This window comes from Chlorocebus sabaeus, chromosome 16 (assembly GCF_047675955.1).
Source record: "Chlorocebus sabaeus isolate Y175 chromosome 16, mChlSab1.0.hap1, whole genome shotgun sequence".
NCBI classification, from domain to species: domain Eukaryota; kingdom Metazoa; phylum Chordata; class Mammalia; order Primates; family Cercopithecidae; genus Chlorocebus; species Chlorocebus sabaeus.
The window spans coordinates 29,991,911-30,113,806 of NC_132919.1; the positions used below are offsets into that span (position 1 = coordinate 29,991,911).

The 121,896-nt window shown below is 45.6% G+C and overlaps 2 protein-coding genes across 3 annotated transcripts; both read right to left on the reverse strand.

Moving 5' to 3' along the window:
* Positions 1 to 62,846: 62,846 nt before the first annotated feature.
* COPRS (coordinator of PRMT5 and differentiation stimulator) lies at positions 62,847 to 70,180 on the reverse strand. The gene is made up of 4 exons (XM_008010964.3): positions 69,974 to 70,180; positions 67,691 to 67,757; positions 63,781 to 63,999; positions 62,847 to 63,283 (listed from the first exon to the last, which is right to left on the reverse strand). Exons 1-4 carry the CDS (start codon positions 70,070 to 70,072, stop codon positions 63,114 to 63,116), a joined length of 555 nt encoding a protein of 184 aa, XP_008009155.2. The 5' UTR covers positions 70,073 to 70,180; the 3' UTR covers positions 62,847 to 63,113.
* Positions 70,181 to 74,332: 4,152 nt separating this feature from the next.
* Positions 74,333 to 113,690, reverse strand: UTP6 (UTP6 small subunit processome component). 2 transcript variants are annotated; one of them, XM_008010966.3, is made up of 19 exons: positions 113,486 to 113,690; positions 111,606 to 111,690; positions 106,966 to 107,007; positions 106,636 to 106,728; positions 104,763 to 104,810; positions 104,269 to 104,332; positions 101,307 to 101,425; positions 98,903 to 98,980; positions 97,651 to 97,732; positions 96,075 to 96,156; positions 91,896 to 92,080; positions 90,045 to 90,124; positions 89,585 to 89,662; positions 86,596 to 86,775; positions 85,028 to 85,108; positions 84,737 to 84,846; positions 79,271 to 79,337; positions 76,723 to 76,795; positions 74,333 to 74,893 (listed from the first exon to the last, which is right to left on the reverse strand). In XM_008010966.3, the coding sequence occupies exons 1-19, from the start codon at positions 113,575 to 113,577 to the stop codon at positions 74,736 to 74,738; spliced, it is 1,797 nt and encodes a 598-aa protein (XP_008009157.1). In that variant the 5' UTR covers positions 113,578 to 113,690; the 3' UTR covers positions 74,333 to 74,735. The 2 variants fall into 2 exon arrangements, with proteins under 2 accessions (XP_008009157.1, XP_037848689.1); XM_037992761.2 differs by lacking the exon at positions 76,723 to 76,795 and having other exon boundaries at positions 74,763 to 74,893.
* Positions 113,691 to 121,896: the final 8,206 nt, after the last annotated feature.

Here is a 121,896-nt window from a genome sequence, read left to right on the forward strand (position 1 = left end):
ACCCAGCATCACCCCTTGCTCCGCTTGCTAGGCCAAACTGTCAAGGCTGGTTCCTGACACTTCCTTCGATGGGTTCCCTGCGCAGAGATGCCCCCAGCAGTTCATCAGATGTGCTGGAACCCAGCTCAGTGCAAGATGGGACCAGTGCTGTAATTCGTTACTTCCGCCATCGACGGTGAAAATTCCAGAGTCAGTGAGCTGCAACACAGTAGGAAGACCTACCTAAACGTTCCCTGAGCCGAACTTGAGCTGGTCTCCAGAGGAGTGTGACATCTTCTTAGACAGAAGAAGGAAACTTAAAGTGCTTTAAAACAAATTTTATGTGTAAAAGTCATCAAAATTATAACGCATCTAGAATATGAACATCTTAATAGAGATTTCATGATATTAAAGAATATGTTCATTTTTTGTAGGTGTGAAAATGATATTGTGGTTATGTTTGGTTTTGTTTGTTTCTTTGAGACAAGGTCTCACTCTGTCATCCAGGCTGGAGTGCAGGGGCGCAATCATAGCTCACTGAAGCCTCAACTTCCCGAGCCCATGCAATCCTCCCTCCTCAGCCTCCTGAATAGTTAGGACTACAAGTGTGCACCACCACGCCTGGTTAGTTTTGTTTTTGTTTTTTGTAGAGATAGGGTCTTGCTATGTTGCCCATACTGGTCTCAAACTCCTGCCTCAAGTGGTCTTCCCACCTCTGCCTTCCCAAGTGTTGGAATTATAGGCATGAGTCACTGCACCTGGCCTATGATAAAAAGTTTTTTATACCAGTTCTTTTAAGGTATCCACTAGCTCTCAACCTCTGAAACCAGCCCTAAAACTGGACCTTTGAAGTATACTGAGGCTAGCTCTTCTGTCAAAACTACTTGCCTGGCAGGCAAAAGAAAACATGCTGTTCCCCCTGCACAAGAACCTTCCATGGCTCCCCATTGCCTGTACAACACAATATCTTTTGCCTCTCCTTCAAGACCTGCCACGTTCCATCCCAGTGTAGCTTTCTGCTGTTCTCTGCCTAGCCCCACTAAGAATGCCAAGCCTCCGCAATATCAGACAGCATATGCCTCTCTGAAAAAGGCCTGCATTTTCCCGTCTCTGATTCTGAGCCTCTGATCATTCTGTTCCTACCATCTAGAATTCTTTCCCTATTTCTCTTCTTTATTGTTATTTTTACTTGTATTTGTATTTTTAGACAGAGTCTTGCTCTGTCGCCCAGGCTGGAGTGCAGTGGGAGTGATCTCGGCTCACTGCAACATCCGCCTCCTGGGTTCAAGTGATTCTCCTGCCCAGCCTCCAAGTAGCTGGGACTACAAGTGCATGCTACCATGTCTGGCTAATTTTTGTATTTGTAGTAGAGACCGGGTTTCGTCATCTTGGCCAGGCTGGTCTCAAACTGCTAGCCTCAAGTGATCCATCTGCCTCAGCTTCCCAAAGTGTTGGGATTACAGGCGTGAGCCACTGTGCCCAGCCAAAACTTTCTTAAATAATTCTTGTAGAGAAAAATGAAACAGAAGGACTTTCACTTCCAATCAAGGTGAAATAACAGAGACCAGATTTATACTCCTGACTGAAGCAACCAAAAAACAGACAAAATACATGAAACAAGAGTTTTCAAGGCATTGGACATGGTTAACAAAGCACAGTGATTCCTGAGTGGTGGGAAACAGACCAGGCAAGCCCCCCAGTTGTCCAGTTACAGCTTGGGTTTTCAGGTCACAACGCAGCAAAGGAAACTCAGGCAGAGCCCTTAGTTGAGGTGACAGAGCTGAGAGTCCAGGGAGACTAAGGCAGCTGGATCTCACAGGACAGAGTACCAGAGAGGAGAGAACTGTGCAGAGAGAACTCCAGAGACGCTCAATCTCTTGACCCCATCTGCTTCTCTCCATCCCCACTGTCACTACCTAATCCCAGACCACCATCATCTCTCATGAGGATGCCTGCAGCATCCCTTCCATCTAATCACACTGCACAGATAAACGCATCCCTGAAGGCACTGCTCTACTTCCAGGAGCTCCCCATTGTCATCGGGATAAAGTACAGACTCCACACCTCAGTTTTTAAGGCCTCTTATGATCTGGCCCTACCTGTTTTTTTCAGCTTCTCTTTTATCCCTCCCCCACATCACATTTCACATAGAGTCAATGCTTGCTATTCCTGAGTTCGCCATGCTCACTCTTGCCTCTGGGCTTTTACACGTGTAGTTTCCTCTACTTATGTTTCCATGTCTTCCCTCCACTCCTTTGTGATATCTCCTTGCGGCCACTTCCTCTGGGAGGAACTCTCCCTAACCCCACAAGACTGCACCAGGTACCCCTCCTGGGGGCTCCCATAGCTCCATGTCCCTCCTTCTAACACCGCCTGAGAAATATGTGTCTATCCGTCTTCTGCCGTAAGCAGTGAGCTCCCTGAGAGCAAGGACTCGATGATATTCCCTGCTGGATTCCCAGCACCTAGCACATAGTAGGCCCTCAATAAACACTTGTCAAATTATCAACTGCCTGAGTGGTCACACACTATCTTACAGTAGTCAGCACATGATCCGTCTGCCTCCAAAACCTATGTCCTTTTATTCCTCTGGAACACATGGGAGGGGCTGGGGAGAAGGCTATGGACAGTCTTTGGAAGTTAACCTTCAAGTCTATCCTAATTGTGTGTGCCCATTTAGGCAACCTCTACTTCCACTCCCCTAATGCATGGTTTCCAGCCATGGCTGCTCTTTGGAATCACCTGGGAAGCTTTAAAAAACACTGATGCCTGGGTCTCACCCCCAGAGGTCCTTATTGGATGGTCTGGACTGTGGGCTGGGCCCCCCCAGGTGTTTCTACTCATCCAGCAAGGCTGAGAAATGCTGCCTTGAGAGTTATGATCCCTTTTCAGCGTGGCTCCTATTTGCCTTTCAAAACCCAGGACAAATGTCACTCCTTGGAGAAGACTTCCCAAGACACGCATGCACATCCCAGAATTAATTCCTCACTTCTCAGTTCTCCTTTAGTGTTTTGGGCATATCTCTAGAGTGGCAGCTGTTACACTTTAACACCTGGTGCAGCATCCAGCACGTAGAAGGCGCTGACAGAGATTTGTTGAATGAACAAACACATGAATGAGCGGATTCCTAAATCTGACGTTTCGACTGTGGTCCCAAAGCCCACGCAGAGGCTGGACATTAGCATGCAGGAAGTGAAGGTCCCACGAAAGGAGAGAGGGAGACTGATGTTCCCTCTAAACCAGCTGGAAGGATGCTGTACTCAGAGGAAGAACAGCCAGACGCAAGGTAATTGTCGCTTCCCCAGAAATTATGGTAACAAAGCCAAAGAGATGCATGATCATTAAACAAAGTTTTCTCCTTGGCCTTTTTACCGATCGACTGATGGATCCGTTACAAAAACACTGAATACATAATGAAATGATGGCCTGGAGAGGGCCTCTGGTGAGGAGGGCTCTTGTAGCCATTTTTAAGAGCAGAAGTGCAGGTCTATTGAATCTGGCAGGTGTGCTAAATCCTGACTCTTAAAACCAAGTCTGTAAAAAAGGCTGTCCCCGCCTGTCACTGGAGGTTTACAAACGCTTCAACTGTGGCTGCTTCTGCACCATCCAACTTACCTACCACACGCAGCCATGCTCCGAGGACCTCACCCTGACCACCTGTCAGAGACACCCAGGAAGCTTTCTAAAGAGAATGAGGCCGGTCCTCTCCACTCTGCCTTCCCACCGCCCCCCAGGTAGGTTCTAATTTAATTGGTCTAGGTGGGGCCTTGGGTGTTGGGAGTTTAAAAGCGCTCCCAGGTGGCTCTAATGTACAGCTAGCTGTGAGGAACGCTGATCTACAGCACGTGACTTGAGGGGGTGCTAGGGATCCATCTGGGCTAAAATGCCCACCAGTCTGCCAGAAGGGCCAAAGTCCTAGGCGCTCGCAGTAGTCCTCAGCCCTGAGCACATACTAGAATTATCTGGGGAGCTTGCAAGGAAACTGGATACTGGGACCCCGCCTCAGGCCATTTTACAGCTCCTCAGGCGACCCTAATAAGCAGCCACGGTTGAAACCCACTGGACTGAAGCAATGCGTCCTCCAACCAGTGTGACGGAGAGCCTGTTAAACACAACCCCTCCTGCTCTGAAGAGTCGGCAATAGGTTTGAGTGGATTTCAGCACCTTTTATTTTTTTTAGAGATGGGGTCTTGCTGTGTTACCCAGGCTGGAGTGCAGTGGCGTAATCACAATTCACTGCAGCCTTGAACTCCTTCAAACGATCTTCTCCAGCCTCCTGAGTAGCTGGGATTACAGGTGCATGCCACCATGTTCTGCTCATTTTAAGGACCGGGGTTTTGTGGCTGGGGAAGGGGTTTTTTGGGGTTTTTTTTTTTTTTTTTTGGCTTTTTTGAGACAGGGTCTCACTCTGTCGCTCAGGTTGGAGTGCAATAGCACAGTTGTGGCTCACTGTAGCCTTGACTGCCCGAGCTCAGGTGATCCTCCCACCTCAGCCTCCCGAGTAGCTCAGACCACAGGGACACACCACCATGCCTGGCTATTTTTAGTATTATTATTTGTAGAGATGGGGTCTCCCTATGTTGCCCAAGCTCTTCTTCAACTCCTAGGCTCAAACGATCCTCCCACTTCAGCTTCCCAATGTGCTGGGATGACAGGCATGAGCCACCGTGCCTGGCAAGAGTATGTTTTTGTTTTGTTTTTTAAGATGGAGTTTCACTGTTGTTGCCCAGGCTGGAGTGCAGTGGCATGACCTCAGCTCACCGCAATCTCTGCCTCCCAGGTTCAAGCAATTCTCCTGCCTTGGCCTCCCAAGTAGCTGGGACTACAGACGCATGACACCACGCCTGGCTGATTTTTGTATTTTTAGTAGAGACAGGCTTTCTCCATGTTGGTCATGCTGGTCTTGAACTCCCAACCTCAGGTGATCCAACCACCTCAGTCTCCCAAAGTGCTGGGATTGCAGGCATGAGCCACCGCACCAGGCCCAAGAGTATGAATTTTTAATAAGCACCCAGGTCATGCTTACCTTCCTGCTGGCAGCAGTCACCCAAACTTGCCCGATCGTAAGGACTTTCTAGGACATTTGTTAAACAGAGATATTCTGGATCCCACCCCAGACCTACTGAATCTGAATCTGTATGAAAGAGACCCAAGAACCCCATAGGTAACAAGCTCCACAGTTGGTTCTAGGACAAGGCATGTATGGGGAAACGGAGCAAAATTTGGGAGGCCATCTAAAATTAACCAGGAGAGGCTGGGCGTGGTGGCTTACGCCTGTAATCCCAGCACTTTGGGAGGCTGAGGTGGTCGATTACTGGACATCAGGAGTTCGAGACCAGCCTGGTTAACATGGTGAAACTCCATCTCTACTAAAAATACAAAAATTAGCCGGGCATGGTGGCGCATGTCTGTAGTCCCAGCTGCTTGGGAGGCTGAGGCTGGAGAATGGCTTGAACCGGGGAGGCAGAGTTCGCAGTGAGCCGAGATGGCCCCATTGCACTCCAGCCTGGGCGACAGAGTGAGACTCCATCATAAGTAAGCAAATAAATAAACAAACAAAATTAACCAGAAGAAAAATGAGTAATGATGATTCTCCACCCTTAAAGAATTGAAGAGTTCATTTCGTCAGTCACTTAGGAGTTGGTCAACAAACATTTTCTGCATATATGTTCCACAGCAAAGATTGCTAATACCTGGGATAGAGGTTGGTGAGACGTAAGTCTGCATTTTCCAACTACATGGGCCGGTCCACCTCACCATGCAAACAATCTCCAGATCCTCCCCAAGAATCTCTGGGCCCACAACTCTGCTCATCTTTCAAGACCCTGCTCTGAGCTGACTCTTGAAAAGCACCACCAAACTCTGCCCTTTGTTCCTCACTGTCCCTGGACATGCAGCTGCTGGCCCATTTATAATAATGCTGGCAAGTACTTGTTCTTCTAGTGGGAGCTGTCCTGGAGGTCTGGGACTGCGGTGAATTTATCTTTGCAACCCTAGTCACTTGCACCTGGTAAGGCCCTCAATGGAGGCTTACGGTTTATCAGGGCCGAAAGACATGTAAACAGATACACAGAGTGAGAAGTGCCATAATAGAGGTCAGTGCTGACAATAAACATGCAGGCATTGGGGTCAGACACTGCACTTGACCCTACAGGGCCCTATAGGGCAGAGACAAGGATCAAGCATGATCCTGTCCCAGGTTACGTCCTCCAGTCTAGGAGGAGAGGTGGAAAGCAACAAACACAATACAAGGCCAAAGAGGGGAAGGGAGCAGATGCGAGGGAAGCAGAAACAGGGCGTTCCCTAAAGGGCACATAACTCTGGTTATTAATCAGGGGCTGCTTCAAGGATAAGTAATGTCTGAACTTGGACTTAAAGGGGGGATGTGTATATTTGCATGAGCAGACATGGGATAGAAAGGCATCCCAGGAGAAGGAAATGGTGTGAGCAAAGGTAGGAGACAGAAGGGCAAAAAGCATGTCTGGGAGGGTCCAAAGCTGAGAGACAGTGTGGCCCAGAGCCCAGGAGCAGAGTGGGTTTGGAGAGTCCCAGGCAGGAGTGTAAAAGGACCCTGTTCTTCCTTTGTCTTCATGGCTCTCCCAAGTGACCACCAAAAGAATCTGGCCCCCTTTAACTGTTATTTCCACATTTTCTCTCTCTCTTTCTCTCTCTCTCTCTATATATATATATTTTTTTTTTTTTTTTTTTTTTGAGGCGAAGTCTCGCTCTGTCATCCAGGCTGGAGTGCAGTGACACAATCTCGGCTCACTGCAACCTCCACCTCCCAGGTTCAAGTGATTCTCATGCCTCAGACTCCCGAGTAGCTGGGATTACAGGTGTGCACCACCATGCCCGGCTGAATTTTTGATTTGTTTTTTGTTTTTGAGATGGAGTTTCACTCTTGTTGCCCAGGCTGGAATGAAATGGCACGATTTTGGCTCAGCACAACCTCTGCCTCCTGGGTTCAAGCAATTCTCCTGCCTCAGCCTCCTGAGTAGCTGGGATTACAGGTATGCGCCACCACGCCTGGCTAATTTTTGTATTTTTAGTAGAGATGGGGTTTCTCCATGTTGGTCAGGCTGGTCTCAAACTCCCAACCTCAGGTGATCCTCCTGCCTTGGTCACCCAAAGTGCTGGGATTATAGGCGTGACCCACCGTGCCCAGCCCCGGCTCATTTTTGTAATTTTAGTAGAGACAACATTTCAGCATTTTGGCCAGGCTGGTCTCGAACTCCTGACCTCAAGTGATCCACCCCCGTTGGCCTACCAAAGTGCTGGGATTACAGGCATGAGCCACCACAACCGGCCCGATTTATATTTCTTAATTCAATTTCCTCAATTCACACATTCCCAGTATTTACAATATTTCCCCTGGGCCTCAGGAATGCATCACATGAAAGTTGAGTTATCTGTGCTGAACAGCAGCTTGACATTGCTACGTACACAAGGTCAACAGGTGGCTAACTAGAGTCTCATTGGGGATGCTGGATCCTGCATTTGTTTCTTTATGGGATTAATTCAAAATAGATCACAGGTTCCTGCAAGGAAGGGGGCTCCCACTTTTTCCTGGCCTTCTCTCCCAGTCCCACAGGCTGAGGTCAACGTCTCGTATCCTGAACAAAAGCTCTATGAGCCCCAGGTGACCTGAGTCCAGCTCCCTGGGGTCCTAGATGGAGTCTAGTGGAGACAGACTGGGGGGGTGGGGCATGAGCCTATAGGGCAGTCCTGGGCCCAAGAGAGCCTGGGAGAAGGAGCCAGAAGTCTGTTCTTGGAATCCCCAGCCAAGGGAGAGGGAGGCAGGAACAATAACAGGCCACAGGGCAGAGGTCAGAGCTCTGAGAGTAGCTAATGATCACAGCCACCAAAAGAACAAAAATGTAAACAGGCAAGAGCAGGGTTCACGGGTCGTCATCAAATAGAAATAAGATACAGGCCAGGCGCAGTGGTTCATGCTTTTAATCCCAGCACTCTGGAAGGCCGAGGCAGGTGGATCACTTGAGGTCAGGGAGTTCGAGACCAGCCTGACCAATATGGTGAAACCTTGTCTCTACTAAAAATACAAAAAATCAACCGGGTGTGGTGGCAGGAGCCTATAATCAATCCCAGCTACTTGGGAGGCTGAGGCAGGAGAGTTACTTGAACCCAGGAGGCGGAGGTCGCAGTGAGCCAAGATTGCACCACTGCATTCCAGCCTGGGTGACAGTGCAAGACTCCATCTCAAAAAAAAAAAAAGGAAAAAAAAAAAAAAAAGAGAGAGAGAGATATACTGGGTACACAGCAAAAGGGATTTAGAAAAAAAAAGAATACAAGCTGGGCATCCACCTGGGTATTCCTTCAACAGGGACTAGAGACTTGGATTCCCCTCAAAGGCAAGGACCAGGTCTCAAACCTTTACTCTAAGTCTTATGCATGTGTTGACTGCCTGTGACCCTCTGGGGAGCTGGCTGGCAACTGGCTGGCTAGGCTCATGCCCTCTTTATAGCAGCAGTGTCCAGAAGGAATATAGTACAAGCCACTTCCATAAGTGTAAATGTTCTAGTAGCCACAGTAAAAAAGTAAAAAGAATCAGGTGAAATGGATTTTAAAGATATATTTATTTAACTCAGTATATCCAAAATATTATTTCAGTGTATAATCACTATAAAAATTAATAAGATTTTTGCTTTTTTTCACCTAAGTCTTTATGTATTTTGCAATCACAGCGTATTGCAATTCAGACAAGTCACAAGTCAAGTGCCCAGTAGCTGCATATGGCTGATGTTCCTGTACTGGACGGCACAGCTTCAGAATATCTGATTTGGGACCTGTCTTGCAGATGTGAGAGATGAATATCCTTGTCATCCATGACCAGGGTGGATGCAGTTTCTATGACTGGCAAGAACAGTGTCCCCTTCTGTCCTCATCACCACTTCATGTCCCTCCTGAGGCCACACACCTGACAGAGATGTCCTCCCAGATAAAGAATGGGTGCAAATGTAGTGTGCTCCCTTCTAGATTCTCTAAACCAGTCCAGTCCACAAGGCCCATTTGCAGGCGCATGCATGTTAGGTCTTAGGACCTGCACAGGCCAGGCGTGGTGGCTTATCCCTGTAATCCCAGCGCTTTGAGGTCAGGAGTTCAAGAGCAGCCTGGCCAACATGGTGAAATCGTGTCTCTATTAAAAATACAAAAAAAAATTAGCCAGGCATGGTGGGAGGTGCCTGTAATCCCAGCTACATCGGAGGCTGAAGCAGGAGAATCATTTGAACCCAGGAGGTGGAGGTTGCAGTGAGCTGAGATCACGTCAGTGCACTCCAGCCTGGGCAACAGAACAAGACTCCATAAAAAAAAATTTTTTTTTAAAGACTTGCATGGTATTTATTAATACTAGGGGAAAGGCTTTTGCAAAGACAGCTGAAGGGGAAGACATACTGGTGTGCTAGGGCTGCCACAACAAAGTACCACAGATTAGGTGACTTCAACAACAGAAATTTATTTTCTCACAATTCCAGAGGCTGGAAGTCTGAGATCAAGGTGCCAGCAGGGTTGGTTTCTTCTGGGACCTCCCCTCTTGGCTTGCAGATGGCCATCGTCTTCCTCTGCTTCACATGGTCTTTCCTCTGTTCTTCTGTGTCCTCAGCTCCCTTTTTTTTTTTTTTTTTTTTCTTTTTTGAGACGGAGTCTCATTCTGTTGCCCGGCTGGAGTGCAGTGGCGCCATGTCGGCTCACTGCAGCTCCGCCACCCAGGTTCACGCCATTCCCCTGCCTCAGCCTCCTGAGTAGCTGGGACTACAGGCACCCGCCACCACACCCAGCTAATTTTTTTGTATTTTTAGTAGAGATGGGGTTTCACTGTGTTAGCCAGGATGGTCTCAATCTCCTGACCTCATGATCCGCCCGTCTCAGCCTCCCAAAGTGCTGGGATTACAGGCGCAAGCCACCACACCCGGCCAATCTCCTTTTCTTATAAGGACACTAATCACGCTTGTTTAGGGCCCACCCTCATGGCAGCATTTGAACTTAATTACCTCTTTAAAGACCCTAACTCGAAATACAGTGACATTTTGAAGTACTGGGGGTTGGGACTTCAACATATGGATTTGAAAAAGACACAATTTGGTCCATAATGAAGAGAAGCATGGGACACTCTGAGATTAAACCCTAAGGCTATGCACAGTGGCTCATGCCTGTAATCCCAACACTTTGGGGGGCCAAAGCAGGAGGATTGCTTGATCCCAAGAGTTCAAGACTAGCCTGGGGAATGTAGTGAGACCCCCATCTCTACAAAAAATAAAAAAATTATCCAGGTGTGGTGGTGCACTCCTATAGTCCCGGCTACTTGAAAGTCTGAGGTAGGAGGATCGTTTGAGCCTGGGAGGCCGAGGCTGCAGTGAGCTATGATTGGGCTATTGCACTCTAGCCTGGGCAACAGAACAAGATCCTGTCTCAGACAAACAAACAAACAAAAACCACACTAACTAAAAGCTCTTCCCAAGATCCTTGAGACCTCAATAGGCTAGGAGTGAGAAAGAGCCTATATTTTCAAAGCTTCAAGCAGGCCTCTCTTTTACAAGAGTTGAATTAACCCCTGGGAGAAGATAGCCTTTTATTTTAGGAAAAATTCGCTCTGTGTGACTCTTTCTTGTGAAGATGTAAAGCAAATGTTCCTGTAGCTATGGAGATAGTGGAAACAGCTGGGGTCCTGGGAACCAAATGAGTCCACAGGTGCCAGGGAAGGTTATCTGTATAAGTAGAAAATGCTTCTTGGAGTAGGCATGGCTTTGGAGTGTCCTGTGCTAGAAAACCATTTCTTCCACTTAGAAAGATGTATAGTCTTATGTAGGCAACACCCACAGGAGATGAGACTCTGAGGCAGGCCTAGTCTTTACCTAGAGCTGGAGAAGAGCCTATAGAAAGAACGTGAGCCAGACTTCAGTGCAGCACTGCCCAGACCGCACCATTCACATCCCCAAGATGCTGTTCAAGATAAGGCTGCTGAGACTGAGGCTGGATCACCGAGTCTTGAGGTATAATCATGTTGTGCTCTGAGTGCAAAAACACACCAAGCAGGGAGTGGGTTGTTCCCATATGGGGAGTAGACATCCCCACTCTCGATCATCCTGGGAAGAAGTCATCCCAGAATATACAAGACTGGGGCTGCAAGTTTTCACCTAAAAGGGAAAGAAACTCATCTCAATTTATCTGCAGAAGTGGGAGAGAGACCAACTGGGCAGAGGTCAGCTGGGCTCTATGCCATGCCCACTGACCCATAGTCTGTCCAGGATGGCAGGGGTGGCAAGTGACAACCAGGGCGGAACAGCTGAACACATAAGCATCCTCTAGAGAATCCCAAAAATACTCAGAGAGGAGAGGACAAGCAAGATGAGGCTTAAATGATGATAATATGAATATTAAATAAGTTTTTTCAGTAGCTACTAGCTGAGGCTTGGATCTATTTGTGCACTTCCACTAGGCTATGAGTTCTGAAGGCCAAATCTGTTACTCGTATTTGTGTCTCCAGAATGATCCTAGCAGAGAAAAACAGCTCAATAATCATATGATGCATGAACCTAGAAACCAAGCCCAATCCTGCAGAGGGAAAGCTGAGGCACAAGGGTATTTGGGACCTCACGGATCAGAAAGGAACTCTGGGGAATCTTGAATGATGTTTTTTCTCTGTACCTCTCACCAGAAAGAGAAAAACCTGCCTCCCATCCTCAAATGTGCCTCTCAACAAAGAAACCATATTGAAATTTGCTCTCCAGAGAAACAGTATTGAAAAGCCAGCAGAAAGCTTTAACAGAAAAGAAAAGCGAGTGGCTACGGTAAGCCTTGTGTCCATGCAAACATTCTGTAGATGAAGAAGAAAATAACCAGGAGCCAACCTCCACACAGGCCAGGCACCAGGGCTCCCTTCTTCCGGCACCAGTTTCTGAAAATGACTTCTCTCCCAAGGACCCCAACAATAAGGGGGAGCTCATTGCATCCCAGAGCCCTCCCCATCTGTACTGAAGTCAAGGAGAGACAAGGAAAGAGCTGGGGCTTGACAAGCTCATTGGAAGAGGGATCAAGGGCAATGTGGCTCTGCCAACAGCATCCAACAGCAGGAGGATCTAAACAAACCTGGTTTCTCTGTTCTCTGTAGTCCTTCTGATGAAAAGGACTGGCATGGTTTTACTGCCTAGCTGGTTAAGCAAAAAAAGAAATTTATTTAAGAGCAGACTGGAGATGAAACATCCAGAAAGTAACACCCATGGTCTGATAAGGAAACTATCACTAAGCCAAGCACTAAGTGGCAGGAACCTGGTCCTACTGCAATCACTACTGTAGCCAGCGCTGATTTCATGTCTGCACCAGGAACGTGAACTTGCTACCACTAACAGTCACCACCAACAGCTGGACACCCTTGTTGCCATCCACACCAATAAACATGGCGGCTCCAGTCACAGCCTGTTTCTCCCTGTGGTTCCCACCTGCACCAAGGTCTGTATGGAAGCATCTGATTGGTGGAGTCTGGCCCAGGTCTAAGTCCCAGCCCCAGGGCAGGCTGGGAACTTGAGTTCTGACTTCCTCATAAGACATAAGAGGAACTTCCCTGGAAAGAGAAAGACAATTCAAAAGGGCATTTCAAGGTAAAAAGAGTTCATGGTGGTGATGGTAGCAAAACTGTGTGACTGTATGCAATACCACTTCAAAATGGTTAAGAAAGATCAGGTGTGGTGGCTCACTCCTGCAATCCCAGCACTTTGGGAGGCTTAGGCAGGAGGATCCCGCTTGAGTTCAGGAATTGGAGATCAGCCTGGGCAACATGGTGACCCCTGTCTCTACAAAAAATTAGGCCAGCCGCAGTGGCTCCTGCCTGTAATCCTAGCACTTTGGGAGACCGATGTGGGTGGATCGCCTGAGGTCAGGAGTTCAAGACCACTCTGGCCAACATGGTGAAACCCTGTCTCTACTAAAAATACAGAAAATTAGCCAGGGGAGGCCGGGCGCGGTGGCTCACACCTGTAATCCCAGCACTCTGGGGAGCTGAGGAGGGCAGATCACGAGGTAAGGAGATCGAGACCATCCTGGCTAACAGGGTGAAACCCGTCTCTACTAAAAATACAAAGAAAAAATTAGCCGGGCATGGTGGCGGGGACCTGTGGTCCCAGCTACTTGGGAGGCTGAAGCCAGAGAATGGCGTGAACCTGGGAGGCAGAGCTTGCAGTGAGCCGAGATAGCGCCACTGCACTCCAGCCTGGGCCACAGAGCAAGACTCCATCTAAAAAAAAAAAAAAAAATTAGGCATGGTGGCACAGGCGTGATTGCACCTGTAATCCTAGCTACTTGGGAGACTGAGGTAGGAGAATAGCTTGAACCCAGAAGGTGGAGGTTGCAGCGAGCCAAGATCGCGCCACTGCACTCCAGCCTGGGCAGCAGAGCGAAACTCTATCTCAAAAAAAAGAAAATAAAAAAAATTAGCAAAGTGTGGTGGCAGTCGCCTGTAGTTCCAGCTACTCACGAGGCTGAGGTAGGAAGATCACCTGGGACCAGGGAGGTCAAGGCTGCAGTGAGCTGTCGTCGCACCACTGCACTCCAGCCTGGGTGGACAGAGTGAGATCCTATCTCAAAAAAAAAAAAAAAGAAAGTGGTTAAAATGCTATATTTTGTTATATGTGTTTTACCACAATGAAAATTTTAAAGTTAACTACAAATTTAAAAAAAAAAAAAATACACTGGACAGCTGTATGACAAACAGCCATGGCTGATCTCAATAACTGTTTGGTGAATAAGTAAATAAAGGCATTAGGCAGAGACGCAGGATTCTCAGACCCACGGTAGTAATGACCAGTCACTGTTCAACCTGTCTCAGTTTACTGAGCATTTTCAGTGTACTTTGTACTTCCTGCTATCATAGCTCACACCACACAGGAGGACTGTCGTTTACGTAATCACAGCTCATTTGTGTGAGTATTTACAGTGTGCCTGGTGCTTCCGCTTGTTATCTGTTACTCCTCAATGCAACCTGGAGGTAGGTGTTGGGTGCCGGTATTGCTCAGAAGCAGCAATTCATTTGTTATACTTGGGGAGGGGAGGCTCTCGGAATAAGTCAACAGAAATAGAATGTGAAGTTAGCAAATTCAAGGTAAAGATCCAGGGCCGGGTGCGGTGGCTCAAGCCTGTAATCCCAGCACTTTGGGAGGCCGAGACAAGCGGATCACGAGGTCAGGAGATCGAGACCATCCTGGCTAACACGGTGAAACCCCGTCTCTACTTAAAAAATGCAAAAAACTAGCCGGGCAAGGTGGCGAGCGCCTGTAGTCTCAGCTACTCAGGAGGCTGAGGCAGGAAAATGGCGTGAACCTGGGAGGCAGAGCTTGCAGTGAGCCGAGATCCGGCCACTGCACTCCAGCCTGGGCAATAGAGTGAGACTCTGTCTCAAAAAAAAAAAAAAAAAAAAAGATCCAGAAGAAACTATAGAAAACTAAAGAAACAGAGAAAATAAGAGAGAAAGTTCAACATATTTATTTTTTGTGACCACAAAGTGAGAAGCCTAGAACAGCCTGGAACACAGAGAAATTTAACCAAATAGGGATAGGACTAAAACGTTAAAACTAAAAACTAAAATGGCATAATGCCCTACATCTGGTAGCCCTGGCAACAGGCCTCCCATCTTAGAGTATGATGGTATAATGAGAAAAAACACATGCAAATAAAGTAAATAGTCATTCCACGGCTGTGGAGAGAACTGGATTTGATGAATGTCAAGTCTTAGCACTGTTCCAGGCCCCCACTAAAGGAGGATCAATCAGCAACAGTTCTAGTCCCATTTTCAGATGGAAAATCTCAGCCTCATAAGAGTGAAGGAACATTGCCATTTGCTATCAAAGACAAATCTTGATCCTGTTTTTTTCAACCCCAAATTCCAAGCGTTTGGCTCATCTGAAGGTTTGGGTGGGAGTGTGGGGAGGACTAAATACAATGGACCTGTATTTTACAAATCAATATTGGCTGGATGTGGTGGCTCATGCCTGTAATCCCAACACTTTGGGAGGCTGAGGTGGGTGGATCACCTGAGGTCGGGAGTTCGAGACCAGCCTGACCAACATGGTGAAAGCCCGTCTCTACTAAAAGTACAAAATTAGCCAGGTGTGGTGGCGCATGCCTGTAATCCCAGCTACTTGGGAGGCTGAGGCAGGAGAATTGCCTGAACCCAAAAGGCAGAGGTTGCGGTGAGCCCAGATCACACCATTGCACTCCATCCCGGGCAACAAGAGCAAAACTCCATCTCAAAAATAATTAATTTAATTTAATTTAAAAATCAATATTATTTTACTGAGAACAAGACTGTGTGCCTCTACTCCATGGAAGTAACTATGGCAGGCACTGCAGAGTGGAACAAGATTAGCGGGAACCCCCTGTCCTCAGGGCAGTGGTGCTGCCAGTGAAATGGGCCTGATGCAATGTTTACAGCATGAGCTGCTTTCATTTCTCCTCCATCAGGGGAACAGGTTTGGCCAAGCCAGCAATTCTCAGGCTGGGCTGCACCTTGTTTTATTTGTTTGTTTCTTTGTTTGTTTGTTTGTGACGGAGTCTCACTCTGTCGCCCAGGCTGGAGTGCAGTGGTGTGATCTCGGTTCACTGCAACTCCACCTCCCAAGTTCATGCCATTCTCCTGCCTCAGCCTCCCGAGTAGCTGGGGCTACAGGTGCCTGCCACCATGCCCAGCTAATTTTTTGTATTTTTAGTAGAAACAGGGTTTCACCGTGTTAGCTAGGATGGTCTCGATCTCCTGACCTCGTGATCCGCCGCCTCAGCCCCCCAAAGTGCTGGGATTACAGGTGTGAGACACCGCACCTTGTTACCACCTGGTCTGACTTAAGTGGTCAGGCATGCAGCCAGGGCATTAGTGAATGGGCAGCCAGGTGAAGAAGCCCAGACCTAGGCTGAGATAAGCTCTTGAGCCAACTGGGGCATGGAAGGAGGAAGGAGTGTGAGGACTTCTGTATCAGGGAAGTAAATGGGCCTTCCAGGAGAATGGCCAGGGCTGTGGTCTCTGTGGTTGTAGACCCAAGCCCCAGGGAACTGATAGGAGAAGGAGCGGGGAGCCCTGCCTCCCAGCAGGCACCTGCAGAAGTCACAGACACAACCTCAAACATCAGGCTGTTGTCAGGGTGAAAACGCTTCCCTCGGCCTGAGACAGGTCCTTTATTGTCAGAACCAGGAAGCCAGGTGTGGTGGCTCACATCTGTAATCCCAACACTTTGGGAGGCCAAGGTGGAAAAGGGTGGTGGTGGGGGAGGTGGGTAGCACTTGAGGCCAGGAGTTCAAGACCAACCTGGGTAATATAGTGAGACCTCATGTCTACAAAAAAATAAATAAAATTAGCCGGGTGTGGTGATGTGTGCCTGTAGTCTCAGCTATTCAGGAGGCTGAGGTGGGAGGATCACTTGAACCCAGGAAGTGGAAGCTGTAGTGAGCTATGATCGCGCCATCACACTCCAGCCTGGGCGGCAGAGTGAGACCTTGTCTCAAAAAAAATAAATAAATAAAATTTAAAAAAACACAACTAGAGCTACATGGAAAGGAAGAGACTCCAGTGAATACACACTTGACTACAACCAGAGTGGCCTTCCTGACCATGGGAGGTGAGATGCACAGCTGCCACTGCTACCTAGAAACAGTCTGTTGCAGGGGTCCCCACCCCACCCACGCCATGATACCAGGTGCACGGCAGGCAGTAAGCGTCAGGCAAGCAAGCCCGTGAAGCTTCATCTGTATTCCCAGCTGCTCTCCATGGGTCGCATTACTGTTTGAGCTCTGCCTCCTGTCAGATCAGTGGTGGCATTAGATTCTCCTAGGAGTGCAAACCCTGTTGTAAACTGCACATGTCAGGGATCTAGCTTGCTCATTCCTTATGAGAATCTAATGCCTTATGATCTGTCACCGTCTCCCATCACCTCCAGATGGGACCATCCAGTTGCAAGAAAACAAGTGCACAACAGGCCAGGTGCAGTGGCTCACGCCTGTAATCCCAGCACTTTGGGAGGCCAAAGCAGGGGGATCACAAGGTCAGGAGTTCGGGACCAGCCTAGCCAACATAGTGAAACCCCGTCTCTACTGAAAAATACAAAAATTAACCAGGTGTGGTGGCGGATGCCTGTAATCCCAGCTACTCTGGAGGCTAAGGCAGGAGAAACGCTTGAACCCGGGAGGCAGAGGTTGCAGTGAGCCAAGACTGCGCCACTGCACTCTTGCCTGGGTGACAGAGCAAGACTCTGTCTAAAAAAAAAAAAAAAAAAAAAAAAAAAAAAAGGCTGGGCACAGTGACTCACGCCTGTAATTCCAGCACTTTGGGAGGCCAAGACAGGCGGATCATGAGGTCAGGAGATTGAGACCATCTTGGCTAACACGGTGAAACCCCGTCTCTACTAAAAATACAAAAAATTAGCCAGGCGTGATGGCGGGCGCCTGTAGTCCCAGCTACTCGGGAGGCTGAGGCAGGAGAATGGCGTGAACCCAGGAGGCGGAGCTTGCAGTGAGCCCAGATCACGCCACTGCACTATAGCCTGGGTGACAGAGCGAGACTCTGTCTTTTAAAAAAAAGTGTACAATAAATGTAGTGTGCTTGAATCATACCAAAACCATCTCTCCCACCCCCGATCCATGGAAAAATTGTCTTCCACAAAACCAGTCCCTGATGCCAAAAAGATTGGGGACCACTGGTCTATTGCATTTTCAAGTATAGTCAGATAAATAAAATGCATTATTTTATTAGCAACTCTTTTTTTGTTTTGTGTTTTTTTGTTGTCGTTGTTGAGACATGGTCTCGCTCTGTCACCCAGGTTGGAGTTGCAGTGGCGAGATCACATATCATTGCAGCCTCAATCTCCTGGCCTCAAGTGATCTTCCTGCCTCAGCCTCCTGAGTATCTGGGGCTACAGGCGGGCACAACAATGTCCAGCTAATTTTTTTTAATTTTTAATAGAGATGAGGTCTCACTATGTTGCCTAGGCTGGTCTCAAACTGAGCTTAAGTGATCTCCCCAACTCAGCCTCCCAAAGTGCTGGGATTACAGGTGTGAGCCACTGTACCCAGTGTTGTTGTTGTTGTTGTTGTTGTTTGAGACGGAGTCTCACTCTGTCGCCCAGGCTGGAGTGCAGTGGCACGATCTCAGCTCACTGCAAGCTCCACTTCCTGGGTTCACTCCATTCTCCTGCCTCAGCCTCCCGAGTAACTGGGACTACAGGCGCCCGCCACAACGCCTGGCTAATTTTTTGTATTTTTAGTAGCGATGGAGTTTCACCACGTTAGCCAGGACGGTCTTGATCTCCTGACCTCGTGATCCACCCACCTCAGCCTCCCAAAGTGCTGGGATTACAGGTGTGAGCCACCGTGCCTAGCCCATTTTTGTACTTCTTAAAATATTTTACACAAGTAAATAAATACAAACACAAGATTATTTGATTAGGTAAAATACTCAGAAAACACAATTCTTGTCAATATTTTAATGCTCTGTAATAAGTTCAAAATGGATGGCATGTTGAACATTATTTGATGTGGAAACTCTAAGCTTAACCTTTCGAAGATTAAATCAAAGCTCAGAAACATGCATGGATTTTCTCAATAGTCACTGCCTGTGTCAATCTGGGTCCTCCAGGAAGCAGCTGCTGAGATGGAGTGAGGAGGAAAAGATTTATTGGGGGGCAATAACTACAAAAGATAAGGGGGTGGATGATGTAGGTCTGTGCAGGGAAAGCATTCCAAGTGCAATGCAGATCTGATCCTGTGAAAAGAAAGAGGGGAGGAAGAAAAATAGGGTAGAATACAGAATTTCCAAAGCTTCCGGCAGCCCGATGGGGGAGTGAAGCAAAATGCCCAGTGGAAGACTCCCACATTGGGCAGAAATGATGAGGCTCTAGTGCCCCTGGCCATGTTCAGCCATTGGCTTGGGAGCTGCCTGGGAAGAGAGAGACCTCAGCTCAAATGCTGCTACTGGTTGAATGTGGTGGCTCACCCTATAATCCCAGCACTTTATTTATTTGGTTGGTTGGTTGTTTGGTTGGTTTTCTTTTCTTTCTTTTTTTTTTTTTTTTGAGACAGTCTCGCTGTGTCATCCAGGCCAGAGTGCAGTGGCACAATCTCAGCTCATTGCAACCTCTACCTCCCAGCATCAAGCAATTCTCCTGCCTCAGCCTTCTGAGTAGCTGGGATTACAGGTGCCCGCTGCCACACCTAGCTAATTTTTTTTTTTTTTTTTTTTTTTTTTTGTGGGACAGAGTCTCGCTCTGTTGCCCAGGCTGGAGTGCAATGGCATGACCTCGGCTCACTGCAAGCTCCGCCTCCCGGGTTCCAGTGATTCTCCTGCCTCAGCCTCCTGGGTAGCTGAGATTACAGGCACATGCCACCATGCCTGTAATTTTTTTTAGTAGAGAGAGGGTTTCACCATGTTGGCCAGGCTGGTCTCGAACTCCTGACCTCAGGTGATCCACCCACCTCAACCTCTCAAAATGCTAGGATTAAAGGCGTGAGCCACTGTGCCTGGCCTAATTTTTGTATTTTTAGTAGAGAGGGTGTTTACACCATGTTGGCCAGGCTGGTCTTGAACTCCTAGGCCTCAAGTGATCCATCTGCCTCAGCCTCCCAAACTGCTAGGATTATAGGTGTGAGCCACCGCACCCGGCCTAATCCCAGCTTTAGAAGGCTGAGGTAGGAGGATCGCTTGACGCTAGGAGTTTGAGACCAGCCTGGGCAAAACAGTGAGACCTCATCTCTACAAAAAACAAATTGCTGCTGTGGAGGATCCCAAAGGTGCTGCAGCTGCTGGCTATCCGCTAACCTCATTCCTTGCAGCTGAATGGCAAGTTCGTTCTTGAAAGGAGATCCCAGCAATGCTCTTCCATGGCTCCCACGTTGCCTCTTCCCGTCTGCCAATGTAAGCCTTTGTAAGTGAAAAGGCACAGCTTCCTAAGGTTACTAAATGCTTGTCTATTCTTGGCCTGGAGTGATCAAGTGAATACCATGCCCAGCTGAACTGGGGGAATGCAATCAAACTTTTTTTTTTTTTTTGAGACAGAGTCTCACTTTTGTTGCCCAGGCTGGAGTGCAGTGGCGCGTTCTCGGCTCACTGCAACCTCCACCTCCCGGGTTCAAGCGATTCTCCTGCCTCAGCCTCCCAAGTAGCTGGGATTACAGGTGCCTGCCACCACACCTGGCTAAATTTGTATTTTGGTTTTTTAGTAGAGATGGAGTTTCACCATGTTGGCCAGGCTGGTCTCAAACTCATGACCTCGTGATCCACCTGCCTCAGACTCCCAAAGTACTGGGATTACAGGCATGAGACACCATGCCCAGCCAAGAATCAAACATTTTATAGGGAGATATAATTGATGAACAGTGGTGGAAACATGGGTAACTTGTTTCTTTCTGCTTTTCTTTATATCTCAAATTTTTAAAAATGATAATTTTCTTTTTGAAGAGAAAAATACATAATGAATATTTTTAAATCAGTCACCATAATAACACTTTTTAATCTAAAATTATATTCCCCAACTTAGTAGCTCAACAAATTGCTTCCAAGAGAAAGAACATGGTCAACGACCAAGCATAGGCTTTGCATTCAGACAGACCGGAGCTTGAACCCCAGCCCTATTACTCCAACCCTGCACACTGGGCAGACCCTTACCCTCTCTCAGCCTCAATTTCCTTCCTCTGGAAAGGAAGTTATGTGTCCTTCCTTCTTCGCACTGCTTTATTAGAAGATGCAGTGTGGGTAAGCCCTCTCATTCCATTTTGTGCTGGGAGTTTCTAAAAATCGAATCTACATTCAAAAGACAGATAGTGGCCATAGCTGAAGAAATTCAAAATAATGACCTGGGAAAGTCCCCAGAATGAATTCTAAAAAGCTCTTTGGCAATAATTCCTCTTGTAGGTATATACCCAAAATAATGGAAAGCAAGGAGTCAAATATCTTTGTATGCCCATGTTCTTAGCAGCATTATCCCCAGTAGCCAAAAAGTAGAAACAATCCAAATGTTTATTAGATAAACAAAATATGCTATGTACACACAGTGATATTGTGTTTGGCCTGAGGAAGGATGCATGTTGACACACACTACAACATAGATGGAGCTTGAGGACATTGCATCAAGTGAAATGAGCCAGACAAAAAAGGACAAATGGTATGTTTCCATTTACATGAGGAACCTCACATAGTCAGATTCATAGAGATAGAAAGTAGAATAGAGGTTGCCAAGGACTAGGGGAGGAGGAAAAGGGAAGTTAGTGTCAGATGGGATAAAGTTGCAGTTTGGGATGATAAGAAAAGTTATGGAGATGAACAGTGGTGATGGTTGTACAACTATGTGAATGTACTTAATGCCACTCAACTGTACACTTAAAAATGATTAAGGCCGTGGTTCATGCCTGTAATCCCACCACTTTGGGAGGCAGAGGTGGGAGGATCACGAGGTCAAGAGATTGAAACCATCCTGGCCAACGTGGTGAAACCCCGACTCTACTAAAAATACAAAAATTAGCTGGGTGTGCTGGCGAGCGCCTGTAGTCCCAGCTACTCGGGAGGCTGAGGCAGGAGAATCGCTTGAACCCAGGAGGCGGAGCTTGCAGTGAACTGAGATCGGGCCACTGCACTCCAGCCTGGTGACAGATTGAGACTCCATCTCAAAAAAAAAATAAAAAAAATTATTAAAATGGGCCAAGCGTGGTGGTTCACGCCTGTAATCCCAGCAGTTTGGGAGGCCAACGTGGGCAGATCACCTGAGGTCAGGAGTTCAAGATCAGCCTGGCTAACATGGTGAAACCCCGTTTCTACTAAAAATAGAAAAAAAATTAGCCAGACATGGTAGCGGGCGCCTGAAATCTCAGCCACTCGAGAGGCTGAGGTAAGAGAATCACTTGAACTTGGGAGGCGGAAGTTGCAGTGAGCTGGGATCATGCCACTGCACTCCAGTCTGAGCGACAGAGCAAGAGTCTGTCTCAAAAAAAGGGAGGGGGCGGTTAAAATGGTACATTTTACGTTATGCATATTTTACCAAAAATTTTAAAATAATTTTTAAAAGCCTCCTTACAATGCAGCATTATTATTAATATTATTATTATTGAGACAGTGTCTTGCTCTGTTACCCAGGCTGCAGTGCAGTGGCACAATCTCAACCCACTGCAACCTCTACCTCCCCAGGCTCAAGCGAGCCTCCCACCTCAGCCTCCTGAGTAGCTGGGCCACCACACCTGGCTAATTTTTGTTGTTTTTTGATTTGGAGGGGGGCAGTTGGTAGAATAAGGGTTTCTCCATGTTGCCCAGGTTGGCCTCAAATTCCTGAGCTCAAGTGATCCTTCTGCCTTGGCCTCCTAAAGTGCTGTGATTACAGGCATAAGCCACTGCACCTGGTCTCAAAACAATATTATTATTTGAAACACATGCAGGAAATAAAGCTGAGCTACAAAAGGTATTTCTCATATGGAGAAGCAACTTGTGAAATTCATTGCAATTTTTATAAATTCAATTATAAAAATAAGAAAGTCATGATATGGTTTGGTTCTGCGTCCCCACCCAAATCTCACCTTGAATTGTACTCCCATAATTCCCATTGTGGGAGGGACCTGGTGGGAGATAATTGAACCATGGGGGTGGTTTCTCCCATACTGTTCTCAGTAGTGAGTAAGTCTCATGAGATCTGATGGTTTTAAAAAGGAGGCCAGGCACAGTGGCTCACACCTGTAATCCCACCACTTTGGGAGGCCAAGGCGAGTGGATCACCTGAGTTCAGGAGATCGAGACCAGCCTGGCCAACATGGTGAAACCCCATCTCTACTAAAAATACAAAAATTACCCAGGCATGGTGGCACATGCCTGTCATCCCAGCTACTTGGGAGGCTGAGGCAGGAGAATCACTCAAACCCAGGAGGTGGAGCTTGCAGTGAGCCAAGATTGTGCCACTGCACTCCAGCCTGGGCAACAGAGCAAGACTCCATCTCAAAAAAGACAAAAAAAAAAAAAACTCAAAAAAGACAAAAGAAAAGCTTCCCTGCACAAGCTCTCTTCTCTTCTCTGCTGCCATGTGAGACGTGACTTTCACCTTCCGCCATCATTGTGAGGCTTCCCCAGCCAAGTGGAACTGTAAGTCCAATAAACCTCTTTCTTTTGTAAATTGCCCAGTCTCAGGTATGTCTTTATCAGCAGCATGAAAACGGACTCATAAAAGTCACATGACAGAAAATTTTGAAAATTAATAAAGAACCTCATAACCTCATTTCTTCCTTATGTTTTTAACCTACTTGTAATCATCACGTATAAACCCTATGCCTTCTGAAGACAAGTCCCCCAAATCCAGATGCCCCCTTGGCAATGCACAGGAGCAAAATGGACTCTGTGATTCTTCTCCAGACATTCAGCTGTGCTTCCCCCAGGGTGGGAAGCCTCCAACTCTCTGGTAGATGTGAAGGCAGGGCAGCCATGGCATGGTGGTGGTGGGAGAGGAGGCTTGGAAAAGAGAAAGCTAATGGCTGTCTGTTTCCTTTATCCTGGCGTGGGGACATTGTGCACCCATGCACAGGTGCACGGTCCCTCCATGCTGAGGCTCTACCACCCCCCCATGGCTCCTTCAGAATGGAGTCCACAAGGAAGAAGGAACTGGTTGTTGAGGCAGCCCCAGGCCCTTGGCCTGAGAAGCATCTGGCTGATGGCTGAGGCCCCCCTGTGAGGAGCCTAGGACCAGGTACCTGGGGGAAAATGAGGCAGAACTATAGCCTCTAGTTCAGTCTCACTCCCATCAGGATAGCAGAGGGCAAGTCTGGAACTGGACACACCCAGGTTTGAGTCTTGGTACAGCCTTATACAAGAAACTTCAGTTCTCTCGAGCCTTGGTTTCCCTAGCTTTACAATGGGAATTCTATTTTCGACCTCTTGATGGTATGACAAGGGCTGAGAGAAAAATCTATATGAAGTGCTAACCAGATGGAGTGTGTGCTCACTAGATGGAGGCTCCATCTGCCACAGCCCTCCTAAGGCTCCAGAAGCAACTTCATTGAACCAACCCATGAACAAATACTGAGAACATTTCCACCATGAACCTGGTTGTGAACTCATTAGAAGAACTCACTGAAATGGGCAAGGCGTGGTGGCTTGCACCTGTAATCCCAGCACTTTGGGAGGCCAAGGCAGGAAGATCACTTGAGGTCAGGAGCTCAAGACCAGCCAGGCCAACATGGTGAAACCCCATCCCTACTAAAAATACAAAAATTAGCTGCGTGTTGTGGCGGGCGCCTGTAATCCCTGCTACTTGGGAGGCTGAGCCAGGAGAATTCCTTGAACCTAGGAGGTGGAGGTTGCAGTGAGCAGTGATGGCACCACTGCACTCCAGCCTGGGTGACAGAGCAAGACTCAGTCTCAAAAAAAAAGAAAAAGAACTCACTGAAATTATTTTAACATTATAAAGGAGGGTGGGTGCAGTGGCTCACACCTGTACTCCTAGCACTTTGGGAGGCCGAGGCAGGAGGATCAGTTGAGCCCAAGAGTTCAAGACCAGCCTGGGCAACATAGTGGGACACTGTACCTATGAAAAAAATCAAAAAATTAGCCAGCTATGGTAGCACGTACCTGTGGCCCCAGCTACACAGCAGGCTGAGACAGGAGAATCACTTGAGCCCAGAAGGTGGAGGCTGCAGTGAGCCATGTTCGTGCCACTGCACTCCAGCCTGGATGACAGAGCAAGATCCTGTCTCAAAAAAAAAAAAAAAAAATTTACAAAGAAACACTTGAAAGACTTAATAAAATGTTTAAATATGTATTTCCCCAAACTAGATTATCATCATTCCTTAACTAATAAATTGATCTGGTTAGAAGAACAAATTCTGGAAATTGCTTCAGATGATCTCTTGAAACAAAAATGCATTGAACAGAAGTCACATATATCAGTGTGATTAGAAATTTATTTATTTATTTAGAGACAGAGTCTCACTCTGTCACTCAAGCTGGAGTGCAGTGGCACAATCTCAGCTCACTGCAGCCTCCGCCTCCTGGGTTCAAGTGATTCTCGTGCCTCAGCCTCCCAAGTAGCTGCGATTACAGGCACATACCGCCATGCCCAGACAATTGTTGAGACGGGGGTTTCGCCAGGCTGGTTTCAAACTCCTGACCTCAAGTGATCCACCCACCTCGGCCTCCCAAAGTGCTGGGATTACAAGCGTGAGCCCTCGTGCCCTGCCTAGAAATTTATTTTTAGTCTCCACATAGACTAACACATAGACTCCAGAATGTCAGTGTCTTAACACAATAGAAATGTTATTTCTCACTACTGTTAGTTTCAGCAGCCCTGGTGGACAGGCAGCTTTTCTCCATGTGGGGTTTAAGGGACACAGGCTCCTTCCTGTGGCTCTACTGTCCCCTGGGGCCTGTTTATAGCTAATGTAAAGATAACAAAAAAGTGGAAAATCTTCATTATTTCTTAAAAGTTGACCGAAGAGTCACACGTATCACTTCCACTCACATGTCATTGATGGTTCCTGAACTAGTCCTATTGCCACAGTAGGAGGTAAGACCAGGAAAAAATATTACAAAGCATATATTTGACAAAATTTTTATATCTAGAATAAAGAACTCTTGTAACTCAGTAATAAGACAAACAATTAGTTAGAAAATGGGCAAGAGAGGCTGGGCACGGTGGCTCATGCCTGTAATCCCAGCACTTTGGAAGGCCGAGGCAGGTGGATCACGAGGTCAGGAGATCAAGACCATCCTGGTTAACATAGTGAAACCCCGTCTCTACTAAAAATACAAAAAATTAGCCGGGCGTGATGGCACATGCCTATAGTCCCAGCTATTTGGGAGGCCAAGGCAGGGGAATGGCGTGAACCCAGGAGGCGGAGCTTGCCACGCCACTGCACTCCAGCCTGGGCGACAAAGCGAGACTCCATCTCAAAAAAAAAAAGAGAGAGAGAAAGAAAATGGGCAAGAGATTTGAACAGACACGTCACCAAAGAAGATATACAGATGGCAAACAAGCCCATGAGAAGAGGTTCAACATCATTTGTCATTAGGCAAATTCAAATAAACCACCATGAGATACCACACACACCACTAGAATGACTAACATTAAAAATACTATTTCAAGCCGGGCATGGTGGCTCACGCCTATAATCCCAGCACTTTGGGAGGCCGAGGCAGGTGGATCACAAAGTCAGGAGTTCAAGACCAACCTGGCAAGATGGTAAAACCCCGTCTCTACTAAAAATACAAAAAGATGAGCTGGGCATGGTGGCGGGCACCTGTAATCTTAGCTACTCAGGAGACTGAAACAGAGAATTGCTCGAACCTGAGAGGCAGAGGTTGCAGTGAGCCAAGATCACGCCACTGCACTCCAGCCTGGGCGGCAGAGTGATACTACATCTCAAAAAATAATAATAATAATAACAATAATAGCTATTCCAAGTGTTGGCAATGATATGGAAAAACTGAAACTTTCATATGATGCTGGTGGGTGTGTAAAATGGTGCAACCTCTTTAGAAAACAGTTTGGAAGTTTTCTTATATATAGGATGTTTAACTTTTTAAAATGATATAAATCACTGCACCCATCTATTTTAGAATATACATTTCTCAGAAATACATGGAACATTTAAGAAATTTAATTACATTCAGGTCTCAAAAAATTTCAAAGGATTGATATACTGGTATCCTACAGACTACTTTCTCCAATGACAATTTAAAAATGCAGAAATCTCATTTAATGGTGAAGCATTGAATACTCTCCCTTTAAGACCACAGAAAAGAGTGCCTGCTTATAACATTTTTATTCAACATTATATTGGATGAAGAGAAGAAAAATAAAGGCATAAGAATTAGAAAAGAATACTCATTATTCATTTATATGATTGGGCTACATAGAAAACACAAAAATCTATAGAGAAATTATTAGCTTTAATAAAAGAGTTTAGTAAGTTGCTGAATAAGAAAATTAATATACAACAGTCAATGAATTTCTATAACCAGCAACAAATTACAAAGTAATTTTTAAAAAGATAATCATCGGTTGGGCACAGTGACACCTGCCCTTGTCTTTACTGAGGCGGCTGAGGTGGGAAGATTGCTTAAGCCCAGGAATTTGAGTACAGCCTGGGCAACATACCAAGACCCCATTCCTTGAAAATAAAAAAAAGATAATCATGCTAAAAAGATAAACTGAAATGAGTAAATCTAACAAAAGTGATTTATGGAGAAAATTATAAAATCCTTTTGAAAATCATTGAAGAAACCTAAATAAATGTGGAGCTTCCTGGATATCTTTTAATTTTAATATACTTTCTTCTAAAATATTCAAAATTAAAGCTGGGCATGGTGGCTCACGCCTGTAATCCCAGCACTTTGGGAGGCTGAGGCAGGTGGATCATGTGAGGTCAGGAGTTCAAGACCAGCCTAGACAACATGGTAAAACCCCATCTCTACTAAAAATACAAAAATTAACCAGGCATGGTGATGCACACCTGTAATCCCAGTTACTGGGGAGGCTGAGGCAGGAGAATCACTTGAACCCAGGAGGCAGAGGTGCAGTGAGCTGAGATTGTGCCGTTGCACTCAAGGCTGGGAGACAAGAGCGGAACTCTGTCTCAAAAAAATAAAATAAAATAAAATATTCAAAATTAACTTTTGAAAACACATATTAAAACAATTTTAATTTTTTATGTTTTTATTATATATATATATATATATATTTTTTTTTTTTTTTTTTTTTTTGAGACGGAGTCTTGCTCTGCCGCCCAGGCTGGAGTGCAGTGGCCGGATCTCAGCTCACTGCAAGCTCCGCCTCCCGGGTTCCCGCCATTCTCCTGTCTCAGCCTCCCGAGTAGCTGGGACTACAGGCGCCGCCACCTCGCCCGGCTGGTGTTTTGTATTTTTTAGTAGAGACGGGGTTTCACTGTGTTAGCCAGGATGGTCTCGATCTCCTGACCTCGTGATCCGCCCGTCTCGGCCTCCCAAAGTGCTGGGATTACAGGCTTGAGCCACCGTGCCCGGCCCGTTTTTATTATATTTATTCAAACATCACTGATCCATTTATAGAACATCCAGACACAATTATGATTAAGTTTGGTCATATTGACTATTTTTCCAATTTCAGTAATGTGAATTACAGAACTTTACATATTGTTTCTTTTATATATATATATATTTTTTTTTTCTTTGAAACAGGGTCTTGCTCTGCTGCCCAGGCTTGAGTGCCATGGCGTGACCATAGCCCACTGCAGCCTTGACCTCCTAGGCTCAAGCAATCCTCCCACCTCAGCCTCCTGAGTAGCTGGGACCACAAGTGCACACCACCATGCCCAACTAATTTTTCAATTTTTTGCAGAGACAAGGTCTCACTATGTTCCCCAGCCCTCAGACTCCTGGGCTGAAGCAATCTACCTACCTTGGCCTCCCAAAGTGCTGGGATTACAGGCATGCACCACTGTGCCCCACCGAACCAACGAGTTTGGGGTTCATCATCCCATTCATTTTAAGGGCAGAGGAGTGACATGAAAAGCACAGCCTTAAGCTTCGTCTCCTCTGTGCCAGGTGAATGGAAGGAGCACAACTAGGGGCAGGGTGACAGTGGGCCAGTGAGGAAGTGCCCAGCATGCAATGATCTGGCCTTAAGGCAGGCTGTTGGCAGTCAAGATAGGGAAGAAAGGATGATTACAAGAGCTGGGAAAAGACGGATGGAATGGGCTCACAGCTGGTTGCCTAGTCGAGGGAAACTAGTTAAGATAAAGACCAGAGGCCAGGCCTGGTGGCTCACACCTGTAATCCTAGCACTTTGGGAGGCTGAAGCGGGTGGATCACTTGAAGTCAAGGTTTGAGGCCAGCCTGGCCAACATGGTGAAACCCTGTCTCTACTAAAAATACAAAACTTAGCCAGACGCGGTGGCAGGCACCTGTAATTCCAGCTACTAGGGAGGCCGAGACACAAGAATCACTTGAACCCAAGACGCAGAGTACAGTGAGCCAAAGTCTCACCACTGCACTCCAGCCTGGGCGACAGTGCAACACTCTGTCTCAGAAATGAAAGAAAGGAAGGAAGGAAGGAGGGAGGGAGGGAGGGAGGGAGAGAGGGACAGAAGGAAGGGAGGAAGGGAGGAAGGGAGGAAGGGAGGGAGAGAGGGAGGGAGGGAGGAAGGAAGGAAGGAAGGAAGGAAGGAAGGAAGGAAGGAAGGAAGGAAGGAAGGAAGGAAGGAAGGAAGGAAGGAAGGAAGACAGACTCGGAATAATACTAGGGTACCACCACAAAGGCATTGCAGCCTTTACAAATGATAGTTATAGGATTCCCTGGTCACACTGCCTGCGGGGCAGCCCTGCTCCAGAAGCAGCAGTTAGGGAAAAAAAATGATAGTTATAAGAACTACATAGCAATATGACTGGGCGTGGTGGCTCATGCCTATAATCCCTCACTTCAGGGGCCGAGGCGGGAGGATCACTTGAGGTCAGGAGTTCGAGACCAGCCTGGCCAACATGGTCAAAACCTGTCTCTACTAAAAATGCAAAAATAAGCCAGCATGGTGGCATGCATCTGTAATCCCAGCTGCTTGGCAGGCTGAGGCAGGAGAATCGACTGAACCTGGGAGGTGGAGGTTGCAGTGAGCCAAGGTTGCACCACTGCACTCCAGCCTGGGCAACAGAGTGAGACTCCATCTCAAAAGAAAAAAAAGCTACCTAGCCATATGGGAAAATGCTTACAATATACTGATAAATGAAAAGAAGAGAGTTTTTTAAATCACATGTACCTATGGTTACAAATATCTTTTTAAGACACGAGAGAAAAATAAACTCAAACAAATTAATCATTCTACCCCAAAAATTTATTCCTACTTTGTTAGTGTCAGGGGTTGACTTGTGTCTTCCCACAAATTCATAGGTTGAAGCACTAACCACTAATGTAACTGCATTTGGAGAGACCGCCTTTAAGGAGGTACATGAGGGTTAATGAGATCATAGGGGTGGGACCTAATACCACACAACTGGTGTCCTTATAAGAAGAGGAAGAGACACCAGTGATCTCTCTCCACACAAGCACTGAGAAAAAGCCGTGTGAGGACACAGTGAGAAGGCACCATGTGCAAGCTGAGACATCAGCAGAAACCAACTCTGCTGGCACCTTAATGTTGGACTTTCCAAACCTTCAGAACCATGAGAAAATGAATTTCTATAATTTAAGCCACCTAGTCTGTGGTATTTTGTGATGGCCAGCTAAGCCGACTAATACAGCTAGCCAACCAGTCACCAAGTCCTATCAATTCTTCCACTGCAATTCTCCTTGCAAGCATTCCTCACCATTCCTCACCATTCCACTGCCAACCTGGCTCGAGATCATCCTGTGCCCAGATGAATATAATCGACTCCTTTCTCTTCCCTGTCTTTATACTTCCTGACTTGCTTCTCATATTCCCAGCACCAGTTCTTACCTTGCCTCATCCTGTCACTTCAAATATCTGAGATGTTTGAATCTGACAGGGATATTTTCTCCTAGTACCAACCCTTGGTTCCCTCTCTACAATTCGCTGTGCTCATCTCAGACGTGAAGTTCTCTGGCCTCCCCTGGCGCACCAGAGTTCTTCCATTATAAGTGCAGAAGGAAATCCAGGTCGATGAGTACTCAAATGACGGGCATAAAGACCATCCCCTTCCCCCTCTCCTGCCTCACCTGTGTGCCTTTTCTTAGTTTCATATTCCCAGGCTTCTACTGCAGGCAGCTTTTTCCACATGGAGGAAAAGAGACCAGCCAGGCACAGTGGCTCACGCCTGTAATCCCAACACTTTGAGAGACCAAGGTGGGTGGATGGCTTGAGCTCAGGAGTTCGAGACCAGCCTAGGCAACATGGTGAAACCCTGTCTCTACCAAAACAAAATACAAAAGTTAGTTGGGCGTGGTGGCACACACCTGTAGTCCTAGCTGCTTGGGAGGCTGAGATGGGAGGATCACTTGAGCCTGGAAGGTGGAGGTTGCAGTGAGCTGTGATCATGCCACAGCACTCCAGCCTGGGTGACAAAGCCAAACCCTGTCTCAAAAAAACAGAGCGAGACCACCAACAGCTTAGACCTAAATCATCCCCCATTACCAAACTTCACGGGAAAACTAAGTTTCTTTCTCTCAGCATACATATGTCAAATCTCAGGAAGGACCGGGACTGGTCATTCCTTGGTCACACCCACCCATGAGTCAGTCACTGCAGCCAAGAGGAAAGGGGATTCTGGTAGGTCAGGGCTAGCTCATGATACAGCAGTTTGAAGGGAAGAAAGAAGACCCTCTCGTGAGAAGAAGAAAGAGATATCGAGCAGATATGAACAAGTATCTATGATTTCAGGTAACACCCGTTCTGATACAGCCCAGCACACAAGACCCTTCCCCAGTGTCACCCTTGCTGACTTTGCCACATCCCAGTGAGAGTGAATCAGACAGCACCTTCCTAGTCAGAGCCTGACACCTGTGCCGCCCCACACCTCCATGGCCATAGGTAATCTATTCCAGTTGGTAATCCAGTTGAGAAGCATTTGAGCACTTGTTGGAACAATGGCAATCTTTTTTTTTTTTTTTTCTATAATGATTCATACAAACTTGGCCATGGGACTTTACAAAGGAAGGAAAATAGACATCAGCATCTCTGATGCAGAACTTCTAAGTTCTTCCAGAATAAAGTCAGGCCTCAATTTGACAGGAAGGATTTGTTTTGCAATACAAAGGGGGAAAAGTCTCCTGGCTTTAAAAATTAGGTTAATACTGGATTAGAAGACAGAATAAATCTACAGAAGCTGCATCCTGGGAGATTTTTTTTTAAATATGGTAAAAAAAAAATGGCAATGGAAAGGGAATTAAGTACACATATATGTCGTTGGTGGAGTTGTAAAGAAGTGTAAGTCTTTCCAAGAGCAATTTAAGCAATTGTGTCTTTAAAATTCCAATACCATTTGACGGACAAATTTCATTTCTAAGAATCTGTTCTGAGAAAATGGGCTGGGCGCGGTGGCTTACGCCTGTAATCCCAGCACTTTGGGAGGCCGAGGCGGGTGGATTACCTGAGATCAGGAGTTTTTAGACCAGCCTGGCTAGCATGGAAACTCCGTCTCTACCAAAAATACAAAAATGAGCCAGAAGTGGTGGCACACACCTGTAGTCCCAGCAACTCGGGAGGCTGAGGCAGGAGAATCGCTTGAACCCGGGAGACAGAGGTTGCAGTGAACTGAGATTGTGCCACTGCACTCTAGCCTGGGTGTCAGAGCAAAACTCCGTCTCCAAAAACAAATTAAAAAAAAAAAAAAATCCAGACCAAGGTGGGTGGATCACCTGAGGTCAGGAGTTCGAGACCAGCCTGGCCAACATGGTGAAACCCCGCCTCCACTAAAAATACAAAATTAGCCAGGTGTAGTGGCACACTCCTGTAGTCCCAGCTACTCGGGAGGCTGAGACAGGAGAATCGCTTGAACCTGGGAGGCAGTGATTGCAGTGAGCTGAGATTGTGCCACTGCATTCCAGCCTGGACAAGTCAGAGTGAGACTCTCAAAAAAAAAAAAAAAGAAAAAAGAAAGAAAGAAAGACGGAAAGAAGGAAAAAGAAAGAAAGAAAGAAAAGGATCCAAAAAAACTGTAGCAGATAGAAAATATATGCAAAAAGATGACACTAGGTACTATTGATAACAGTGAAAGTTTTGAAACAACATAAAAGAATTATTAGATACATTTTGATAAATCTCAAAATAGCCATGGGCTATTTCTCAGCAGTTAAGAACGATGTCTAGTCAGTTCACAGAAATCAAAATGTAAGTGGCTTTGAAAGATTATTCAGCCTTTTTTTTTTTTTCTCCTGAGATGGAGTCTTGCTCTGTTGCCCAGGCTGGAGTGCAGTGGCATGATCTTGGCTCACTGCAACCTCCACATCCTGATTTCAAGCAATCATCCAGCCTCAGCCTCCTGAGTAGCTGGGATTACAGGGTGTGCACTACCACGCTTGGGTTTTTGTTTTTTCTTTCTTTCTTTTTTTGAGACGGAGTCTCACTCAGGCTGGAGTGCGGCGGTGCAATTTCAGCTCACTGGAAGCTTCGCCTCCCAGGATCACGCCATTCTCCTGCCTCAGCCTCCTGAGTAGCTGGGACTACAGGCGCCTGCCACCACACCTGGCTAATTTTTTTGTATTTTTAATAGAGATGGGGTTTCACTGTGCTAGCCAGGATGGTCTCGATCTCCTGACCTCCTGATCCGCCCACCTTGGCCTCCCAAAGTACTGGGATTACAGGCGTGAGCCACCGCGCCCAGTCTATTCAGTCTTTCCTATAAGAAAAACTTACATTAAAACCAAACAGGAATTCCAGTTTTACCTTTCAGTTTGTCAAAGATCAAAGACGTTGTTTACCCTCTATTGGTACGGAGAAACAGGCACTTTTATACATTATTGGGTCGAGTTTAAATCAGTACCACTTCTACAGAAGGCAATCTGACAGTGTCTTCCAAAATATAAAATGTATATTTTAAAATGCATTTGCTGACCTAGCAAAATTTCAGTGCTAGGAACTTATCCTACAGAGACTACTCACACATGTGCCTAAAGGGCAAGACTGTTACTTGCAACATGGTCTATAGAAACAAAAGCAAGGACTGGATAATACGTTATGGTACATCCACACAATATATACTATTAACTATTAAAAAGAAAATCCATGTTAAAACCGTGTGGGATGGTGTCTAAAATATATTAAGTGAGAAAGACAAGAAAGCAAGGTGCAAAGCAAGATGAATGGTGTTCCAATATTTATTTGTGTAGAAAAGCTCGCTTCTGTTTGTATTTGCATAGAACATCTCCGGAGCCCCAAGGAAATGGTGACCACAGTCTCTTACGGGAGAATTACTGAAGCCAAGGGTGGGAAGGAGACTTTTCATTGTTCACTCCGCACTATTTGAATTTTTTAAAATCATGGGTAAAATTTTCTTTCCAAAAAGAAAATGAAAATAACAAAATACATGGGCTGTCAAAAGGATATCTATATGTGCTTATAATTAAATACCTGTATTTTTATGTTAAATGAAAAAAGATAAAATGAAAATTGTTTATATAGTATAGTCACAGCTATATGAAAGGAGAAAAATGTTTGGAGATGAAACATTGGAAGAGGGCTGGGCAAGGTGGCTCACACCTGTAATCCCAGCACTTTGGGAGGCCAAGGCAGGTGGATCACTTGAGGCCAGGAGTTCGAAAGCAGCCTGGCCACCATGGTGAAATCCCAACTCTACTAAAAATACAAAAATTAGTCAGGTGTGGTGGCATGCACCTGTAATCCCAACTACTCAGGAGGCTGAGGCGGGAGAATCACTTGAACCCAGGAGGCAGAGATTGCAGTGAGCTGAGATTGCGCCACTGCACTCCAGCCTGGGCAACAAAGACTCTGTTTCAAAAAACAAAGAAAACACATTGGAAGAAAATGAGGATATGTACCAAAATGTTAGCCTTGGGATGATCAGTGATTGCATATATTTCCAACTTTTTCTATAGTTTCCAACATGTCTTTACTAATCACATTTTACTTTTTTTGTTTGTTTGTTTGAGTCAGGGTCTTACTCTGTCACCCAGACTGGAGTACAGTGGCACAAACACAGCTCACAGCAACCTCTGCCTCCCAGGCTCAAGTTGTCCTCCCATCTCAGCCTCCCAAGTATCTAGGACTACAGGCACATGCCACCACACCCAGCTAATTTTCTATTTTTTTGTAGAGAAGGGGTTTTGCCATATTGTCCAGGCTTGCACATTTTACTCTTGTAAAGGAAAAAAATTAACTTTTTTAAAATTATGCTAAATTAAAATATAATATACATCCACCTGTATAGTTCAGTGGCAGATGGTAAAAATCAGGGGGAAGAAAAAGTTAGTATTCTGCTCAAGGTCTTTTTCAACACCATGATTCTGCACTAATGAAGTTTGTTGCAGTTTCTCAACTCCTTTTAACTTTTTTCTGGTTTGGCAACTGCTGCTGATAAAGACAAGACATAGCACATAAGTCAGCCCCCACCCCCAAAAAAACTGTATTTATAATACCCAATACCAATAAATATGCAGTTGGATGAGCATTTACAGGCGTTACTACATTGCAAATTGATACCACCCTTTTGGAAAGCAATTTGGCTATACAAATCTGAAGCTATAAAAAGTGTTTACACCGTCTGACCCAGTAACTTGACTTCTGGAATCCATCCTCAGGAAAAAACGTGAAATGCTGGAGAACTTTATTCATAAAGGTCTTAATTAAGGATGGTATGCAGCCATAAAAAAAAAAATCACAATTGCCAATAACATGTAGCCACATGGGGTAATGTTTACGATACGCCGCTAAGTAGAAGAAAAAGAATACAAAACTGCATATATCCTGTAATTATGACCACTTAATAAAATGCATGTGGGAACTCTGGAAGGAAGTGCAGCAACACGCTTGCTCACAGTGCCTGCACTCAGGTGGTGGGATCGCAAGTGAGTTTTCCCGCTCCTTTTCTCGTCTCCAAAATGTTTATCATGTATTCTTTTTTCAAATAATAATGTTTATAAATACTTGAAAATGTGAAGTCTGGAGTATTCTACAGAAAATGAGTCTTCTCTATGTCACCTATTTCCTTTCAGAAAAAAAAGTAAGTCCTTGCATCTCATGTAATAACAGTCGCTAATATTTATTGAGCAACATTGTGCCCTTTACATATTTTAGATCAATGAGCCAAATGAAGTAAAAATCCTTACTACCATCTGCAAATGGGAAAACTGAGGCCCAGACAGGCTAAATGACACAACTCAGAGGTGACAGCATCAGGACTGAAACCCAGGTCCACCACATCACAATAACCACCCAAAACAGTTCTTGGGGTCCTGGGTGGGCCAGGAAGGGTGCTGACACTCCGTGCACATCTTCTCATTCAATAATCCTGTAGATGTAGACGGTATCCTCATTTTACAATGGGGAAACAGCAGCTAAGGGAAGTCACGTTACCAGTACTAGATGCCAAAGTTAGTCAGAAGTAGAACTGGGATTCAAACCTAGGTTGGTCTCTGTTGGTAGCCACTATGCTGTCATGGTTACCAAGACAAGGAAAACCCAGAAACTGAGTCTGGGACACAGGGCACCATCCCTGGTGCAGCCACCATCAGAAAAAGGAGCATCTGGGCCAGCCACAGCAGCTCATGCCTATCATCCCAGCACTTTGGAAGGCTGAAGTGGGAAGACTGCTTGAGGCCAGGAGTTTGAGACCAGCCTGGGACACCTAATGAGACCCTCATCTTTACAAATAAATAAATTTTTTTTAAAAAAATAGGAGCATCTGATAGGAAGGTGAAGGCAAAAGGAGTGGGCTCTGGGGCTATCCTGAACTGGGTGGGGCCTGGCTCTGTGCATACCCATGCACCTGAGGCCTGGGGCCGGATGAGCTGGCTCTGTACAGAGACATCCATGTGACCTGGCCTAGGGCCAGCACAGATGTCACGTCCTCCTGCCAGTACTGACAGTTCTGGTGTTCACCTGCCAAAAGGCCTCAAAAAAAAAAAACTTTAAAGCTCTCTTAAGGATTACTGGTTCTCAGGGCGGGAAGAAGGTCAGGGGATGGGAAGACACCATCTCCTGCATGATGGAAAATTCCAGTGCCACCTTGCTTGGGTCTAACTTCCTTGACCACTCTGGAGACACAGAGCCCTACCGGAACCCAGAATCTGGAGCCAGGGCTGGAGCCAACAATAGAAGCACGGGCTTAAACACTCAGGGAAGCAGGAAGTCCAAGTGACTAAACCAGAGATACTCAGGCCAGAAGCCAACTAAGGCCTGAGTGCTGAGTACGGCCAAGGGCCTCTAAGATGTGGACATAGCTGAGGTGAAAGACAGACCAGCACCAAAGATGGCTCTGAGGATATGGAGAGGCGAGGACCCTCATACACGTCTGGTGGGAGCGGAGATGGACCCAAGCCTTTGGAAAACAGTTTGGTATCATCTGGAACACACATACTCTATGATCCAGTAAATCCACTCTTTGTAACACAGCTGTAGAAACTCTCCCACCACATGGGCCGCAGAATGTTCTTAGCAGCACTGCTTATAAAGACAAAAACTGCAAACAGCCCAAACCTCCATGGCCATGAGAATGGATTTAAAAATACAGACCATATTCATACAATGAAATACTACATAGTGGTGAAAATGAATAAGCTACAACTGAATGAATGAATCCCATAAACACAATGTTGACTGAAAAAGCCAAATCATAACATAACATACGCATTGTGATCTCATTCAATAGAAGCCCAACAATCTCTCCAGACTAAACAACATATTGACTTATGCAGCGTATGCCTATGTGGTAAAACCATAGAGAAAAACAAGAGACTGACAGACAAAAAATTCAGGATGGTGATGACCTGCCAGGGACAAGGGGAAAAGGTGGAACTTTTAAGGGGAGGGAAGCATCCAGGGGGGTTTAGAAAGTATTGGAAACATGGAATTGTTCGGTTAGGTGCTGGGAACACGGGCATTTATTTTTATTATTATCCTTTAAACTGACCCCATGTGCTATATACACTCATGTATGTATAAAATGTTTCAAATTGTTTAAAATTAAGGAAAAAAAATGTTTTAAGTTTGTTTTTTTTTTTAAGGAAGACCAGGCACAGTGGCTCACACCTATAATCCCAGCACTTTGGGAGACCTAGGTGGGAGGATTGCTTGGGCCCAAGAGTTCAAGACCAGCCTGGGAAACATGGCAAAACACCATCTCTATGAAAAATACAAAAATTAGCTGGGTGTGGTGGCATGCGCCTGTAGTCCCAGCAACTCGGGAGGATCACGTGAGCCAGGGAAGCTGAGGCTGCATTGAGCCATGAGAGTGCCCCTGCACTCCAGCCTGGGTGACAGAGGGAGACCCTGTCTCAGAAATAAATTTTTAAAAAATTTAAGAAAAATCTCAGTGGAGAGCTACTGCCTGCTCCATGGAGGTGGCCCAGCACCCAGTACCTGCCTGGCTCCAACCAGCCCCACTGATTGTGAATGGTCCAAGAGGAGGGTAGGGGCACCGGCTCTGATTGGCCTGCATAAAAGGAGTGTGGAGGAGAAGGTGCAGGTCTAAATCAGAAGGATAAGTTCAAATCCCATCTTTGCCATTTATTGACTATGTGACCCTGGGCAAGTAACTAAAACTCTCTGAGAGTCAAGTTCCCATCTGCAAAATGAGCATAAGCTGAGAACCTAGGCTTTGTCTCTGAAACCCCAGCACTTAGCATCTTACTTGGCAGACAGTAATAAATAGACATCAAGCATAGGTCTTGTTGTGAGAAAAACAGACAAATCCCAATAGTGGGAAATCTTAACAAAATATCTGGCCAGGACTCCTCAAAATTGTCAAGGTCAACAAATACAAGAAGAAGAAGAAGAGAACAAATCTGTAATGATTCCACTTACATAGGGTACCTAGAATAGTCAAAGACAGAAGAGGCATGCTTACCACAGGAGGGGCAGGAGGAAACAGGAGTGTTTGATGGGTACCAAGTTTCAATTGGAGATGATGAAAAAGTTCTGGAGATGGATGTGGTGATGGCTTTACACAATGTGGATGTGCCACTGAACTCTACGCTTAAAAATTGTTAAAATGGTAAATTTTATGTTACACACGTTTTACCATTTTTTTTTTTTTTTTTTTGAGACAGGGTCTCGCTCTGTCACCCAGGCTGGAGTGCAGTGGCGCCATCTCAGTTCACTGCAACCTCCACCTCCCATGTTCAAGTGATTCTAATGCCTCAGCCTCCCAAGTAGCTGGGATTACAGGCACACGCCACCACACATGGCTAATTTTTGTATTTTTATTAGAGACGGGGTTTCACCCTGTTGGCCAGGCTGGTCTCAAACTCCTGACCTAAAGTGATCCGCCTGCCTCAACCTCCCAAAGTGCTGGGATTACAGGTGTGAGCCACCGCACCCGGCCTAAATTTTAAAAATCAAACAAAACAAAATAACCAATCAAAAAAAGTCTGAGAAACCACCAAGAAGGCTAAAGGGATACAACTAATTGTAACGAGGTATCCTGGACAGGATCCTGAAAGTGAAAAGAGACCAGGTAAAATGTAAGGAAATCTAAATAAACCATGGACTCTAGTTAATCATAATGTATCATTCTTGGTGCATTAATTCTAACCAATGTATTATACTAATGTAAGATGTTAATAATAGAGGAAATTGGTGTAGGGCATATGGGAACTCTGTGTAGTAGTTTCTGAGACTTTTCTTCATTGTTTTGTCTGATGATTTTTTTTTTTTTTTTTTTTTTTGAGACAGGGTCTTGGTCTGTTGCCCAGGCTGGAGTCCAGTGGCGCAATCATGGTTCACTGCAGTCTCAGGCTCAAGCAATCCTCCCACATCACCCTCCCAAAGTAGCTGCAACTGCAGGTACGTGCCACCACGCCCAGCTAATGTTTTTACTTTTTGTAGAGATGGGGTCTCACTATGTTGCCCTGACCAGTCTCAAACTCCTGGGCTCAAGCAATCCTCCTGCCTCAGCCTCCCAAAGTGCTAGAATTATAGACATGAGCCACTGTGCCTGGCTTTTTTGTCTGATTTTTGAAAACAATGGCAAAACATATATAACATAAAATTTTCCATTTTAATCACTTTCAAGTGCACAGTTCCAGGCATTACACACATTCACACTGTTGTGGAGCTATCTTCTCAATTTTTCTGAAAATCTAAAATAAAATCTATTCATTAAAATTATATATGGATATATATAATTTTGGGGGGGGGCACAATGTCTCGCTCTGTTGCTCAGGCTGGAGTGCAGTGGCATGATCTCAGCTCACTGCAACCTCTGCCACCTAGGCTCAAGTGATCCTCCCACCTCAGCCTCCTGAGTAGCTGAGACTACAGGTGCGCACCACCATGCCCAGCTAATTTTGTATTTTTAGTAGAGACAGGGTTTCACCATGTTGGCCAGGCTGGTCACAAATGCCTGACCTCAAGTGATCTGCCTGCCTCAGCCTCCCAAAGTGTTGGGACTACAGGCATGAGCCACCACGCCCAGCCTAATATATATAATTTTAATAAATATATTTTACTTTAGATTTTCAGAAAAAAATCATGAAAATTATGTTAAAGATAATTTTATAATTCATTCATTAAAATATTCCTATTTATTAAAATTCATATTCATTAAAATTACATATGGATATACGGATATAATTTTAATGAATAGATTGTATTTATATATTATTTTATATATACATATATTTCAAATGAAAGCTAAAAGAGACTAAGAACTAAAGAACTAAGGGGAGGGCCAGGCACGGTGGCTCACGGCTGTAATCCCAGCACTTTGGGGGGCGGAGGTGGGTGAGTGGATCACCTGAGGTCAGGAGTTTGAGACCAGCCTGGCCAACATGGTGAAACTCCGTCTCTACTAAAAATACAAAAATTAGCAGAGCGTGGTGGCTCATGCTTGTAATTCCAGCTACTAGGGAGGCTGAGGCGGGTGAATCGCTTGAATCCGGGTGGCAGAGGTTGCAGCGAACCGAAATCGTGCCACTGGGCTCCAGCCTGGGCAACAAGAGTGAAACTCCGCTCAAAAAAAAAAAAAAAAGAGAGAGAGAGAGAAGAAACAAAACTAAGGGGAGGGGCAGGTGGGGGAGTGTTGGGTGAAACTCTTTGGCCAGGCCCTGAGCCTGTCTTCAGGGCCTCCTTTCCAGGAGCCTGGGTTATAGCTCCCTGCCCAGTGACAGACCCTCACCCACAGACTTACCATGCCCATACTCTTGTCCCCACCCACCTACCCACCCATGAACAGTGGCCTTTGTCTCATGCATGATGTCAGCTCTTCTGTGCTCCTCCCTCCTCGAGATCTGGGAGGAATTAATTAGCTGTTCTTTATTTTCTATTTCTTACCTTTGATATTCTGTATCTGCCATCTCTTCCCCTGAACCAGGGCCTGGTAAGTCACTGAGAAAACACAAAATAGCCACCTGAACTGGGAGATTTTGTCTCACACAGTCAGGAGCTACATTAAAACAGAGAAACACTAACCCTAACATAAAATCACTGAACCCATGAGGTTACCCTATCCCCCAGCCCTTGCTTCACCAGGTAAGAAACTGAGCCCGGGGGTCCACGTGACTTGTCTAAGATCACAGCTGGTTGAGGCTGAGCTGGGATGGGGACCCGGGGCTCCTGTGCCCTGCCTGGCATTTTCTCCTGTAACATGCTGCCTTCCTAAAGCAGTATTTAATGGACTTCTGTTTCTGGCAATGAAACAGACTGGGCGCTGTTTCCTGCTGAAAACATTAACAATGCTGGTAAAATGTTTTCAGTCCGATAAAGGCACCAAATGAGCTCCCAAAAGGGTTAAAAAACAGGTATAGGCCAAGAAAGAAGGGAAAGCAGGAACCCAGAGAGGATGTGAAAGCTGGCTTTCTCCCTGAGGAAATGTATCAAAGCCAAGTGGTCGTGCGCTTCAACTCTTAATCCCCCATAGAGTGCATGAAAAGAGGAAACAAACCCCAGCCCACCAGGCTGGAGATGAAACAGGAGAGCCCGCCTATAAAGCTGGGCCGCATCTCCAATATAAATAAGGGCAGACTACAAACAGACACATGTCCCACAAAAGAGCAAGGAAAATGGCCCATGTCAAATTTTGAAAGCATACGGGGGAGAAAAAAAAGTGTTTACCCTTATGTAAACCACAAGCCAGATCTTATGTTTAAATTCACAGATACCAGGCAAAAACCCTCAAGCCAGTTAAGCAAGGCTTTACGGAGAAAAGGGAGTTAGACACAAGACTGTGAGGGAGCATTCCAGGCAGGCAGCAGCAATAGCCACCACAAAGGCCCGAAGGCAGGGTCATGCCTGGCTCACCCCACAAACACGAAAAAGCTGTGGAGTTGTGGAGAGCCAAGCAGAGGTAAGAGATGGAAGTCACGTAAGTAAAAGACGACCCAGTTGTACAAAGCCTGGTGTGCCATCGTAAAAACGTGGACTCCTAAGAAATATGCAGCCACTGGACGAGTTTGAGCAAGGGAAGAAGATCTAACGAAGAACTTTCACACACTTCCTGTGGGAGTGCAAATTGGTGCAATCCTACATCATAAAAGCATCACCCTGGCTTCTCTGCTAAGAATACATGAATGGAAGCAGAAGACCAAATAGGAAGCTATTCCAGTGATCCAGGTGAAAATTAATAGTGGCTCTGGCAAGGATGATAGCAACAAAAGGATGAGATTGTATTTGGATGTGTTGAAAGGCAGAAACAAATCGGTTCCCGACCCTGGATGTAAGGTATGAAAAATGGGGGTCCAGTCATGGTGGCCCACGCCTGTAATCCCAGTGTGTCCAGAATTGATTCCCGCAGGTGGGTTCTTGGTCTCGCTGACTTCAAGTATGAAGCCACAGACCCTCGCAGTGAGGGTCACAGTTTTTTTGTTGTGTTTTTTGAGACAGTCTCGCTCTGTCGCCCAGGCTAGAGTGCAGCGGCCAGATCTCAGCTCACTGCAAGCTCCGCCTCCCGGGTTCACGCCATTCTCCTGCCTCAGCCTCCCGAGTAACTGGGACCACAGGCGCCCACCACCTTGCCGGGCTAGTTTTTTGTATTTTTTCATAGAGACAGGGTTCCACCGTGTTAGCCAGGATGGTCTCGATCTCCTGACCTCGTGATCCACCTGTCTCGGCCTCCCAAAGTGCTGGGATTACAGGTTTGAGCCACCGAGCCCGGCTGAGGGTCACAGTTCTTAAAGACGGTGTGTCCAGAGTTTATTCCTTCAGACGTTCAGATGTATCCGGAGTTTCTTCCTTCTGGTGGGTTCATGATCTTGCTGACTTCAGGAGCAAAGCAGCTGACCTTCGCAGTGAGTGTTAACAGCTCTTAAAGGTGGCGGGTCCAGAGTTATTTGTTCCTTCCGGTGGATTCGTGGTCTAGCTGACTTCAGGAGTGAAGGGCAGACCTTCGCAGTGAACGTCACAGCTCTCAAGGTGGCACCTCCGGAGTTGTTTCTCCCTGTGGGTTCGTGGTCTTGCCCACTTCACGAGTGAAGCTGCAGACCTCCACAGTGTTACAGCTCATAAAAGTAGCATGGAGCCAAACAGTGAGCAACAGCAACATTTAGCCTAAGAGGAAAACAACAAAGCCACCACACTGCAGAAGGAGACCAAGTGGCTTGCCATTGCTGGCTTGGGTGGCCAGCTTTTATTCCTTTATTTGGCCCCGCCCACATCCTGCTGATAGGTCCATTTTACAGAGCACTGATTGGTCCGTTTTACAGAGTGCTGATTGGTCCATTTTTACAGAGTGCTGACTGGTTCGTTCACAAAACTTTAGCTAGACACAGAGTACTGATTGGTGTGTTTACAATCCTGTAGCTAGACAGAAAAGATCTCCAAGTCCACACAAGACCCAGAAGCCCAGTTGGCTTCACCAGCATTTTGGGAGGTCGAGGCAGGAGGATCGCCTGAAGTCAGCAGTTCGAGACCAGCCTGACCAACATGGAAAAACCCCATCTCTACTAAAAATACAAAATTAGGCCGGGAACGGTGGCTCTGCCTGTAATCCCGGCACTTTGGGAGGCCGAGGTGGGTGGATCAGGAGGTCAGGAGATGGAGACCATCCTGGCTAACATGGCGAAACCCTGTCTTTACTAAAAATACAAAAAAAACCTAGCCAGGCGTGGGGGCACACTCCTGTAGTCCCAGCCATTCGGGAGGCTGGGGCAGGAGAATGGCATGAACCCGGGAGGCAGAGCTTGCAGTGAGCCGAGATTATACCACTGCATGCCAGCCTGGGCGACAGAGCAGGACTCCATTTCAAAAAAAAAATACAAAGTTAGCCGGGCATGGTGGCACATGCCAGTAATCCCAGCTACTTGAGAGGCTGAGACAGGAGAATCACTTGAACCCGGGAGGCAGAGGTTGCAGTGAGCTGAGAAATCATGCCATTGCACTCCAGCCTGGGAACAGAGCAAGACTCCATCTCAAAAAAAAAAAAAAAAAAAAAGAAGGTACATTTTAGACTTGCCGAATTTGAGGGGTTTTGTTTTTGTTTTTGTTTCTGTTTTTGTTTGAGACAGAGTATTACTCTGTTGCCCAGGCTGGAGTGCAGTGGCGCAATCTCAGCTCACTGCAACCTCTGTCCCCCAGGGTCAAGCAATTCTCCTGCCTCAGCTTCCCGAGTAGTAGGATTGCAGGCGCCTGCCACCACTGCACCTAGCTAATTTTTGTATTTTTAGTAGAGACAGGGTTTCACCATCTTGGCCAGTGTGGTCTTGAACTCCTGATCTCATGATTCACCCACCTCGGCCTCCCAAAGTGCTGGGATTACAGGTGTGAGCCACCACGCCTGGCCAAATTTGAGCTATTAAACATTCAAGGGGAAATGCCAAGTCAGCAGTTAGATATATGGAATTGACTGGGCCCAGTGGCATATGCCTGTAATCCCAGCATTTTGGGAGGCCAAACCAGGAGGATCATTCGAGCTCAGGAGTTCAAAACCAGTCTGGGCCACACGGCAAAACCCTGTCTCTACCAAAAAAAAAACAAACAAAAATTAGCTGGGCATACTGGCATGAGTCTGTAGTCCCAGCTACTCAGAGGCTGAGGAGGGAGGATTGCTTGAGCCTGAGAGGTCAAGGCTTCAGTGAGCTGTGATCATGCCACTGCTCTCCAGCCTGGGTGACACACTGAAACCCAGTCTCAAAAAAGAAAAATAAAATATATATATATATGGAATTAAGGAGAGAATTCCAGACTACGGGTGTAAATTTGGGAGATGTTGGCATATGGATGGTATTTAAAGCCATGAGGCTGCAGGAGCTCACCAGCAGAGTGAATATAGAGAAAAGAGTTAAAGGCCGAGCCCTGAAGCACAACCAACAGAGAGAAGTCAGAGAGAAGAGAAACCAGAATAGGGGGTGAAAAGGGGCAGCTGCTGTAGTTAAAGGAAAACCGAGAGAGTGTGGGGCCCTGGAAGCCACACTGAGGGAACCGAGACAAGGAGGGCGTATGCAAGGCTGTTCAGTGAGCGCAAGCTAAGAACCTAGGCTTTGCTGGGCACGGTGGCTCACAACTGTAATCCCCGCACTTTGGGAGGCCAAGGCGGGTGGATCACCTGAGGTCAGGGGTTCAAGACCAACCTGGTTAACATGGTGAAACCCTGTTTCTGCTAAGAAAAAAAAAAATGAGCCAGCCATGGTGGTGCGTGCCTGTGATCTCAGCTACTCGGGAGGCTGAGGCAGGAGAATCACTTGGAACTGGAAGTTCAGTGAGCCCAGGAGCCCAGATGGCACCACTGCACTCCAGCCTGAGCAACAGAGCGAGACTCCATCTCAAAAATAAAAAGAAAAGAACCTAGGCTTTATCTCTGAATCAGAACTGAGCATCTTATTTAGCATACAGTAATAGACATCAAGTATCCAGTCTTGCGGTGGGAAAAGCAGACAAAATCCCAATAGCAGGCTGTCCTACAAAATACTTGACCAGCACTCCTCGAAACTGTCAAGGTGGTAGGTCAAACGAGACGATGACTGAGCACTGACCGTTGGCAAGAGCAGTCTTGGTGGAATGGAAGAGGTGAGAGTTGGCCTCAAGTAAACTTAGAAAATCGCCAGCCATCAGATATTTTTAAATTTAAAAAAAAAAAAAAATGAAATACTGTGTGTTGGCAAAGATGCAGAGCAACTGAAACTTTCACACACTTTTGTTTTTGTTTTTGTTTTTTGAGACAAAATCTTTTTCTATGGCCCAGGCTGGAGTGCAGTGGCACAATTTCAGCTCACTGCAACCTCTGCCGCCCAGGTTCAAGCAACTGTCATGCCTCAGCCTCCCAAGTAGCTGGGATTACAGGTGCCCACCACCATGCCTGGATAATTTTTGTATCTTTAGTAGAGACAGGGTTTCATCATGTTGACCAGGCTGGTCCTGAACTCCTAGCCTCAAGTGATCTGCCTGCCTCAGCCTCCCAAAGTGTTGGAATTACAGGCGTAAGCCACTGCACCCGGCCCACACACTTTTTTTTTTCTTTTTTTTTTCTTTTTTTTTTTCTTTGACAGAGTCTTGCTCTGTCACCCAGGCTGGAGTGCAATGATGCGATCTCGGCTTACTGCAATCTCTGCTTCTCAGGTTCAAGTGATTCTCCTGCCACAGCCTCTAGAGTAGCTGGGATTACAGGCACCCACCACCATGCCCAGCTAATTTTTGTATTTTTATTAGAGACTGGGTTTCACCATGTTGATCAAGTTGATCTCGAACTCCTGACCTCGTGATCGGCCTGCCTCAGCCTCCCAAAGGGCTGGGATTACAGGCATGAACCACTGCACCCGACTGCCCACAGTTTTCTTATGGGAGTGAAAATTGGTTCAAGAGAACCCTTTGGCAGTATGTACTAAAACTGAACATGTTTATAATCTATGACCCAGCAATTCCCTTCCTAGGTATATTTCTAATAGCAGTCCATACATATGTTCACCAGAAGTCATGAACAAAAACATTCATAGCATTCTTCATAATAACCGCAAACTGGAAATAACCCATCAAAAATAGATTAGTAAATGGTAATATACTCACATAATGATGTATTACCCTGCAATGAAAGTGGGAAAACTACTGCTCTCTGCAATAATGTGGATAAATCTCACATTAGACAGTATCATATTGATGGGGGAGAAAAGAGGCAGGTTAATGGCTACAAACAAATAGTTAGGAAAAGGTGTTAAGTTCTGTTGTTTGACAGCAAAGCAGAGTGACTATAGTTAACAACTATCTATTGTCTATTTCTTTTTTTTTTTTTTTTGAGACAGGTTCTCACTCTGTCACCTAGCTGGAGTGCAGTGGCACAATCACAGCTCACTGCAGCCTCAACTTCCCACCCTCAACCAATCCTCCCACCTCACCCTCTTGAGTAGTTGGGACTGCAGGCACACACAACCATGTGCAGCTATTTTTTTTTTTTTTTTTGTATATTTTTGTAGAGATGGGTTTTTGCCATGTTGTCTAGGCTGGCCTCGAACTCCTGACCTCCTGATCTCATATTAGGGAGTATAATATTGTCCTCTCTTCTAGCTACTTTGGAATACACAATAGAGATCAGTTGTGGTGGCTCACACCTGTAATCCCAGCATTTCAGGAGGCCGAGGCAGGTGGATCACTTGAGCTCAGGAGTTTGAGACCAGCCTGGGAATCACGGTGAAAACCCGTCTCTACAAAAAATAAAAATAAATAAATAAACAAAATATGGTATAGCCATATGATGGAATATTATTCAGCCATAAAAAAGAATGAAATATTGAGGCCAGGCGTGGTGGTTCACACCTGTAATCCCAGCACTTTGGGAGGCCAAGGCAGGTGGATCACTTGAGGTCAGGAGTTCAAGACCAGCCTGGACAACACAGTGAAACCCCATCTCTTCTTAAAATACAAAAAAAAAAAAAATTAGCTGGGCTTGGTGGCAGGCACCAGTAATTCCAGCTACTCAGGGAGGCTGAGGCAAGAGAATTACTTGAACCCAGGAGGCAGAGGCTGCAGTGAGCTGAGATTGCACCACCGCACTCCGTCCAGCCTGGGTGACAGAGTAAGACTCCATCTCAAAACAAAAATAAAAGAAGAATGAAGTATTGATACATGCTACAAATGAATGAACTTTGAAAACACTATGCAGAGTGAAAGAAGTCAGACACAAAAGGTCACATATTACATGATTCCATTTATATCAAATATCCAGAATGGCAGCTCCATAGAGATAAAAAAAAGAACATGAGTGGTTGCCAGGGGCTGAGGCCAATGGGGAACGGAGAGTGACTGCTAATGGATATGGGCTTCCCTTTTGAAGTGATGAAAATGTTCTGTGACTAGGGAGTGGTCATAGGTGCTCAATACTGTGAATGTACTAAATGCCGCTGAGTTGTGCATTTTAAAATGGTTAAAATGGTAATGTTTACGTGTATTTTACAATAAAGTAAGATAAAACGAATCCATGGTGTCATAAATCAGGATAGTAGTTACCTTAGAGTATAAAGAGGTGTAAGTGATGGAGAGGGGGACTGGATTTCTGGGGAACTGGTAGTATTTTTTTTAAATCTGGGTGGTCCTTCCATAGGTACCTTCATTTTGTAAAGATTCATTGAGCCATAAGAGACAATGAGTAGAGACGATTCTTCCAGGGAGTTTTGCTGCAGAGTGGAGCTGTGAACGTGGGCAGCAGCTAGAGGCACAGTGGACTCAAGGGAGGGTGGTTTTAAGATGGAAGAAATCATAGTGTTTTTGTGTATGTGAGAGTAATCTAGTAGAGAGGGGCAAATGGGTGATGTGGGAAAGACGGGAGAATCGCTTGAGCAGTCCTTGAGCAACGAGAGGGGATGAGGCCTCACGCCTAAGTGGGGAGATCCTCGACTGGCCATCGAGAGGACCAGCAGGAGGCAGAGGCACAGGGCTGCCTGTGGTGGCGGGCAGGTAGAGCAGTGGGCATCTGTGGCAGCTCACTTCTGGTTTGTTACCAAGATTATTACCCCCAATTTACCAACGCACAATCTCAGACTCAGGGAGAAGAGGGGTTTGCTCACCATCACACAACTGAAGCCAGAGGTGGAGCCAAGTTCTCCTGGATTCCAGGTGTACTACACCAGGCTGCCCGAGTGCCTTGAGCTCAGCTCCACCATGGAACACGGCGCTTTCTATTGTTTGCCCTAAAACGACTTCTCAAACTTTCACAAATGCCTCTCTTTGTATAGACTATACACACACACATACACACACACACACACACACACACACACACACCCATATATATATATAAAATGGAAGCCACTGTGGTTTCTGTTGTATGGCTTCTGCATTCCAAGAAAAGAGGTAATGTATACGGGGGGGGGGTGTGTGTGTGTGTATAGATAATGGCTGTGCTGCTATATCTGACATATATATATATATATGGATTCTGGAATTGGTGAGTCTGGTCCGCCTTGTGGATATGCTGTACCATAGAAAAGGATTTAATTACACTGCCTGCTCAGCCTCCATCTTTTCCAGCTGGAGAATTCTAATTGCGGAGCTTGCCCTCATGGTAAAAGCCCTTCATCATTCCATTGTCTGGCCCTTTTCCAGTCCTGTTACGTCTCTCTTGGAACACAGAAGCCATACAACAGAAATCACAGTGGCTTCCATTTTGAAGAGCCTTTTGCAAGGACAAGGATCTATTTATACATTCAAACTGATGCTCAGCAAAGCTGTGGTTTGCCCAAGGACACATGGAGTGTCCGCAATAGAGCCCAACCAAGAAGAATTCCCATCTCCACCACACCTCACTGCCTGCATGCAGGACCCCGGGTGGGCACAGTGTATCAGTAGGACACATTCAGCAGCTAGTGATGGGGGCGCGGCAGATTGTGTTGAAGTGACTTAAAGCAATAAGGAAGATTTATTGAGTTATAGAACTTGAAGCCCTGAAGCAGGCAGTCTTCTGGATTGGTTGATAGGGGCTCAACAGTGTCATCACAGTCCCAATTTTGTCCTATTTTGCCATCCACAAAGGCCGTAGACATTTGGATGGCATCCTGATATGGTTTGGCTGTGTCCCCACCCCAATCTCATCTTGAATTTTAGTTCCCATAATCCCCACGTACCATGAAAGGGACCCAGTAGGAGGTGATTTAATCATGGGGCAGTTACCCTCATGCTGTTCTCATGATAGTGAGTTCTCACGAGATCTGATAGTTTTATAAGGGGCTTTTCTCCCTTTTTGCTCGGCACTTCTCCTTCCTGCAGCCATGTGAAGGAGTGTTTGCTTCCCCTTCCACTGTGACCGTAAGTTTCCTGAGGCCTCCCCAGCCCTGCAGTTCAACTAAACCTCTTTCCTTATAAACTACCCAGTCTCCAGCAGTTCTTTTTAGCAGTGCGAGAAGGGACTAATACAACCCCTTCCCAAAATTATGTCTACTTCCTAACCCCTGGAACCTGTGAATGTGACCTGGTTTGGGAAAAGCGTTTTTCCGAGTGTAATTAAGAGTCTTGAGACGAAATCGTCCTGGATTACCCAAGTGGGCCCTAAATCCAGTGACAAGTATCCTTATAAGAGATAGAGGAGGCCAGGTGCGGTGGCTCATGCTCGTAATCCCAGCACTTTGGGAGGCCGAGGCAGGTAGATCACAAGGTCAGGAGTTCGAGACCAGCCTGGCCAACGTGGTGAAACCGCGTCTCTACTAAAAATACAAAAATTACCCAGGAATGGTGGTGGGCACCATTAGCCAACCACGGTGGCGGGTGCCTGTAATCCCAGCTACTCGGGAGGCTGGGGCAGGAGAATTGCTTGAACCTGGGAGGTGGAGGTTGTACTGAACCAAGATCACACCACTGCACTCCAGCCTGGGTGACAGAGCAAGACTCAGTCTCAAAAAAAAAGAGAGAGAGGGAGGAGAAGACAGAGGGGAAAGCCACATAAATATGAAGCAGTGATTGGAAGCAGCCATAAGCCAAGGAGGGCCAGCAGCCATCAGGAGCTGGAAGAGGCAATAAACAGACTCCCCTGGAACCTCTGGAGGGAGCACAGCCCTGCCAATACCCTGATTTCAGATTTTTGCCCTCCAGAACTATGGGAGAATACATTTCTGTTGTCTTAAGCTGCCAAATTTGTGGTAATTTGTTATGGCAGGCCTAGGAAATGAATACGGAGGACAAGGACTGCAATTATGAGAATTAGCTGAGTCCTGAGCCCTATGCCCTGCCCTTATGTGCAGGGGTGGGATTAGCTTTCCCAAAGCTCATGGGCTGCGTGGGAAAGGTATGGTCACCCAGAGAAGGGGAATGAATATGGGGGAGGCGAGCAGAGTGTCCACTCCAGGCACCCTGTGCAAGAAGAGGGCCATTCCCTGAGCATCTGCCCTGGGAGAGAGGACAGCATAGGAAAAACAGGAACCTAGGGGCCAGACCTGGACAAGGTCAAGGCTCAGGACTACACTATCCTGGAGGTGAAGGCAAGTCTTCCAAACGCTGAGAATGCAGTGGTACATCTGGAACATGGAGCACCATCCTCTTGAAAGAGTGGATGTGAAAGTGCATATGAGTCTGGGCACGGTGGCTCACGCCTATAATCCCAGCATTTTGGGAGGCCGAGGCAGGCGGATCACAAGGTCAGGAGTACGAGACCAGCCTCCAGCCTGGCCAATATGGTGAAACCCCATCTCTGCTAAAAATACAAAAATTAGCCTGGTGTGGTGGTGCGTGCTTATAATCCCAGCTACTGGGGAGGCTGAGGTAGAAGAATTCCTTGACCTGGGAGGCGGAGCTTGCAGTGAGCCAAGATCGCGCCACTGCACTCCAACCTGGGCGACAGAGCAAGACTTCACCTCAGAAAAGAAAAGAAAAGAAAAGAAAAGAAAAGAAAAAGAAAGCAAGTGCATATGAATTATAAAGATCATTCACACTTAAGAGGTTATTCCATCCACCTGGTTGCTCAACCCAGGACCTCAAGGTCATCCCAGACTCTTCTCTCTCCCTCGCCCTCCCCTCACAGGCAATCTATCCCCACTCCTGTCAGCTCTACCTTCTATAAATAGTTCCGATCTGTACACTTCCTTCCATCTCCATAGCCATTACCCTAGTTTAGGTCACCATCCTCTCTTGCTAGACTATAGCCCCCAGCCTGGCCTCCCTGCCTTCAGTCTCAGCCTTTCCCTGCCACTCCCTACCAGAAACTAGAAGAATCTTCCAAAAACGAAAATCTGCCCATGTCACATGCCTGTTAAAAACCTTTCAAGCCCCTCAGCATGACTTTCAAGGCCCTGTGATTACCAGACTCCATCCCTCACCACCTCCCTTGCCAGTTCCCCCGAACACTTCAACTCCTCTCACACCTGGGATCTTTGCACACACAGCTCTCTCTGCCTAGATGACACCCCCACCACTACTTGCCCAGCAAGTCCTCAAGAATTCAGCTGAGTCTGGTGCAGTAGCTCAAGCCTGTAATTCCAGCACTTTGGGAGGCCACGGCAGGCGGATCTCTTGAGGTCAGGAGTTCGAGACCAGCCTGGCCAACATGGTGAAACCCCATCTCTACTAAAAATACAAAAATTAGCTGGGCGTGGTGGCAGGAGCCTCTAATCCCAGCTACACGGGAGGCTGAGGCAGGAGACTCACTTGAACCAGGAGGCAGAGGTTGCAGTGAGTCGAGATCATGCCACTGCACTCCAGCCTGGGCAACAGAGAAAGACTGTCTCAAAAAAAAAAAAAAAAAATTCAGTTGAGAGACTGTCTCCTTTGAAGGGTCTCCTTTATCCCCCTACCCCTTCTGGGTTCCCCCACACCCTGGGCTTACCCTTTCCATAGTTCATGGATGGTGTTGTAATGACCTGTGTGCCATTGCCTCCCCACTCCACTCTGAGTTCCATGAAAGCAGGAACTACAGCCTCTACCTCTTCCTCCTCAGTACACAGCATATGGCAGGTGCCCAGAAATACGTTAATGAATAAAGATCACACCTACACTAAATTCCCTTGCTTTTCTGAAACTAAATTCATCCTAGACTCTTGCTGAATCTAAATGTTTCCCACCTCAGTACAGCAAGCATACAAGGCTGAAAACTTGGAGTCAGCTGACTTGGGTCACATCCTATATTTGTGACCTTTGGTCAGTTATTTCACCTCCCTGAGCCTCAATTTCTGTTTCTGAAGTGGGAATTATAAACCCTACTTCAGAAGGAAAACACCTAGCATGTGACCCGGCAGAGGGACGCAGTACAATGCCTTCCACCTTCCTTCCCATATGCACACATTCTGGCTGATGATGGCAGGCATCTGTGAAACGCCTACCACGTGCCAGATCCAGGCAGGTGCTGGGGGTAATGATGATGACCCTGACCCCAGGTTTCACAGTAACCGCTTCTGAGAACACTCAGCTGTAAATCCGGAGTAAATACTGAGGATTCACAGGTGGGTTTCCCAGCCAGCAGGAAGCCAACTAACAGGAAGGTAACGCTGAACCAGCCTCAGCCTCTCCTCCAAAGCCCCTGATGTGGGTTGCACCGGAGACAGAGGAGAAGGTGGGTCGTACGGAGACAGCGAAGTCAGTGGGTCTTTACTGTCACCTGCTGGACAAACAGGATAAGGCCACAGACAGCAGCCCAGAGAAATTCAGGCGCCTGCCTGGAGCAGCCAAATGCACGGCTCTAACTTATATCTGCCACATTTCTTCAACAGCTAATGAGAGGGTGTCAGAGGAGATTGTTTTTGAAATAAAAACCACCTATCCAGAAAAAAAGGAAAGAATAGGAAAACCCACTGCACCTTGCAAAGGTTACAACGTGGAGCGTACCTCCAGGGAAAATTTCTCTTTCTGACTCAAAGGCGAGAAGGACCAGAAAACCCTGTGAGGTGAGAGGAAGTATCTTCTTGTAAAACCATGGTCATGCTTTACTCCATGGGCCATCACAAAGGGCAGATCCTGGTGACATTCTCCAAACCTTGGTGCGCAGGAATCCAACTGAACTGTCCTGCCCATAAACAAGGCAGGATCTAGCTCAGTCCTGGAAAACTGCCCAAAGCAGGGAGGCCGTTCTTTCCAAAGGCCTTGGCTTTGCGGCCAGACTTGTTAAGTCAACAAAGTGGGAGCCAGCCCTGCCTCCTGCCTTCCTATTCCACCCTCCAACTTCTCTTCCCTCTACCCGGTGGTTCTTCTCCTTGGCCTGCCACACTCAGGAGTGCACACACACACACACACACACACACACACGCAGAGTCCTCCATTCCATCCTTCTCATTTATTTGGGTGGAAAATCTGTTCTGGGAAAACTGGGAGGCAGAATCCAGATGGGCCACAGCCAGGGTTATTTTTTCTTTCTCCATATTCCAACCATCCTGTGAAAAGCTGGGCCCAAGAATGCAAACTCCGGAAAACCAAGGGCAGTGCAGCACCAAGATATTTACTCAGCCCATGAGTTTACTTCCATCTCCCAAGGAGGCAGTCTCAGATTTCCTCAAGGCAGCAGCAGGGCTTTGCTGAATCCAGCCGGTTGCTTCTGGACACAGAGAGTGTGGTCTCTGCAGCCTCTACACAATCTGCTTCGGAGAAGACAAAGAAAGCCTCTCTGGAAAGGCTCGTCTTAGCCCAGGCACACAAGTGTGGAGAGTAAAACCTGGGGAAGCACCACCCACCACACCCTCCAGAGGTCTTATGACCACCAACCCCACTGGAAACAAAGCACCAAACTAAGTTGAGGCCGGGATGAAAGGCTACATTGCCCCAGAATTTCCCAAAAGGAAAAAAGCCATAAAACAGACAGAAACAAGTGGGAGCCATCAAAAATACACAAAACTGGCTGGATGCAATGCCTTACGCCTGTAATCCCTGCACTTTGGGAGGCCAAGGCGGGCGGATCACCTGAGGCCAGGAGTTCAAGACCAGCTTGGCCAACATGGCAAAACCCAGTCTTTACTAAAAATACAAAAATTGGCTGGGTGCGGTGGCTCACGCCTGTAATCCCAGCACTTTCGGAGGCCGAGGCAGGCGGATTGCCTGAGATCAGGAGTTCAAGACCAGCCTGGCTGATATGGTGAAATTCTGTCTCTACTAAAAATACAAAAATTAGCCAGGCATGGGGTGGAGGCACCTGTAGTCCCAGCTACTTGGGAGGCTGAGGCAGGAGAATCACTTGAACCCGGTAGGCAGAGGTTGCATTGAGCTGAGAACCCGCCACTGCACTCCAGCCTGGGCAACAGAGCGAGACTCTCTCAAAAAAAAAAAAAAAAAACCCACCCATAAAACTACCTATACAAATTGTGAACAGCACAATTCTGTTGGTTCCAGTACAGTACGGAAATTGCAAGTTTTTCATCAAAATAGCAAATAAAACCAAAAAGTATTAGCCCTCTGGTATTAATCAACCAATGATGATACCGTAAATACATCATCTTGACCTAGTCGATGATGCCCCCAGGACCAAACTGTAACACTCACATCCAGGCTTCTGCAGCTTGGCATCTCTTGCATCTTGGGGGTTCACAAGAAGCAATTCTGTCCTTCTAATGATCCTAATTTCTGACCCCGAGCTTCCATCCAAGCCTTCTGGGTTCTCTTCATTTACTTGGAGTTATGCCAAGGAGGTAAGTGGGGGTAGGCATCAGGTTATCTGCCGTCCATCTTCAGAAGTCTTCCCTGGGCCCTCCAGGTCCATCAGCTTCTCAGAATGCTTAAGGCCTGGGCATCTTTTTTTTTTTTTTTAAAAACAGAGCCTTGCTCTGTCATCCAGGCTGGAGTGCAGTGGTGTGATCTCGGCTCACTGCTCATTGCAACCTTTGCCTCCCAGGTTCAAACATTTCTCCTGCCTCAGCCTCCCAAGTAGCTGGGATTACAGGCGCCCACCACCACACCCAGCTAATTTCTGTATTTGTGGTAGAAACGGGGTTTCACCATGCTGGCCAGGCTGGTCTTGAACTCCTGACCTCAAGTGATCCACCCGCCTCAGCCTCCCAAAGTGCTGGGATTACAGGCGTGAACCACCGTGCCCGGCCAAGGCCTGGACATTGCAAGACAGTCCCAACTGCCTACAAGCACTAACATCTATCACTCTCTGAGGACCTAGCTCCCCAGGGACACTCCAAGAAGCAGGGCTCCTGTTCCACCTGCCCTTAGCATTCCCCCATCTCTCTCTTCTCTCTTCTTTTTTTTTTTTTTTTTTTTTTTTTTTTGAGACGGAGTCTCGCTCTGTTGCCCGGGCTGGAGTGCAGTGGCCGGATCTCAGCTCACTGCAAGCTCCGCCTCCCGGGTTCACGCCATTCTCCTGCCTCAGCCTCCCAAATAGCTGGGACTACAGGCACCCGCCACCTCGCCCAGCTAGTTTTTTTTTGTATTTTTTTTAGTAGAGACGGGGTTTCACCGTGTTAGCCAGGATGGTCTCGATCTCCTGACCTCGTGATCCGCCCGTCTCGGCCTCCCAAAGTGCTGGGATTACAGGCTTGAGCCACCGCGCCCGGCCCTCTTCTCTACCATATCTCACAACCCAAGAGATTTTTTTGTTGCTGGGGTCGGGGGGTCCTGGGGAAAATTATTTTCTTCCAAATTTCTTCAAGATGCACAGTCTGTTGGCCCAAAACCCCTTTGCCTCCTTACCAAAAAACAAATCAGTAAATCCATTTTGTAAAATAAAAGCCAGAAAGATTTCTTGGCTGCTTTAGACTCTGCCGCATGACTCCACTCAGGCAATGACAGACAGCCAACTGCCTGCTTGCATGGAGAGGGGAATGAAGGAGGGAAAGCCAAATACACATCTCAAATGATCATCCAGACGTTTGATCCACACACATTTCCTCTCCCATCACTCAAGATTTTGGCTGTGGTCAGCTGTGGTTTCTTCCTTGATGAACAATATTGTTTGAAAGAAAAGTCAGAAAAAAAGTTCTCTTTTGTTCCTCCTAACAGGCCCTTAGTACCTTATTTCTCAATAGCCTCTGTCGACCTTTGTCCTCCTCCTATTCCTTCCTTTTCTCTCCCATCACTGTCTCTTCTCAGTCTGACATTCTGAGAGGAGCTGGCCAGAAGTCACCATTTCCCCAGTCAAGAGAAGCAATGATAACAAAGGCAGCAGCTCAGGTGGCCACACACATCCCATTTCAGCCCACAGTGTACCTGTTCCCCCTCCCCAGTCATGACATCATGTGAGTACTTCCTAATTTCCACATCCCAAAATACCCCTTTTAGCCTTCATCTTACTTGGCCTCTTTCTATCAAAGTTGGCCGCTCCCTCTTCCTTAAAAATCTTATTATTATTAGATTTAGCTTGAAAGGCACCTCCACCCACCTGGTCTTCCTTCTCCTCTGCGGCCACAGCCTGCCTTTGTGGCCAGATCCTTCCACCTACCCTTTCACTGCCATTGCTCCCCAGAGTTCTGTCCTCGACCCCCTTCTCTCTCCGCGTGCCCTCGCTGAACACCCTCAACCTCTCTCAGTGTTGTAACACCTACTGAGACCTCAACAATTATCAAATTCGCACCTCCAGCATCCCTCTCCCTCTGATTCTACACATGTATATGCAACCGCCTGTTGACTGTTTAGCCTGGAAAACAAAAAGCTAGAGAGAGGACAAGATGGCTAATTTCCAATATTTGAAAGAGTGTCAGACCACAGAGTAGGCCAGAACCAAATGGGTAGACTTCAGCTCAGCACACTGAGGACTTTCCTTTTTTTCTTTTCTTTTTTTTTTTTTTTTTTTTTTTTTTTTTGAGACGGAGTCTGGCTCTGTCACGTAGGCCAGAGTGCAGTGGTGAGATCTCGGCTCACTATAATCTCTACCTCCCAGGTTCAAGCGATTCTCACGTCTCAGTCTTCCTAGTAGCTTGGATTACAGGTGTGCACCACTGTGCCAGGCTAATTTTTGTAGTTTTAGTAGAGGTGGATTTTTGTCATGTTGGCCAGGCTGGTCTCGAATTCCTGACCTCAGGTGGTCCACCCACCTCGGCCTCCCAAAATGCTAGAATTACAGGCGTGAGCCACCATGCCCGGCCTACACTGAAGACTTTTCTAACAAACACTAGCCAGAGGCTAACACAGGGGCTAACACAGGGGATCCTTCTGAGGTAGTGAGATCCCTGCGACTAGAAGTAGGCACAGAGGATTTCTGCAGATGGCACAAGGCCAAACTAAGCAACATCTATGTTTTCCCCCATTCTCAGATTGAGACTTCTCAGCTCAGTAGAGGTTCAGATAAATAAAAGATTTTTCATTTTACTGAGTACCTAAAATTACAATTCTTCAATATAGGACACTGGTTAGAAATCATTGTGATATTTTCTTTTTATTGATTTTTTTAATAATCATGATTTGTTGTTTATCAAATAAATACTTTGGTTTTGGGGTTTGTTTGTTTTGAGATGGGATCTCATTCTGTCACCCAGGCTGGAGTGCAGTGGCACAACCTCAGCTCACTACAACCTCTGCCTCTTGGGCTCAAGCGATCCTCCCACCTCAGCCTCCCAAGTAGCTGGGACTACAGGTGTGCACCACCATGCCCAGCTGATTTTTTTTTGTTGTTGTTGTTCTGTATTTTTGGTAGAGATGGGGTTTCACCATGTTGCCCAGGCTGGTCTCAAACTCCTGGGCTCAGGATATCCACCCGCCTCGGCCTCCCAAAGTGCTGGGATTACAAGGGTGAGCCACCATGCCTGGCCATACTTTGCATTACAAACTCATTTGTCTTATCATACGTACACTAGTTTTTAGAGAACAAAATTTACTTGGTCACTGATTGAAGGCTTTCAGATTAAAGCACAGTTGCAAACACACCGCTTCTGGACATTTCTCTCCATTCTATCCCCATACACTGTTTCTAAAAATAGTAAATTAGGCCAGGCGTAGTGGCTCTCGCCTGTAATCCCAGCACTTTGGGAGGCCAAGGCGGGTGGTTCATGAGGTCAGGAGTTCAAGACCAGCCTGGCCAAGATGGTGAAACCCTGTATCTACTAAAAATACAAAAAAAAAAAAAAAAAAATTAGCTGGGCATGGTGGTGGGCGCCTATAATCCCAGCTACTCAGAAGGCTAGGGCAGAGAATTGCTTGAACCTGAGAGGCGGAAGTTGCAGTGAGCCAAGATCGTGCCGCTGCACTCCAGCATGGGCAACAGAATGAGACTCAGTCTCAAGAAAAAAAGAAAAAAGTTCATAGATAAGGAATTATAATTAAATCCAAATCCAATTTAACACAAAGACTTTTTAAAGGTTCTTCAAATGCCTTGCTCTTTTTTCATCATCAGCCTGGGATGTTATCAGGCAACCCTAAATACAGTCAAGGCAAATACTGCATCATGACTGAAGGTAAAGGAATTTGTAGTGATATTCACTGAGCGTTTTCATGCTGGGCCCCATGCCCAGTATGTGTGAAACAGGGATGTTGAGTAAGTCATAGTCCTGCCCTCAAAAAGCTCTTGGGCTAAAGTCCTGCCCTCAAAGAGCTCTTGGCCTAAAGAGGGAGGCAGACCCGTGAGCCAATGAGCACAGTAGAGTAAGGTAAGTATTGTGATGTTTGTCAGCAAGAACAGGGAAGCCTAGACAGAGGACACTTATGACTGAGGTCTTGGCCGGGTGCAGTGGCTCACTCCTGTAATATCAGCACTTTGGGAGGTCAAGGTAGGCGGATCGTATGAGGTCAGGAGTTCAAGAGCAGCCTGGCCAACATGGTGAAACCCTGTCTCTACTAAAAATACAAAAATGAGTAGTGTGTGGTGGCACATGCCTGTAATCCCAGCTACTTGGGAGGCTGAGGCAGAAGAATCTCTTGAACTCAGGAGGCAGAGGTTGCGGTGAACTGCCAAGATCATGCCGCTGCACTCCAGCCTGAGCGACAGAGCAACAACCTGTCTCAAAAACTAAAAATAAAAAAAATAAAGTCTTGTTTAAATACCTAACTGCAGGGGGGTGAGGGGTAAGAGACTACACACTGGGTACAGTGTACACTGCTTGGTAATGAGCGCACCAAAACCTCAGAAATCACCACTAAATAACTTATCTATGTAACCAAAAACCACCTGTTCCCTAAAAACTATTGAAAGGTTTAAAAATAACACCTAGGGCCGGGCGCGGTGGCTCAAGCCTGTAATCCCAGCACTTTGGGAGGCCGAGACGGGCGGATCACGAGGTCAGGAGATCGAGACCATCCTGGCTAACTCGGTGAAACCCCGTCTCTACCAAAAAATACAAAAAACTAGCTGGGCGAGGTGGCGGGCGCCTGTAGTCCCAGCTACTCGGGAGGCTGAGGCAGGAGAATGGCATAAACCCGGGAGGCGGAGCTTGCAGTGAGCTGAGATTCGGCCACTGCACTCCACCCTAGGCGACAAAGCAAGACTCTGTCTCAAAAAAAAAAAAAACACCTAATTGCAAAATCTTAAAATAACAAAAATGTAAAAGCAAAATTATCTACACTTCCATCATTTAATCAAATTGTTTCCAATTCTCCATCTTACCTTCTAATCTTTATACGTATACATGCAATTATTTCATACATGCAATATTATGAAAGTAGTTTGAAAGTCCATCTTTTCACGTCTTATATCATTAGTATTTTTCCATTTCACTTTTTTTTCTTATTCCCACTTCATCTCCTTGAGATAACCAATATTCTACATCTTCTTTACCTTGATGAATCACCCAATGGTAGGGTACCAGAATAATATTCAAAGCAGAACAATTGGGCCAGGCACAGTGGCTCATGCCTGTAATCCCAGCACTTTGGGAAGCTGAGGCAGGCAGATCACCTGAGGTCAGGAGTTCAAGACCAGCCTGGCCAACATAGCGAAACCCCATCTCTACTAAAAATACAAAAATTAGCCAGGTGTGGTGATGGACACCTGTAATCCCAGATATTTGGGAGGCTTAGGAAGGAGAATCGCTTGAACCCAGGAGGCAGAGGTTGCAGTGAGCCGAAATAGTGCCACTGCACTCCAGCCTGGGCAACAAAAGTGAAACTCCATCTATAAATAAATAAATAAATGGCTGGGCGCAGTGGCTCACACCTGCGATCCCAGCACTTTGGGAGGCAGAGGTGGGTGGATCACGAGGTCAGGAGATCGAGACCATCCTGGCTAACAGGGTGAAACCTCGTCTCTACTAAAAATACAAAAAATTATTCAGGCATGGTGGCGGGCGCCTATAGTCCCAGATACTCAGGAGGCTGAGGCAGGAGAACAGCGTGAGCCCAGGAGGCAGAGCTTGCACTGAGCCGAGGCCATGCCACTGCACTCCAGCTTGGGCAACAGAGTGAGACTCCGTCTCATAAATAAATAAATAAATAATAAATAAATAGCAAAACAGGCCTAGATTCACAACTCCTCCACGGATCACAGCAGCAACGCTGTGTGAATTTTCTTTACTTAGCTACTCATGCACATATGTTCTTCATACTATTTTTTCCTTCTCTCCCTCCCGCCCCCCTATATATATAATACCCCAACTCACAACTTCTGCCTTTACTCATAGTTTCAGCTGCCTCATAACTCCTGCTCACACATGGGCCAACACAACCTTTCAATAACATGACATTTCAGCAATTCTGCCATCCTCCTCAAGCCCCTAATATCTCTTGGCTCTGTTTCTCAAGTTTACCTTTTCATGTCAGACATACTCATGGTCTCATCATCTATGACCTTGCAAGGAGGAAGAAAAGGGGGTGTGGTGATATGATCTACAACTGCCCTTTTAACAAAGACAGTGGAAGGGGCATTTTTTTCCTCCCTACGACAGCCTTGGCCATGACTCCCCTCACTGCCAAAGCCACTGCATTCCCTCACAAGGTTCTGCCTTGTTCACACACCTTGTGGGGCCTTTGAAAATGTTTATATGGTTAAATGCTCAATTAACTGCTAAGGAGTATACTAAAATTTCACATATAAAAGCTTTTCTTGAGTCAGCTTCAGTAAGGAGGCAGGAAGAAACAATCCCTGAGTCCGTCAGACACAAAGGTGACTTACTCTAATGGATCCCAGACCTGCCAAGGCATGACCCCAGATGGTGCTATCTTCTCACACACACAGGGCCAAAAATGGACCTCAGAGTCACATGTGCATCTAGGTCCCAGTTCTGCTGCTCACTGTGTGATCTTGAAGAGGTCAAAACATTTTTTTTTTTTTTTTTTTTTGAGACGGAGTCTTGCCCTGTTGCCCAGGCTGGAGTGCAGTGGCATGATCATGGCTCACGGCAACCTTTGCCTCCCAGGTTCGAGCTATTCTCCTGCTTCAGTTTCCAAAATAGCTGGGATTACAGGCACCCACTACCACACCTGGCTAATTTTTGTATTTTTAGTAGAGACGGGGTTTCACCGTGTTGGCCAGGCTGGTCTCCAACTCCTGACCTCAGGTGATACGCCCGCCTCAGCCTCCCAAAGTGCTGGGATTACAGGCGTGAGCCACGTGTCCGGCCTGGTCAAAACATTTTGAATCTTGCATTCCTTATCCCTCAAATGAGGTAAAGTTGGGGGTATTTTTGTTTTGTTTTGGAGATGGAGTTTCACTCTTGTTGTCCAGGCTGGAGCGCAACGGCGTCATCTCGGCTCACCGAGACCTCTGCCTCCCAGATTCAAGCAATTCTCCTGCCTCAGCCTCCCAAGTAGCTGGGATTACAGGTGTGCACCATGACACCTGGCTAATTTTTGTTTAGTAGAGACAGGGTTTCTCCGTGTTGGCCAGCTAGTCTTGAACTCCTGATCTCAGGTGATCCGCCCACCTCAGCCTCCCAAAGTGCTAGGATTACAGGTGTGAGCCACCGTGCCCAGCCAAAATGAGGGAAATTTTTAAGAGACTTCACGTAAGTAAGGATTAAAATGTTAAATGGAAAACTGAGTTTAGTGTCAATTAAGGATTATGCAATTGCTGGTTTAACTAATTTCCCATTTAGTTTTCAGCCTAGGGAAAAGCCTGTTAACTAAGTAAATGTTCCATTTTCTACCAACAGGAAAACAATCAGCTACAAAATCACCAACGTCTCTTGGATTTCAATCCTTGGTCAACAGTGCCAGATCTACAGAAGCAAAACTAATTTTTCTTTCACAAAGTAGTTTTAAGCCTCCAAGCGTTTGAATCTTTAAAACGTCATTCAGGGACTTTAAATGAAGGAGTGAAGGCTGGGCATGGTGTCTCACACCTGTAATCCCAGCACTTTGGGAGGCCAAGGTGGGTGGATCACTTGAGGCCAGGAATTCGAGACGAGATTGGCCAACGTGGTGAAACCCTGTCTCTACTAAAAACACAAAAAATTAGCCGGGTGTGGTGGCATGCACCTACAGTCCCAGCTACTAGGGAGGCTGAGGCACAAAAATCGCTTAAACCCAGGAGGTGGAGGTTCCAATGAGCCAAGTTTGCACTACTGCACTCCAGCCTGGCTGACACAGTGAGACTGTCTCCATAAATAAATGGGAAAAAAGCAAACGAAGCATACCAGTTTCTTTTTTTAACCTTTATTTACAAAGAACACAACTCCTCTTGACACAAACACACACACATTCCAAGGAGGAGCCCATTAGTAACAACAACAGACTGGGGAGAACGACGGGGCCTTATTGAACACTGTTCAATAAAGAACTAGTCTGTGTACTGCAGACTAGGGATCACTGAGAACGTTTTCTCAGATACGACTTTGCACCTCCAAGACAGGAAAAGAGATCTTGACGTGGAGGCCTGCCCACCTACAAGGCAGAAAGCTCCACACTCAATCTTCAGCATCGTCAAACTGTCCTGTTTCAAAGACCATCTTGGAATAATGGGGTATCAGTGGAGGCGGATGGTGCCAGCTGGGGTCATAGATCATGTCTCCTTGTGGGGCACAGCACACCCAAGGTTTGAGCTCTTGAGAAATGCTCTCCTGGATGTCGTCAGCATCTGCAGGCAGTTTTAAAAGACAGATTAAGGGAAGGAAGGAGGGAAGGAAGGAAGGTAAAAATGGACAGCCACAAAGTATGTCTAGGGGACAGATCCTTGCACTTATTTTGTTTAAAAACACACACAGTTCTCCTTTCCTGAAGAATTGTAAATGCATTCATTCTGAACAGCTGAGAAGCTGTGCTTCTCAGACAAGGGTTCTTAGCAGTGGAGAGGAAGCAAACTGGATAACACAGCACTTCTATCTGCAGCTGCTCAATTCATAGCAGACATTTTTGCAGAGAGTGACAGTTTTGATGTTAAAACAGTGATACACTACGAAGTCAAATGTATTTTTTCAATAGAAAAGAGGTGTCACAGAAATTGCAGACCTGTAACAGATACCAGCCTAAGCTAATACATGTGGACCCCTGTTCCAAACTGTCTGCCTTCAGGGCTAGTCTGACAGGTGTGTCTGAGAAGGCCTGGTTCAGGACCCCCAGAGACTCCACACCTACCATATGGATTCCCTTGATCTGCTTTCAACTCCAAGTCCCAGTCCTCATTAAAAATATCACCAGGCTGTTCCTTGGGTGGACAGTTTGTCCCTTCTGACAGCTCCCAGGTATTCAGTTCTCCATCAGAGTCCTCCTCATCCATGGCAAAACCTTCCTCTTCAGAATGGGTGCCCTCACCCCGGGCAGGACTGTCATTAGGGACGCTCTGTGCTCCACGGGCTAAATCGACAAAGAGAAGATGGCCTTAGTGACAAACCAAAGAAGACCTGCTGTGTGCTCAGTCAATTTTGGGCAGACTTACTATGAAGGTAGTAAAGCAAATGCACGGAGTCTTCTTTAGCCACCTGAGCACTTTTTAAACAATGCTCTTCTGTGTATGTTTTTAAAAGACCTGATAACTTATTTTCAATAAGATGTTTTGTCTTATACAAGACCATTAATTGCCAGGTCCTTTAATTTACAAAGAGAGCTAGGGACAGTTAACATTTTCAGGTGGTTTGCATGTCTGTCATTGAGGCAAAGGGCCTCTGATAAATAATACGCTTTCACAATACAAGCTTGAATTAAGTTTTTGCTCTTTTTTTTTTTTTTTTTTTTTGAGACAGTCTCACTCTGTAGCCCAGGTTGGAGCGCAGTGTTCACTGCAACCTCTACCTCCCAGGTTCAAGCAATTATCTGCCTCGGCCTCCTGAGAAGCTGGGATTACAGGTGCCCGCCACCATGCCCAGTTAATTTTTTTGTATTTTTAGTAGAGATGGGGTTTCACCATCTTGGCCAGGCTGGTCTTGAACTCCTGACCTTGTGATCCATCCGCCTCAGCCTCCCAAAGTGCTGGGATTACAGACGTAAGCCACCGTGCCCGGCAGTTTTTGCTCTTTTATTCCTCCCTTTAGCCTCAAAGAGCATGTCAGAGGTGAGCACAGGGACAAAGGAGAGCAGGGGCACTGCAGACAGACCAGAACCTGTACAGTTACAATGGGCAGCACCTAGTGCCTCCTTCTGACAGTGGGGAAGCTGGAAGGTACATTTTCAAAAGGTCTCACAATAAGAGAGGAAAGACTGGGGAAAGATAATGGATTTCCGAGCACAGTGCTTTGGTGATGCCAGGTCCCAGGAGAGAAGGCAATCAGCCTAAAACAGCCATGCTCTTAATACTGGAACAACAGTAACAGTGATAAGCAATAAAGTGATAGTTCAGAGCAAGGGGTCTAAAGCCAGACTGCCTGGTTTCAAATCCCTGTTTTGCCAAGTACTAAACATGGGACTGGGTAGGGCGCGGTAGCTCACCCCTGTAAACCTAGCACTTTGGGAGGCCGAGGTAGGCAGATTGCTTGAGCTCAGAAGTTCAAGACCAGCCTGAACAATGTGGCAAAACCTTGTCTCTACAAAAACTTCAAAAAATTTAGCTGGGTGCAGTGGCATTCACCTGTAATCCCAGCTACTCAGGAGGCTGAGGTGGGAGGATCGCTTGAGCCTGGGAGGCGGAGGCTGCAGTGAGCCAAGATCGTGCCATTGCACAGAGTGAGACCCTGTCTCAAAAAAAAAAAAAAAAAAAAAAAGTGTGACTGAGCTGAAATTTACTTAACTAGTTCCATAACATAAATATAGAATTACCATATGACCCAGCAATCCCAGTCCTAAACATATACCCAAAAGAACTGAAAACAGGTGTTCAAATAAAACAAGGATACTGACAGCAGCACTACTTACAATCACCAAAAGGGAGAAACAACACAAATGTCCATCAATGGATGAATGGGAAAACAAAATGTGGTATATGCGTATGATGGAATTCTTCAGCCATAAAAAGGAATGCAGTGCTGATACATGCTACGGCATGGATGCACCTTGAAAACACGCTAAGTGGAAGAAGCCATACACAAAAGGCACATGTTGTTATGATTCCATTTACAGGCAACTCACATTTGCCTATCAAGAATAGATAAATCCACAGAGACAGAAAGCAAAGTAGTGGTTGCCAAGAGCTCAGGGAAGGAAGGAATGGAGAATGACTACTTGGTGAGCACAGGGTTTCCTTTTAGGGTGATGAAAAGATTCTGGAACTAGGTACTGGTGATGGTTGCACAACACTGCCATTGTGCTAAAAGGCCACTGAATTATATGCTGTAAAATGGTTAAATGGTAAATTTATGTTAGGTATCTTTTACCACAATTTTTAAATTGTTTTTATTTAACTATTCTGTGCCTCAATTTCCACATCTGTAAAATGAAGATAGGGTTGTTGTGAGAGTTACTTAAAAGGAAAAAAAAAAGGCCAGGCGTGGTGGCTCACACCTGTAATCCCAACACTTTGGGAGGCCGAGGTGGGCAGATCACCTGAGGTCAGGAGTTCGAGACCAGCCTGGCCAACACAGTGAAAGCCCCTCTCCACTAAAAATACAAAAATTAGGCCGGGCGTGGTGGCTCACGCCTGTAGTCCCAGCACTTTGGGAGGTCAAGGCAGGCAGATCACAAGGTCAGGAGATCGAGACCATCCTGAAACCATGTCTCTACTAAAAACACAAAAAATTAGCCAGGCATGGTGGCAGGTGCCTGTGGTCCCAGCTACTCGGGAGGCTGAGGCAGGAGAATGGCATGAACCTGGGAGGCGGAGCTTGCAGTGAGCCGAGATCGCACCACTGCCTGGGAGACAGAGCGAGACTCTGTCTCAAACAATAAATAAATACAAAAATTAGCCAGGCGCCGTTGTGCGCGCCTGTAATCCCAGCTACTCAGGAGGCTGAGGCATGAGAATCACTTGAACCCAGGAGACGGAGGTTGCAGTGAGCCTGGGTGACAGAGTGAGACTCCATCTCAAAAAAAAAAAAAAAAAAAGAAAAAAAGAAAAAAAAGGGGCCGCACGGCAGCTCACACCTGTTATCCCAGCACTTTGAGAGGCTGAGGCAGAAGGGTCACGTGAGGTCAGGAGCTCAAGACCAGCCTGGCCAACATGGTGAAACCCCATCTCTACTAAAAATACAAAGATCAGCCGGGCATGGTGGCATATGCCTGTAATCCAGCTACTTGGGAGGCTGAGGCAGGAGAATGCTTGAATCCAGGAGGTAGAGACTGTAGTGAGCCAAGATTGTGCCACTGTGCTCCAGCCTGGGCAACAAGAGTGAAACTCCCTCTCAAAAAAAAAAAAAAAAAAGGCAGGGGGCCGGGCACAGTGGCTCATGCCTGTAATCCCAGCACTTTGGGAGGCCTAGGTGGGCGGATCACTTGAGATCAGGAGTTCTAGACCAGCCTGGACAACATGGTGAAACCCCATAGCTACTAAAAATACAAAAATTAGCTGGGTGTGGTGGCACATGCCTGTAGTTCCAGCTACTCGGGAGGCTGAGGCAGGAGAATTGCTTTAACCTGAGAGGCAGAGGTTGCAGTGAGCTGAGATTGTGCCACTGTACTCCAGCCTGGTGACAGAGCAAGACTCCATTTCAAAAAAAAAAAAAAGATATTTTGAGAGAGAACACATTCACATAACTTTCAGTATATTGGCATAATTGTTCTATATTAATATGGTTATTAATCACATATGCATAATTTATAAATTAAACTATATCAGAAATAGTATATATAGGGGGAAAAAAAGCAGTTTCAGCATCCACTGGGGGGGGGGAGGGTCTTAGAATGTATCCCCTAGGAATAAGGGGAGACTGCTGTACTATTTTCACCGTTTCAAGCTGTTTCTCTCGGTAGAAGGATGGGTTTGAACGTAAGGAAAGTCCAGGACTTCCCTTAAGGAAGCTCCAAGCAAGGCCTCCAAAGGAGGGTACTGTTCAACCCTGGGCAGAGGCCACCAAGCAGCAGAGAGGACTGGCTAAAAGAAAAGGTAGATGAGACAGAGGGACTATCCCTCTCCTCACGTCCTTGGTCTCCCCAGCTTCCACCGCCTCTGCCATCTACTTGCCTAGTCGATCCATAGCCTTCTCAGTCTCTCTCTCCTGACTGGAGTGGTCAGCTGTAGCAAAGCCAGCCTGCAGGAAGAAGAAATGCTTACCAAGGACTTGGGTATCTGGGGTATGCCCAGTATTCAGCTATTGCACCTCAACCCCACCCATTCTTCCATCCTCCCCTCGGTGACGCAGGGCTGGGACTCTGCCACCCACATTTCTGCTTTGCCCTGTTAAACTGCTCAAGGCTGGAAGGAGACGGGCATTGTTCCTTCCTATTCACGTTGGCATCACCTTATGACACTTCACCATGGCAGCAGGAATGCCTTCCTATATCGGCCACAGAATCCAGTATACAGTTCTGTGAACTCTTGCAGAGCCAGCCTTATCACTGCACCTTCTCTTTAGAGGTCTGGATCCCAGGACTCTCCTCCAAGCTCACAGACCCCCTACATCAGCTGAGAGGCAATGCCTCCTCCTTAAAGGTTGGAATTTCAGCTCTACAGAGCCTTTCCTCTAAGCTTTTAAATTTTAATCAACTTCATCTCTTTGTTCCTCCAGCCATAGGTTGGTAGCTCTTCCCTGCGGTTGCCACCCCCAGGTATACGTTTTACCTTTTCAGGTACTTAACAACTTTATAGTTAGCAAACAACTCTATCGAATTTTGTTTCCTCACCGACACATTGAGGTGGGGGAAGCTTTATAGCTCCTCTGCAATGCTGAGCACTGAAGGCAGTATTTCTAATCTAACTGAAAATCTTCCCGCACGTCCAACCAAATGCTTCTCTGCTCCCACTACTCAGAAATTCCTGAAACCCTATGACCTCCAAGACCTCTTTCTAATGAATCACGAAATGTTCCCTGCCTGCATAAAAAGACTTGATTTTGATCCCAGCTCTGCCATCCATTTAGACTGTGACCTTGAACACATCACTTCAATTACCGTGCCTGAGTTTTCTTCTCCAGAAATTGGGGGTGACTGTTCTGACCCTGCAGGGGACTTATGATGAGATACCATTTATGAAAACACCTGGCATGTGGCAAGAATGTAACATTTCTTGAATTTAAATTCATCTTTTCTGCTACATCTAAACTGCACTTGGCACCTGCTCCAATCAGCATTCATTATCTAGTTATGTCCGGGTTTAATAATTGAATTCCACTCCCTTTAGTGACAACTTCTAATCACTGCCGCCCAAGGAGAATTCAGACCTCTCGCCTAAACCACTGCCACAGCCTCCTAACCACCTTCCCATCCAGCCATCTGGCCCAGCCTTACAGAATTAATCACTACTCTGCTCTAAATCTTCAACAGCCCTCCACTGAGGGAGCGCAAAATTAGCCATGGCATTCGCACGTCCCCACGTCCCCAACTCCCATCAACTTGTTGAGCATAGTTCTCTGCATGCTCTGAGACCCAACTCCAGGTCATGTGCCCTGCACTTTCTCATCTCCACGCCTCTGCAGACACCACCAGCCTCTCACCTTGATCCTTTCCTACTATGCCCAGACAAAATTAGTCCCATTCTATTCTGCACCACAAAGTAATTTTCTGTATAAGTGTCGCTGCAGTTTTCATATCTTACTTTGGCTAAATACCATCTTTGAGGCATCATTCATCCAGTCAGCATGTCTATCTCCTGTGCCAGGCACTATGCTAGGCTGGGCAAACAGCCCTAACAGAGGGTTCCTACCTCAGCACCTAGCCGGTACTGACAGTAAACAAGGGCAGGTAATGACTGTAATAACGGTCTGTAACGTTCTCGAGAAAACCGGGTGCTGTTTAGCAAGTTTCTGGAAACCCTGCGTCAAACAGGGCCTTTTTGGTTTCAATAAGGAGAAGAGGGAGTGCGCATGTGACATCATCTGGGGTTCAGGGTTAGCGGGCAACCCCCCCAACGCACAGAGGTCCACAGGTCTGTAAAGTCAAGTCCCTCTCCTCGCCGCTCTCACCTGGCCCTCGCCCAGGCTCCTGGCAGCGGGCCCCGGGTCTCGGTCACCAGCGTCACCTCCCATTTACCAAATTCGCAGCGGCGCCCAGCGAGCGGACAGCTTTCCCCACTGACCCGGCGCGCCCACCCACGCCCTCGGCGTTCCCCGCCCCGCAGCCCCGCGGCCCTTCGGCCTGGCAGTTTTCAGCTCGAACGCGAGGCCAAACAGCGCTCCAGGTCGCGGGGCGGCCCGAGGCCGGCCAGAGGCGCTTCCCCGGCCCCGCGGCGCTTCCCCGCCCAGCCCGGCCCCGCGACTTCCCGCCCCAGGATGCGGCTGGCTGTTGCTCCCGGCCCCCACGCGGCGCTTACCTCCGGGCTGGGGGGCGCCTCCTGCGCGCTAGGCAGCGGCGGGCCCCGAGACGGCTCCGCGGCCCGCCGTGCCTGGGCCCTGGCGGCCTGAGGGTCCATGCCCGGCTGCCCGCGGCTCGGCGCCCTGGACGCCGTGGGCCACGTGACGCGCGCCTGTCGGCTGCCAGCCCGAGGATCCACCGCCTAGGGGCCAATCAGGGTCCCGGCCAAGAGGGCGGGGCGCCGGGGGGTCACGAGGAAGCGGGGGCGGTGCGGCGCAGGGGGTGGGGCCTGCGGCCTCGCGGAGCCCGCCCCTGCCTGCCAGCGCGAAATCTGAAACAATCTTGGGGACTGATTTTGGAAACTCCTCGCGGTGCAGATCCCAGCCTGGACGACTAGCTGGGTGTGAAACGCCAAGTGTACCCTACGCAGCCACTCGGGGTGTGCTCCAGCTTCAAAACCCCGCGTGGGTAAGACACATCAGCAACCTAGTGACCTCCACCTTGAGATAATGATCGTCTTTGAAGATAATCCATTAGAGAAACCAGGATAAGACACAAACTGCAATGTGCGGTGGACACAGAAGAGAGGCCACGACGCTTACTCATAATAATCCTGAACATTCGGGTTCCTGTATTTCCATGCTCAACGCCTGATACTCAACAACCTAATTATTTCCCATTTTGCCTCGAAAGGTGGCTTCTGGGGATAGGCAGGGCCTGAGCTGGGAACAACCCAATTGGAAAGACAGCCTTCCCTGCCTTCCCCACAGTGCCTAACCTCTAATAACAAACCAGCTCAAGGCGTGCTAATCACGTCAACATCAGGACATGAGACCCTCTTCCTTCATCCCCCTCAAAGACTGTGTTGTTTGTACAACACAAAAGGCATTTGAAAAAATTTAGCATAAAACTGACACACAATATTCGGTATTATTATTTTTCTCTCTGTAGATGTTTCTACGCAGGAGTCAGTATCCCCAAGGCTAACTGCCTCTAGGTCAGCAGTGTCCAATAGAACCTTCATTAATGGTGAAAAGTTCTACTATCTGTGCTGTCCAATATAGTAACCATATGCCTACTGAGCACTTAAAATGTGGCCAATATGAATAAATTGAATAATTCTAATAAATTTAAATTGCTACATCTGCCTAGGAGCTACTGTTTCTAACAGTGCAACAACTCTAGGTGTACTAGCTAGATGCGTTTTCATAACCTGCAAGAGTGAGAATCAGATACAGGGACGTGATGAGCCCAGGTGACCACCTTTATATAGCTTTGTGTTAAGGAGACTACCACTATCCTCTTTGCTCCCCACTCTATTTACAACACATATCTCTTCTGTAAAATTAAAGTGCCAAATAAGATTTAGAAGGTTAAACATCCCAGGACTTAAGGGACAGGAAAAAGAGGAATTTTTTCTTATTTTATAACAAATGACAAGAAAACAGGCTGGCCGCGGTGGCTCACTCCTGTAATCTCAGCACTTTCGGAGGCTGAGGCAGGCGTATTACTTGAGGTCAGTTCAAGGCTCTCCTGGCCAACATGGTGAAATCCCATCTCTACCAAAAATACAAAAATTAGCCAGGCATGGTGGCGCACACCTATAATCTCAGCTACTCGGGAGGCTGAGGCAGGAGAATCCCTTGAGCCCAGGAGGTGGAGGTTGCAGTGAGCAGAGATTGTCCCACGGCACTCCACTCTGGGCGACAGAGAGAGACTTGGTCAAAAAAAAAAAAAACCACACACACACAAAAAGAAAACAGTACAAAAGCTCAAAATAAAAATATTCTAAAGTAGACTCTAATACTCATAGAAATTTAACTTATAATAAAGGTAACATCACAAATCAGCAGAGAGAAACGTAACTGGCCAAATAGTGTTGGAAAAATTAATTAACTGCTTGGGGGAAAAGAGTCTTCTCAGCACCAGGAAGAGCTTTCGAAGCATTGTAAAAACAGATATCTCACACACACACACGCGCGCGCGCACACACACAAAATACCTCTGGGTATCAAAAATTGCCACAAAAGGTGGGCACTTATATAATCCCAGCTACTTGGGAGGCTGAGGCAGGGAGAACTGCTTGAACCTAGGAGGCAGAGGTTGCAGTAAGATCATACCCCTGCACTCCAGCCTGGGCCACAGAGCAAGACTCTGTCTCAGGGGGAAAAAAAAAAAAAAAAAAAAAAAAAAAAAATTGCCACAAGAAAAGCTGGGGGTAAAATTATTTGCAACATTTTAGAAACAAGATATTAATATACTTAATATGTTTTTAAAAACTCTGCCCAGGCACAATGAATGGCTTATGCCTGTAATACCAGGACTTTGGGAGGTTGAGGTAGGATTGCTTGAGGCCAACCCTTTAAGAGACCAGCCCTGGCAACATAGTGAGACCAGTCTCTACAAAAAAATTTTTTAATTAACCAGGCGTGGTGGTGTGTGCCTGTAGTCCCAGCTACTCAGGAGGCTGAGGCAGGAGGATCTCTTGAGCCCAGAATTTAAGGCTGTAGTGAGCCATGATCACACCACTGCACTGTAGCCTAGATGACAGAGCAAGACCTTGTCCAATTAAAAAAAATGAACTCATAAATTAGTAAGAAAAAAGTGTTTAAAATAGTCTAAGGATGTAAAAAGATGAGAAACATAAAATACACTAACTTCACTAATATCAAAGAAAAGTATGTTGAAACAATGATATATGACATTTCACCTATAAAATGGTAAAAATAAAAAATATAATTACACCAGTCCAGGTAAGGGTATTGACACTTTCATCTATTGCTTGAAAGAAGGAGCAAACCAGCAATACATATCAATATTCTCTAAAAGCAGTATCCTTTGATCCAGTAATTCCACTGTCAGATGTCAATCTCCTAAAGAAATAGCCAGGGATGTGAACAAAGATTGACAAGAATCTTCATCAACAGCATTTATATAATTTTTTTAAAAATTAGAAATGACAGTCTAGGCCGCGCTCGGTGGCTCACGCCTGTAATTCCAACACTTTGGGAGACCAAGACGGGTGGATCATGAGGTCAGGAGTTCGCAACCAGCCTGGCCAATATGGTGAAACCCCCTCTCTACTAAAAATACAAAAATTAGCTGGGTGTGGTGGGCTGTAGTCCCACCCAGCTGCTCGGGAGGCTGAGCCAGAACCACTTGAACCCAGGAGGTGGAAGTTGCAGTGAGCCGAGATAGGGCCACTGCACTCCAGCCTGGGCAACAGAGCAAGACTGCATCTCAAACAAACAAACAAAAAAAGACAGTCCAACCAGAGGATTAGTAAAATACATTATGGCTTATTTTTACAATGTAATGTTATGAATTCATTAAATGTTTTTAAGGCTATTTAATGACACAGAAAAACAATACTAAGCGAAACTAACAATAAGCCACACTGAAAGCTTCTCCCAGTGACATGGTATTAAGCTACAGGATACAATTCAAACAGTTACATCCTGCTCCTGGAATGTTTTTATTTTTTTGCTCCAAGCCTGCCTTCCACTCCTCACCGCTAAGGCTTCTCTGCACTTGAATCTATTCCCTACCCCTTCCCTTCTTTTGTTGGTGGATCACCTCAATTGCAAACACTTCTCTGATCATCAGTTCCAGAAGACAGAAGACACTTTTTTATGGTTTTCACCTTCTTGAAGGACAAATTTTCCCAACATCCAGCAATTCCTTTGCTGCTGATCCAATCAACTTTCTTAGGACATTCAGCTGTTTCTGCAACCCCCACTTCTATCCCCAAAGGCCTCCCTTCTTTCCTGCACATAATGGGCACTCAAATATTTCTTGAATGAATGGATAAATAATCTAAGAGTATAAATCCAATTCTGATAAAGGAAATCCAATTACTGAGTTTAACTCTAGATTACAGGATGCTTTGATTTTTTTTGCCACACTATTCTATTTCCTCCATATTTTCCAGAACAAATGCATACCACTTATCTTTTATAATGAGAATAAACTAACAAAACTGTACCTTCTCCTTTTTTTTCTCGAGAAGGAGTTTGCTCTTCTTGCCCAGGCTGGAGTGCAATGGCATGATCTCGGATCACTGCAACCTCCGCCTCCCAGGTTCAAGCGATTCTCCTGCCTCAGCCTCCCAAGTAGCTGGGATTACAGGCGCCCAACACCACGCCCGGCTATTTTTTGTATTTTCTGTACAGATGGTGTTTCACCACGTTGGCCAGGCTGGTCTCAAACTCCTGACCTCAGATGATTTGCCTGCCTCAGCCTTCCCAAAGTGCTGGGATTACAGGTGTGAGCCACCACACCCGGCCACTTTCTCCTTCATTTTAACTGGCTCTTAAATCGAGATTAGAGATACTAGTGCTTGACCCCAGATAATAAAAAAAAAAAAACACACAGTCGTATGCTTTCCATATATTTTGGGGAACATTTAGGACCTGTGGTAGATCGGGCCTCAACATTAAATCAGCAGTTCTCTTTCCCAGAATCAGATATTAGCACATCAAGCTGAGCATGGTGTCATACACCTATAATTCCAGCTACTCAGGAGTCTGAGGTGAGAAGGTCACTTGAGTCCAGGAAGTCAAGACCAGCCAGGGCAACAGAGCAAGATCCTGTCTCAATCATAAAAAATTTTTAATTTTTAAAAAAGATTAACAAGTTAACATAAAATAAAGTGTGTCTCAAAACCAGACAGCCATCTTGTCTGCCATCACTGAGCAAATTACAGATGGACTCATAATACAAATTTGCCCACAGGGCTTGCTTGCAATACTGTTTCACAAAGCAGGCTGTATTCTTCCTCTTCACAAATGGCCAGTCTGATGCATAGCATGTTTAGCTACAAATGCCTCTGCTGACTCTCCCTGCAACATTTTCATCGCTCGCCAGTAGATCTGTCCACAGTTCTCAGGTCTACCAAGGGCGTGGTTCAATTCTTCTTTCATATAATCCATCCAAAGATCTTTAAAAAAAAAAACAAAACATAAAATTAGATAACTGACAGGAGTGTTATTAGGTAACCTTATTAAATATCAATTCAACTCAAGATTTCTAAGAAACTTAACTTCCCACTGTTACTTCCCTAGGATGCTTTGTTTAACAATACCTCTCTTAGCTTCTTTAAACTATAGTGGCAGATTTTGGTTTGTTTTTTTTGAGACAGGGTCTCACTGTGTTGCCCAGGCTAGAACGTAGTGGTGAGAACATGGCTTACTATAGTCTCAACTTCCTGAGTTCAAGTGACCCTCCTGCCTCAGCCTCCAGGGCAGCTGGGACCACAGGCACACCACCATATTTGGCTAATTTTTTAATATTTTGTAGAAAGAGGGTTTCACCATATTGCCCAGGCTAGTCTTGAACTCCTGGGCTAAAGCAATCCTTCTACCTTGGCCTTCCAAAGTGCTGGGATTACAGGTGTGAGACACTGCACCTTGCCAGGTTTTTTTTTTTTTTTCCCCAGTAGAAAACCTTCACATCAATCATAAAAGTCTGTTTTATTTAATTAACTCAAAAATACTAAACTTTTTGGCTAGGCATAGTTGCTCATACCTGTAATCCCAGCACTTTGGGAGGCCAAGGCAAGAGGATCACCTGAGGTCAAGAGTTCAAGACCAGCCTAGCCAGCATGGCAAAACTCCATCTCAACTGAAAATACAAAAATTAGCCGGGCATGGTGGCACGCGTGCCTGTACTCCCAGCTACTTGGGAGGCAGAGGCACGAGAATCGCTTGAACCTGGGAGGCAGAGGTTGCAGTGAGCCGAGATTGTGCCACTGCACTCCAGCCTAGGTGACAGAGTGAGACACCGACTCAAAACAAAATAAAAATAAACAAATCAATGTTTATGAGTTCATAAATAAAGTCCACAGATTTTACATGACATACCTGTACCCAGAAGTACGTTATACAAGTCCTACAAATGAGGGCAATGTGGAGACAGTCAATAACAGATGCCAATTAGCATCTCACGTTTACCCCTTTCATGTAACTCTAAATACATTTTTTTAAGAGAACAAAACCATGCAAATCTTTCTCTAATCCAGAGGGGGTGTTTTTGGTTTCTGGTTTTGAGACAGGGTCTCATTGTATCACCCAGGCTGGAGTACAGTGGTGGCATCACGGTCATTGAGACTCAACCTCCTGGGGTCCAAACAACCCTCACACCTCAGCCTCCTGTGTAGCTGGGACCACAGGCATGCACTACCATACGCAGCTACTTTTTCTTGTTTGTTTGTAGAGATGGGGGTCTAAATAATGTTGCCCAGGCTGGTCTCAGACTTCTGAGAAATCCAGAGTTCTTAACAGACGACCCATGGACCCCTGAACTTATGATCTTGAAATGATAAACAAAATTAGTATACACAAAGCAACTGAGGAGGTAGAGGAAGGAAACAAGTTTTATTTTAAAAGAGGGTTATGATGCAAAAAAAACTAAGAAAACACTTTTGTTTGTTTATTTTTGAGATGGAGTTTCACTGTTGTTGCCCACACTGGAGTGCAATGGCGCAATCTCAGCTCACTGCAACCTCCATCTCCCAGGCTCAAGCAATTCTCCTGCCTCAGCCTCCCCAGGCTGGGATTACAGGTGCGCACCACCATGTCTGGCTAATTTGTATTTTAGTAGAGACAGGGTTTCACCATACTGGCCAGGCTGGTCTCAAACTCCTGACCTCAGGTGATCTGCCTGCCTTGGCCTCCCAAAGTGCTGGGATTACAGGCATGAACCACTGTACTCAGCCAAGAAATACTGTTCTAACCATACTAATTGGTCACAAATTAAGGGTTTACTTACCAGAATCTGTGGATCCAAATTCTCTCAAAGCCCTCTCATAATATTCTCTTATGTTCGCCATATTGCAGGATTCCTGACAAAGATAGACAATCTTGCCTCAAAAGCCTGATTTATAACATAACAAATTCATTCCAACCATATTGTTAAGCAGCTATTGTCTCTCAGGTATTTGAAGGGGAAGAGTTTAACATGAACACAACTTGGCTCTCAACTTTTCCAGGAAAAAATCAAAACCACTCAACAGAGTGAAGTACACGTGAAACATAAAAGCACTTTGCTGTAGTAGCATGGAAAAAAGCGCTATTAGAAAAAAGTGGGGGACATGGGCAGCTTCACAGAAAACAGTATTTGAAAGTCTTGAGGAACGAGTGGGAATTAAAGAAACAGCGAAGGTTCTAATTGTTTTAAGTAAGGATTTCTTCCTTTTGAATATCTGGGCTCTGGTACTTATTTGCTATATCCACTTAAAATAAATACTAGTTATATAACCTTCAGCAAGTTTTTAAACCCTTTGACCTTAAACACTTCCTCACCTATAAAACAAGCATAATATCTTAGCACAACTATAAGTATTAGATTAAAATGCTGATGAATTATGTACCTAGCAGAATAGCTGTAACTAACTTTACAACCAAAAACTGCTCATTCTCCACCTATTTTTAAAATGTATTCTTGCCGGGCGCCATGGCTCACGCCTGTAATGCCAGCACTTTGGGACACCAAGGCAGGCGGATCACAAGGTTAGGAGATCAAGACCATCCTGGCTAACACAGTGAAACCCTGTCTCCACTAAAAATACAAAAAATTAGCTGGGTGCGGTGGTGGGCGCCTGGAGTCCCAGCTACTCAGGAGGCTGAGGCAGGAGAATGGTGTGAACCCGGGAGGCAGAGCTTGTAGTGAGCCGAGATGGTGCCACTGCACTCCAGCCTGGGTGAGAGAGCGAGACTCTGTCTCAAAAAAAAGAAAAAGTATTCTTGCCAGGCGCGGTGGCTCACGCCTGTAATCCCAGCACTTTGGGAGCCCGAGGCGGGCAGATCACAGGGTCAGGGGTTTGAGACCAGCCTGGCCAACATGGTGAAACTCTGTCCCTACTAAAAATACAAAACTTAGCCAGGCATGGTGGTGCATGCCTGTAATCCTAGCTACTCAAAAGGCTGAGGCAGGACAACTGCTTAAATCTGGGAGGCTGTAGTGAGCCAAGAGTGTGCCACTGCACTCCAGCCTGGGCAACAGAGCGAGACTCTGTCTCAAAAAAAAAAAAAAAAACTTAGCCAGGTGCAGTGGCAGGAGCTTGTAATCCCAGCTACTCAGGAGGCTGAAGCAGGAGAATCGCTTGAACCTGGGACGTGGAGGTTGCAGTGAGCCAAGATTATGCCACTGCACTCCAACCTAGGCAACAGACAGTGAGACTCTGTCTCCAAAAAAAAAAAAAAAAAAAAAAAAAGTCAATTTAACCTCATATTTTAGACATGCACGAAAAACAGATCACACCTGTTTAACGGCTCATATGTGCACGGAATTATGCAACATCCTTTCTATCCAGTATCCCATTTGGCCTTACAACTCTCATACCCCTGAAACAGGTATAATAACCTTTACAGATGAGGATGGGAAGCTTAGAATTAAGTGACTTGCTCAAGGCACATAACTATCATGTTATAAATCCAAAGCCTGGCTATTAAATATTAGGCTAGACTATCTCCTGTACTATAAAACTGTCTTATACAGTAGAATAAGAACAGATACTTGGCTTGCCGGGCGCAGTGGCTCATGCCTATAATTCCAGCACTTTGGGAGGCTGAGGGATCACCTGAAGTCAGGAGTTTGAGACCAGCTTGGCCAACATGGCGAAACTCTGTCTCTACTGAAAATACAAATTTAGCCGGGCGTGGCGGCATGTGCCTGTAATCCCAGCTACTCGGGAGGGTGTGGCAGGAGAATCGCTTGAACCCAGGATGCAGAGTTTGCAGTGAGCCAAGATCACATCATTCCACCCCAGCCTGGGCAAGAGTAGGACTCTATCTCAAAAAAAAAGTAGTATCTAAGTTTTCTATCCTCCAAACACGTACTTTCTCTTTGCTTGATTATCAATCCTAAACCAGCTCTATGGAAAAGGGGTTAGACCAAGGGATCAGAAATTTATACTGTATTATAATGAGAGCTTTTTACATAACAAAACACTCCCAGGCCGGGCACAGTGGCTCACACCTGTAATCCCAACACTTTGGGAGGCAGAAGCAGGCAGATCACGAGGTCAACAGATAGAGACCATCCTGGCCAACATGGTAAAACCCCATCTCTACTAAAAATACAATAATTGGCTGGGCCTGGTGGCGCACGCCTGTAGTCCCAGCTACTCAGGAGGCTGAGGCAGGAGAATCGCCTGAACCTGGGAGATGGAGGTTGTGGTGAGCCAAGATTGCGCCACTGCACTCCAGCCTGGCGACAGTGTGAGACTCTGCCTCAGGGAAAAAAAAAAAAAAGTCCGATAGATTAGTAACCACTTATCCATTTTCCCAGACAAGACATGCTGAAACAGAATACTTACTTGCTCCTTTTCAAACTGAATCATTTTCCTGAAAAAGTCAACTGAAAATGGACGGCTCTCCTGTAAACTAAAAAGGAAAGAGAAAATGTTATCTTCGGCAATGACAAAAAGCCTCTTACATCTCATAAATGTAAATACCCAGACCAGTGCCGCCACAACACATGGTTTAATAAAGACTTGACTTCACATCAATGCAAGGACTTGACCTGATGGCCAGTCACTCTCACAATTCAATGACCACTTTCTCTTCATACCCAGTTCTTAGTTCTTTTTTTTTTCTTTCTTGAGACAGAGTCTCACTTTGTCACCCAGGCTGGAGTGCAGGAGTGCAATGTTGCAATCATAGCTCACTGCAGCCCTGAATTCCCAGGCTCAAGCAATCCTCCTGCCTTAGCCTCTACAGTAGCTGTGACTACAGGTATACAAAACCACACACAGCTTATTTTTCAAATTTTTTGTAGAGAAGAGGTCTCACTAGGTTTCTCAGGCTAGTCTCAAACTCCCGGGCTCAAGCAATCCTCCCGCCTCAGCCTTCCAAAGTGCTGGAATCACAGGTGTGAGCCACCATGCCTGGTTCAATTTTCTTTCTTACTGTACTCTTCTTTCTCAATTGTATTACTTACTGTACTCTTCTTTCTCAATTGTAGAGTTTTCAAGTTCCCTCAACTACATGTCAAAGTCTTTTGGGAAATCAGTAATTCCATTTCTAGGAATATATTCTAAGGAAATGATTTCTAATATGTACAAATATTTGTGCAGAAATATTCATCAAAACAGTATTACTGTGGCCAAAAAAGTTATATTGCATCCACGGCTGGGCACGGTGGCTCACGCCTGTAATCCCAGCACTTTCTGAGGCCAAGGCGGGTAGATCACCTGAGGTCAGGAGTTCAAGACCAGCCTGACCAACATGGTGAAACCCTGTCTCTACCAAAAATACAAAAATTAGCTGGGTGTGGTGGCAGGCACCTATAATCCCAGCTACTTGGGAGGCTGAGGCAGGAGAATCACTTGAACCTGGGAGGCGGAGGTTGCAGTGAGCTGAGATCAAGCCATTACACTCCAACCTGGGCAACAGAGTGAGACTCTGTCTCCAAAAAAAAAAAAAAAAAAAAAAGTTATACTGCATCCACCGAGCAGTATATCATATAGCTTTCTCTCTTTTTTTTTTTTTTTTTTTTCCCCTTTTAGATAAAGTCTACTTCTGTCACCCAGGCTAGAGTACAGTGTTGAGATCATAACTCACTTTGGCCTAGAATTCCTGGGCTCAAGCAGTACTCCCGCCTCAGCCTTCGGAATAGTGAGACCATAGGTAAAAACCGTGTCTGGCTAATTGTTTTTCATTTGTAGTAGAGAAAGGGTCTCGCTATGTTGCCCAGGCTGGTCTTCAACTCCTGGGCCCAAGCAATCCTCCCACCTCAGCCTTGGCTTCCCAGAGTGCTGGGATTACAGGAATGGCATGAGCCACCATGCCTGGCCTCTTTATTTTTTTTTATTTTTTGAGACAGGCTCTCCCTCTGTTGCCCAGGCTGGAATGTAGTGGCACAATCATAGCTCACTGAAGCCTCAAACTCCTGGGCTCAAGCAATTCTCCCACCTCGGCCTCCTAAAGCACTGGGATTACAGGTGTGAGCCACAGTGCCTGAACCATCAGCCATGTATTATTTTAATTTCAACTTTTATTTTAGATTCAGGGGAGTACATGTGCAGGTTTGCTATGTGGGTATATTGTGTGACACTGAGGTTTGGGGTAAACTGACCCCATAACCTAGATAATGAGCATAGTAATCGATAGGTAGATTTTCAGCCCTTTCCTCCGTTTCTCCTACCCTCCTTCCCCCACCCTGTAGTGTCTACTATTTGTCTTTATGTCCACGTGTACCCAATGTTTAGCTATAATTTTAAGTAAGAACATGTGGTATTTGGTTTTCTGTTCCTGTGATAACCTGCTGAGGACAATGGCCTCTAGCTGTATCCAGGCTACTGCCAAGAACATGATTTTGTTCCTTTTTATGGCTGCACAGTATTCCATAGAGTATATGTGCCACACTGTCTTTTTCCAATCAACTGTCCATAAGCACCTGGGTTGATTCCATGTCCTTACTATTGTGAATAGTGCTGTGATGAACATATGAGGACACGTCTCTTTGGGAGAATTGTTTTCCTTTGGGTATATACCTAGTAATGGAATTGCTGAGATGAATGGTAGATTTGTTTTAAGTTCTTCCAGAAATCTCCAGCTGATTTCCACAGGAGCTGAACTAATTTACATTCCCACCAACAGAGTATAAGGTTTTTCCTGCAGCCTTGCCAATATCTATAATTTTATGACTTTTTAATAATAGCCATTCTGACTAGTGAGATGGTATCTCATTGTGGTTTTGATTTGCATTTCTCTAAGGGTTAGTCATCTTGAGCATTTTTTCATATGTATGTTGGCTGCCTTCAATACAGCTATTATATTTGTTTTGTTTCGGGATTTTTTGTTTCTGTTGTTGTTTTTGTTTTGTTTTTGAGATGGAGTCTCGCTCTATCGCCCAGGCTGGAGTGCAGTGGCATGGTATAGGCTCGCTGCAAGCTCTGCCTCCCAGGTTCACGCCATTCTCCTGCCTCAGCCTCCCGAGTAGCTGGGACTACAGACGCCCACCACCACGTCCAGCTAATTTTTTTTTAATTTTAATAGAGATGGGGGTTTCACTGTGTTAGCCAGGATGGTCTTGATCGCCTGACCTCATGATCCGCCTGCCTTGGCCCCACAAAGTGCTGGGATTACAGATGTGAGCCACCACACCTGGCCTGTTTTTGTTTTTGTTTTGAGATAGGTTCTCACTCTATCACCAAAGCTGGAATGTAGTAGCACAAACATGGCTCACTACAGCCTCAACCACCTGGACTCAAGTGATCCTCCCACTTCAGCTTCCCAAGGAGCAAAAATCACAGGCACATGCCACGACACCCAACTTTTTTTCTTTTAACTTTTAATAGAAATGAAGTCTCACTGTGTTGCCCAGGCTGGTCTCAAACGCTTGGGCTCAAGCAATCCTCTTGTCTCAGTCTCCCAAAGTCCTGAGATTACAGGCCTTGACCCAGCGTGCCCAGCTCACATGGCTATGTTTAATAAATGATGTTTATAAAAAATTTTTGGCTGGGCACAGTGCCTCACACCTACAATCCCAGGCCTTTGGGAGGCCAAGGCAGGAAGATCACTGGAAGCCATAAGGTCAAGATCAGTTTAAGCAACAAAGCAAGACCCCGACTCTACAAAAAAATTTAAGAATTAGCTGGGCATGGCCAGGCATGGTAACTCATGCCTGTAATCCCAGCACTTTGGGAGACTCAGCTGGGCAGACTGCTTGGGCCCAGGAGTTCAAGACCAGCCTGGGCAACACAGTAAAACTCCATCTCTACTAAAAATAAAAAAACTACCTGGGTGTGGTGGTGCAACACATGCAGTCCTAGCTACTTGGGAAGCTAAGGCACAAGAATTGCTTGAACCAGGGAGGCAGAGTTTGCAGTGAGCCAAGATGGGGCCACTACACTCAGCCTGGGCAACAGAACAAGACTCTGTCTCAAAGAAAAAAAAATATTTAGGCCGGGCACCGTGACTCACACCTGTAATCCCAGCACGTTGGGAGGCCGAGGCAGGTGGGTCACCAAAGGTCAGGAGTTTGAGACCAGCCTGGCCAACATGGCAAAAAGGCAAAAACCCATATCTACTAAAAATATAAAAAATTAGCCAGGCGTCATGGCACATGCCTGTAATCCCAGCTACTTGGGAGGTTGAGGCAGGAGAATCACTTGAACCCGGGAGGCAGAAGTTGCAGTGAGCCGAGACTATACCACTGCACTCTAGTCTGGGCAGCAGAGCGAGACTTCATCTCAAAAAAAAAAAAAAAATTTTTTTAATCGTAAATAAAATTACAGTTACACTATAATCTCAACTACATAAAAACAAATTTTAAAATTATATGTTAACAGTAATTTTTCCTTTGATGATATAATAAATTATCATGGTTATGTTTTCCCCCACCACAATGAACTGCTTTTATTGTTTGAAAAAAAGAAAAAGAAGGCCAAGCATGGTGGCTTACACTTATAATCCTAATACTTTGGGAGGCTGAAGCAGGAGGACTTGAGCCCAGGAGTTTGAGACCAGGCTGAACAATGCTGTGAGACTCAGTCTCTACAAAAAAAAATGTTTTAAGTTAGCTGGACATGGTGGTACATTCCTGTAAACCCAGACATTTGGGAGGCTGAGGTGGGAGGACTGCTTGAGCCCAGAAGCTCAAGGCTTCAGTGAGCCATGCTTATGCCACTGCACTCTAACCTGGGTGACAGAGTGAGAACCTGTCTCAAAAAAGAAAAAGAAACTTTACTTTTTGAAAAAGTTTATTGGAAGCCGAATGCACTGGCTCATGCTTGCAATCCCAGCACTTTGAGAGGCCAAGACAAGCAAATCACTTGAGACCAGAGTTCGAGAGCAGCCTGGCCAACATGATGAAACCCTGTCACTACTAAATTACAAAATTTAGCCAGGCATGGTGTCACACATCTGTAATCCCAGCTACTCAGGAGGCTAAGGCAGAAGAATCCCTTAAACCCGGGAAGTGGACATTGCAGTGAGCTGAGATCTTGCCACTGTACTCCAGCCTGGGTGACAAGAGTGAAACTCTGTCTCAAAAACACAAACAAACAAAAAAAAGGAAAATGAAACAGTGTATTGGGTCAGGTGCAGTGCCTCATGCCTGTAATCCCTGTACTTTGGGGAGGCTGATGCAGGCAGATCACCTGAGGTCAGGAGTTTGAGACCAGCCTGGTCAACACAGTGAAACCTTGTCTTTAAAATCTAAAAGTTAAAAATTAGCTAGGCGTGGTGACAGGCGTCTGTAATCCCAGCTACTTGGGAAGCTGAGGCAGGAGAATCACTTGAATGCAGGAGGCGGAGATTGCAGTGAGCCGAGATTGTGCCACTGCACTCCAGTCTGGGAAATAGAGCGAGACATGCGACTCCATCTTTTTTTTGTCTGTTTGTTTGTTTGGAGACGGAGTTTCGCTCTTGTTGCCCAGGCTGGAGTGCAATGGCTCAATCTCAGCTCACCGCAACCTCCGCCTTTTGGGTTTTAACTATTCTCCTGTCTCAGCCTCCCAAGTAGCTGGGGTTACAGGCATGTACTACCATGCCTGGCTAATTTTGTATTTTTAGTAGAGACGGGGTTTCTCCATTTTGGTCAGGCTGGTCTTGAACTCCTGACCTCAGGTGATCCACTCGCCTCGCCCTCCCAAAGTGCTGGGATTACAGGCGTGAGCCACCACGCCCAGCCTGAGACTCCATCCAAAAAAGAGAAAAAAAAGAAAAAGTGTATTGGATTACTCCCTCAGATGCTATTTGTGATACAAATAATCTGGGTATGAGCGGCTGAGTACGGGGTGCAGAGACCAGCAACAACTATGAACGTCTGTGAGTACCTTTTAAACACAGCTCTGGCCTTTCTGTAGCCACCACTTCGATAAGCCCAATCCAGGTACTTATTCTTCAGGGTTACTGAGTCGGCACCTATGACAGCTAAGAGAGCTTTCTACAATTTAAAAGAAAAAAGAAGCTATGTGAGAAAACTTACAGGTATCAAAACAGATTTTCCCAGAACCACCTGAGGCCACTCCATAGTGCTTTAGGCGCACCTGCAACACTAGAGCTGGCCAACCAGGGAACCTTCTGCCATTCCCCACACCACGAGACTTGGAACACGGTGCCTATACCTTAAAGACTGCCTCAGTGTCTTCTTGGCTTTTGGCACCTTCACTCCACTCTGCCCAGGAAATCCACAATGGCAGACAAACCTACTCCCAGTTTAAAAAATGTTAGAAAATAGCATATAACAAAACATCGCATGTACCCTATAAATATGTAAAATATTATGTATCAATTTTTTTAAAGCTATAAAATGACAGTTTAGTCCTATGCTCTGAAAACTAGTTAAAAAGGCAGGTTCCTCCTAAGATAATCGACATGTAAAATAGGGATTCATTCCCAAACAGTTCTTGTTGTGACAGAATTCTCATTGCCCAGCAGGAATGGCATGCCAGAACACAGTCAGCCTTCTGACCAAGTCACTCGGAGCAACGCTCTTCTATGAATTTTAGTTCCTTTCTATTGGGAAATATTTCATGTAGTTATCATCAATCATCTTTTAGTTAAGTAAGCAATTAACAGCCCACACAGTTAGATCCACAGCTACCCAGGTCATGTCTCTGCTGTCTAAGACCCACAAGAACTAATCTAGGCTGAACTATCTGATCTTCATTCACGTCCCAGAGATACATACAAATGAGCAGCAAAGGTTAGGCATGGTGGTGCACGTTTGTAATCCCAGAACTTTGAAGACGGAGGCAGGCAGCTCACTTGAGGCCAGGAGTTCAAGATTAGCCTGGCCAACATGGCAAAACCCTCTCTCTACTAAAAATACAAAAATTAGCTGAGCATGGTGGCAGGCGCTTCTAATCCCAGCTACTTGGGAGGCTGAGGCAGGAGAATCGCTTGAACCTAGGAGGCGGAGGTTGCAGTGAGCCAAGATTGCACCAATGCACTCCAGCCTGGGCATGAGAACAAGACTTCATCTCAAAAAAAAAAAAGGAAAAAGAAAACAACACCAAGTGAGCAGTAGTTTTTTTCCTACTTTATCTTCTGGAATACATTTTTCCTACTAACACAAAAAATTCACTGCAAAGTGAATCTGGCCATACACCATGGCTCACGCCTATAATCTCAGCACTTTGGGAGGCCCAGGAGGGCAGATCACTTGAGGCTAGGAGTTCCAGACCAGCCTGGCCAACATGGAGAAATCCTGTCTCTACTAAAATAGAAAATATTAGCCGGGTGTGATGGCACGCACCTGTAGTCCCAGCTACTCGGGAGGCTGAGGCAGGAGAATTGCTTGAACCTGGGAGGTGGAGACTGCAGTGAGCTGAGATCACACCACTGTACTCCAGCCTGGGCAACAGAGCAAGACTCCATCCCAAAAAAAAAAAAAAAGTTGGGCTTATATTCAGCAAGTGACATTAATATTCTACTGGTACTTCTAACTTTATAGGAAATACCATTCTATTCCTAAATAGAATAGGAAGTTTTATATAATTTGGTCAACTTTCAAATAAAGGATATTAAATACAGGCAAGTTCTTCTACTCTTAACCTATGAACCATCACCACTTAATAACAAATGCCACTCTAGAATTGGCTCTCAATAGACAAGTACATTCCAAATGAGCTCTGGCTAGTCTTAAAAGGTTTCCCAAATATAATGAATACAAAAGATCCAGCTCACTGACCTGGGGTTTCAGGTGCACAAAGGCTTCTTCAAAAAGCATGGCTGTGTCAGGACTCTTTGACTCGATCAGCACCCGCAGCTTCAGCTGCCACATTGTCCCAGAGTCTCTAAACAATTCAGTTCCAGCTACTGCCACTTCCAGAGCTTCCCTCAGGAATTTATGACACAGCAACGAAACAATCTAGACAAGACGAAGGATGACTGGTAAATTAATTACTGAAACCCAAACAATCTATATAAATGGAAACAAACACCTCATTTGAGGCAAGAATTTCACCAACCTTTCCACTACAATTTAAAATAAAAAAGAGGCCACGCATGGTGGCTCACACCTGTAACCCCAGCACTTTGGGAGGCCGAGGCAGGCAGATCATAAGGTCAAGAGATCGAGACCATCCTGGCCAACATGGTGAACCCCGTCTCCACTAAAAATACAAAAATTATCTGGTTGTGGCGGTAGGCGTCTGTAATCCCAGCTACTCAGGAGGCTGAAATAGGAGAATCGCTTGAACCCAGGAGGGAGATTGCAGTAAGCTGAGATCACGCCACTGCACTCCAACCTCGGCGACAGAGCAAGACTTCATTTCAAAAAAAAAAAAAAAAACAAAAGAAAGGAAAAGAGCTATGTGATAATTTATAGGTATCAAAACAAATTTTCCATGGCTGTAAACAGGTGCAAAGTGAACAATTTAGAATTTCTCCTCTTTTCACTGCTCCTACCCATGATACCCATGAGGGTTATCCAAAAACAGGGAAGACGTAAAAACCAGAGAACATAAATAATTTAGACTGTAAGTTAGGTGTTGTTTTTTTTTTTTTGGAGACAGAGTCTCACTCTGTAGCCCAGCCTGGAATGCAGTGGCGCAATGATCTCCACTCACTGCAACCTCCACCTCCCAGGTTCAAGCAATTCTCCTGCCTCAGCCTCCCAAGTAGCTGGGATGACAGGCACCTGCTGCCACACCCGGCTAATTTTTTGTATTTTAGTAGAGATGGGGTTTCACCACGTTGGCCAGGCTGGTCTCGAACTCCTGACCTCAGATGATCTGCCTGCCTTGGCCTCCCAAAGTGCTGGGATTACAGGCATGAGCCACCATGCCCGGCATAAGTTTTTAATAAAACAGTTCATGGCCGGGCACGGTGGCTCACGCCTGTAATCCCAGCACTTTGGGAGGCTGAGGCAGGCAGATCACCTAAGGTCAGGAGTTCGACACCAGCCTGACCAACATGGAAAAACCCTGTCGCTACTAAAAATACAAAATTAGCCAGGCATGGTAGTGCATGCTTATAATTCCAGCTACTCGGGAAGCTGAGTCAGGTGAATCACTTGAATCCAGGAGGCAGAGGTTGAGGTGAGCCGAGATCGTGCCATTGCACTCCAGCCTAGGCAACAAAACTCCATCTCAAAAAAATAATAAATAAATAAAAACAAAACAGTTCACTATTCCAGAACACATGCTCACCCAACAGAGGATGAAAATTAACAAATAGGCCAGGCTCAGTGGCTTACGCCTGTAACCCCAGCACTTTCGGAGGCCGAGACAGGTGGATCACCTGAGGTCAAGACCTCGAGACCAGCTTGACCAACATGGTGAAACCTTGTCTCTACTAAAAATACAAAAATTAGCCAAGTGTGTTGGCACACGCCTGTAATCCCAGCTACTCAGGAGGATGAGGTGGGAGAATCACTTAAACCTGGGAGGAGGAAGTTGCAGTGGGCCGAGATCATGCCTACACTCCAGGCTGGTGACAGAGCAAGACTCTGTCTCCAAAAAATTTTTTAAAACTTAATAAATACAAAATCAGTATTTGTGGTGTGTCAAAGAAACAGGTATATTCATTCAGAGTTGGACATAACATAAACTAATGCAATTTTTCTGAAATTCAATTTGACAGTTTGTAGCAAGAGTCATGAAAGTGCTCAATGCTTCAATTTGGGACTTTTACATTAACAAATGTGGGCCAAAAAATACACGAATGAAAGGAAATCTTACCTGTTCAAAATGCTTATATCTAGATTATTTGAAAAAGAGAAAAAAAAAAACCTAAAACCAATCCAATTGTACAAATGTGTGAAACATTAAATGGCAGTATATAATCAGTACACTCAGCAAGCATTTTTATTGCACACTATATATGCTAGATTCAATAGTGAGCAAATCAGGTACACTCCCTACCAACCATAGAGCCTCCAATCTAAGAGATGAAATGGTTTGATACGTTTCTTCTGACGAAAAATGAATCATCTAGGCTGGGCATGGTGGCTCATGCCTGAAAGACCAAGTTAGAAAACCAGGCACAGCCAGGAGCAGTGGATCACACCTGTAATCTCAGCACTTTGGGAGGCTGAGGCAGTCAGAGATCGCTTGAGGTCAGGAGTTCAAGACCAGCCTGGCCAACATAGTGAAACTCCGTCTCTACTAAAAACACAAAAATTTGGCCAGGCGTGATGGCTCACGCCTGTAGTCCCAGCACTTTGGGAGGCCGAGGCAGGTGGATCACTTGAGGTCAGGAGTTAAGAGACCAGCCTGGCTAAGATGGTAAAACCCCATCTCTACCAAAATACAAAAATTAGCCCGGTGTGGTGGCATGCACCTGTGATCCCAGCTACTTGGGAGGCTGAGGCAGAAGAATCACTTGAACTCAAGAGGCAGAGGTTGTAGTGAGCTGAGATCGCGCCACTGTGCTCCAGCCTGGGGAAAGAGAGTGAGACACTTGTCTCAAAAAAAAGGAATGGGTGGTAAAACAAACCCAAATCATGACTCTTGTTCTAAGTGTTTTTCATTATATAATATTCCTCCCTTTGCTAGTACAGATTTCATTTTTAGCATATGCCAAATACTGGCAAACACATATAAACACACTTTACATACCAAACTCCCGAATGGCCTTCATCTTAAGACTATATATATTTAAAATATGACTGTGGCACAAAACAACTGGAATAAGGTATTTGTAACTGGCAGAAAATATTTTCTCCACGTCCTTACCAACTGCTTGTATTGGCATTCTGACAGAAGCTTCAGTTCATGTGCCTTCCTGAATGAAGTCATGGTTCTTTCCAACCTCTGAAAACAGAAAAATCCCTCAGTTCATTACAAAGATCCCAGCAGAGGCCTCTGGCCTCTGACATGAACAAAAGCAGTTTTGCGCATTTCTAAGAATTCAAAGCTGACTTGCTCCTGCATGGTGCTTTCACTTATGAATAGATGCACTAGGCAGCTGCACCGAACAGAGCCCAGTCACATGAGAGCCCCTCCTAACCTGGCAACAAACCAGACTCAGACCTTTAGAATAACACGTCGCCCACAAGGAGAGAGAGAGTGGCTAAGCATACAAGTTTTCAGAAGCTATGCCAGACACCAAAAGAGCTGTGCTTCTGTTCTTCTTTCAGAAGACAGTCACTATCTAGTCAACCACTGTAACCATGTAACCATGTAACAACCTCACCTTCCCTCTAAGGAACCCACTATTTGACTTCTTAGTAAATCTTTCCAAGCAAAAGGTGATGTAACACTTCCACATGGCCTCTGGAAAAGTCAAAGATTATGTTGATCAGATCACTTAGTTCAACATTCATCACATCAAAGTTATTAAAAGAGAAGGAAAAAAACAGTCATGATACATCTTTTCTTCGAGGGGAAAACTCTCTTCTGAAGAAGAGTTTAAATTAGCCTGATTTTAAAAAGTGTTATTTTGACTACAACCAATAAAACACCTCACAGCTTAAACAAAAAAATTGAAAGCCTTATCTAGGTTATATATCCCCTCTGCCTTTATTCTACATTATTACAAAATAAAAATTGAATCACTATCAAAAGATAATTAAGGGCTGGACACAGTGGTTCATGCCTGTAATCCCATCACCTTGAGGCTGAGGCAGGCAGATCACTTGAGGTCAGGAGTTCAAGACCAGCCTGGCCAACATGGTGAAACCTCATCTCTACTAAAAATACAAAAATCAGTGGGGCATGGTGGCATGCACCTGTAATCCCAGCTACTCAGGAGGCTGAGGCAGGAGAATTGCTTAAACCTGGGAGGAAAAGGTTGCAGTAACCCGAGATCATGTCACAGAGTGAGACTCTGTCTCAAAAAGAAAAAATAAATAAATAATTAAGGACGTCAGTAATCCTAGCACTTTGGGAGGCCGAGGCGTGCAGATCGCTTGATTCCAGCAGTTCAAGACCAGCCTGGGCAATGTGACGAAACTTCATCTCTACAAAAAATACATTAAAATTGGCCTGGCGTGGTGGCACGTGCCTGTAGACCCAACTACTCGGGGCGGAGGTGGGAGGATTGCTTCAACCCAGGAGGCAGAGGTTGGAGTGAGCTGCAATCGTGCCACTGCACCCCAGCCTGGGTGACACAGCAGGACCCTGTCTCAAAAAAAAAAAAAAAAAAAAAAAAAAAAAGGTAATTAAGGAGTAATAATTTAAGAATCTTAGGAATTATTTCCTAAGTTTCCCCCAAAATAAATGAACATAAATACCACTACTATGGAGGAAGGTCATAAAAGCTCCATTACCATCAGACAAAGACCAAGTTAGAAAGCCAGACACGGCCAAATGCGGTGGCTCACATGTGTAATCCCAGCACTTTAGGAGGCCAAAGCGGGCAAATCACCTAAGATCAGGAGTTCAAGACCAGCCTGGCCAACATGGTGAAACTCCATCTGTACTGAAAATACAAAAATTAGCCGGGCATTGTGGCACATGCCTGTAATCCCAGCTACTCGGGAGGATGACGCAGGAGAATCGCTTGAGCCCAGGAGGCAGAGGTTGCAGTGAGCCCAGATTGTGACATTGTACTCCAGCTTGGGCAAGAGTGAGACTTTGTCTCAAAAAAAAAAAAAAAAAAAAAAAGCCAGACGCGGTAGCTCACACCTATAATCCTGTAATCCTAGCACTTTGGGAAGCCAAGGCGAGTGGATCACCTGAGCTCAGGTGTTCAAGACCAGCCTGAGCAACACGGTGAAACCCCGTCTCTACTAAAATACAAAAAAATTAGCTGGGCATGGTGGCAGGCACCTGTAGTCCCAGCTACTCGGGAGGCTGAGGCAGAAGAATTGCTTGAAGGGAGGCAGAGGTTGCAGTGAGCCTCGATCAAGCCACTGAACTCCAGCCTGGGTGACAGAACGAGACTCCGTCTCCCAAAATAAAAAAAAAAACAGAAAGTCAGGCACATCGTAACTGTACTATAGAGAGATCCCCAATATTGATTTTGGCAATGGGAATGGGAGCTTAAGTTTCACACTCGGGGTACTATTCCTTCTCTATCACACCATGGTTTGGTGAAGTTCACCTGTTGGCAGAGTCTTCACTGCCTCTTCATATACAGCACAGCATCTCTCCTCCTTCCGGCCAACCTCCACTGCTTTGGCTTGTTTCGTTGTGGGCTGCTCTTCTCCTGTCTGTGACTCGATCTCTAATTCTCGCCTTGCCACATAATCCCAAGTGAGAGGATCATCTGTGTGTAGAGTCTGAAGGCTGAAAAATACAACTTACCTGTATCTATCCCACAACAAGAAACTAACTCAGAGTATCAGAGAAACAGTTACCTATGCTTTAAAAATCTACACAGGACATCCCTGTAACAACTGCAGTACCATAAAAACTATTTCCCAGGCCGGGCCCAGTGGCTCACGCCTTTTGGAGATCAGAACTTTGGGAGTCCAAGGTGGGTGGATCACCTGAGGTCAGGAGTTCGAGACCAGCCTGACCAATATGGTGAAACCCCATCCCTACTAAAAATACAAAAATAAGCTGGGCATGGTGGTATGTGACTGTAGTCTCAGCTACTAGAGAGGCCGAGACAGGAGAATTGCTTGAACCCATGAAGCGGAAGTTGCAGTGAGCCAAGATCACATCACTCCAGCCTGGGTGACAAAGCAAGACTCTATCTCATAAAAAAAAAAAAAAAAACACCAGGCCAGGCACGGTGGCTCAAGCCTGTGATCCCAGCACTTTGGGAGGCCGAGACGGGCGGATTACGAGGTCAGGAGATTGAGACCATCCTGGCTAACACGGTGAAACCCCGTCTCTACTAAAAAATACAAAAAACTAGACGGGCGAGGTGGCAGGCGCCTGTAGTCCCAGCTACTCGGGAGGCTGAGGCAGGAGAATGGCATAAACCTGGGAGGCAGAGCTTGCAGTGAGCTGAGATCCGGCCACTGCACTCCAGCCTGGGTGACAGAGCGAGACTGTGTCTCAAAAAAAAAAAAACAAACAAACGAAAAAAACTATTTTCCAACAGGCTCTCCAGAATATCTTCACTCATTGTAGAAATTTTGTCAATGGATCAGAATTGTCCCACCTTTTTTTTCTGTTGTTGTTTATTGAGCCAGAATCTCACTGTCACCAAGGCTGGAGTGCAGTGGCGTGATCTCAGCTCACTGTAACCCCCACCTCCCAGATTCAAGCAATTCTCCTGCCTCAGCCTCCCAAGGAGCTAGAATTACAGATGCACACCACCACACCTGGCTAATTTTTGTATTTTTTTTGTGAGAGGTAAGTTTTCACCATGTTGGCCAGACTGGTCTCGAACTCTTGACCTCAAGTGATCCTCCTGCCTCAGCCTCCCAAAGTGCTGGGTGGGATTACAGGTGTGAGCCACTGCACCTGGCCAGAGTTGTCCACATTTATTGAGTTTCAGAATATTTCAGGTATCATTCACAAATGCTAACTTTCAAGTTAGCTCTCAAACTCAAATCAGCAGTTATCTGTGACAACACAAGACTCCAAGAGACCTGAAGAACTTGTTTTTGTTTTTGAGATAGGGTCTGTCACCCAGGCTGGAGTGCAGTGGTGCCATCATGGCTCACTGCAGCCTCCACCTCCCAGGCTCAGGTGATCCTCCCACCTCAGCCTCCCATGTAGCTGGTACTGTAAGTGCATGCCACCATACCCAGCTAATTTTGGTAGTTTTATTGTACAGAGTTTTGCCATGTTGCCCAGGATAGTCTCCAACTCCTGGGGGCTCAAGCAATCGTCCATCCCAAAATGTTGACATTACAGCCCCTGTGCCCAACCTAAAGAACTTCATTATATCTGAGCTCTTCATTTTCAGTGCGTGTGTGTTTTCAGACAGAGTTTCTCTCTTGTTGCCCAAGCTTGAGTGTAGTGGGCACAATCTCAGTTCACTATAACCTCCGCCTCCTGGGTTCAAGCGATTCTCCTGCCTCAGCCTCCCGAGCACCTGGGATTACAGGCATGTGACACCACATCCAGCTAATTTTTGTATTTTTAGTAGAGGTGGGGTTTCACCATGTTGGCCAGACCGGTTTCAAACTCCTGACCTCAGGTGATCCGCCCACCTCGGCATTCCCAAATGCTGGGATTACAGGCAAGAGCCACTGCACCCAGCTTTTTTTTTTTTGGAGACAGAGTCTTGCTCCGTCACCAGGATGGAGTGCAGTGGCATGATCTCGGCTCACTGCAACCTCCACCTCCCAGGTTCAAGTGATTCTCCTGCCTCAGCCTCCCAAGTAGCTAGGATTACAGGTGCATGCCACCACACCAAGCTAATTTTTGTATTTTCAGTAGAGACGGGGTTTCACATGTTGGCCAGGATGGTCTCAATCTCTTGATCTCAGGTGATCCGCCCACCTTGGCCTCCAAAAGTGCTGAGATTACAGGTGTGAGCCACCGTGCCCAGCCCAAGGTTCTTCATTTTCTAAATAACACAGAAAAAGCACAACCTATTCCTCTCTCAAAACCCTGAAGATACCCAAACAACAAACTGATTCAAGTTCTATTTCTCCTCCTGTCAAAGGAAGAGGTGCTACCAAAGAACGCAAGTACCCACAAGGTAGGCTACAAATAATTTTTTTTCGTTAAAAATTTTAATGGTCTCACTCTGTCACCCAGGCTGGGGTGCGGTGACGCAATAACAGCTCACGGCAGCCTCAACCTCACAGGCTCAAGGGATCCTCCCACCTCAGTCCTGCAAGTAGCTGGGACTACAGGCACACAACACCATACCCAGCTAATTTTATTGTTATTTTTGGTAAAAACAAGGTCTCACCATGTTGCCAAAGCTTACAAATAATTGTTAAACCATATAATCAGACATTAAAGAATAAAATTACCAGCCATGTGTAATGGCTCACATCTGTAATCCTTGCACTTTGGGAGGCTAACGCAGGAGGATCACTTGAGCTCAGGAGTTCAAGACCAACCTGGGCAACATAGTGAGACCTCATCTCTATAATTAAAAATGTAAATAAATAAAAATATAATAAAGAAATAAAAAGAATTACCAGCACTCAACTATAAACATATAACTCCCATTTTATGGATAAATGCCAGGAAAATAGAATTTACAATTTTATATAAGCTTTAGATTTTTTTTTTTATTGAATAAACTATTTCCCCCAATAAGTGAATCAAAGAACTTAATCAGGAAGATACTTTTTTTCTTCTGAGACACAGTCTCACTCTGTGACCCAGACAGGAGTGCAGTGGCAGGATCGCAGCTCACTCCAGCCTCAACCTCCCGGACTCAGGTGATCTTCCCACCTCAGCCTCCAGAGTAGCTAAGACTACAAGAATGCACCACCATACCTAGCTTATTTTTGTAGAGACAGGGTTTCACTATGTTGCCCAGGCTGCTCTCAAACTCCTGAGCTGAAGTGATCCACCTGCCTTGGTCTCCCAAAATGCTGGGATCCCAAAGTGTGAGCTACCGCACTGGGCCAGGAAAAAATTTTTTTTTTTTTTTTTTTGAGACGGAGTCTGGCTCTGTCACCCAGGCTGGAGTGCAGTGGCCGGATCTCTGCTCACCGCAAGCTCCTCCTCCCGGGTTTACGCCATTCTCCTGCCTCAGCCTCCGGAGTAGCTGGGACTACAGGCGCCCGCCACCTCGCCCGGCTAGTTTTTTGTACTTTTTAGTAGAGACGGGGTTTCACCGTGTTAGCCAGGATGGTCTCGATCTCCTGACCTCGTGATCCGCCCGTCTCGGCCTCCCAAAGTCCTGGGATTACATGCTTGAGCCACCGCGCCCGGCCGAAAAAAATTTTTTAACATAATATGATATTAGGTTGTTTTTTTTGGTTTCTTTTTTTTTTTTTTTTGAGATGGAGTTTTGCTCTTGTCACCCAGGCTGGAGTGCAATTGTGGAATCTTGGCTCACTGCAACCTCCGCCTCCCAGGTTCAAGCGAGTCTCACCTGACTCAGCCTCCCAAGTAGCTGGGATTACAGGCATGCACCACCACACCCAGCTAATTTTTTATTTTTAGTAGTGACAGGGTTTCACCATGTTGTTCAGGCTGGTTTCGAACTCCTGATCTCTAGTGATCCACCCACCTCAACCTCCCAAAGTGCTGGGATTACAGTTGTGAGCCACTGCACCTGGCTAATATTAGCTTTTATTCCAGGGATTTAGTGTGGTATCTTCTTTCTCTTCTACTAAATATCCAACCTCAAACCCTTAATCTCAAGATCAGAAATAGATATATTCACCTTTCTACTAATGTTACTTACTCATCATAAATCTCTTTTTGTAGCTCTTTGGCAAAGTCAAATAGCTGTGCAATTGAAAGCAGTGACACGTGAAATTCTGCACCTAAATTTAAAAAGCAAGGAAGGAGAAGTTTATTGCCAGTAAGAGTCACTTTACTTTAAAAGTAGCATTCTTCTCATGTACTACAGTTAATCTTTTTGTTTTTTAAATGAGAAACAGAACAAAATAGAAGAAAAGTCATCCCATAGTCCCCTCACCTCAGGGTCCCTCACCTACTCAAGCAAAGCTATTGTTAATATCTTTGAAGTATTCATAAAACAAGAACTAATTTTCAACTCCCCACATTATTTAATTACTCCATGAGAACTTACTGAGGCTGGGTGCAATGGCTCATGCCAGTAATGCCATCACTTTGGGAGGCCAAAGCAGGAAGATCACTTGAGCTCAGGAGTTCAAGACTAGCCTGGACAACACAGTGAAACCTCATCTCTACTAAAAGCACAAAAATTAGCCAGGCATAGAAGTCCATGCCTAGCTACTCAGGAGGCTGAAGTGGGAGAATCGCCTGAGCCCATGAAGTCGAGACTACAGTGAGCCATGATTGTACCACTGCACTCCTGCGTGGGTGACAGAGTGAGACCCTGTCTCAAAAAAAAATAAATGGAAGGATAAATGACTACACACTGGGTACAGTGTACACTGCTCGCTAATGGGTGCACCAAAATCTCAAAAATCACCACTAAACCTGTTCCCCAAAAACCTACTGACATTTTTATTTTTGTGAGATGAAGTCTCGCTCTGTTGCCTAGGCGCTCTTTCAGCTCAGTCACTGCAACCTCCACCTCCCAGGTTCAAGTGATTCTCCTGCCTCAGCCTCCTAAGTAGCTGGGATTATAGGCGCCCACCACCACACCCAGTTAATTTTTGTATTTTTAGTAGAAACGGGGTTTCACCTTGTTGGTCAGGCTAGTCATAAACTCCTGACCTCAGGTGATCCACCTGCCTCGACCTCCCAAAGTGCTGGGATTACAGGCATGAGCCACCGCACCTGGCCCAAATCTATTGAAATTTAAGGAAAAAAAATAGGAGTAGAATATAAATTTAAAAAAGAGACTTATGCCGGGCGTGGTGGCTCACGCCTGTAATCCCAGCACTTTTTTGAGAGGCCGAGGGGGGCAGATCACGAAGTCAGGAGTACAAGACCAGCCTGGCCAACATAGTGAAACCATGTCTCTCCTAAAAATACAAAAATTAGCCAGGCAGGGTGGTGCGCGCCTATAGTCCCAGCTACTTGTGAGGCTGAGGCAGGAGAATCACTTGAACACAGGAGGCGGAGGCTGTGGTGAGCCGAGACTGCCCCACTGCACTCCAGCCAGGGCAACAGATCGAGACTCCATCTCAAAAAATAAGTAAATAAGTTACTGAAATGTTCAATTATAGCCTAGGAAAAATAAGTATTTTCTGAAAGAAACAGGACACTATTCCTACAGAGTTTTACATACATTCTACTGGAAAATTTCAAAACTAGGTAAAGATCTTCAATAGGAAAAGAATGTTTCACTTTCCTACCAAAAATAATGTTCAAAAGATACCTACCTTTAATTATGCTTACAGAATTTTTGTAGATGATCCGTGCCAACTCACCCTTAAGGATTTCTTCAGAATAATCAGGATGCTCCTAAAGAGTGTTATATCAAACGTAACTTAATAGGTAGTACAAGGAGGAAAAGCACTAGGACGAAAATTAACAATCCTAGACTATCTGTGCCATATGACCACTGGCAAATCATGTCTCTCTCTCCAGGCCAGTTCCCTCACTTGTAAAGTGTGCAGCTTGAACAAGATCACTGATCTTCCAACTGTGTTCTTTCAGGCTCCAAGAGTGGTGGCAAGATCACACAGCTTAAGGCCTCACTCTCCACTTGGACCAAAACAGGTCAGATTTTACATGTTTTATTTGCGCTTCTGTGTAACATTTTATTTGAATAAAAAAGTCCTGGCCTGGCGCAGTGGCTCGTGCCTACAATCCCAGCACTTTAGGAAGCTGAGGCGGGTGGATCACTTGAGGTCAGGAGTTCAAGACCAGCCTGGCCAACATGGTGAAACCCCATCTCTACTAAAAATACAAAAATTAGCCAGGCATGGTGGCGGGCGCCTGTAATCCCAGCTACTCAGAAGGCTAAGGCAAGAGAATCACTTGAACCCGGGAGGCAGAGGTTGCAGTGAGCCGAGATCGTGCCATTGCACTCCACCCTAGGCAACAAGAGCAAGACTCCGTCTGAGAAAAAAGTTCTAAGCTGGATACCACAAGAACAGACAATAGCAAAGTTTCTTCTCAGCTCTAACATTCTAAATCTTTTAATTATTCTGTCACATAAAAAATTATATAAAAAGGGAAAGAAAGAAGGCCAGGAAACCACACATTTCACAACCTTTCTCAAGCTCCTTGAATCCATTAATATATCACTTTATGAGATCATACAGTGTTAAAGAATAGCATTTGGCTATTCTGCAAGTAACAATTTTGAGGACCACATTAATTAGTCCAAATATCTATTTTAATACCATAAAGCTTCACTTTCCTAAGTCCACTTATAATTAACACTAACTCATCTGGAAGTTTCAAAATGTAACAACATTAAACATTGAAGCTTGAACCGGGAGGCAGAGCTTGCAGTGAGCCAAGATGGTGCCACTGTACTCCAGCCTGTTTGGCAGAACAAGACTCCATCTCAAAAAAAAAAAAAAAGAAAAGAAAAATATATTCCAAATATTTTCTCTTACTCCTAAGTAGGCTCAAAATGCTATACATTGTTAGCAAGTGAGAATAAAATAATTAGAACCTTACCACATCCATACTGGCTTTTTCAAATTCTTCCTTCTCTTTCCTCAGTTTTTCCGCATGCATCAGCTCCATCCTAAAGTACTACAGAAGGAAAATAAACTGAAAATCCTTGGAGATGCTTTTTTAAATTTTTTTTTTTTTTTTTGAGACGGAGTCTCGCTCTGTGGCCCAGGCTGGAGTGCCGTGGCCGGATCTCAGCTCACTGCAAGCTCCACCTCCCAGGTTTACGCCATTCTCCTGCCTCAGCCTCCCGAGTAGCTGGGATTACAGGTGCCCGCCATCTCGCCCGGCTAGTTTTTTGTATTTTTTTTAGTAGAGATGGGGTTTCACCGGGTTAGCCAGGATGGTCTCGATCTCCTGACCTCGTGATCCGCCCGTCTCGGCCTCCCAAAGTGCTGGGATTACAGGCTTGAGCCACCGCGCCCGGTTGCTTTTTTAAATTTTTTTGAGACAGGGTCTTGCTCTGTCACCCAGGCTGCAGCGCAGTGGTGATCACAGCTCATTTCGTCCACGAATTCCTGTGCTCAAGTGATCCACTTGCCTCAGCCTCCTGAATAGCTAGGATTAGAGGCACATCCCATCACACTCAGGTAATTTTTTTATTTTTATTTTTCGGAGAGACAGGGTCTTGCTACGTTGCTGCCTGGCCTCAAACAACTGACCTCAAGTGATCCTCCTGCCTCAGCCTCCCAAAGTGCTGGGATTAAAGGCATGAGCCACCACATCCAGCCTTAATTTTCATTTAAGAATTAAATAGCAGGCTGGGCATGCCTGTAATCCCAACACTTTGGGAGGCCGAGGTGGGCGGATCACTTGAGGTCAGGAGTTTGAGACCAGCCTGCCCAACATTGTGAAACCCCATCTCTACTAAAAAAAATACAAAAATCAGTGGGGCATGGTGGCGCACACCTATAATCCCAGCTACTTCAGGGGCTGAGGCAGGAGAATAGTTTGAACACCAGAGGCGGAGGCTGCAGTGAGCCAAGAACACACCATTGAACTCCTACCTGAGTGACAGAGTGAGACTCCGTCTCAAAAAAAATAATAATTAAATAGCAGTTTCTCTTTTATCCTGACAAATGACTCAAACAGTGCAGCTTCCAATACATCCTTTCTATTATTTGGGATTTTCATCTAAAGCTTGGCCCTCAAATGTTCTAGGGCACCGTCCATAAGGGAGTAAGTCCCCGAAGAGAGAAAGGAAGTAGTGCCAAGTATCTTATCTCAAGAAAAGGAGACAGAAAGAACGTGGAGAAGAGAGGAAGACAAGGCAAAGAAGCCAGAAGAGGGCTTCTTTGGAGAACCAAGGGAACAAGGGGAAAAAGAAAAAAAATAAAAACGAAAGTATAAAGAGGCTAAATCTGGCTCCCAAATAAAAAAATGTTTGAGTCTAGTTCCCTATTCCTTCCAACCACAGGAAGGAGGTGGGGGTTCTAACCTCTCAACTAACTTAGAAGCTGCAGTGTCAACACCTACCACTGGCCAAAAAATAAAAAGACGTTTTTCCCTGGCCGGGCATGGTGGCTCACGTCTGTAATCCCACCACTTTGGGAGGCTGAGGTGGGTGGATCACCTGAGGTCAGTAGTTCGAGACTAGCCTGCCCAACAGGGCAAAACCCCATCTCTACTAAAAATACAAAAATTAGCCAGATGTGATGAGGGGCCTCTGTGATCCCAGCTACTCGGGAGGCTGAGGCAGGAGAATCGCTTGAACCCAGGAGGTAGAGGTTGCAATGAGCCAAGACTGGGCCACTGCACTCCAGCCTGGGCAACAGAGCGAAACTCCGTCTCCAGAAAAAAAAAAAGAGGCTTTTCCTTACCCACACCTCCACACTTATTCCTAGCCTCCATAAATTGAAGCCTTTTTTATTTAATAAAGAATACACGGGCCGGGAACAGTGGCTCACGCCTGTAATCCCAGAACTTTGGGAGGCCAAGGCAGGCAGATCACGAGGTGAGGAGATCGAGACCATCCTGGTTAACACGGTGAAACCCCATCTCTACTAAAAAATACAAAAAATTAGCTGGGCATGGTGGCGGGCACCCGTAGTCCCAGCTACTCGGGAGGCTGAGGCAGGAGAATGGCGTGAACCTGGGAGGCAGAGCTTGCAGTGAGCCAAGACTGCGCCACTGCACTCTAGCTTGGCCAACAGAGCGAGACACTATCTCAAAAAAAAATATGTGTGTGTGTGTGTGTATGTATGACCAGCCTGGCCAACAAGGCAAAACCCCGTCACTACTAAAAATACAAAACATAGCCGGGTGTGGTAGCGGGAATCTGTAATCTCAGCTACTCAGGAGGCTGAGGTATAAGAATTGCTTGAATCCAGGAGAAAAAAAACAATATATGTCTCCAGAGGACCAAACTGAGACATCACCATCTCATCCTATGTGCACACACACTTACTTCTTTATAAAGTTTTGCACACTCTGGATGAAAGCGCAGTGCCCGAAGAAAGAGTTGCCTTGCGCTTTCTGAAGACAATCGATCTTCCATTTCCCATTTGGCTGCCATAATCCACAAAGCTGTAAGTGAAAAAACATCAGATTTCATTTCAATAAATTAATCAAGTCAGACAAGAAAAGAATCAAATGATTCAATTTTAATACTCACATTTTTTTTTTTAAGATGGAGTCTCACTCTGTCGCCCAGCTGAAGTGCAGTGGTGCGATCTTGACTCACTGCAAGCTCCGCTTCCCAGGTTCATGCCATTCTCCTGCCTCAGCTTCCTGAGTAGCTGGGACTACAGGAGCCCACAACCATGCCCGGCCAATTCTTTTTTGTATTTTTAGTAGAGACAGGGTTTCACCGTGTTAGCCAGGATGGTCTCGATCTCCTGACCTCGTGATCCGCCCCCCTTGGCCTCCCAAAGTGCTGGGATTATAGGCATGAGCCACCGCGCCTAGCCTACTCAAACAATTTTTTTAAAAAACCCTTAACAAAAGGGGATGCAGTTCCGACAGACTGTTTCTAACTGCAAAGCTTGTTTACATTATCTAAAATTGGAAACAGTACTCTGAAGCAAATAAGTAAATGATAACAAACGTTAATTTAGAGGATGAGTACCTAAGTGTCTGTTACTATATTTCATCAGATCGAAGGACATTATTATAAGTCACATACAATTTTTTTTTTTTTTTTTTTTTGAGACAGGGTCTCGCTCTGTTGCTCAGGCTGCAGTGGCACAAACACAGCTCACTGCAGTCTCTACCTCCCAGGATCCCACCTTACCCCTCAAGTAGCTGGGACCACGGGCACACACCATCATGCCCAGCTAAATTTTGTAGTTTTTGTAGAGACATGTTTTCACCATGTTGCCCAGGCTGGTCTCAAACTCCTGATCTCAAATGATCTGCCTGCCTCGGCTTCCCAAAGTGCTGGAATTATAGACATGAGCCACCGTGCCTGGCCCACATACAAATTTTAAAGGTAGTAAAATGCCAGAAAAAGGCCAGGCGCAGTGGCTCACACCTATAATCCCAGCACTTTGGGAGGCTGAGGCAGGCAGATCACTTGAGGTCAGGAGTTTGAGACCAGCCTAGCCAACATGATGAATCCTTGTTTCTACTAAAAAATACAAAAAATTAGCCGGATGTGGTGGCACCCTCCTGTAGTCCCAGCTATTAGGGAGGCTGAGGCAGAAGAGTCACTTTAACCTGGGAGGTGGAGGTTGCAGTGAGCTGAGGTCACACCACTGCACCCCAGCCTAGGCGACAGAGAAAGATTCCATCTCAAAAAAAAAGGCCAGAAAAAACTGCTTATCTTACAATGAATGAATTATTTTTTGCTCTTTTTTCAATATTTAGAGAAATTCTAGGGCCAGGAACAGTGGCTTACTCCTGTAATCCCAGCACTTTGGGAGGCTGAGGTGAGCAGATCGTTTGAAGTCAGGAATTCGAGACCAGTCTAGCCAACGTGGCAAAACCCCACCTGTACTAAATACAAAAATTAGCCGGGCGTGGTAGTGCACATCTGTAATCCCAACTACTTAGGAGGCTGAGGCATGAGAATCACTTGAACCCAGGAGACAGAGGTTTCAGAGAGCCGAGATCATACCACTGCACCGAAGCCTGGGCAATAGAGGCAAGACTCTGTCTCAAAAAAATAAAAAATAAATTCTAATTCATAATTTTCTTTAAAATCCTTTATCCTTCTACATGGGAAATTAACCCTGAGTTAACATTCTAGCTATTTCCCTAGAAAATTAACAAAGGTCAGCTATCTTAACAAGCAAGATTGCTTTTGTTAAAAATGACGCCTGGCTGGTAACCACACTTGGAATAGGAGGGTCAGCAATGGTGGCAAGAAATTCCTTTGAGCTTTCTTGAACATGTAACTCCTAAAATTGAGCATGACCTTTCTAGGATCTGTAGAAGCCATGCCCATCCATGGGGCTTCTAAGCCAGAGTGGATCCCCTACCCACTGATATGATCTCATCTCCTCATACCTGAACAGTCACCTTAGGAACCAGAGGCTACCTGCATTCTGCTAAGAGCATTCTGCAGAAAAAACATACCTAAGGCTATCCTGCTATATTTCTGAATAAACTGGTAGCAAATGTCGTCTATTTGAGTCTTGTGTGGTGTAAGATGTCTGATTAAGCCAAATACCCTGAGAATAGGTACTGAGGCCCCTCCACTATCAACTAGACCATTTATACATTATTCACAAGAGAAATATTTCTTTTACAAAACATGAGTCTACTCTGTACCAGCACTCTTCTAAAATTTATATTGATATTTTCCCCTTTAAGCTTCTAAAATTCCTCAGATTTGACTGCCTCCAAATAAAATGTCCCTCAAAGGATTCAAAAGTTTATTTTGCCATCATCTAAAAAGAAATACAGTCTGGACGGGCACGGTGGCTCACACCTGTAATCCCAGCACTTTGGGAGGCCAAGGTGGGTGGATCACGAGGTCAGGGGTTCAAGACCAGCCTGACTAACATGGTGAAACTCCATCTCTACTAAAAATACAAAAATTAGCTGGGCGTGGTGGCAGACGCCTGTAATCCCAGCTACTCAGGAGGCTGAGGCAGGAGAACTGCTTGAACCCGGGAGGCGGAGGTTGCAGTGAGCCGAGATTGTCCCACTGCCCTCCTGCCTGGGTGACAGAGCGAGACTCCGTCTCAAGAAAAAAAATAAACACAGTCCTTCTTGCCTGCAGATACCACACCTAGGACAGCAACTAGTATATAGTAGGCAGGGGTCAACTATGAGGCAGCTATGTCAGTAACAAAAACTGCTGAGACCAACTGCCTAAGCTCAAGTCCTCAAAATAATCTCTTAAGATTCATCAAGTGAAATAAAATGCAAAATGGCTTGAGTCTAAATAAAATGTAGAAAAATTGACAAAGATTTCACCATACCTGGCTTGTTGGAATGAATCGCCAACATGGCAGAGAATACCTTGCTAAGTTGAGTTTTAGCAGCCTGTAAAAAAGGAAAATATTTCTACTTCCTGCACAGATAAATCATTGCTCTTACTCACTAAGTAATGTGAACCCTAACTTTACTGACTGTAAAATCCAATGAAGCATGACATGCTATTGCTAGGGACATACAAACGAACACAGACCCTCATAATTTTCTACCTCAATTAAACCACTGAACACTTTAAATATCTCTTTTTAAAAAATAAGCTGTATTGAACAAATACATGTAAAAATTATATTCTGTTCAATTGACTTGGAAACTATTAAGAGTCATTTAGATATCCAATGTTATATTGATGTTCCGCCTTCTTGGGTTCTTTTTTCATTTGTTAACCCTACACTTCAGGAAAAAACATCTGACATGAAGCTTAAAGGGCAGTTAACAAAAATATGGCCAGAGGAAGCAAGACATGTATGGCTTTACTTACCCACTTCTTACAAAAAACCACATAGGAGAGCCAAAGTTGAACATCATCCTGCAAGAAAAGCAATGTAGTAAGCTGCCCGAACTTGACCTTTACATATAATACACCTTCACATTAATTAGCTTTGCTAAAAACAAGCTGATTTCAGGTTGGGTGCAGTGGCTCACGCCTGTAATCCCAACACTTTGTGAGGCCAAAGTGGGCGGATCACTTGAGGTCAGGAGATCGAAACCAGCCTGGCCAACATGGTGAAACCCCACCTCAACAAAATTACAAAGATTATTAGGAGGCCGAGGCGGGTGGATCACTTGAGGTTGGGAGTTCAAAACCAGCCTAGCCAATATGGTGAAATCCCGTCTCTACTAAAAATACAAAAAAATTAGCCGGGCGTGGTGCAGACCCTGTAATCCCAGCTACTCGGGAAGCTGAGACACAAGAATCGCTTGAACCCAGGAGGCGGAGATCGTGCCCCTGCACTCCAGCCTGGGCAACAGAGGGAGGCTCCATCTCAAAAAAAAAAAAAAAAAAAAATTAGCCAAGTGTGGTGGTATGTGCCTGTAATCCCAGCTACTAGGCAGGCTGAGGCAGAAGAATCACTTGAACCTCGGAGGTGAAGGTTACAGTGAGCTGCCGAGATTGTGCCACTGTACTCCAGCCTGGGTGACGGAGCAAGACTCCATCTCAAAAAAAAAAAAAAAGCCAGGCGCAAATGGCTCAGGCCTATAATCCCAGCACTTTTGGAGGCTGAGGCAGGTGGATCACCTGAGGTCAGGAGTTTGAGACCAGCCTGGACAAGATGGCAAAACCCTACTAAAAATACAAAAATTAGCCAGGCATGGCGGCTTGTGCCTGTAGTCCTAGGTACTGGGGAGGCTGAGGCAGGAGAATTACTTCAACCTGAGAGGCAGAGTTTGTAGTGAGCCAAGATCACAGATCATACCACTGCACTCTAGCCTGGGCGACAGAAAAAGACTCCATCCCAAAAAAAAAAAGCAGATTTCAGAAAATCCAATCCCCTCTCATCCTATCTGGCTTTCCCTCACAAAGGCTCAGATCTCTTAACTATGATAATTCAATCTTTCCCCCAACTCCCACTCACAATGCCCCAAAAAAACTTTGTTATCTATCCAATTTGTTTAATGCAGTTCTTAAAGGATCTCAATCTGTGGTAGCAATATAAAATTTGTCATTCCCAAGAATCCAAAATACTTCTCACATAATATATCCAATCCCAAAGACTCCTGTAATCCCAGCACTTTGGGAGGCTAAGGTGGGCAGATCACTAGAGCCCAGGAGTTCAAGACCAGCCTGAGCAACATGACGAAACCCTGTGTCTACCAAAAATACAAAAATTAGCCAGGCATGGTGGCATGTGCCTGTGATCCCAGCTACTGGGGAGGCTGAGGTGGGAGAATCATTTGAGCCTGGGAGGCAGAGGTTGCAGTGAACTGAGATCACTCCACCGTACTCTAGCCTGGGCAACACAGTGAGACCTTATCTCAAAAAAAAAAAAAAAGAAAAGAAAAAAAATCAAGTTTCTGAGGTATTGCCCCTACATAACCATTTATCTTCAGGCTCTAAGTCTTCAGTGTACTTACAGATATATACAAGTATCTCCCAAATTTCCAATCCTTTGTAATGTATCAAATACACTATTTTCAGCACTGTCCTCACAGAATAACTATAAGGTAATAAGATCAATTTTCTTACTGGTTTGCTAAGTGGCTCAAAAAATGTTTTGAGCAATGATACCATCATTAGAATAAGTATAAAGATACCCAAGATAAAAATAGAAAACTGCAGTTGAATTCCTAATACAATATGGATAATACTTATCTTCACATCTCATAAAGTTAAGGATGGCCTGATCACTTACTTTCCATTTTGCTGAGGCACGCTGGAAAACACCTTGTACCCGGTGTACAATAGAATTCTCAATCTCATCCTTCTTAAATGAATATCCAATGCGCTAAAGGGGGACATAAAAAACAAAGCCTCAGCTTAATCACATTTGTCCAACACAGCATTCCTACTTGACCACTGAATGGTACTGATGAAGCAAACAAATAATTACAAATATCCATTACAGGCATATCACCACACAGTTTTATCCACACTGTCTCCCAAACACAAGTCCTAACTATACCGCCAGTCATACTGCTTAGTTCTGTATTTTTTTCCAACTTCTAGAAAATCTTCTACTTACTGTTCTTCTTCTCTGGATCAGCTCCAAAAGATTAATTTCATACTATGAAAGAAAAACATACAAAAAAATTAGAAGCTAGAAAATCTAAAACCTTTTACATACTGGAAATTTAGTCATAAAACAAAACTCAAGAATATAAATAAAAAATAATGTGTTATCACATAAGCATAATTTACAATAAATGTCTAGAATTCACTTAAAATTTACTTAGCTATAAAACTTAAAATAATTAACAAGCTTATAATTATATGCTTCACTTAAAAATTACTCCATGAAATATTTCAAGCTTATAAAACACCCCATGCAGCTACAATACAGCTACATCAAAACTTACATTGCACTACATTTGCTTCAAATCTTTTTTAGAAATAAAACAGTATAAAAATGAAGCCACCTATGTACCCATCTCTGATTCTACTCTTCTCCCTCTCCAGAGGCAGGAATTACCTTGACTTGGTTATCATTCCCAAACATGATTTTGAACTTTATTATGATGTCTTGAATGCTTTTAAATTTTACATAAACGGTATCATGCTACATCTATCAATCCATAGGTTTTTCATTGTTTTTTGTTTGTTTATTTGAGACAAAAAAACAAACACTCAGGAGGCGGAGGTTGCAGTGAGCCGAGATTATGCCACTGCACTTCAGCCTGGGTGACAGAAGGAGACTCCATCTCAAAACAAAACAAAAAAAAGATTCGCTCTTATGATGAATATAAAGCAGTCCTAAAAAGCAGGACTATAAAGCAGTCCTGAATTTTTTTGTTTGTTTTTTTGAGATGGAGTCTCGCTCTGTCACCAAGGCTGAAGTGCAGTGGCAAAATCTAGGCTCACTGCAACCTCCGCCTCCCAGGTTCAAGCAATTTTCTGGCCTCGGCCTCCCCAGTAGCTGGGATTACAGGCATGTGCTACTACGCCTGGCTAATTTTTGTATTTTTAGTAGAGATGGGGTTCCACCATGTTGACCAGGCTGATCTCCAACTCCCAACCTCAAGTAATCCACCCGCCTCGGCCTCCCAAAGCGCTAGGATTACAGGCGTGAGCTACTGTGCCCGGACCCTACACCTGGTTTTAATCTTTATTTAAATAATTACTGATGAGGCTGACATCTTTTCATAAGTTTAACTACAAGTGATGTTTCCCCTTTGTGACTTTCACGTTCACATGATTTGCCCATTTTTCTTTTCAGTTGTCATTCTCTTCTCGATTTACAGTTCTTTATACATGCGTATATGTAGTTCCAATTATGTGCTGCAAATATTTTCTCACATTTTGTGGCTTGTATTTTCACATTATTTGTAGTGTCTTTTTTGCACAGAAATTTTTTTTTTTTTTTTTTTGAGACAGGGTCTCTATCACCCAGACTGAAGTGCAATGGCACCATCATGGCTCGCTACAGCTTCCACCTCCCAGGTTCAACTGATCCTCCCACCTCAACCTCCAGAGTAGCTAGGACTACAGGCGTGCACCACCATGCCCAGCTAATTTTTGTATTTTTTTGTAGAGATGGGGTTTGCCATGTTGCCTAGGCTGGTCTTGAACTCCTCAGTTCAAGCGATCTGCCTGTCTTACAGTGAGCCGCCACGCCCCTCTGGAAATTTGTATTTTGAACACAAATCAATCAATCTTTTCTCCTATGGTTTGTGCTTTCACGGTCTCATTTAGCTTTAAGAAATCTTTTGGCTGGGCACACTGGCTCAAGCCTGTAATCCCAACACTCTGGTAGGTCAAGGCAGGAGGATCACTTGAGCCCAGGAGTTCAAGACCAGCCTGGGCAACATAAAGAGACCCTATCTCTACAAAAAATAAGAAAATTAGCCAGCCATCTGGCACAAGCCTGTAATCCTACCTACTTGGGAGGCTGAGGCAGGAGGATCACCTGAGCCTAGAAGTTCGAGGCTGCAATGAGTGATGCTCGCACCATTGCACTCCAGCCTGGGCAAGAGTGAGTGTATTACTTGAAAAAAAAAAAAATTGTATTTTTGACATAATATGGTCTTGACTCATTTTGAGTGAGCAACCTACTTATAGGACCTCTTCCAAAAACAATAGCTTAGCCAAGGTTCATATATCATTTGTTCAGCTGTCTTTTGAAATCTAAGCTCAAAACTTCTAGTCTTTTTTTTTTTTTTTTTTTGAGATGGAGTTTCACTCTTGTCGCCCAGGCTGGGAGTGCAATGGCACAATCTTAGCTCACTGCAACCTCCACCTCCTGGGTTCAAGCGTTTCTCCTGCCTCAGCCTCCTGAGTAGCTAGGATTACAGGCGCCCACCACCATACCCAGGTAATTTTTGCTTTTTTAGCAGAGACGAGGTTTCCCCATGTTGGCCAGGCTGATCTCGAACTCCTGACCTCAGGTGATCTGCCCACCTCAGTCTCCCAAAGTGCTGGGATTACAGCATAAGCCACTGTGCCCACCCAAAACTTCTAGTCTTATAAACATTTCACCTTGTTATTGGTTCTTTCTGAATCCTGATTTCATCATCCAACATATTAGCTATTCTCCCCCATTGGAAAATTGATCTGACATGATTTATCTTTATTCAAACCTTCTATGCATTTACAAGATGAAAAAATCTTGCAGCACACCTCTTTCCAAGTGGACAGACAACAGATAAACAAGTAGTAACTTTTCAATTCTCTACAATCATCAAATTCACTCTCCTCTATCTTGCCCACCAAGAGGCAAATCTCTTGCTGAAGTCCTGATACACACTATGTCTCTGACAATCTCTGATCTACAAACCCAGTAGAGAAAAAAAAAAAGAAAGAAAATGAAAAGAGAGAAAGAGAGGGGAAAAGTAAGTTCAGTTTGGCAAGGACTAAAGTCTTAGTGGAGTAATGCTATTCCCAATGTTACTCCTGTCAGAAATATCTACCTAATGCACCTTTCTGGAACTTTAGAAAAAAATAATTTTTTTTTTTTTGAGACAGAGTCTCACTCTGTTGCCCAGGTTGGACTTCAATGGCGCAATCTCAGCTCCTGCAACCTCCACCTCCCAAGTTCAAGCGATTCTCCTGCCTCAGCCTCCTGAGTAGCCGGGATTACAGGCACCTACCACCATGCCCAGCTAATTTTTGTATTTTTAGTAGAGACGGGGTTTCACCATGTTGGTCAGGCTGGTCTTGAACTTCTGACCTCAAGTGATCCGCCTTCCGTGGCCTCCCAAAGTGCTGGGATTACAGGTGTGAGTCACCGCGCCCAGCCTAAAAATTATTTAAAAATTGATGTTGGCCGGGCGCGGTGGCTCCCACCTGTAATCCTAGCACTTTGGGAGGCCGAGGTGGGTGGATCACGAGATCAGGAGTTCAAGACCACCCTGGTCAAGATGGTGAAACCCTGTCTCTACTAAAAATACAAAAATTAGCCTGGCGTGGTGGCATGCACCTGTAATCCTAGCTACTCAGGAGGTTGAGGCACAGAACTGCTTAAACCCGGGAGGCGGAGGTTGCAGTGAGTTGAGATCACACCACTGCACTCCAACCCGGGCAACAAGAGCGAAACTCCATCTCAAAAAAAAAAAAAAATTGATGTTAAGCTAATCATTCTAGAACTGATTTTAAATTTGTGAAAGGACGGGAGGCTGAGGCAGGAGAATCACTTGAAGCCAGGAGGCAGAGGTTGCAGTGAGCAGAGACTGCGCAACTGCACTCCAGCCTGGGTAACACAGAGAGACTCCATCTCAATCAATCAACCAATCAATCAATTTGTGAAGGGATTAAAGTAAGGCTAGGGCCGGGCATGGTGCCTCATACCTGTAATCATAGCACTCACTTTGGGAGGCCAATGCAGGTGGACTGCTTGAGGCCAGGAGTTCGAGACCAGACTGGCCAACATGGCAAAACCCAGTCTCTACTAAAAGTAGCTGGGCGTGGTGCCACATGCCTGTAATCCCAGCTACTGGGGAGGCTGAGACTTAAGAACCACTAGAACCTGGGAGGTGGTGGTTGCAGTGAGCCAAGATCACACCACTGAACTCCAGCCTGGACGAAAAAGCAAGACTCTTGTCTCAAAAACAAAACAAAAAAAAAGAAAGACTAGGCCCGGTGGCTCACAAACACTTGTAATCCCAGCATTTTGGGCGTGGGAAACATGCCAAAACCCCGTCTCTACAAAAAACACAAAAACTAGCCACACATAGTGTCACACACCTGTAGTCCCAGCTACGCCAGAGGCTGAGGTGGGAGGATGGCTCCAGCCCAGGACGTGGAAGCTACACTGAGCCATGATGGGACCACTGGACTTCAGCCTGAGTGAAAGGTGAGACCCTGCCTCAAAAAAAAGTAATAAAATTATTAATTATTGGCCGGGCATTGTGGTTCACACCTGTAAGCCCAGCACTTTGAGAGGCCAAGGCGTGGATCCCTTAAGCTCAGGAATTCCAGACCAGCCTGGGCAACATGGCAAAACCCAGTGTCTACCAAAAAGTATAAAAAATTAGCCAGGCAAGGTAGTATGCACCTGTGGTCCCAGCTACCCAGGAGGCTGAGGTAGGAGAATTGCTTGAGCCTGGAAGGCAGAGGTTGCAGTGAGCAAAGATCACACCATTCACAGCACTGCACTCCAACCTGGGTGACAAAGTGAGACCCCATCTCACCAAAAAAAAAAAAAAAAAAAATTATTAATTACACACTTACTTGAACATAATTGATAAAGTCTTCCTTGAAAAGGGTTCTTCTCTGGATTTTGTACTCTAGATCAGAAGCCTTCTTAATGATAGCCCTGAGGAGAAAACCATTTAAACTTCACTTGAAAACTGCAAAAATTAAATGTTTAACTTTATTCTGAATATATTTAAAACACGTTTTTCAAAATTCAAAATTCCTAGAGTTATCTTTCATAAGAAAATACATCGGCCGGGCTCAGTGGCTCACGCCTGGAATCCCAGCACTTTGGGAGGCTGAGGTAGGTAGATCACGAGGTCAAGAGATTAAGACCACCCTGGCCAACATGGTAAAACTCCATCTCTGCTAAAAATACAAAAGTTAGCTGGGCGTGGTGGTGCACGCCTGTAGTCCCAGCTACTCGGGAAACTGAGGCAGGAAAATTGCTTGAACCTGGGAGGTGGAGGTTGCAGTAAGCCGAGATCGTGCCACTGCACTCCAGCCTGGTGACAGAGCCAGACTCCGTCTCAAAAAAAAAAGGAAAAAAAAGTATTCTCTTACACAATTACTTTTGTGTTCTTGGGATGTATTTTTAAACTTTCAGGAAAATCATCTTAATCAACTCCCAAAACCAATGACATTCCCACCAGCAAAGCAAATATAATTAAGAACTTTATACCATTTATGCATGGTATTTTTTTCTTCTTTCTTTTTCTTTTTTTTTGAGACAGTGCCTCGCTCTGTCCACCCAGACTGGAGTGCAGTGGCATGATCACAGCTCACTGCAACTTCCGCCTCCTGGGTTCAAGCGATTCTCCTGCCTTAGCCACCTGAGTAGCTGGGACTACAGGCGCCCGCCACCACGCTCGGCTAATTTTTGTATTTTTAGTAGAGATGGGGTTTCACGATATTGGCCAGGCTGGTCTCGAACTCCTGATCTCACGTGATCCGCCCGCCTCGGCCTCCCAAAGTGTCTGGCTGGCATTAATAAAGGCTTCTTTTACACCGAGTTCAGGTCACTTTGATTTTAATAATAAATCTCTTTCCGAAATTCCTCTTATTTCTGAGTTCTCAACATGTAAATTTTTTAAAAACTCTAAATTGTGTCTGCCTTAAAAGGTTTATTACTACGAAGGACTTAGGGGAGAAGATTCAGAGTCCTTAGCTAAGGAGAGAACACATGACAAGCACACTTTAGGAGAATTTAATGCAAGATATGCAAGACAGGTGTCTTTAGTAATGGTAACAACAACATTTACTGAGCACTTTCTAAGCATCCACACTGCTATGTTCTGTATTTCAGGAACGAATGCTTACTTTGAAGCTCTGAGTCGCATTACTACATTCAGACGTTGCGAAACAAAGCAACAATCACAGAAACCATTAAAAACTATTAAACATAATTTTAACACGCAACTGAATGTCTACTATGTGCTAGGCGCTGTAGTGAAGCTCTGGAGTAGCATATGAAACTGATTTCAACGGTCCCAACCTTCAAGTCTAGTTAGAAACTTATTCACTCCCGCTGCACTCTGTTCCCATCCCTACAGCAGCACAAGCTACTGCAATCACCTTACAGTACACTGTTATCAAAATATTTAATTTGTCTGTCTCCCCCGCCACACACAGCCCAATTAGCTCCTAATGAGCAGGAATCCTTGGTTTAATCACCGTTACGACCCTAAAACCCGGCTCCATGAAAGGCTTGTCAATATGTCGGATGGGTAAGTAGACGGAAGGATAACCTTGCAACGAATGAAAAATTCTGGACATCACCGAAAACGGGAAATGGGCTTCCGCCACGTTAGGAAAAATAAACACAGGTCGAGCGTCCCCACACCTGGCCCCTGCCACATACTCCCAACCTCCCCTCAGGCCGCCTTAGCTCTTCCCTCTCCTCAACCCTCTCTCACTTAATCTCCGCATGACTGAACAGTCCAATGCGCTCCAGCTGTTCCAATTCCGGGAGCCGATCTTCTATGCGCTCCTGAATTATCTCTGCCATGAGGTCCAAACTCTACAACCCCGTGGGGAGCTCCTCAACAGCGAACACGAGTACGAAGCTCCGGATTTCAGGTTCGAAGATCCAGCCCCACCACCTACGCGTCCGGACGTAACGTGCTCCTTAGGTCCCGCCTTTTCCGCTTCCGCCGCCTCCGCCGTAGGGGAAGGCCCTTCGGTTTCTACAGCCACTGTCCCCTCCCTGCGGCCGATTGTGGGATTGCAGCGAGAATCCCCCCGGTCTTGGGCCGGACAACTCTAGCGGACAGGAGTTGAAGGGCGGGGCTAGACGGGAGGCGGGGCTGCGATCGGGAAAAAAGTCTCCGGGTATGGAGAGGTGGGCTACCAAAGCCTAAAAGGGACACAAGATGCATTTTCTGCAGAATATTGTCTATTTTCATTGTGCTCCCATTCCACGTCCTGACTTCCCAACACCAAGAACAACAAAAAAAAAGCAAAGGGGGATATTTTACAATTAAACATTTTTGAAAGCCGGTCGCGATGGCTCACGCCTGTAATCCCAGCACTTTAGGAGGCTCAGGCGAGCGGATCACCTGAGGTCAGGAGTTCGAGACCATCCTGGCTAACATGGTGAAACCCCATTTCTACTAAAAATTGTAAAAAAAAAATTAGCCGAGCTTGCTGGCATGCGCCTGTAATCCCAGCTACTCGGGAGGCTGAGGAAGGAGAATCGCTTGAACCCGGGAGGCCGAGATCGCGCCATTGCACTCCAGCTTGGGCAACAAGAGTGAAACTCCCTCTCTAAATAAATAAATCATAGAATTGTTTATTATTTAAATCAATATCTTGGCTTTGTAAGTAATAGCTTTAAAAATGTATGCCCCTAGGTGAATATCAGACACTATAAATTCTTTCTAGAAAAGCAGATTTTTGTATTGAAAAGTGTGGGAATTACCAAAATAAATCACTAAGGTATAGATACCCTCCTTAAACCATTGCCCAGGCAACTTAGCATTTCTAAGAGAACCACCAGGCAACACAGCTTGGAGGCAATATTGCTGGTATAGTTAGTAAACCTCAAATGATAACTACATGGTTCAGTTCTTTTTTAGTTCTGGATATAAAAAGCCAAAGCAGCAGTTCTTGCTAGACCTGCTTATTTCAACATTTACATTAGCACTGTGATCCTGTGTGTGATTTATGAAAGGAGAATGGGCCCAGCAAAACGATGTTCCACCTCTGTGCCTTTCATTTCTTTCTTTCCTTTCACATTTTACCCCACTCATCTCAGAACTGAGACGAGGGTTGGCTTGTGCTACACCATTTCTTGAATCCTTCAGCTGTAAGACATGAGAGAAGTGGAAGGAAATCATGAATGTAAGACAAAGAGAGAATTTATTTGTAAAAGAAAAATCTCTGGGACTGTGTTAACAGTAAGAGTGGAGATGACACTAGATAGTGAACTCTATGTGGGCAGGGAATTTTTTCCTATTTGGCTGGATAGATACTCTATAGCTTATAGCAGTGCCTACCATATAATAAGTACTCAGTTAATAAATGCATGACACTAAGAAAAGGCACTTGCTAAATTTCTTTAGGTACAAGGAAGTCAGCAAGCTCTGACAGACTGTAATCATTTCAAAGTAAATTTGATAGAGGCCTTGACAAATTAACCATGTGGTTTTGTTTTTTGTTTGTTTGTTTGTTTTTTAAGAGACAGAATCTTGCTCTGTCGCCAGGCTGGAGTGCAGTGACATGATCTCGGCTCATCACAACCTCCAACTTCCTGATTCAAGCGATTCTCCTGCCTTAGCCTCCGGAGTAGCTGGGACTACAGGCACGTGCCACCGCACCCAGCTAATTTTTGTGTTTTTCTTAGAGATGGGGTTTCATCATGTTGGCCAGGATGGTCTCAATCTCCTGACCTCGTGATCCACCCGCCTCAGCATCCCAAAGTGCTGGGACTCCAGGTGTAAGCCACCGTGCTCGCCCAATTTTTAAATCAAACTAACTATAAATATGCTCCTCCTTTATTTTGTTTTGTTGTTGTTTTTAAGACAGCCTCGCTGGCCAGGCGCAGTGGCTCATGCCTGTCATCACAGCACTCTAGGAGGCCGAGGCCGGCGGATATCCTGAGGTCAGGTATTCAAGGCCAGCCTGGCCAACATGGAGAAACCCCGTCTCTACTAAAAATACAAAAAAATTAGCCGGACCTGGCGGCACGTGCCTGTAGTCCCAGCTACTAGGGAGGCTGAGGCAGGAGAGTTACTTGAACCCGGGAGGCGGTGGTTGCAGTGAGCCAAGATCCCACCACTGCACTCCAGCCTGGGGACAGACCAACTCCGCCTCAAAAAAAAAAAAAAAAAAAAAAAAAAGACAGAGCCTCTCTGTTGCCTAGTGGGGAGGGCAGTGGTGGGATCTCGGCTCACTGCAACTTCCACCTCCTGGGTTCAAGCGATTCCCCGAGTAGCTGGCATGACAGGCATGAGCCACCATGCCCGGCCAATTATGTTTTTGTTTCGTTTTGAGACAGGGTCTCACTATGTTACCCAGGCAGGAGTGTAGTAGTGTGACCACAGCTCACTGCAGCCTCAACCTCCTGGGCTCCAGCAATCCTCCCACCCCTGCCTCCTAAGTAGCTGGGGCTACAAGTGTGCCCTACCACACCTGGCTAATTTTGCTTTTCTCTTTTTTGTAGAGACAGGGGTCTCACTATGTTGCCTAGGATAGTGTTTTGTTTTTGTAAACAAACACTGTATTGTCACCATGGGTCTTGAACTCCTGGCCTCAAGTGATCCTCTTGTTTCCACTTCTCAAAATTCTGGGATTACAGGCATGAGCCACCACACCCAGCAATCCTCCCTTATTTTGACATTTAGCTTTTTTTTTTTTTTGTGGGAAGGATGGAGTTTCGCTCTTGTTACCCGGGCTAGAGTGCAGTGGCATGATCTCGGCTCACTGCAACTTCAGCCTCCCAGATTCTAGTGATTCTCCTGCCTCAGCCTCCCGAGTAGCTGGGATTACAGGCATCCGCCACCACGACCAGCTAATTATTGTCTTTTCAGTAGAGATGGAGTTTCACTATGTTGGCCAAGCTGGTCTCAAACTCCTAACCTCAGGTGATCCACCCACCTCGGCTTCCCAAAGTGATGGGATTATAGGCGTGAGCCAACACGCCTGGCCGAAATTTAGCTTTTACATATATATTCTTGTTGTTGTTGATGCGCCCGGCCCATCATAATAATTCTTGAAGGTAAATATAAAAGCTAGGCGGGGCGGGGTGGCTCACATCTGTAATCCCAGCACTTTGGGAGGTGGAGGCAGGTGGATCACAAGATCAGGAATTTGAGACCAGCCTGGCCAACATGGTGAAACCTCATCTCTACTAAAAATACAAAATTAGCCAGGCGTGGTGGCACGTGCCTGTAGTCCCAGCTACTCAGGCGGCTGAGGCAGGAGAATAGTTTAAACCGGAAGGCGGAAGTTGCAGTGAGCCGAGATCGCGCTACTGCACTCCAGCCTGGGCAACATACCGACACTCCGTCTCGGGTAAAAAAAAAAAAAAAAAAAAAGAGTTATTATGATGTTTGGGAGGCCGAGGCAGGCGGATCAGCTGAGGCCAGGAGTTTGCAACCAGCCTGGCCAACATGGGGAAACACCCCCGCTACTAAAAATACAGAAATTAGCTGGGCATGGTGGTGGGTGCCTATAATCCCAGCTACTCTGGAGGCTGAGGCAGGAAAATTGCTCAAACCTGGGAGGCGGAATTTGTAGTGAGCCGAGATCATGCCACTACACTCCAGCCTGGGAGACAGAGCGAGACTCCGTCTCAAAAAACAAACAGACAAACAAAAAAAAAATATTACGATGGGCCTGGTGCGGTGGCTTATGCCTGTAATCCCACTACTTTGGGAGGCCAAGGCAGGTGGATTGCTTCAGGCCAAGAGTTTGAGACCAGCCTGGCCAACATGGCAAAACCCCTTCTCTACTAAAAGTACAAAAAACCAGCCTGGCCAACATAGCAAAACCCTGTCTCTACTAAAAATACAAAAATTCACTGGGTGTGGTGGCAGGCATCTGTAATCCCAGCTACTCAGGAGGCAAAGGTAGGAGAATCACTTGAACCTGGGAGGCGGAGGTTGCAGTCAGCTGAGATCGCGCCACTGTACTCCAGCCTGGGAGACAGAGCGAGACTCCGTCTCAAAAAAAAAAAGAATATATATATATATATAGCCGGGCATGGTGACACATGCCACCATGGTGGATACTTGGGAGGCTGAGGCACAAGAATCACTTGAACCTGGGAGGCAGAGACTGCAGTGAGTCGAGATCGTGCCACTGCACTCCAACCTGGGCAACAGAATGAGAATCTGTCTCAAAAAAAAATAATTATGATGGAAATGACAAAGCCTTTTCACTTCCGCATCTCATAATAATAGCTGTCATTGGCCCGGCGCAGTGGCTTACGCCTGTAATCCCAGCACTTTGGGAGGCTGAGGTCGGTGGATCACAATGTCAGGAGTTCGAGACCAGCATAGCCAGCATGGTGAAACCCCAAGACTCTGTCTCAAAAAAAAAAAAAAAGCTGTCATTACATACGGCTTATTGTGTGCCCAGCTACTATTGCACTGGTCTAAGTCCTTTATGGTTTTTTGTGTTTTTTTTTTTGAGACGAAGTTTCACTCTTTTTGCCCAGGCTGGAGCACAATGGCATGATCTCAGCTTACTGCAACCTCGGTCTCCCAGGTTCAAGTGATTGTCCTGCCTCAGCCTCCCAAGTAGCTGAGACTACAGGCGCCCACCACCACGCCTGGCTAATTTTTGTATATTTAGTACAGACGGGGCTTCACCGTGTTGACCAGGCTGGTCTTGCACTTCTGACCTCAGGTGATCCACCCGCCTTGGCCCCCCAAAATTCTGGGATTATAGGCATAAGCCACTGCGCCTGGCCAAAGTCCTTTATGTATTAACTCACCTAATAGCATCACATAAATATTTTGAAATATCAACTAAGAAGAAGCCCTCAAAAAGAGATATAGTACCTGAGATTGTACCACTGCACTCCCGCCTAGGCAACAAGGCGAAAATCCTCCTCAAAAAAAAAAAAGTACTTACTGGAGAAAGCCCAAGACAGAAGAAGAAACTGCATAAAGCCCACAATGTCTCAAAATCCTGGCCAGGCTCACTGACTCACGCCTGTAATCCCAGCACTTTGGGAGCCCGAGGCCAGTGGATCACCTGAGGTCAGGAGTTTGAGACCAGCCTGACCAACATGGTGAAACCCCGTCTCTACTACAAATATAAAAATTAACCATGTATGGTGGCACACGCCTGTAATCCCAGCTACTCAGGGGGCTGAGGCAGGAGAATCGCTTGAACCCAGGAGGTGGTTGCAGTGCTGGGATTATAGGCATGAGCCACCGTGCCACTACACTCCAGCCTGGGCGACCGATCGAGATTCCATCTCCAAAAAAAAAAAGATCTACACTTTATGGAAGTTACACTTCAATTAAGAAAAAATTACTTACCAGACTCACTCTTTGAACGTGTCATTCTCTTCAAGAGCTTCAATTGTTATTTCTATGTGTGTGGCAGGGTCAGAAATATTGAAACTCAAATGATCGATGTATTTTTCCCTTTCCAAAAGAGTTTATGATAATTTTGCATTCTAGCCCATGATATGTTAGTATTTGCTCTAATATAAATTTTTTTTTTTTTCCAGATTGTAAGATTGATCACAGAAAGATGTACCCTGATCACCCCATGGTTTGGAGAAACGCTTGGTCCCCACTGTGGTGCTCACAAGCCAGTCTGGAAAATGAGAGGGGTCTCAAGGTGCCAAAAGAATCTTTTAAGAAGTCTGCCAGGCCGGGTGCGGTGGCTCAAGCCTGTAATCCCAGCACTTTGGGAGGCCGAGACGGGTGGATCACGAGGTCAGGAGATCAAGACCATCCTGGCTAACCTGGTGAAACCCCGTCTCTACTAAAAAATACAAAAATCTAGCCGGGCATGGTGGCGGGCGCCTGTAGTCCCAGCTACTCGGGAGTCTTGAGGCAGGAGAATGGCGTGAACCCGGGAGGCGGAGCTTGCAGTGAGCTGAGATCCGGCCACTGCACTCCAGCCTGGGCGACAGAGCGAGACTCCGCCTCAAAAAAAAAAAAAAAAAAAAAAAGAAGTCTGCCAGATGTTTGTAAATTAAGTTAAAATTTCTGTTCTTGCCTTCAAAGTACTTAAATGTAAACTTCAAAGTAAACTTGAACTGTTCCTTGGAATGTTCACATTGTCACATTTGAAGTTCTCAGACAGCTCCATGGTTTTTGTTTTTTTTTTTTTTTCATTATTATTATTTGATAAAGGGAAGTACCTAGTTCGAGCCATAATAAGAGGCAAGGCACCTGGAATCCCCTCCCCTTGCCTTGTTCTAAGTACCCTGCCTGATTCTCCCATACAGAGAGCCCTCGTAGACTTCAAAGTCAGAGAAGTGATAGACGCAGACTGGTCTTTGATGCCTAAGAACATCAGAGCCCTCAGTTTGATGCAAGTGCAAAGCATCTGTACTTTTCAAACCTTTCATGTTATCTCACGTTGACAACAAAAAGCTGAAAAATTTGAGGTGACACACATTACACACATTAAAATATTTGGAACCAGTAACTTTTCATTTATTTTTCTATTATTTATAGCGTCTTTTACTTCGCAAACCGCACTGGATAGTAAATTACTTCTGGCACGCAGCCTTGTCAGCTTGCCAAATTTCAACTGGAGCAAGTTTCTACAGCCAGGCTAATAAGCCCAGAAAAATAGGAGGTAAGTATAATGGAAATAATGACATGATCTTTAACTGCAAAGAGCATTGAATGATAACGCAAGATTTTAATAGATTCTACTTTTCAGCTTTTTTTATTCTAATGGAATCTTTACCTTTTTTAAGGCTATTTTAGTTTAAAACACATGTAAATAGAAAGGGTTCCTTTTAATTGGTGAAAAACAGTTTTGTGCTTTTTTCCCTGTGGCTTAAGTTACTGCTTTTTGTAAACTTGAAAAAAAAAAAAATACAAAAAAGGAAAACTAAGAATATGGTAGTTTGGGTATAACAACCTACTATTAAAACAAACTGACATCTTGAAAAAACATGTTCTGAAATGATTGGCCATCCAGAATGGGGCCTGGCGATTGTTGTGTGTGTGAATACGTCTCATCAAAGCCATAGCTGATTAGCTACATCAACTTAACTTCAGTTTGCCCCAGTCCAGATAGAAATCCGGTTCCAGCTTAAATAACTTTTAGATCTTATTAGAACAAGACTTCCTAAAATTAAAAATGACTATCACATTTGATTTCTATCACTGAAAAAACTTGTTAGGAGGCAGTATTTGTTTCTCTAAACTTAATTCTTACATCTGTTCCCATTCACAATTTACAAGTGACAAGGAAAATTCTTTTTCCCCTTCTCATTCTGCCTTCCAATTAGACCTAAACTGATTAGCCTCAGCACCACATACTCAGTCTCAAAGTGTTGAAGCAAAGAAGAGGTTTGGAGTTGGGTGTGTGTGTGTGTGTGTGTGTGTGTGTGTAACTATACCAAAATAATGTGGCTTTGCTCCAGAAATGCCAGCATTCTTACAGTTCCCCAATCATACCATTTTATACCTCTATTAACACACACTATTCCCTTTGCCTGGAATGTCTTTTGCCCCCTTATCCACTTAGCAAGCACAGCTCATTTAAAAAAAAAAATTAAAAAGGAAGCATGCCCTTACCACCTCATCATCCCACCCTCACCACCAATTTGTATATTTAAGTACAGAAACATAAAGGGTTCAGTCTTTGATTCTCTTTTTCCCTTTATTAATTGTGTAAGTGATCTTTTCCAGACTCATGACTTCAAATGTCATCTACATCAGTGCTGTTCAATAGAATTTTGTGTAATAATGAAAGTGTCCCACATCTGCACTGTCCAATACAGTAAATACAGTAGGCACTAGCTACATGTGGCTATGGAGTACTTGAAATGTGGCTAGAGCAACTGATAACTGAATTTTTTTTTTTTTTTTTTGGCAGAATCTCACTCTGTTGCCCAGGCTGGAGTGCAGTGGTGTGATCTCGGCTCACGGCAACCTCTGCCTCCCGAGTTCAAGTGATTCCCCTGCCTTAGCCTCCTGGGTAGCTAGGATTACAGACACCCAACACCACACTCAGCTAATTTTTGTATTTTTAGTGGAGATGGGGTTTCCATGACCAAGTTGGCTGAGCTGGTCTCAAACTCTTGACCTCAAGTAATCCGTCTACCGCAGCTTCCCAAAGTGCTGGAATTGCAGGCGTGAGCCACTGCACCCAGCCAAGAACTGAAGTTTTAATTTCA

Bases quoted from the DNA above. Each gene is read 5' to 3' on its own strand.
- COPRS (XM_008010964.3), bottom strand. From the start codon at position 70,072: ATGGACCCTCAGGCCGCCAGGGCCCAGGCACGGCGGGCCGCGGAGCCG. The intron at 67,758-69,973 runs GTAAGCGCCGCG...TTCTTCCTGCAG, and splicing joins AGGCGCCCCCCAGCCCGGAG to GCTGGCTTTGCTACAGCTGA. The intron at 63,284-63,780 runs GTAGGTGTGGAG...AACTGCCTGCAG, and splicing joins AGATCAAGGGAATCCATATG to ATGCTGACGACATCCAGGAG.
- UTP6 (XM_008010966.3), bottom strand. From the start codon at position 113,577: ATGGCAGAGATAATTCAGGAGCGCATAGAAGATCGGCTCCCGGAATTG. The intron at 98,981-101,306 runs GTAAGTGTGTGT...TTCCTTCTGTAG, and splicing joins GTGCAAAACTTTATAAAGAA to TACTTTAGGATGGAGCTGAT. The intron at 90,125-91,895 runs GTGAACTTCACC...TGACTTTTCCAG, and splicing joins AGTGAAGACTCTGCCAACAG to AGGCCATGTGGAAGTGTTAC.